Source organism: Chaetodon auriga, chromosome 13, assembly GCF_051107435.1.
Source record: "Chaetodon auriga isolate fChaAug3 chromosome 13, fChaAug3.hap1, whole genome shotgun sequence".
Classification (NCBI taxonomy): Eukaryota; Metazoa; Chordata; class Actinopteri; order Chaetodontiformes; family Chaetodontidae; genus Chaetodon; species Chaetodon auriga.
This window is the reverse complement of record NC_135086.1, coordinates 3,542,863-3,680,161: the sequence shown is the minus strand read 5'-3', so window position 1 is coordinate 3,680,161 and position 137,299 is coordinate 3,542,863. Positions and strand designations below refer to the sequence as shown.

Sequence of the window (137,299 nt, the reverse complement as noted above, 5' to 3'; positions counted from 1 at the left end):
CTTTAATGCGGTCATGAGGCTGCTCTGAGAACTCAGTGAATTCTAAGAGGGATTTGAGGAACGTTACAGTCCGTGGTTTCTTCAGTTAAGCCCTGACTAATGGAGCACAGCACAGCACCAGCTGTTGGTGACCTTGCCGTGTGATGTTGGCCGACAGCTGGTTCTCCTCCGTAATGGAATCTGACCACAGCAGCTGGAGGCGTAGTCCCATTGGCCCAATGTCAGCTGTCTTTATATGGTGAAAGCAGAGCTGTGTGTGTTCTGCAGATCTGAACTCAAGGTTTTACTTTTCATTGAAACATCTGAGATTTGTCATTGTAAACTGTGCATATGTGGCGGTTTAAGAAGAACTGCAGCTCCAAACGAAGCTCGGCCCTCGAGCCCTGCACAGACGGAGCCGCGGGCGGGGGTCTGCCTAAAACTGTTCTTCTTTGTTCTTTCAGAGAGAAGAGGCTCAAAATCCTCCAACTCTGAGCACAGACAACTGAACCTCCTGGTTCCTGCTCACGGGATTCAGTTTGGACGTCCACACATGAACAACACGCACCAACGACTACAGATAAAACTCCGACACCGGAAAGACCCGAGCTTTTGAGCCACGCAGAGCTGCCGGAGCAGAGACAAGAGACGGAGCACAGCGGAGAGTTAGGCATCGTTTATTCCAAAATAGAAAGCTCTAAGGCAAAACAGACAAGAGAAAAGTGAAGATCGCTTCAGAAAAAGCAAAACAGATGCAAATGAGGAACCGAGAGCTCAGCGAGGGCCCACCCAGAGTCACTGCACCCCCCCCAGGCTGCATGAAGTTAACCATTTCAGGTCTGGACTGTACAGGAGGGATAGAAACCAGATCACTGAACTACTGACAGCTGCTGTACAATATTACAGATATTCAAACAAGAGGCCCCCAGCTTGTGCAGTAATATCAATATATTGATAAAGAGATTTCAGATCTTTCACTACGTGTTTGTAGTGGCAGGGGGAGCAGCGGGGGCTGCAGCGGGGGCTGCAGCGCCTCGTCCCAGTCCTTCAGGCAGGCAACGAACAAGGAGTCCAACTTTCCAACTGCTTTTTGTTTCCAGCGCAGTCGCATGTACGTGTACATAAATAAAAGTTTCATGCGTGCAAAGAGTCCACTGCTTCTTGTTGATGGAGCTCACGTCTCACGGTGGATGCGGCCCCCCCGGGGGTTCCCGGCTCAGACCCTTGTGATTGTGTGATTAGCATAGTGTTCTGGATTGTGCATTTCAGAAAGTGACGCCTACGCTACGACCGTAAAATGATTAAAAGACGTAATGTATGGTATACACAATGAGGGTAAAAACGGAGCGCTGCGGTCAGAGATCTGCGACGTCGCGGCACAAAACGGAAAGTTACGCAGAGCCACGCGCGCTCTGCAGTTTAGTGTCTTTGTGACCAATTTCATTAAGGGTCAGACTTTCTTTTTGTGCTTCTTGGCAAGAATTCTTTAGAAAAGAACACAGGTAAGGCCTTGTTAGTATTGTAAGTTTAAAACCAATTTAAATAGCAATTTTCATCAGCTTTCAATTCATTTTTCTGTTTTTTAGAAAACTTCAAAGAACCCTGGAAAACAGGGTCGCTAGCTTTAATTATGAATCTGTACATAAATATTCCTTACAAAACAGGAGAACACAAAAATGAAACAAAAAACACTCATTTCTTATGTTTGTATATAAAAATAAGCATCTCTCCTTTTTTTTTTTTTCTCGATTCTCTCCACCCGGGCTCTGCTCGGCCTGCAGGGGCCCCTGGGAGCCGGAGTCAGTCGTAAGAGTGCGCACATCTACTCAAACACAAGCATGCAAAAAGTGAAGACAAACCCTTACAGATACAACTCTAAAGTGTTGGCATCCAAAATGAGAATTCAGCTGGAGACGGGAAAAACCCAAAAATCAGTCGACATTTACTTTAAACAAACTTGCTTCGGGTGTTTTAACACTTCTTTTTTTCTTCCGTTTGTTTGATTTTAATCTTTTTGAGCTTAAATATACAAAAAAGTGCACTCGCATACGTCAACTAAATAATTAAAAAAGGGTTTCTGAAATGAAACTCCTGATGTACACACACGCAGCATAAACCGCCGTTCAGCAGGGTGGAGGGTTGGAAGAGTGCAGGACCGTCCCCGTCACGCCACGTCCTGTCGCTTTGTGCTCTGTGTAAACCTAACGTACGTGTGTGTGTGTGTGTGTTTGAGAATGCACGTCTTGTGTGTATGTGTAGATCAGAGTGTGAGGGAGTGTGTTCTCTACTGCAACGAGTCGCTGTTGTCCAGGCCCAGCCCGGCCATGTCCGCGTCGTCGTCCTCGTCTCCGCTGTCCCCCGACTCGTCTTCACTGTGGCCTCCCAGCATCACCTGCTGTACCGCCAGCGTGGCGCCGTCTGACGTCAGGCTCTGCAGACCCTCCACGTTCATGGTCACCATCGTACCTGAAGCACAGCGCACAAACTCTTCTGTTGATACTCTGAGACGTTCGTCTTTCATCAGTGCAGCAGAGCCTCAGCACCAGTCAGTTCTTTTAACCTCACATTAAAAGCTCTGATTGGCTGAGACAAAGCAAACAGACTCCTCCATCTAAAAGGAGCAATGAAACTAAAAGATGGAAAATATCAGTTTCTCCTTTTCTGGTGTTTTTTAGTGTAACTGACTTTCAAAGCTCTGAAACCTCCATCAGGTGCTGCTGCTGCTTTAACGCTGCTCCACGCCACCGCCTTTGATGTGTAACTGACAGGATCAATAATGAGCCGGTTAGACCTGTTACCCTGCAGGAGACGTCGGCCCTCTGGCTGCATTTTGAACATTCAGCGATTTTAATATGTTTCAACACAGATGTGCAGATCATAAACGCCAACGGTGAGGACGCTCGCTCACGACGCCTGAAGTGATCGACTGTGTGCAGCATCTACACACAAACCACCTGGGACTGATGATGTGAAGGTTACATTTAGTGATGGTGATGAAAGCGTGTTTGTTACTGGTTTCACTGGGACAGCTGTCGGCAGCTCCAGCTGAGCTCCTGTGAAACGCGCCTCGTTCTGGCTGTTTTAATGTAGCACTCAGTGACAGATCACAGCAGTTTAAGTGATTCTACATCAGGTCTCTGAAAGCTTTAAATGAATTCCTTCAGCTGCACTAGTTTACACATGTACGATCCACTTAAAGACTGGTTTTTAGATTCTATTTGACTTTAATCCAAACTGCGTACCGTCTGGCATGGTGACCTGCTGGTGGGTGCCTCCCGCGGAGGCGATGGAGTCGGGCCAGAAGCGCTGCAGTGGCCGGTTCTGAGGCGTCTTCTTCTTGGCTTTGGGTGTCTCAGAGGAGCTGGCGTCCAACATGGGCTGCAGGATCCGCCTCCGTGCATTTATAAACCTGGAGATACAAAACAACACAGGTTGGTTTGGTTCTGGCCGAACAGTTCTTTCTTTCAGGTGTGACACACCTTCAGACCTTCAGTCCTCACAGGAAGTGATGAACTAATCTCCCCCTAAAATTCCCACAAACAAGCAGCAAACTTGTTTCTCTCCACCCAAGATGGACAAATAAATGCAGCTAGCTAACAAAAGGTGGACAGACGGGAGGTTCTCCTCCGACTGAGGCTGAGGCCCTTTCACATACAAAGAGGTGAGCAAACCTGTCCAGGAGGATTTCTATCGAGAGCTGACTGATCTGTTTGCTTCCCACAGCAGGTATGAAGGAAATGACGTGACAACACCTGGGTGGACGTGACCGTGGGGTGGTGCTGCTCCGTGTCTGTGGGCCTAAAAACTCACCAGTTGTTGACCTGCAGAAGCGTCAGGTTTGTCTGACCGGCGATCTGTTTCTTCTCGTCCTCCGTTGGATATGGATGCTGCAGCAGAGAATGGAGAAGAAGTGCCTCAGTGTTTCTTTAAGGATTCAGGTGTTAAACAGGTAATGAGTCGATGCACACACTCACCCCGATGTGCTGGAAGAGCCACGAGCGCATGACATTGGTGGCGTGTTTGGGGAGAACGCCACGTTTGTTCTTGGTGGAGTTTTCGTCGTGATTGAAGAGGTTCAGGTCCTGGTGAAACTGCAGCTGGAGCTGAGCAGACACGTTCATTCAGACACCTTTCTGTCCGTTTATGTCACCAACAACACACTTTTCAACACAAGAGGAATTTTCTCTGAAGCAGCTTTTGAAAAAGTAAACCTCACAGTTTAAACTGGGAACATATCGGACCAGTTTCAGAGCACAGCAGGTTAAAGGTCACAGCACATTCTGCTGTTGTGCTGCAGCCTTTATGAGCTTTGGCTGCTTCGTGTCTGTTTTGAATCACTGTGCAGGTCTAACGATCACCTCGGGGACAGAACCGTTTCTCACACGAATAATAAAGTAATTTTGCTCCCAAACAACATTTGAAATCCTGAAACGCATTTTCCAATCAGGTTTTATGCACCGTGCCATCCTAAAACAGGAACGCTGGCTTCACTGCTGCAGGTGAACACCTCAAGTTCAAGAACTAAGTTCACCCAGAAAACGAATGAAAGCTCACAGAAGCCTCAGCTGAGGTGGAGTGTTACAGAGTCGGTCTGTGCCATGATTTAGATCTACCTCATTATTACCAGGTGCACTGTGAAACGTCTTCAGGCGACTCTCAAACAGAAATGATACTAACATGTTAAAAATCAGAAATCTGCAGTTCAAACCTGGATGTTAGGGCGGCAGTTTAAAGGGTTTCTCTCTGCTGGGCCTCATTTGAGAACCAGTTTCTCTGCAGGGGTCATCTACACCCCCCCTGCTCTGTCCATACACCCCCACTTTAGGGACCTCTGATTTAGATTCTACAGCAGCCTCACAGTCAGAGAGAGATGTACTACCTGATTGTTTTGGACGCGTATTGTCCCGGGAGACAGAGCCTGTGTTACCACCTGGCCCTGAGGAGTGACGACTGTAACAGGCTGATACACTGTGCCACCTGGAATTTAAACACACACACACACACACACACACACACACACACACACACACAGAGCTTAATATAATCTGCTGAGCTGACGAGTGCAGGCTGCACAGACAGCTCTGATCAACGTGTCCCGCTGGTACATGACAATGTCTCAGCTGCAGTCAACAGTACAGTACCTGAGGGAGGCGTTGTATGCCATGGTGACATACCTGCGACCACCTGGGTGGGGTTGACGGCTGTCACGGTAACATTCCCCTGCTGCAGGGCTGACGCAGGCACCACGATTTGGCCCTGGGGACTGATGGTCCCAGACATAGAGCTGGGGGTCTACGTAACACAGAGCAGGCTTTGGTCACATTAAGTGTGTTTTCATGCTAATGCTAACATTGAGTAGCAGTTAAATGTGCTGATATTCATGAAAGGCAAAGAATCTGATTCAAAAGAAAAACACCGTCAGTCTCTAGCCTCACTTTAAAGCACCAACAGATCAACCAGTTGATGCCCAGTGGAGGAGGTGCTGCGTGCAGCACACCGCAAGGTCATACCTGAGTCTTGGTGGGGGAGAAGCCCTGGACCTGGCCTTGGACGGGGGAGTACGGGCTTCCTGGGTCCCCGCTCAGCAGAGTCTCGCTGTTCATCTTCGTCTTGAGGCAGGCGATGTAGCGGCTGCAGAAGTCCTTGCACAGGTCACTCACCTTCTCCAGCTCCAGCAGGTGGATCCGCAGCACCTGGATGGCTTTCACCATCTACAGGTAAGACGCATGGAAAACACAAATGACAGTCTGATGTTGAGGATTTAGACACTTAAGTCTGACAATCACTGACTTCATAAATGAATCTGGCTGCTGACCTCCTGCTGCCTTCAGGTGGGCTCGTGTGGCTTCACAGTTTTAGAATACGAAGAAGACTTTTTAAGACTTGCAGACTCCCTGCGCTAACATTTGGGCAGGTGTAATTACTGTTAGCTGATTATTCTGGATGCTGACGTGCCAGCTGTGACATGAAGGCTGCAGCAGACTGAGCAAAAAGAGTTGAAACACAGAACATACAGGTGTATTCCACAGGTTAAAACCCATCTATGCCAGCTTCTTTCAGTACGTCTGTCACTGAAGGGACACTAAGGTTCATCTTGGCCCATCGGGGGGAGGTCAGAGGTCAGAGGTCAGAGGTCAGGGTCTACGGCTCAGCTAAAGTGTCCGAGTTCAAACACAAAGTCAGATTCACTGATTGTGATCTTCTGAGACGGCCCTGTATTCTAATTAACAGCTGGACAGGCTTCATGTCACCGTGCTGCAGAGGTTAAAGGTCACCGACCGGTGGGTGGGTGTGAGTGAGTCGGGAGTTTCATTTTGTATTTCTTTGTGAAATGCCTCTCTGGCCTGCTTTGGTGTTGTCAATGACATCAGAGCTAAAAAGGGCTTTTCAATCTTCTGTCAGTGTTGTTAGGCCAAAAAATAAACCTTCAGTAGATACGAGAGAGAGCTGAGGGTCCGACAGATACCAACCAGGTGACCACCACTCAAATCCAGCTCTGACAACACCTGTTTAAACATCTCTTCTTCTACTTTATGACACCGTGACTTCCTGTTCTATTCTTTTTTGAAACAGTTTGTTTATGCTGCCAACTGCATCCAAGAGCTCTCTGAGTGTGAAGATTATGTTCAAAGAGTATTAAAAGAGGGCCGGAGCAGCAGGTAACGGAGAGATAAACATGAAAGAAAAAACAAGCAGAAACATGAGAGTTTCTGCGCCTGAGGCGTCTCACCAAGTTGTCGAGTTCAGGGTCCTCGCTGAAGAAAGGTTTGCCCTCCTTCTCCTGATTGCGGACAAAGTTCTCAATGTCCACATCGAAGCTGGCCGAGGTGATGCAGTCGGAGCTCAGCGTGGACTGCTCACACTTCTCAAACAGCAGGGCCAAGAGAGGGAACAGGGGATGCCTGTGAAAGGTGCACCCACACACAGAACACAAGCTGCTGAGTTTCACTCATCAAAAGGACACATTCCGCTCACACAGCGACACAAAACGGCTTCCAAAGAGCAAAAACTGCTCCAAGTTGTCTTCATCTACTGCATTTACATCATGAACACAAGACCGCAGCGATATGAGTCTACAGTTAACCCCATGCACGACAGCTTCTGTCCAATAAATGAGCTTTCTGTGTGACCATGTGACTTGTTTGTCGGCTGTGACAAACTGTAAGTGGGCAGTGTGAACACAACACAACTGCAACAAACATTTCCATTAGCTCTGACAACGCACACACAAAATGGGGACATTTCAAAGGCCAGAGAGAAATATCAAAGTCACATGAGCAAAGGGGAGGGGTCACAGGTTTCATAACATCTTGATGGTTTAGTTTCTGGCCAATCTGAAAGGAATTAAGTCAAGATGGGAAAGAGAAGAATGCAGATTTAAGGACAGATGGATGCTGCTCTGGCTCTCCCACAAACACACAAGCAGAATTAATCTACCGATATATGGAGGCTTTGTCTGCGTCCATGGGCGTCTGCGGCTCTGTGGGTGCTGGGCTGGGCGCCTCTGCCAACGTCCCCTCAATAAACTTCTGCTCCGAATCACTGTCTACCGCCGCCACACCTTGCATCTGCAGGAAAAGAGAAAACACAGAAGTGAGAAAAAGAAATCGACAGAGTGACAGAGACAGAAACTGACAGAAGAGGTGAAGAGAAAGGCGGAGAATGAGAGACATTAAGACATCACGTGAAGACCAAGAGGAGCTGGAGGGCAAAGCTTCGCACAGAGGCTGCTTCAGTATGGACCCTCTGGAAAGTCATGGTCTGAACACCACCATCAAAAACTTCACATTTCTCAGACAACACTGAGTTAAATTGTATTTCAGAGGCGTACAAAGACATTTACTGTGATCAAAAACAGATATTTATAGTGTCGTGAGTCGTCAGCCACTGCAAACCTCCACAGGTTCAAGATCTCTTCAGAGTTTATTCCTGTTGTTGCACATAATGAATCTCCAGTGGGCAGATGCACTTAAATGTGTGTCTGCATTTTTTTTTGCCTTCCAGTCTCTTGATATCACTTTGTGTGCCCGTTATGGTCAGACTGCATCCAGACAGTGCTGTGTTACGACCACAATGCGGACCTAAACACTGACATATCTGCTGTTACGGTCTGACTGCAGCTGAGAATATAATCCAGAACCTGTGTGCACACCTGTCACTGGATGCATACAGGACACATTAAAATGTGGCTCAGCAGCGCTTCACTTGAGGCACATTCATACACAAAGAGCCAAGTTTCTCCTCCTTTTCTTTCACATTTTCACACCATGCAGGCCTACCAGCAGGCCAGGATCCCTTCCAGAGCATAAATCCCATCCCCGACCATGTGACTGAGACCAACAATGACTTAGATTGAGCGCAAACAAGCTAAAAATAATCACTTGCTTGGGGTGGAAAATTTCTCATTAGTCATAGATCCTCCTCAGCTCTTGACACCCCCTAATTTGGCACTTGAATAAAGATGTTTTGTAAGCAATTTACATAAGCACAGACAGACACAAACACTTGGCAGAAAAGGGGATTTATACTGCATCAGTGTCTCTTGTACAGTGATGTATTTGTGGCGGCTCGCCTCAGACAGACGCGCATGCCGCCGACAGATTACTAAAACTGATGTAATAGCATTAACGTTGCCTGTGTTCTGGTATTACAGGCATAAAGTGCTTCCCTTTGTTTGGCTATCCAGGCTGACTTGTCATCACTAAAAATAACTGGGGGATCCACAGCCAAAGAATGCAGAATACTCAAAGGTGTATCTTGAACCATTTAGGTGTCCTTATTGCACACATGCTCCATCAAATGCGTCCAATCAGAGCCGGCTATGCAGGCCTCAGGGTCCCAAACCAAATGTCCCCCTCTCACCCACCTGATGCTCTCCCTTTGGGTACTTGTCTATGGACACCGACTGGGCTGCCATCACGTTCACTGCAGATGCTGCAAACACTGGGGCATTATAGAGAGCAGGGACAGGTGGCCAACCTACACAATACACACAGTACAGTTAGACTAGCTTTTAATGGTGTCATGGATGTCTGAATGAAAGATTATTATTGTAAACTGGGATGGTGTGATTAAGGGAGGATGAACATGCTTATTTTCATACTTCAAAGAACTGCAACTTGACGTTAAGTGAACAACAAAAGTGATTCTTATGGTCAAAAATGAGCGTGTGGCATTTAAAGACCATGAAGTGACCATGACGACAAAAATATAAAAACTCAACTTTTAACTGCTCTGTGGAGGCATGTGAACATTCAACTGGGCAAAACAAAAAAAAAGCGCAACCTTACATGAACTGCCTTTACTTATTTCTCATTTCTAATCAATATTCATGTCTGTTAAGAACAATCCTAAAAACAAAAAGAGACTGATTTACAGACCCTGAAGTGTGCTGTTGTAATAATAATAATAGTGAGCTTTGTGTTAACGTTACTCTGCTGCTGCTTTCAACACACCCACCGCGATGAACTTAGCCTTTAGCCCCCGTTTTAGCTGCTCACGCCATTTGTGGCGGCAAGGGGGCATAAAAGTTTAAAAAAGCCTTTGGGCTAACATTAGCTAACTGCCCTCTGACTGGGGTAACGTTAGTGTTATTTGTAGACAAAGAAGCTCGGCTTGAGTTAGCCATATTTCACAATGTTTAGCTAACGTTAGCATGTAGCGTTCACGCTACATTGGCGTTAGCCGATCTGAGATGAACTCAAAAGAGCAGCCGTCTAGCCGACACCTAGCGTTAGCAAGATGGCTAACTGTTAACTTTAAAGTGTTTCTCGTGCTGGTACGGTGCAGCCAAAATGCAAAGCGCCATATTTAGCAACGGAATCACTGCCAAAAAAACAAGCTAACCCAGCTAGCTAGCCAGGTACAAAAAAAGACCCCGCTGCGGATTGATACGAAGCGAGCCGTTTGCCCAAATAACAAGACAGCTTCGGTCGCTTTAGCGTTTTTCTATTTCCATTTTAAATGAATATGCATCTCTTGTAAGCCGCGTACAGTAATTCGACTGCAATTAAATTAAGAAGCATTGGCTGCACACCAGGCTAGCCCGGTTGATCCTCAAATCCTTCCCACATTAGTCAATCAATCAAGCAGGGACAGCTGCCCTCTCCTTCCCCTCCCCTCCGCGCTAACATTACAACTGTCGGGCCTCGTTTCTAGCTCTCGCCCTTTGCTTTTCCACAATCCTCCTCTGCCCCCAAAACGCCGACATATTTTTTACCCCCCCTCCCCTGTATACAGATTTTTTTTAATTCTTCCCGGAGCTCTGCCGCCTCTGCTTCCCTTCCAAAAACATCCTCCACTGCCCTGACTCGGTCCGCGCTCCTCGCCCCGGGGCATTTTTGCGTGCGGCCCAGATTGTTTGATTGATAGGGAACGGAAAAAGAGGGATTTTGAGTGACAGCTTACCTGAGTGCCAATCTTCGTCACACTGACAAGCGGCTGCAGCAATCGGGACCCGCAGTTGTCGCGTTGCGTCATCGCGTAAGGGCACGCAGGGGCTCTCGGCTCATGAATATTTATGATGTGGGCGGAGACATGACGTCCGGCTCCCTCTGCACCCCGCTGGGGTTTTTTGGTTGGCAAACGTTATTCACTGTCCTCATTTACACATTTTCTATGTATATCTCCAGCTTTACACTCCTTAATGCATATTCTCTAATCATACACACACTCTAATGCACAAACATAACAACAGATGCTGACTGTTGTCTCCTAAAAGAATGCATATAGCTAGAATAATTAGGGCATTATGTGCAAGCAGGCAGGCTAAGGGAGTGAAAATTGCAATCATTAAAATAGAAACACAGATAAACCACTTGCACACTCAGCTCTATTCAAATGACCCCCCCAAGGCAGAAAAGCAGCAAAAAAGAAGCGTTTGATCTTTGCCTATCCCTTTATATGCATATTCCCTTTCATAAGACAAGAGAGAATCACAAAAGGCAAAAACAGGCTTCGTTTCTCAGTTGTGTACTTTAATAATATAACATTTTAACAGCAGAATTTCATGCAGATCTGACAGGTGGGAGCATGATCACATGTAAAGGGAACGACACTGTCACCATCATCTTTAAACAATAAACAGCCAGGCTGCATCCTCTCAGTGTTTGAGTGAGGAGGGCTGAGGGAGACGAAACTTGGCCATCTCTACATCCAGGTCTGCAAAAGTGTAGGGGTTGTAGCCGTGGTGCTGGTAGTTTTTATAAGTGCTGTTATCAAACGGCTCCTCTGGCTCTGGAGGTGCCGCTGCTGCAGCCTCTGCAGAAGGAAGGGAAGAAACAAAAGGCCATTTAAGAAAGCTGAGTGTGGCACAAAGGTGAGCACACAAATCTTCCTGCTGCTCATGCATTCAAACAGAAACAGCACAAGGTTAGCCAAACGCAGCACTGGCTCAGGGTCCTCCTCTGAATTTAAAGCAACCAAAACTGGAATTAAGGCTCGATGGAGGCTGACGAGCTACAGACTGAAAACAAAAATGTGGCTTGCTTTGTAAATATTTTAAAGATTTTTGAAGCGACAGCACATTTACATATTCACACATGCTGACAAAGGTGGTTTATGGTGGGGCATTTCCTACGGCGGCAGGCCACATTACCCCCAACAGAGTGTGGAGACACGCTGGTGTGAAAAGCCTCAACGATCATGTTTGTGAGGGGAAACCGTGTGAAGGTAAATGTGCTTGCCGACAGTAAAGACAGCCCATACTGGAGGCATGCTGGCAGAGGCACGCATGAAATGGATTATTAAAAAAAAGGCAACGAGTCAAAGTGGGAGTGTGATGGAAACTTTGATTTAACGGCGGTGCATAATGTTCTCTAAACACCAATTTACTTCTACATCTCAACCTGTCTGGAAAACCCCTGATCATGCCGTGACAGCAAGGTCATAAACAATATGAGACAGAGAAACAAATCTTACACAATCCCAGAGAAAAACATTAAAGACACATTTCCAGTTTTCATTAATCGACTCCAAAGGCTTTCAGGTGAAGAGCAGATTCATAAAGTTAAAAAAAGGACAGAAATGAGCAAGTGGTGAAATTAAAGAGCAGGATGAGGAGGGGGGGCTGTTCCAGGAAGCAGAGTTACCCAGATGGTCAGAGACGTGTTGAAAGGGCTGCAGTTACGGGAGCGTTAAGGATCAGAATCTGTGAGATCCACTGATCTGATGATTAAAAACAACATCTCTGTAACTGTGTGATTCTGCTTCCTGAAATCCGTCCACTGACTCCAACCACTCCCAGCGTCTGCTCGTCCAGCTGCCGTCAGGACAGGAGGCCTTTACACACATCTTCAGCGTAACCACAGTACGACCATGTGCACTCTAACATTACTGTTAGCAGTAGCATTACCTGGCACAATGGAACCAAACAACTGCATTATTACCTGTAACCTTAACATTATCACACAAACCCTGTAACCCATATTTCACCCAAACAGACATTAGAAATGAGCCAAACTCTGCAATTTATCAAAGCGCAAAATCCGAGAGAAATCATCTGGGAGTGAGGATGGATTTGGCAACAGTGAGGAAGATAAGTGAGAGGAAGAGGATAAAAAGACAGGAGCAGAAACAGGAGCAGGGTTACTCTCACAGTACGCAACAAGCAACATCACCTCGATCGTGCATCGACTGCAGCGCCAGAGATGTGTGGGCGAGTCAAAGACAGACAAGTCTAAACTTCAATTTGCAGGATGCAAGCAAAGGCAACGTTCAAGAGACAGAAAAACATGTGAGGAAAAGGAACGAAACAAAGAGGCCTGCAAGCATGTTAAACTGCATGGACACTACACCCACCTCATGCACATCAACCAAACTAACGAAACTAAGGAGTGAGGCTTCATCACAGCGGCCAGCGAGGTCACAGCGATGCAGCAAATGTTAAAAAAAGAGTCTATTTAAAAGAATCCAGGGGTGATATTTAAGAACAGCAGCTACTGTGAGTAACACCTGGTTAACACCCGAACAGTACACAGAATGTGTTATAAAAGATAGACAGAAAACGGTCATCTGTGGGGGCTCAAAGGTCCACAAAAAAGAAAGGGAGAGGTAAAGGTTTGGGGGATAGGGTGGTGTAGTGTGTACCCTCAGATGGTTCAACTGGGGCCTCCGCCTGCAGCTCCTCTCCTGCAGCTTCAGCTATGACTGGAGCGGGGTCCACCAGCTCCTCGGCGCTCTCCACAGGGGCAGAAACTTCAGCTGCAGCCTCAGCAGCCACTTCAGCCTCCACAGGCTCAGCAGCCTCCACAGGCTCAGCAGCTTCTACAGGGACAGCTGGAGCAGCTTCTACAGGCTGGGCTTCTGCGGGGGCTTCAGCAGGGGCAGGCTCTGCGGTTTCTACAGGAGCGTCAGTCTGGGCTTCTTCTGGAGCTGCAGCTTCGCTTACAACTTCAGCTGGACTTTCTACTTTGGCATCAGGGACAGCAGGAGCAGGAACCTCTTCTATTACTGCTGGGGTTGGTTCCACTGCGTCAGCTGAAACGTCTGGGCTGGTCACAGTGCCCTCTGGAGCGTCTTCAGTGACAGTGCAGATCTCAGGAGCGGAGTCCACCAACTCCTCAGAGCTAACACTGGGTGCCTCCTCAGGAGCTTCTGCTGCTGGAGCAGCCTCCTTTCCAGCTTCAGCAACAGTAGCTTCAGGTTCCCTCTGAGCTTCATTAGTGTCTTCCTTCACTTCAGCTTCTAAAGGCTCTGATGTGACCTCCTGGACTTCTGCTTCCTCTTTCACGGTGGGTTCTGGCACCTGTGGGGGTGAGCTCCTGGTTTCAGTTTTCAACTCTGACTTCTCGTCCTCAGAGTCAGAGTCTGAGTCAGAATCTGAGTCACTGGATGAGGAGGAGGAGGATGATCCGTCAGCCACTGGATCACCCGGCTCAAAGGAGGCTGCGGAGGCTGGGACTGCATCATCTGTGCTGGAGGCAACAGCTGGAGTGTCGTCTGGTGTCGAGGTCTTCCTGCTTGTATCAATCAGGGGCTCAGCAGCTGTGGGAGCTGCGTCAGCTACAGGTGGAGCTGTGTCAACGATAACCTGAGCAGCATCAGGAGCTGGAGCCTCTGCGGCCTCTGACTCCGCTGCAGCTGGTTCACTGGCAGCAGTGACGGGATCTGCAGCTGCTGCAGCTGCTGCAGCAGGGCTGGCCGCTGGTTCAACTACACCTAGAGACTGTGTTGGGGAAACTCCAGGCTGTGAAAGTTTAACTGGGAAGGCAACTGCGGTCTTGTAGGCTAACAAGGCTGCTCTCTCATCTGGAGTGTCTGCTGCTGAGGAAAATGGCAAATGGGACAAGAGCAGTTAAATAATACCAAACATTAAGAGAGAAGTGGTTTGACTTCCACACGGGATCAAAGTTTCCTAAAACTTTATCTTGCTTTCCTGGAAATTTTCAGGTTTTACTTCAAAAACTGCACAAAAACCGAAACACAGAGTTATCGCAACACAACACTGATTCATCAAAAAACATAACCTTACTGTTAACCTTTAGACTGTATTCATATTCACAATCAGCAACACTTTTTAAACTTAAATTTAAGAGTGAATGATTCTTGATGGAATGAAGAGAAAGGAAGAGAAGAGAAAACAAATTTTAGACCTTTTGGCACTGCAGGAGAAGAGTCACATGTTAAGCTTTGAAATTAGTTTAACTTCAAATCAGAAACAGAAATACAAACACAGTGACTACGATTATGGACAACAAGAAAGAAATGGGTCAAACATCATCAATAAACAATTAGCAAAACTCTAAACCAGGGTGGGGAACACCCATTTGATCCAGTCTGTGAGCAGATTCATAAATAAAAAACAGTCTCAGCAGTTATTTTTTTCAGCTAGAAAAGAAAATAAGCGAGAATAGTAGAATAACACGTCTGTCCCTGAAGGCAACACGCACATCGCGGTTGATAATGCATCATGACGACTGTCATTAAAGTACATGCAGAGTGTCGTGTTTTTTAAGAGAAATGACAAACGATTTTTTTTTGTTGAAGTAAAAGGAAAGCCGGCATGTCTCAGTTAGTCTGTGAGGACGAGCTCACAGTGATGAAGACGGTCAAAGTCAAGAGTCATCACAGCTGCAAACATGCTGAAGTGGACGAGCTGCAGGACAAACGCTCCTCGGTGGAGCTTTCACAGACACACTCTGACAGTGTTCTGCAGGCAGGTTTGTGCTAAGCTGACGGCTAAGAAGCTGATACCTCCTTCAGAAGGGGAATCTGTGAGGGAGAGTCGCAGAGCTGCTAGTACCAGACAAAGAAAACTGTTCCAGAGTCAGTTTGTCTGGAATAATTCAGAGAGATGAAGGAAAACCTCACGTGGAAACTGATAAAAACTGAAATTCGTTGACAGGAAACAGGTTCCCCACGCCTGCTCTGAACACTAAAACGTCAACCTTTAGAAAGCGAACAGATCGAATGGCCTTACTCTTACTCGCAGCCTTTGTCTTTTTCACCGGCTTTGGCGGCTCTTCGGCCTGAGTGCAGAACGAAGCAGCCGATCGACTCCTCAGGACACCCCAGCTCTCCAACTGGAGACACTGCACGAGAGCACAGAGACACGTTGGTATGAGCATCAAACATAGGATGACAACCAGCCTTCAACACGGACACTGCAGCAGAAAGACAGAGCGGGAGAGACGTGTGTCTACACACAGTCCATAGAAGAGCTTTTTGGGCTGATGATGAAGCAGAGGCCACGTGTTGGGGTCAGGAAAGTCATCAGCCATCATCAGCCATCACTTCATGTGAACTGGGATAAGAGTCAACTACTCACACAGAGTACAGAGCAGATATTTCACAACCTCCAAACAGAGACAAGAAACTGTTAATTCAGTCAAAACACAAACATCAACAATAATCAGACACAATTATGCATTTAATTTCTGTTTATGTCCTTCCAGAGTTCTTCAAATCCAGAGAAGTCACCAAACATCTCATTCAACTTAGTTCACTTTGGAATTAGGTTCAGCTTTTATTGTGACATTGAGTCACGTTTTCAAATCCTAATTTCAGTCTGACAGTGATGAATCGTTCAGCGTAGACGGGAACAGACGGCTGGACTTTGTCCCCCATCGCTCACTGACGTCCTCAGGTCCACAGTGCACAGACACACCTGAGTACTGTTTCATCACAGACTGGAAAAGTGTGAACGTATCCTTTGACAGGTCATGTTGTCCTGATGTCCTCCTCCATTATCACACAGGTCTGTATTCACTGTCAGCGGGTGCAGGAGTCATGTGACGTGCTGGATCCAGGTGTTACCTGCGTGGTTGTTTTCACTCATATTCGCTGTAAGTTCCTGGAACTCTTCCTCAGATGCTGCTGCCTCATCATACCTGAAACGTTACGCAGCTGCTCCGGCTTTGTTTGCTTTGGGTGGAGACTGAGGCTGGATGATGGTGAGTGGCACCACGGGCTGGGTGATGTGATGATTCATACTGTGGAAACATTCAACTGACTTTCCCCTCATTGTTTCCACAGAGGATCCTTTTGACAGCTCGTCCTTTCATGTATTTCATGACATGTAACTGGCCGCAGAAGGAGGATAAATAAACTGATTCAAGGTCAGCTTCTGTGGAAGCTCCTGCTGTATGAATAAGATAAGATATAACTTTATTAGCCCCACCTGGGGAAATTAAGGAATGCAATGTTTGAGCGTGTCGAAGAAATCAATGAGCTGCACTGGTTAATGATGATTCCTGGATAAGTGTGACGGAGTAAAATTGTCATTTATTTAATTTACAACATCAGCGACAAACACAAATTTGTGCCCGCTGTTGTTGAATCACACGTGCAGAACAAAGTCTGATAGAAAGTCTTAGTTTGGACTTCAGCGTCTCCTCAGTCTCAGCCAGGACGATGTGTCCGTCAGATCAGGTCTGAGTGGGACACGAACAGACCATCAGAGCAGCGATGCTCAGCAGACTGTAGGTCAGCTGAACTCTTCTTCATATTTACATCAACCGCCTGAACTCTAATCACTGTCTGAGTTCATGATCGAACGTGATGTAGCTTAAAGCTGTGGGAAGATTTCCCATGATGCCCGAGCTCTTCTCTCCTCCTCTCCCTCTGTGCACATTCTTGTCCCATTGATGCATGTTATGAACTCATCTCTGGCCTGTAGTTTCCTGTAGTTTTGATTTTTATTGTCTCCCTCCACCTGTTGCTTTCTGCAGGTATCTCCACCTCCACAGCTGTGAAGGCAGATACCTTCAGGTTCATCAGCACACATTTGACACATAAAACACAACCTTCTCTCACCTGTTTAGTATGACAGAATATTATAATCTACACTTTTTTTTGTAAAATTGTGACTTTATTCTCAATGAATTACGACTACACTCTTATAATAGTACCGCTTTTTCTCAAAATATGACGCTCAGTGGTAAATATGAATTTAAACTAGCATAAAAAAGACTAAGAGAAATAACTAGAAAACGCATGAAGGCTCGTTGGATCGTTCGGTGTCTGACGCTCACGCAGATCGCTTGTGGTCGTGTTTCGAGGCTGTGATTGGCCTCTTTAAACCGGAAGCTTTCAGCACTGAAGTGTTGAAATGGTAATGGAATAGTTATGGTTACAGTTATGATTAGGTGTACCAGCTCAGAGGAACGTCAGGTGTGGTAAAAGTCAGAGAACTACCGTCTGTGCCCTTTGCACCAGCGGGGTATCACACGGACGCGTCTCGGGTCAGTGCAAACAGAAACCCGCCTTTTGTTCACTATGGCGCCCGCTGCCGGAAACAAACTCTACGCTGATCTCTATTATTCATTTATCATCAAAACACAACACATGGAAAACGGCTGGGAGGCAACTCTGTTGACATTACCTTGAGGGAACCCAGTCGCCCTAGCCGTAGCAGGGAGGTCGCCATTTTGCGTTCCCAGTGTTATGCTCCGGGCGGAAACTGTGAGGTAAACGCAAAGGTTCCGCAACGAGGCTGTACGAAGGAAACCAAACGGTTTCTATTTCAGTTCGCAGAGTCAAAATCAGAACCAGAATCAGCTCTATTGACCCATAAAGTAAAGAATTTGGCTTCAGTTTCACGTTTCTCAGTGTTACACACATAAGTTTCAGGAAAAACAAAGAGACGTGAAAGTAAACATGGAGCCTTTCTGTTCATACACCCACTGCTGATGTGTAAAATACCAGCAGGTGACAGTACACGTCGATATAAATGTACATAAAAAAAACCCAACAACGTTTATATACAAGACAAGTGTTTCTGTAAAAAGACAAATACAAATAGTGCAACAAAATTAATACTGAATGCGTAAAGTACTAGATTACTTTCTGTACATAGGTGGTTATGTGCAGTACACAGTATGTCTATACACAGTATAAACTTAACATGAAGGATGACGCGTACTGTACACTAATGCATCGTGTTTTAGTGTTGCAGGGTTGTTGTTACCTGCTCATCAGACTGAAGGCCTGGGGACACAAACCGCTCTGGGGCCCGTTTCACAAAGGAGGTTCAACAAACTCCGAGTCTAATCCTGAACCCTGAGTTGATCTAGCCTGAGATAGGAAACTCCGAGTTTTCGGTTTCAGAACAGGTGATTTGAGTTAGTTCAGTCAACTCAGAGTAGGTTAACTCAGAGTTAAGCGCGTGCACCACGACTATAAAAAGCCAGCATCAATGGAGCCCCGATTCGACGAGTCACCATGGCGACGGGGGAGAGGAGGGCTGCGTTTTTTACCACACTGGAACTCGAACTCTTAATGTGCTCATACGGCGAATTTGCGCATGTTTTTAGAAAAAAGTGTAACACCGCTGCAGCTGCAAAAGAGAGGGAGGCGGCGTGGGGGAACATTGCTGCTCGGGTCAATGCGTAAGTTTAAACGTAGTCCTTTGCAATCACAATAATATTACAGGGGAAAACTGCTTGAATGGTAGCTCATTAATTTAGTTCATGTAGGTGCAATCCCGCGGGGGAGAAGTGCACTTGGTAGCAGCTCAAGATGAAACATAAAAACATTGTTCAAACAGGTAAGACACGGCATAATTTAATGGGGGTACCTCATTTTGATCATGTGTTATATTATAAAGTAAATATTAAGTGGCTGTTTGACTGTGCAGTTGTTTTATCACCAACATAATGCTGCGCAAAGAAACGCAGCGCAACACACAATATCTCCTGGGATGTGAGAGCGTGACTCCGGCTGGTAATGTTGCAAATGTAAGGACGGATTAGGTTGTGTATGTAGATGATGGACTGTGACGTGAAACGGTACCGTTCAAAAAGATAATTGTCTGGAAATGCCAGAACATCTATGCGCGGTCTGATAACCATCTCCCGACGAATATTTTAATTCCCTGCGCAGTAATGCTGCACCTTCATCCACGGGATCGTTGTCAAAAGGACATGTTAGTGAAAAAAAAGTGCCTACTGACTGATTTTTTTTTAAATAACAGACGGCAGAACTATGTTATCCCAAAACTCGCCTGCTGACGAATGAATGAGGAAATCAAATACCGTGTGTAGCTGACAGAGGGCGGAGACAGAGAGAAACTCGAGGTTCATTGAGAAAAACCTGGTCCCGACCAGGTTAGGTTCATAGAGTCTGTTACTATGGTAACTGACCGAGAGCTTAAGTTACCGCTCTCTGTGAAACAGGCTAGAGTTACCCCTCTTTCTCTGGTTTGAGTTACCTCCCGTTGTGAAACGGAAAACTCAGAGTTTCCCTCATTTCAGGCTTAACAAACTCGGAGTTTTCACTAAACCTGCTTTGTGAAACGGGCCCCAGGTCTGGTTGTTGTGGGCGCACAGAGCTCTGTAGCGCCTCCCTGAGGGGAGAAGCTGGAACAGCTCAGTATGTGACTGGTCTGCTGTGATTTTACAGGTGAGGAAATCAGAACAATCTCGTACAGATTCCTGGTTGGTCTCCTCAGACAGAGATGATAAAGTGGAGTCTGTGCTAATAGAACCTGCGGTCTTTACAGATCATCAGGCCGTTACAATTAAGGTCAATATGGCAGCAATTAGGTACAACTCTAATAGAGATTACTGGAAATTAAATAGAACATTATTACAAAATAAGCAATTTAAAAATGAAGCTCAAAAAATAATTGAAAAATATGGGAGGCAAGCAAATTCACTAAACAGAATTGAATTAATTAGAATTAATTAAAGTATGACATTAGAAAGTTAGCTATTGCATCTGGGACTGCACTTTTTTGTTTTGTTGTTGTTGTATTTAGTCTGTGGACTTTGGTTTTGCTCATTTGCATTACATCTGTGCAGCCATGTTGTATTTATGATGTACAAATACTCACAGTGTCACTTTGATCTGGGATGTCAGGAAACTGCACAGCTGTTTTTTTGTTTTTTTACACACAGATTTAATTCGTGCTCACTGGTAAATGTGTCTTCTATAAAACTTACTTTCAAATTTCAGTTTAAAAGTCTGTTGATTGGCAGTGAAACAGAAAATGTGCGTAAAATTCACCCTCCTCAGTGACACTGAACTGAGCTCAGACGTGGAAACACACTGCACCTTCAGAATGTTGTGATCTGTTGAATTTTAACTGCTGCATGCTCACTCATACATACAGCTGTTTAAACTGGTTGAATGCATTTTGTCTACTTGAAAATGAAGCGCTAACATCATAAAATGAGGTTTGTGACGTCGATGCTGCAGAAAGAAGCGAACATACCACAAATATGAACTGGACTTTATTGTTTTTCTCTACATTCAGCTCAGCCATGGTTCAATCTACACACAGTTCATCTCACAGCTCTAAGTTCACTTTGCCAGAAACGAACATCTAAAGCTTCAGCTGACATTCCCACAAAAGATCAAGCTACTGAAACGGACTCTATTCTCTTATACAAAACTAGAGGAGAGGGTTTGCTCTGACTTTGACACTCGGCAGACTGTTAACACTACGGAGCACAGATGAACAGGAGAAGGCGACGGTAGAAAAGCTCAGCTGCAAAGTGCTGACGTTCACTTCTGGGAAACTTCGTCCAACGTGGGCTCTAACAGACACAAAGCACAGTTATTAACTCAGCAGCAACATTTATATTTTCGAACGCTACTTTTCTGATCTTATTATGTCACATTCAGATTTTACACTTTCTGAAACCTGATCAACAAAGCATCCAGATAACCAGACCTCACACACAGTTTACCATCCATGGAACACCTGAACTCCACCTCCACTCACCTGTGAATTTGAACTCAGGGAAAGATGTGAGGTCTCCACCACCATAGAGTCTCTGAAGCTTGGATATCTCCTCGGCCAGGGCCTTTTCATACTCTGAGCCTGCATCGACGAGCCCCCCGGCAGCCCTACGGCGGGACAAAGGTCCATCAGCAGCAGAGTAATGTTTAATTTTTAATGCATTTCAGGGCCGAGACACTCGGCTGTGCCATCAAATCTGGTTTATTCAGTAATTTTGATGGAAAAAACAAAGTAAGTGCAGAATCATGCTTCATTTATTTTAGTTTAGTAGTTGGAATAATTGTTTCTAAACATCAGATTTTGAAAGGGAACAACTTACATCCCCATCAATCATTTTTCATGTTTTCCAGATTAAAGTTCTGCAGTAAAAACTGAGCTCTGGAGCTCTGACCTCACTTTAAAGTGCATCACAGCCTGATGGATCCTCCTCTGAGCCACAGAGCTCCATTAAAACATCGATCAGCAGCACTGTTGCTCTGGCTGACATCACACACACCCACACACACCTTTATCTCACACCTCTGCGACTCCTGGATTATCAGACCCTGTTCCAAACCCAGCTAACACACGGCAAACAAACTGGGATGGAACCAGAAGCCGTGTGGTGGAGGCGGTGAGACTTACTGGCTTTTTGTGGAGTATTCGCGAATGGAGTCCAGGAAGAGCTTCTGAATCGGGTCCATTTGAGCTGAGAGTCAGAGGGAGGAAAAAAAAAACATGAATGAATCTTCACAGGAACATAAACCAGGACCAAGAGTTTGATATCATCTGTCCATGTGGAGAGAGCATACGACAATCCGGTCTGAACCATAACCCTCATGCACACAACAGCACCCGGGAGTGAAGGCAGAGCCGGCCACAGGGGTCAGACAGGAAAGAGCGTGGACAGGTGAGGTCAGTCGACAGGTTAAAGGGTTGCTGTGATAGGTCATGCTAAGATACACGTTTACAGGACTGCTGAAAGGTAGAAGCTGTCTAATCGAAGGCAACATTGAACAGAGCAAAGAACCGATTTCAAATGTTCAACTTGGACTCCACACACAGCAACCAGGGTGCGATTTCACCAAGTGCTTTTACCAGGAGAGAGAGGAAGGAAGGTTTCCATTTACACATTATCCACAAAAAAAAACACTCGATCAGACACGCAGGGATCGATTACAGATTACTTTTAACATGCGAGTCCCAGACAAGTGTGTGAAGAGTGAGGGAGGAAGGAGGAGAGAAAAAAAAACAAGATGGCAGGTGACGGCCGCAACCTGACCGTTCTCCTTCAGAGGAAACAGCAGCGTTAACATTATCTTTAGTGTTTGACAACCACCAGAACAGGTCCATCAAACCACAACACAACACCAGGAGACGGAGGACTATCGACCACGATGGAACGTCCATGGAAGGACAGGTGGGAATTAAACCGATGATCTTACAAAAAGAAAGAAAACATCTGAGATTCTGACTAAAATGAAAAAGCAACTAGTAAAAGTTGGGAGGAACACATTACGGTTAATGATGCAGAGAGTGGAAAGAATGAGTGCAGTTAGGAGGCAGACATTAGCATGAAGTGAAACCTTGTAAGTGCCCAGAAATGAGACGTGAAAACTCTTGATGCTGTGCAGTTAAAACATGCACCACGGCTGAAGCAGCACAAACACGTCAGACAATGAGCTGAACTACATGAGATGAGTGAGCCACAGGGGACAGGGGTTTATAAGGCGTGAAGGACGGGAGAGACTGTTTGAGGGTTATGGGCTAAAATACATCAAGAAACACTAAGAGACTATCAGGAACCAGCTGTGCAAAGCCAGAACAAAAACTTGAGTTTGTGATGTCGAGTAGCTTTACACTTTATCTTTACGCTCATCACAAACGACTACTGTAACTCAGATCAATGGTGATGAAAACGAGTGCTGGGAGACTGAGGGTCCACAGAGGAAAAGAGAGGGACTGTGGGGGAGGGGGAGGTTGTAGTGTGTACCCTCAGGTGGTTCGACTGGTTCAGCTGGGGCCTGCAGGTCCTCTCCTGCAGCTTCAGCCACAACTGGAGCGGGGTCCACCAGCTCCTCGGCGCTCTCCACGGGGGCAGAAACTTCAGCTGCAGGGGCTTCAGCGGGGGCAGCTTCAGCCTCTGCAGCAGCTTCTACAGGGGCAGCTTCAGCAGCTTCTACAGGGGCTTCAGCAGCTTCTACGGGGGCTTCAGCAGCTTCTACAGGGGCAGCTTCAGCAGTTTCTACAGGGGCAGCTTCAGCAGTTTCTACAGGGGCAGCTTCAGCAGCTTCTACAGGGGCTTCAGCAGCTTCTACGGGGGCAGCTTCAGCAGCTTCTACAGGGGCAGCTTCAGCAGCTTCTACAGGGGCCACAGGCTCTGGGGCTGCTTCAGCTGCAGGTTCTGGGGTCACTTCTAACGGGGTGGCTTCAGCCTCTACGGGCTCTGCAGCAGCTTCTACAGGGACAGCTTCAGCCACAGGCTCTGGGGCTGCTTCACTTGCAGGTTCTGGGGCTGCTTCTACGGGGACAGCTTCTGCAGCAGCTTCGATGGGAGGCTCTGCTGGGGCAGCTTCAGGGGCTGGTGCTGCTTCGACAGCGGGAGCTTCAGCTGCAGCTTCAACGGGAGTTTCATCAACTGGGGCTGCAGCTTCAGCAGGAGTTTCAGCTGGTGGAGCAGCAGCAGCAGCTTCAGATATAGTTGCTGCAGCTTCAGCAACAACTTCAACCACTGGTACAGCTTCAGCAACCGCTTCAGCGACGGCCTCAACCACTGGTACAGCTTCGGCAACCACTTCAGCAACCGCCTCAACTACTGGTGCAACTTCAGCAACCACTTCAGCAACGGCTTCAACCGCAGGTGCAGCTTCAGCCGCAGGTGCAGCTTCAGCCGCTGGGGCAGATTCAGAGACTGCTTCGACAGCGGGAGGCTCTTCAACAACAGGAGTGGCTTCAGCGGCTGAAGCAGGTTCAGGGGCAGCTTCAGCAGTGGGAGCGGCTTCAACCACAGGGGCGGCAGCCTCTACGGCAGGGGTGGCTGCCACGGCCTCAGGTGCAGCAGCAGAGGGTGTAGGCTCTGCTGCTGGTTTAGCTGCAGCTTCAGCTGCTGCTGCAGCAGCCACTGACTTGTGCTGGACAAGTTTCTCTATATCGAAGTACGTTTTAGGCTGGTTTTTGTCTAGGACGAAGGAGGGCAAGCAGACAAGATGCGTTATTTTAAACATGTTTATGGTTGAATGACAAAAAGTCCACTGTAAATCCACATGAAACAAAATGCCAACATTTTACTGAGAGAATCCAACGATATCCAGGAAGCTGGGATCTCCAACATTTACAGGGATTACAGGGAAATACAAAAAGAAACATAAAAGAGAAAACATTACAAAGCTGGGAGTTAACCAAACGATACCACAAATGTATTCTAGAAAAGCTTCAACCTAACTGCTCAGAGAAGAGAAGAGCTGAACCTGTGACACCTGAACAAAGCAGCTTTACATAGAAACAAATGGAACACGTTCATCTCAAAAGGACCTAAAACTCAGCTGACGGGGCCGTAACCTGTGGAAGGAAAATCCAAAGTGAATACGATGAACTGTGGTGCAAACGTCACTGAATGATTCGAGGTAATCCAGCTCATAATCAGAGCATTTATATTTCACATTAAAGATTTTAATGCAAAAACACATCCAAACAAATCTGCACATGAGCCACATCCTGGTTCTACAGCAACAGGTTAAACAGGCTTTTTATTTATACGACTGCTCTCTTAGCCTGCAGCCATGACCACACACCTGCTGCATGCCGTTATGTGTTTTTAACATGACGTGGGGCATGTGGGCTGGAATCTCACCCCTGACCTTTGCTGCACTTCCTGTCACATTTTCTCCAGCAGGACTCCAAGTCGCACAATGTCACACACAAGAGCTAAACAAAGCTTTACGCTGGATCAGTTTATGATCAGCTACATGGTTTCTGCACAACATTCACAGCTGCCTGTTATGTGGTTGAAATATTTGGGTCTAACCCGTAAAACAGTTGCGTAATGCAATCAGTCAGACAACAGCAGAGGAAGAACGTCTCCACCAACGTCATGATGATACATGTTGGATTTTTAACAAAAATGTTAAATCTGTCTTTTTCCACCAACGTTTGAATCCAGCGTCAACCTCAAGGGCTGAAAAATGAAGCCGATGCAGAAAAACTGTCTCAACAACGGCTCCTTGAGGCTGGCTCCAAAAGGAGTCAGTGCCCATAGACCCCCACATTAACTTTACAGCAGAAATAAACAGCTTGGTGCAAGAAATGGTTTTACTCTCTGTAGCTAATTTGCTCTTTCATGACGACTGTAAGGGGGTGATTTTTACATAACTCACCTGTTTAAGTCATATTAAGGCTTGAAATGATCACTACTTGTCGGCCCGGCTGCTTTCACTGACAGCTAGCTGCTAAGCTTCAGCAACCAGGCTTCACTCAGCCGTCTCAGCTCCACCTCTTTGCCCATTTTTGGATTAGCTGGGAGTTTGGTGGAGCCAGTCACTGCCAAGTTGGCACCACTGTCACTGAGCTTCACAATGTCTCTTCAGAGAGCTATGAGAGACGCCGCGGGGACGGCGTCCACGTTTTCTACAGTCTGTGGTTTGCATATATTTTGGCGAATGCACACGACAAACCATCACGCTGCATTAGCTCTTGTTTGCGCTGTAATCACAGACATACAAAACACTGAAGAAAAATGTCCAAATGTTACAGCTGTGAGACACATCTGAAGCTATATGAAGAGTTTCACTGAAGCTGACTGGTGAGTGTTTGTCCTTCATGGACGCAGCTGCACTGAAAACAGGAAGTCAGACTCATTTGAGCAGTACGTCCATGACGTGTGTGCTCAGACTGGGCTGAGTGAGCAGATTAGGCTTAATAAGGCCAGACAGGTAGACAGAAACATCAGACCTGAGGTGAAACAACAACAACAACAACAACAACAACAACAACAACAACAACTGCAGTCCAGTCCAGACCTGAACCTGCTGTCTGTCTCCAACACTGCGTCCTTGTTCTAGTGGAGCAGTGAAGTCCTCAAGAGACAAATGACTGATTTTCCTGAGTGTCGTCTGTAGACAACACTGTGCCTTTTGTGACAGCACTGTGAGCACAGACACTGAATCAATCTGTCGGAAACAAACACAAAGTCATGTAAAACATTCAGTAACATCACAAAACCAGCAGCGACGTGCAGATGCTCTGAGTCCGAAAGGTTTTTTTCTGTTGTAGTAAATATTAACTTCAAACTATATTTTAGCCTAAACTGAAGCCTGACGTGTTCCTTCCTCGACACATCACTGACATCTGTACCACAGTTCCAGCAGCTCGAGCTTCACTGACGGGCTGAGAAGGTCTCAGCGGCGGCGGCGGCGCTCTGAAACGTACCTGAGCCGCTCTTCTTCACCAACTTCTTAGAGCCTCCGGATTTTGTGCTGAGGGCTGCAGCTGCAGGTGCTCTTCTCAGAGTACTCCAGCTCTCAGCCTGCAAACACTGAGAACACACACACACACACACACACACACACACACACACACACACACACACACGATTACATTCAGCTATTCACCTGAAAAGGAGCAGAAACTCATTACTGATCTAAAAACAATCAAAGCGTTAAAAATGTTACTATAAACACACTATAAACACATCATCTTGTAAATAATGTTGCGCCAACAACAACAACTACAGACATTTCAATAATCTCTGATATTGTGTCTTAAATACGTGAAAATCAAACCTGACTGGTTTCTAATCTTGTCACTTTCTTTTGAAGCAGAGTCATTAGTTTGAGGCACCTTCAGAACATCTGACGGTGAACGGTTTGAGGACGTCAACGGCAGAAATCTGCTCTCACACTGAACGATATGACCTTAAAGCTCAGGTAGACCAGGTGTGCAGCAGGTCTGCTTCAGGCTCAGGTGTGATGACCTCTAGTGGCATTAAGGTGAGCTTTACAGGAGCAAGCAGCCGAGCTCAGACTAAACCACAGGAGCGGTTTAAACTCGGCAGCAGGGTTTAAGAGACGGTGTGATTTTGTTCTTTAATCTGCTGCTCAGCCAATGACAGAGCAGCAGGCCACAGGTGTTTCTCTAAACCTGCCTCTGCTGCTTCCTTGCATACCTTCATATCAGCTCTTCACTGACTCGACATGATGGAAACTCTTTCTGGCTTCACAAAACCTGGAAATAGATTCTGAACATCTTGTACCCATTTTCTCACGATTCAGCCATTTTGTTGGGATCTCCACTAGAATTTAAAATAAAGTTCTGTGTTTGAAGAATACTGACTGCTGCGTCAAAGGTGTGTGAGAGGTTTAAAAATACACCAAATCCAGTGTTAACGTAAAGGAGCCTGATCCCAATGAACATGGCCTGTTCCAGTTCAACGATGGACAGATTCCAGTGTGAGTCAGCGACTCTGTACTGGGGAGGCTTCAGTTCACAAACATTCACACAATCATAAAAATGTCTTCATGAGCAAATCAGAGAGCTCAGGGTGAAATTCATGAGCAGGAGCTTCAGCTGAAGGCCTGAGAGTCTGCTCTCAGCCTGCAGACACAGCCTCGAGTCTGAGCTTCACGTTTTCACCGATTCACGCTTTCATCCGAAGAGAAAACAGAGCGGAGTCCATCGCAGCTCCACATGCATGAAGAACATTATTCTGGCTGACTGCAGCCACGAGCTTAGGGGTGAAGACGACACGGACAAACAGCTGAGCACCGTCCAAACATCACTTTGGTCCCTTGATGCTTCCGGCAGGGACTCGGACGTGAAAGAGCACATGAGTGTAGGTGAAGGCTTTAAGTTTGATTACCTTGATACAGCCCAGCCGTCCCATCCTCAGCAGGGAAGCCGCCATCTTTCTGTGCAGGGTGGCAGTGCTGTGCATCCGACGATCAATCAAAACGGAAAGGAGAGCAGAGTCAGAACATCCTCACATACACACACACACACGAGCATCGTGCAGGAAAACATGAAAACACGAAGGACAAGCAGCTGTGATAGACTGAGCGGCAGCCTGTGAGGGTGCAGGCTGCTCCAATCAAACCAGTTTATTCCGTCACCTCTTGATAAATCAGGCTGCAGTCGCTTCGTGCGGTGGTCTCCGGCTCACAGCAGCAGCATGGCTCAGCCTCAGTCCGACACACGCACCTTTATGTAAGCACGAAGGCGACAGTTACCGCCCCCTCCCCGACCACAAGCCCTGCGTGTGCTGCTGCAGTCAGCCTGTCTGTGATTATCTTCTCCGTGTTAATATTCAGCTGTGTCCGACATGCATGTGCTGTTCTACCTGCTGAACGCTGTGAACATCTATGGGGTCTGCTCGCTCATTCAGGCAGCTCTTCCTCTGAAATGTGACATATTTAAGGTATTTTGGCGCCATAAAAAGCAGCTTCAGTGACGTTTCTGACTCTACTTTTACTCTTTCGTCTTATAATATTGTTTTATGAAGCTAAACGTGTGTGTTTTGGTGAGGAAACCCCCGCTTTAACCCCTCAGCTGTTCTTGTGTACATTGTGTTCTTTCTCGAGGGGGCGTGTATTGCGTAGCCAGTGACGTCATTTCAGCGCGACTAAACGCCACAGTCCGCGTGCGCCAGCGTCGCACCACAACAGACATGGCTGCCGTGTGTTTCTGTGGAGACTGGTTTGTCCTCAGCTGCGACACCAAACTCGTGGCAGTCGACAGCAGACAGAGCAGGTTCGGACGTCTTTAAACCGTTTGCCGTGTTTTCGGAGTTATTCGTAGACGGTCGGGTTAGCTTCTCAATGCTAACAGTGTTACCTAGCTCTACACAGGCCACTGGCAGCATGGGTTAAGTCTTAGATCCTTTCTGAATTCTTCTGGATTAGGACGTAATGTGGTTTGGAAACGTGTGAGATGTTTTGGCATCTGTGTGACGCAGTCTGACCTTCATCTCATCATCATCAGCATTATCTCATATTTGGTCGTAGTTAGCTGCAAACTGTCCTGCTGAAGGACTAGATTTCAGAACCAGCGAGTATCTGCAGATCAGATGTAAAATATATATATAAATGTAGCTTTACAAACTCTTTTTGTTTGTTTGTTTGTTTGTTTGTTTGTTTTTTAAGTTAAGTACAGACGGTGTCGTCCAATCAGAGCCGAGAAGCCTACCAATCATCTTTGATTTTCATTGAGTGGAGGGGGTTTGTCCTTTATCATAGCACTGTGAACAAATGATGATAACGATTTTTAATTGTCAAAAGGTTTCCCAACGAGGAGCCTGTTTATTATGAGCAAGTTATCCCACAGAAACACTTTAATCTGAAACACTTTAACCCGAAACAGCGCAGACTGTGAAACGTCACAGTCATAATAATCATTACTGCTGAAAGCCTCAGGTCGTCTGAGCTGAGCTCGTAACAAACCAGATGAACAGTCAAAAATAACTGATTTTCACCTTCATGACTTTGTTGCAGAGAACCGTTTGTGTTCGACTGCAGCACCGCTGAGAGGAAGACGAAGAGTACCAAGGACGATGACAACAGGTAAAAACAGGCAGGTGACGCCTGCTGCTCAAGGAAGTGATAAAGTCTTAAAAGTTAAAAAGACAGATAAATTCATTTCAATCCATATTTTCTACTCTCTTAAATATCTGATGTGCTGTGTGACCTCAGATGTAAAAACATGGAGTATTTGGATCATGAATGTTGTATCTTTAATGGCGGTGGCTCGTCTCCTCTGTCATCAGTGATGGCGCCGCAGAGGAAACAGGAAGTGACAAAGTCCTCGCCTTCACTGTGTCTCCATCTGGAAAGCTGGTGGCGCTGACTGATGACAACAAGAGGCTGGTCCTGTTTCAGCGTGAGCCTTCATGGCGGTGCGTCAGCATCAGGTCGGTGCAGCCGCAGCAGCTTCACGATCTGCAGAAGACCTGACAGGTGTGTTAACAATGTGTGTGTGCGCTCTGCACAGGTGCGTGGTGAGGAGGTGCACCTCCCTCATGTTCAGCCATGCCGAGAAGGAGCTGCTGGCAGCCGACAAATCAGGAGACGTGTACTCGTTCTCAGTGGAGGAGCCGCAGAAGGAGGGCGAGCTGAAGATGGGCCACCTGTCCATGCTGCTGGCCGTGGTGAGGAACGCTGAGCCGTCACACCTGTGGCAGGAAGTGACACACTTCTCGTTACTCCTCTCGCCTAGGTTTAGCTGCTCTGAGGCTGGCCGGGGTTTGTGATGTCAGAAGGTCAAAGGTCAGCCAGCTGAGTTGAGTGAAGGTGACCTGTGTTTGTCACAGGTCTGCAGTCACGCACAAACAGAAGAAAATAGACCTCAAGTGTGAAAATGCACTTCAGGTCACGTTTACATGTGTAAAGAGAGAATTGGTGGATTAAAATAGAAATGTGTGTGTGTGTGTGTGTGTGTGTGTGTGTGTGTGTGTCCGTCTGTCTGAGAGACTCTGAGGACAAACACTAACAGATCTCTCGGTCACAGTTTGTTCTGAATGATTTCGCTCCTCTGTCGTCTTCAGACCACGTCGCCGGACGACAGGTACATCATCACAGCCGACCGCGATGAGAAGATCAGAGTGAGTCACCTCAGGTGTCCCTACAACATCCAGTCCTTCTGCCTGGGACATCAGCAGTGAGTAACCGAACCGCAGAGAAGAAGAAGAACCCCTGAAATACCTTTAATGAAACACTGAATGTGCAAAGAGTTTCACCACAGTGGAAAGTTCATCAGTGAACTCTGTGTGTGTGTGTGTGTGTGTGTGTGTGTGTGTGTGTGTGTGTGTGTGTGTGTGTGTGTGTGTCCTGCTTGCTCTCAGGTTCGTCAGCGCTCTGCTGGTTCCAGCAGGTCATCCTCACCTGCTGCTGTCAGGATCAGGGGTATGTGTGCACAGACTGACTTTAAACACAGCGTCTCTCCTTCAAAACAAGCAAAACTAGAGATCGAGTGCTCGTGGCGCAGCGTGGCATCATGGGAGATGTAGTCTTCACCGTTACACAAACCATGGAACTGTTACCCTGAATAGAAATATGTTTCTGAGACAGCATGTAGACGTGAAAAGTTTGTTTTGTGATGTCAAAGATCTGCTGCACGCTGAGGCCTCGCAGTGTGACATCAGAGCCAGACGCGAGTTTCAGCTCAGTGTGAAGCGTGTGTGTGTTTGTCAGGACGGCACCGTGAAGCTGTGGGAGTACGAGTCCGGCCAAAAGCTGCAGAGCTGGGACCTCAGAGCGCTCGAAGAGACGTTGAGCCCCGAGGCGGACGAGCAGAAGGTAACCGCAGAGTGTGTTTAGCTTCCTGTCTCCTCACGGAGCGGCCGGCATGGTCGTCTGTCGTGTCACTGTGAGATTCCTCTTTGGTGGAGGGATCAGAAAACGGGTCACACGCTCGCTCTGAACCGCGAAGCTTCGTCTGTGTGTTCGTGTCCTGTGGACAGCTGCGGCGTTAGCCTCAGCGGAGCTAAAGAACTCATGTCTGCACAGAACGGTGACGTTTCCAGCACGAGATCGAGTTTGCCTTTTAAATATCCAGTTATTCGCTGGCATCCCTGCAGATCCTTGAACTCCACCCGTGCTGTCTTGTAAAAGTCAGCAGTTGTCGTCGTGTTGGTCGTCTGCAGACGAGTGGATGTTTCTCCATGACAGTTTATTGGGGAAACACCAGCTGTGCTCAGTTTAAGCCTTCGCTGGCTCTTAAATTTCATCCTTTCATCTCCGCCGCAGCAAACAGGCTCCAGACAAAGTCACGTTCAGGGTCAACGGTTTTCAAATGTGATGAAATGATGAAGAATATATTTAAATGTGTGGTTTGTTCAGTCTGAAACGTTAAAGATCTCATTATTGCCTCTGTGTAAATAAAGGTTTTCCACGTTGGACAGGCAGTAAAAAGTCACCTCTTTTACAGACTGACCAATCAGAAGCCTGCGTTGACTCCTCCACTCTGCCTGTCTGTGTCTTATTTCCCAGAAGCCATCTGTGTGCCGCATCACCAGCTCTCCTGACGCTCGTCATGTCGCCGTGCAGTGTGAGAGGTGAGAGCAGCTTCCTGTCTGTGAATCAGCTGACAGGAAGTCGTCTTACAGCTTCCTGTTTGCCTTCATCCATTGCTTTAATACAAAGCCTGAAGCACAAGAGGCAAATAAAACATCCCTCCACAGTCATAAAACCCCTTAAAGAATGCAGGAATGACCTAACGGTTGTTTTCAGCGTCCGCTGATCCATCGGTTCCTTCGATGATTCATTGTTTAGTCTGTAAAATCACACTTTGTCCTCAGTTTCCTGTTTCATCTGATGAGCAAAGCCTCATGTTCACCTTGATTATCAGAGCAGCTCATGAACTCATCACAGCAGCACTGCGCAGAGCTGCTCAGTGGGTCTCACAGTGCTGCCCTCTGGTGGACAAAGTGCTGAATGGCCCCCTGTAGGTGAACCTGACAGTCAGGCAGTGTGTCGTTCATCTTCAGACGCATCACTTCCTCCACAGTCACCTCGTGGATCGTTCGAGTTGCTGCGACAGGAAGCTGTTTTTAACTTTCACACCACTAAAGCTAATTTTGCTCGACATCATTAAATGTATTCTTGGCTGAGTGGAGGCACAGGGTCACTGTGGAGGTCAGGGGTCGGGGGTGAGGTTAGAGGCTCAGCTCGGTGAAGCCATCACTTCCTGAATCCTGACGATGGATCCGCCCAGTGATCAGCTGATCTCTGTGTCCTCAGAGAGTCCTGGGTTCAGTTTTTCACAGTGGACCGGGAGGCCGGGGAGAAGCTGGTGCCACACAGCAGGCTGTCCCTCCCCCACTGTGCCCTGGACGTGACCTTTGACCCTGAGGGCCGGTTGTGGGTGCTGATGGACTCCAGTGATGCACCGCTGCAGGTCTACAAACACACAGGAGGCTCCTGGGAGGTGCGGTCAGATCCACGTGGAGTTTATTCACTGCTGAACAGTTTCTGTGAACAGTTTTCTGTTCTGAGTGTAAATAAAGGTTGAATTGATCAAAGCACACCGAGCAGAGAGGATCACGTGCTTCACTGCTGGTCGCTGTGCGTTTGTTTTGTTGCCTCTGGGAATTTAAAATGTCATTTTTTAAAGAGAGGTTTGGTAGAGCAGCTCAGCAGCTTCTACCTTCATGACTCCATGACTCACCTGTTCGCTCTGCTGCTCCACCCAGTCTGACGCCGACAGTCCTGAGCTGAGCAGAGTGACCGAAGCCTTAAGGCTGCACTGGGAGACGCTTCAGGGTGAGAGGTCACACGCACACACACTCTTCATGTGTCTTCTTCTTCTCCTTCTCTTCTTCTTCCTTTTTGAAGTTTGATCTCAGCTGTACAGAACCATCCAGATGTTTTTATCTCTTACTGCTGAAGCTGTTGATCTGAACCTGTGGCTCCTTCACTAACCTTCTCCTTGTGCTCCTCCTGCTCCTCTCTCACACAGCCTCCACAAGGACCAACAGCCGCTTCGAGCACCTGTACAAGGTGAGCTTCGACAACGTGACTGCGTACCTGCAGAAGAAGCAGCAGAGGCTGGAGGAGCAGCAGCTGAAGAGGACGAAGACGCACGAAACCAACGGCAACAAGAGGGCCAAGACGTCCGCCACTGGATGTCAGACGTCCGCCTGAACGGACACTTTGAGACGAGCGCCGTGATTTCCTTTACGATGCTTTCAGTGTTGAATGAGTTGAATGTGTTTGATGGAGCACGTGGAGAGTCGGCGCGTCACCACGAGGCCTCCAGAGATGATTTTTAGGTTGGATTTTTAGAAATAAACATGATTCTGTTTCCATCGTTTGTGAACGCACCACGTGCCCTTTTCTTCTCTGACTTCCTGCTCACTCCTGTGCTCTCCAGAGCTGATCCATCGTTTACAGAAACATTCAAAGCTGCAACGCTCAGTCAAGAAATCGAGTAGTTGATCGAAGGAGAATTAATTGACAACTGTTTTGATTGTTTTTCAAGCAGAATGTCAAATATTTTCTGCTTCTTTGTCATTTCTGACGGTAAGTGAAGAGTTTTTGACTGTTGGTTGAACAAAATAAGCAAACTGAAGACGTCACACAGCTAATCGATTAATCATAATGATCGATAATGATTCAGTAATCATCCTTGTGTTTTGTGTTTGCACTGGGTACAGAGAAGGTTCAGACACTTTTGAAGAGGCATCACATCAGGGAGCGGAAACTGATTTTGTAATTAAAGTAATCCTTTTATTTTTTTATAGGAAAGAACAAAAGTCACTAAAAATCTGTACAAGCTGTAAAAAACAACACATTTCAAATAAAAAACCAAGTTATGTATCTAAACATTGTTCAGTGAAGTAGTTTGTGCTGTACATGTGGACATTTCCTGAATTCCCTTCGGGCGCTCCGTCTGATCCTCGACGCCGTCGGCCGTCTGTAACGCCGTCTCAAACCCGGTCCTCGGTGTCTGTGACGGACTGGAAATCCAGATCCCACATCCTGCCGCTGCTCCGCTCTCTGGCAGGCGAAGCAAGGCGGGGATGGAGCGATGGAAAGATGTCCGTCCCGTCTCGAACCAACAGGACTCAACGCCACCTCGCTCGCTGCTGCTGACACAGAAGAACTGGTTATATAACTCCTGCTGCTCTGAGACCTGGTCCAACACTGACAGCAGACACAGGAAGCTCTGCTCCTTCTACCTCTTCAAAACCGGTTACTTCTTCTTCCCACCCATGGTCAAGTTCTCACTCTTCTTCTTCTGCACCTGCAGGAACATCATCATCATCATCATCATCATCATCATTGTCATCATCAGTCACAGCCGAAAAACAAAACAAACGAGATGCGCTCAGAAACCCTCTGACCTCATTCATGGCGTCATCGATCTGTTTGAGCTCCTCGTATCGGTCTCTCGACTCTCTGAGCGGCTGCACCATGGCCTCGTCGATCTGTGGGAACAGCTGGTGCACACACACGCGCGCACACACACACACATTACTTTGTGTTTATGTGACTGTTTGTTAAAGTTTCTCTGCCTCGAGCTGTAAATGAAGGTTTCAGTCACACAGATTAACTTCACTTGAAACACATTGTCTTGTGGGATTGTTAGCTTTGGTGACACGTTTTCTGTTGCATTCTGGGAATTTTTCAGGGAACTATACACTTCTCAGACAGTAAATACAGTGTACTGTGTCGTGAGTAGGAAGTGAGGTATGTTCTTTGTGAAACGCAGACAGAGACATTGCCTTGTTTTTGAAATATGAAATAAGACGTCGTCTACTCGCAGCATGTTGCTCCAGATCTTGTTTTTGGGTCTCGTCCCTTCAGTGCACACATTTCTTTTAATGACTTTTTGTCCTGTAGAATTTAAATCCACACATTCTTTGCAGCTTTAAGTCGAAAAACTGTTTTCCAGCTCAGTCTGTCACAGGTGAAGCCTCCTCATCTTCACTTCAAACAGACTCCGCCTCTCTGAAAGGCTCTTTTATACCCAGTCATGTGACTCACCTGTTGCCAGGTAGCTTGATTAGCTGAGATGCTCCACCAGCTGTTTCCTGTTAGCATTTCACAGCTTTTCCTCTTGCTGCATCAAATTCATTGTCTTTGTGCTATTTTCAGGTAAATACACAGAATCCCAACTTCTTAAGAAACGGGGGTGTACTTGAGTAAAAGTACTGCAGTACTAGAAAACTGTACTTGAGGTATTAAATGTAAAAGTACTGTGTGTGCAGTAAAACGTCTCCTGTGTCTGATCTCTGATTCTCTGTGAATTTATCAGTGTGTTCATACTGAAGCTTCAATGTCAGAGCAGCATGTTACTGCTGGAGCAGCTGCAGGTGGAGCTACTTTAAATACTTCATATACTGTCAGCTAACCAACGTAGGGGTCGGGCCCCTCCAAAGGGTCAGCAGATCAGTCTGAGGGGTCGTCAGATGATTGATGGGAAAGAAGAAAAAACTTCTGATACAACAGATTCACAGAACTTATTCAAACGCTACGAGAGTTAAACACGTCCAGAACCAGGGCTCTGTTACTTCGACCTTCGTCATCGCTCACCTTCATCACAGTCTCAAACATGGGGATGAGGACGAACTTGATGAAGCCGATCTGAGCCGTCGGCTTGGTGACCTTTTCTCTGTCCATGAACGGAGCCACAGGAAGCCCCTCAGCCTTCTCCCTGTCGCTCTGCGCAGCACAGACACACAGACAGGAGGACGGACAGACAGACAGACAGACAGACAGGAGTGAGTTTTACTTATGTAGCCGAACATCACAGATCATACGAGGCCTTGCGGGGACACGCTGGACACGCTCAGACCTCTGATCAGATAAAACTGTTAGCATGCATGGAACCTGAGGACGAGCCGCAGAGGAGGGACTCTTCTCCAGGACGGACAGGAAACAGGAGTCTGCAGTGTGATCTACAGCGACTCACCTGCATGAAGTACTCCTCCAGCAGGCAGTCCACCCACGGCTCAGCCACCTCCATGGGCCGCACCTCGTTGGAGATGTCGCAGCACTTGATGAGCACCATCTTCAGCTGCACAGAGCGAGGTCAAAGGTCACCGTGTGTTAGTAATTTCACTGAACTGAAGGGTCTGAATGTTTCCCGTCATTCTGTGTAACTTCCCTCTAATCAGGGAAATGAAAGCGTGCTCTTACACAGGTGACGTGCTCCTCGTCCGTGTAGTCGAAATTGTCGACTTTCTGCTTGAAGGAGTCCAGGATCTCCCCGTGCCGCGCCATGTCTGTGGCCAGGATCAGAGTGATGGTTCCCTGAAAGACGGCACGAGGTCAAACAGCTCAGCGGCACAAGAAGAAGACGGAAATATGTTTGTATGCATTTGTCCAAAGTTCATCCTGACACACACACGCACGCACACACACACCTGTCGAATCTGTTTGAAGGCCTCGGGGTCAAAGTTGGAGAAGATATTGCAGTCGGGCTGAGAGAAGATCTGGAAGGCCACGGCACAGTGATGGTTCTCCAGAGGCGAGATGTCGTTATAGCGAACCGCCAGCTCTGTTCTGGCGTTGATCTGGTACCTGGATGATCGGGGGGGGGGGAATTGAGGAAGTGAAGAAATGGAGGTGAGAAAGGTGTCTGCAAACCTGTGTGTGTGTGTGTGTGTGCGCGTGTGTGTGTGTGCGTGCGTGTGCGTCTTACGTGTTGTTGAATCCGGGGTGATCCAGATCGTGACACACAGCAGCTGTCATGAGAATCAAAATGTCGACCTGAGTGAACTTCTCCTGGAAAACAAACACACACATTTATATCAATGAATGTGTGTGTGTGTGTGTGTGTGTGTGTGTGTGTGTGTGTGTGCTTCATATCAATCATTAATAGCGATAATCAGTGATAATAAAACCTCCTGTGAATAGTTGCCCTGACAAGAGAGGGAGGAGGACGAGGAGACTCTCCGAGAGGAAGAAGCTCCTTTTTTCTCTCTCCTTCCCCTTTTCAGACAGGTGTCTCCCCTTCATCACACCCTCCTCCTCCTCCTCCTCCTCCTCCTCAGCCTTTCAGTCTTTCCACCGAGCTTTCCCAACCCCCCGATGTCTCGTGTTTTTGACTTGTTTTTGACTTGTTTTTTAGCTGCTTTTATCTGTCGGGGGGGCTGATATTCTGACCTCCCCTCCCTCGTATCGATCAGGCTCTAGAAACCCTGAATCCTTCCCGCACATTTCCCATCATGCACCTCCACAGCGTCTTTCAATAGAGCCTCTCTGCTGGTCGTGACGCCAGCTTCCTGGCTCCTTTGAGCCTGTCTCTCGGCTCTTTGTGAAGAATGTATTGACGCTGACGCTAAAATGTCACGACATTTAAACATCTGGACACCTTGACCTTTCGCTGCTGTCTTAACATAACTGGGACCAGTGGTGACGTGAGCCTGGAGCCACGTCCCGCTCTGGAGGAGCTTCGTGGTCACCTGCAGGCTGCAGAGGCAGATCATGCTGTACATCATCTGGGTGACACAGAAGCAGTGGCGGAAGTTGTGGAAGGGGTTGTTCTTGTAGTTGTCATGAATACAGAGCTGCCAGGAGAGACAGAGAGAGGACGGTTGAGACCCTCGATCACAAAAATCTCCAAAACTTCAGATCCAGTTTGTCAGACTCGGAAGGCTCTGGGTCCAGGTCTCACCAGCCATCTCTTGAGTGTGATGGGGTTGATGTTGAAGTCTTTGACTAAGCCCAGGTCATGGTACATGTGCTCCAGACAGCTCAGCATCTGCAACAACACAGGCGTGATGAGCTCCACAGGCTGATAAATGTCCTAATCATTAACAGCATGTCCACTGATTAATCCTTCACAGCGTCACCATCAGCTGATTGATCAGTAATGATTAATCATTTAACTTGATGAAAAACAAATCAGAGGATGAATGACAGCATGAGTCTCACCTCATTGGGCTCCCACTGCCAAGCATCGAATGTAGGCAATCTAAGAGCTTCTATTGTCTCCTTTGACAGGTGGTACTACACACACACACACACACACACACACAGGGCAGCAGGGCAGACGGGGGGCACAGGGAGGGGAGAGAGAGACAGGGGGAGTGTGGTGAGACGGGTTCAGTCAACTGCTGTCTCACCTCATTGGCCTCCCACAGCCAGACGTCGAAGGCGGGTTTTTTGAGGGCGTCTATGGTCTGCTGTGACAGCATGTACTGCAGGTAACAGAGCGGCAGTTAACCTGTCAGGCTCCACCCAGCTGGTGGGGGGGTCTGCACACACCTACACACACCTGTATACACCTCTGCACACAGCTACACACACCTGTATACACCTCTGAACACAGCTACACACACCTCTACACTCATCTACTCACACCTGTATACACCTCTACACACACCTCTACACGCCCGTATACACCTCTACATACACCTGTATACAGCTTTACACTCATCTACACACACCTGTATACACATCTACACTCATCTACACACACCTGTATACACATCTACACACACCTCTAAACACCTGTATACACCTCTACATACACCTGTATACAGCTTTACACTCATCTACACACACCTGTATACACATCTACACTCATCTACACACACCTGTATACACATCTACACACACCTCTACACACCCGTATACACCTCTACATACACCTGTATACAGCTTTACACTCATCTACACACACCTCTAAACACCTGTATACACCTCTAGACACACCTACACACACCAAACTCACTTCACACTGACCTACTGATCTGCTTAGCCTGATCTATAAAACTGGCCAATCACATTTTCACACCGGTCACATGATTCAATCAATGACTTCTGGTTTGACTTTTGTCTAAACGTCCATGTTGGACGTCGTTTGGCTCCAGGGGCCCCTGAGGACACGCTGCTGTCAGCAGACTCACCTGGCTAACAGAATCAGAGGGTGGAGACACTCTTACCTTCGGGTAGGACGGCACGTCTCGGCGAGGAGTCAGCTTCTTATTGTCCTCCAGGAAGTTACTGAAAAACACGGAACAGGATAAATCACAATACTGGTACGAATACTACTACTTCTACTACTACTACTAATATAACAGTAATCAGTATTTGTCATAGTTTAGTGCATAAATAAATGTTCATCACATGGTCTCACAACTACTACTGTTGTTATTACTGCAGTAATACTGAAAATACTGCAGTAATACTGATACTGCTGCATTCATACTGATACTACTGCAGTAATACTGATACTACTGATGAAGCCAACAGATCAGCAGCTGATTGTAACACACAGTAATCAGGATCAGCCGCCACAGTTCGTGATAAAGACGCCTGTCCTCTGTGTCCTCCAGGCCGTCCTGTTGGACAGACTCAGAGACTCTTGAGCTCGTGTCCTCATGTCACCTGTTGTTCCTGGACACCATCTCCTCTCGGAGCTTCTTGATGTCGTTGCGACATTTCTCGATCTCCACCACCTTCATCCCCTCCACTGCAGACAGACAGACAGACAGACAGACAGACAGAGACAGAGAGAGAGAGAGACAGACAGATGGACAGACAGACAGACAGACAGACAGACAGGCAGACAGACAGACAGACAGTCTTCATTAAACCAGCTGAAGTGTTCAAACAATAAACCAACATAGTCCTGAAAATACATATAATCAGGGAAATGTACTTGAAGTACTCAAAGTAAAAGTACTCAGAGCAGTACATGTCCCCTGTGACGGTCCTCCTGTCACAGGGGACATTCGGTATCATCAGATTATTACTGGTAGCTGCCAACTCGCTGTCCAGAGTGTCTGATGATGATTAATGAATGACAGCAAATGAACAGCAGCCAATCAGAGCAGAGGTCAAACAGCAGCGTGCTGTCAAACACTGCAGTGAGGTCAGGTAACGGTAACACTGCAGCGTTAGCATCAGCCAATCAGAAGGCTCCGTGAGGTCCATTCAAACGGGCTGAGTGCCATCACTCCCAGTACCATAATCACACTGTGATACTGGAAATGTTCCACATGTTAATGTGTGATGACATCACACCGCTATGCACAGCAGAACCAAACATGGCTGAATGTGACGGCGACACATCGACCTGCTCCTTCTGGAGGAGTCGGCTCCAAAAAGAGGAGCGGAGCCACAGAAGGAGGCAACGCAGCAAACTCAAAGCTGAAGCTGAGAAACCTGCAGACAGACACTTCTGGTGTCATCACTGCAGAAACACGCTGAAACACTGTGATATTATTTTGCTGGAGGATGTCTGGGAGTCAGAGGGAGGTGGAGGAGGTGCAGCCCTCCTCTTTGAGCCACCAGCAGCATCAACATGACCAGCTGTTTGTGGTCTGAGGCGCCTCCCTGAACTCTCTCATGTCTGCCTTTCTCTGCTTCCATCAGCTCTCCTCCTCCTCCTCCTCCTCCTCCTCCTCCTCCTACTGGAAACACTCCAGCTCCCACTAAAGTGGTGACCATGGCGACCAAAGTGATGAGAGGATGGAGATCAGTGTGGGTGCCACGCTGTTGCCTTAGCGACCAGGTATCCAGGCAGCTGGCGTGTGAAGTGGCCGCGCGTCAGTCGTGAGACGAGCGTCCACCGACGGATTCGGCTGGACGTCCGTCCCACAGGGTCACACTGACGGAGGACGTCCCAGCGTGAAGCAAACGACCTCAGACAGAAACAGGACGTCTCGTCTGCTCTGGACACCTGCCGCTCCAGGTGTGTCTGACTGACCCCCCCGAGCCAGCAGACCCTTCAGGCGTCTCCCTTCAGCTTCAGAAAACTTCAGGGACGTCCGCCTCATAACTGAGCATCAATTAATTAATGAGCCTTCATGAAGCTGAAGGGAGACACCTGAAGGGTCTGCTGGGGGGGGGGGGGGGCACTGCACAACTTACACAGTTCATCCACCAACCTCACACACTCTGTGTTTTACACATTATCTGCACCACTGCACGTACAGTCTACAGTTTACACAATTTATCATCTGAAACTGCACAAACTTTTTACTGTAAATACCGTTTGTATACTTAGTTTTACTGTATCTTTTATTATATTATTATAATATTATATAATGTGTGTTATACTATATTATAACACACGTTACGTAACTATATATTTAGTTACTTTTTACTGTTACTTTTTCTGAATAGTTGTATACATCCTGTGTTTGTCCTGGTGTATGTTTAATTGCTACTGCAACAAAATAATTTCCCAAACTGGGATCACTCAAGAAGCAGTCTAAGTCTAAGTCTAAGTCTAAGTCTAAGTCTAAGTCTGAGTCTAATTAACACCATTATTCATGAAAATCACATCCTTCTAACACAGACTCGTCCAGACGTTCAGACCTGTTGATCACCTCTTCTTCATCACTTTGCTTCAAAAAGGAAGCTGAATGCAGCAGAGTTGGGGAAATCGCCATGGTGACCAAAGCAAACTCGTGTTGTCATGGTGACTGAGAGGGTCAGCACACGGGGGGGCTCTTATGAAACCGCCGCCGCGTCACGTGTGAGACTCCAGCTGCTGATTTCTGTCTGATTTTAGCTGCTTTGACTCGAGGTGCAGCTCACATATTCGGCTTGACCTTTATCTTCAGTCGCGGCCTTACCGGGAAGGATGTCGTGATTGCAAAATGGCAGCTGATTAAATGTTCCTGCAGGTAATTACCAGGACAGCTGGCCCGCTGAGAACACTGGGACCTACATTATAAAGAGCTGGCTGTGACAGCAGCTTTATTGATCGTGTTTTACAGCTGCCTTTTATCTTGGGACAGTTCACACATGTGTGCTGAGAGCCAGGATGCCATCAGAACAAACTTCCTCCTCGCAGTTCATAAAACCAGAGCCTGGACGGCGGCAGCGTTTGGCCGAGCCGCAGAGGGCACCGCCGCGTGACCCCGCGGCACTCGGTGGGGTTCCCCCCATGAGGCTGGAGGCGGGTTAGTAGACCACACGACCTCTTCGGCTTCAGCTAATCTAATCAGGGCCTCATAAATAATGTCACGGCCGCTCAGGGCGGCCATGACATTAAGACACCTCCACCTGTAATCAGCTGTGTTCAGTCTCTGCTGCTGCTGAGCATCAGCTGATGACGGCGGAGCGGAGACACGGCAGACTTACGCTCGACTCTTTTCTCCAACATGGCGAGGCGGTTGGTGACCTCGGTCTTCAGCTCGTTGATCTTGAACGCCCTGCGGACAGGTGGGCGCAGGTGGGAGAGAGTTAAGGAAGAGACCTGCTCTCTATGACAACAAACACATGCAGGTACTTTCTGCTGCAGGTGGATTTTCAGACACAGAGAAGGATTTTAGAAAGAGACAAACGAGGACGGCAAAGCTGAGCGAAGACAGAGCGACTGCAGACGTACAAGCAGGTTATAAAAGCAGGCGAAGATAAAAAATGATACAAAATCCGACAGCGACCATCAGCGCCGTCGAGGGTTTGATGAGCGATCGGCTGCTCTGTGTCTTTCTAAAACATACAAACACACAGAAACCCTGCAGAGCTGCAGTGATTAGAGCTTCATCAGCGTCCATCTGCAGGACCTTTAAACAAAATCAGAAACTGATTCGTCAATAAAGGAAATAATCAATGCAGCCCTAGGATGTGTCCTTCATGTAATTACTGTGCGAGTGCCAGCGCCTCCTTTTATCAGACTCTGTTATACAACTTCATATCATATCTGCCTGTTCACCCTGAATCAGACACACAATTAGCTTCGCTCTAATCTTTCAGTCTAATGTCCTGCTGCATTCTCCCTTTGGACTCCCGTCCTGCATGCATTGTGCGGCTGCAGCCGACGGTCGCCCAGTTCAGCCCCCTGAACATGGTGTAAGGTGAGAGAAGCAGCAGTGAAATCAGGTCTGGAGTCAGCCGTAAAGAGACGCAGCAGCACCACATGACACTGCTGCTAACTCTCAGGATGAAGGCTTAACTGAGACGCGGAGGCAGTCCTTAAAAATCAACCAAAAGACGCATCAAACCAAGCCGCACTTTCACAGCTCACCGAAAAAAAAAACAAATCAGCAGCCTGATTAAAAAGGTCGAAACATAAAAGAGAGTCAAAGACACAGAAAAGTGAGACAAACATGCACATGTGATCCTTCAGCCATCAGTCAGCGGCGAGGACGAACGCGTTCAGTCAGCGGCTTACCTTGAAAACTGCTCTGCCACCTGCGTCAGTACATTCTGAAAGAGTTCCTCTTTATCTGCAGAGAAAGCAAGCGTGGAGCTGTGTTACATATACAGTACACACACACACACACACACACACACACACACACACACACACACACACACACTCAGACGTGTCTATGCTAAACAGCTTGAAGCCACTGAGGCAGAATGTGTCATTATAAATACAACAGCAAGTAGAAGTACGTTGCATCAACAGTCCTGACACACACACACACACACACACACACACACACACACACAGAGGCACCTTACATGTACAGTACACACACGCACACTCACACAGAGGCACGCAGAGGTTATGTAAGCCAATCAGAGATCGTCAGATGGCCAAAGCAGCAGATGGCAGAGCCAGAAGACGAGAGGAGACGAGATAAGTGAACCGTCCCCGTGGTCTCACCATCAGCGACCACCGGCTGCAGCGAACAGGAAGCTGTCGACACGATGTGTTCACAAACCACCTCTGACTCCTCTTTTCACGCACCGGGAGCAGCGTGGACACACAGCAAAGCCCTGCCATTGGCTAAAAGCTCCACCGCTGTGGGTAAAGTTCAACGCCGCTGGCCAATAAACAAACAGCGAGCAGAAACTGTAAAGGGAAAAGAAGATACGGACGCCTGGCGGTGTGTACGCCGAGTTCGCCGCATTCCATCTCTGACACGGGGTCAGAGGTCACACTGAACACAGCGCTGTTAGAAAATTCCTCTCTGTGATTAATTAAGCCGAGTGTCAGCGGGAGCGACTGCAAGTGAAAGCAGAGTACACTGTGTACAAATACTCTGTTACATGCATTCAAAAGTTTACTTCAATGAAAGTACAGAAGTATTAGAATGAAAATGAACTACAGTATGTTTGTAGAATATTAATATTAATATACATTATATTATTGGATTTATTATTGTTGATGCAGTAACATGTACGTTAGTGCTGCAGGGGCTAAAGGTGGGTCTTATTTTTTACTTCACGTACTACTTCATAGTAACACATCACAAGGTATTTGTTGATTAAATCTTATATTATTAATCAGAATCTTAAAAGTACCAGAAAAATGTATTGAAGTACAAAGTACACTATGTATGTGTAAAGTAGAGGAAAATAGAAAAACTCAAGCATAGTACGAGTACCTCAACATTGTACTGAAGTACAGTACTTGAGTAAATATACTTAGTTATTCTCCATCATGGTCACTGTGTCAGTTTGTAGATTACAGAGTCATGACTTCACATTTCCACCTGACCAATCACAGATCGACGTCTTAAACGACCTGCGTGATGTCATAGAAAAGGAGGAGCTAGAGGCCAACTTCTGGGAGCAGGAATGTAAACAAACATGGCGTCCACAGCGGCGTTTGTGTGTCTACACACGGAGAGACGTGAGCGCTCTGAGGCATATAAACAAATACAGATCCAGTCTTCAGTCTTGGACATGTGACACCTGAAACACCGTCACCTGGTCTGCTTCACCTGCTCCACCTGGAGATCTCACTGATCCCCACCTGATGAGGTCTGACAGGAGTCCACTCCCCCGTCACCTCGCTCTTACTGGAGGAGTGGAATAACGACACAGCGGACCAATCAGCGACTGATCGTGTGTCATGTGACTGGAGTTGTTGACGAGTGAAGACCAGAACAGGGTTTCAGGAGGTCAGCGTCTGAGATCTGATGTTCCCATAAAAACACTTATATGGGTTTCAAGTCCTGAAGACTTTTATAGATGTTTACCGAAGAGTGTGTGTGTGTGTGCGTGTGTGTGTGTGTGTGTGTGTGTGTGTGTGTGTGTGTGTGTGTGTGTGTGTGTTCACACCGTCAGCAGCTTTCAGAGACACCGCTCCAGTGTTAAATTGACTCCATTTCAGCCAATTTCCTGCAATTTCTTCTTCATTTATCATGGTGGAGCTTAGTTAATTTAACCAGTTAAATGCTGCTACACAGCATTTCACAAAAAGCCTCAAAACATCTGATTAAATCTGCCATGACTATTAGCGAACATGGAGTCGGGTTTGTGTCAGCTGAGCGAGTCTTCTCTCTCCTTCAACTCTGGTTTTGGTCTCCTCCACCTCCTGAGGGAAATATCTGCTCTTTAGCTGTTAAATGCTAAATTTCTACCAGCTGTTTGCTTTTACAACAAGATGAGAGCCCAGAGAGTCAATCCGAGCGGAGACGTTTGTCTGACAGATAAACGACAAACTGAAAGTCACTTCACTTCATATCTATAGACTTATACAAGACTTCACCTGAGCCTTATAAAGCCTGTCGATCACCTCCACACACTTACACACACTCATAAACACTCTCACACACACACACACACACACACACACACACACACACACACACACACACACACACACACACACACTCATTGTTTATTGGCAGAAATTTGGGTTAAGTGTCCGCCTGAACTCCTGTTCAAATAACAATAACCTTCATTCTGTTTCACTATGTGACATTTCATTTTCATGCTGGTTGACTAACAGTGTTACATGAAGTGATGGAAGAGGTACTTGGATATTTTACTCAAGTAGAAGTAAAAACACTGCACTGTACAAATACAACAAGTCTACTGTATGAAGTACGTTCGAGAGGAAATACTACACAGGAGGTGTTTCAGAGGCAGAAGCTGCTGCCGAGAGACGAACAACAACAAACTGCTTATTAAGGGTAAAATATTAAGAGGTTTGATTAACACTGTCAGTGTGTGTGTGTATGTGTGTGTGTGTGTGTGTGTGTGTGTGTGTGTGTGCAGTCTCTGGAAACTCACCAGCCAGCTGTCCTCCAGTCAAAGGCACCACTCGGTATGGCGATCTTCAACACAACAGGAAACACACATAGGTCAGTTCTGAGGGCAGACACGCTGTACTTTACCTCCCACATACTAAAGTCAGTGGGAAGACACACACACACACACACACACACACACACACACACACACACACACACAAATCTCCTCCTGTTTACGAGGAAGACACTCAGATGATGTTTGTCAAATAAAAGGTTTCAGATTCTACCCGAAGATAAGATAGCACACAAACACACTCACACACTCACCTATTTAAGTGTCCTGTCTAATCAGTGTGTGTGTGTGTGTGTGTGTGAGTGTGTGTGTGTGTGAGAATGCATGTGTGTATAACCTTGGGAGTGAAGTGTTTTGTCTAACGAGATCAGAGAAATCCTCGTCCTTCACATTTGGCAGACGTCGCTCCAGCTTCGCCGTCGGCCTTCCTGTTTTAACTGAACTCTGCGTTTTAACGCTGCGACAAAGGAACGACAACCTTTTTGTTCTGGTCGCGCTGGAACATCTGGATGACACTGGACTGCGGCCTGAAGGTCACTGCGAACCACCAAACCATTTGCATTAATGAAACTGGACGTGTCGTCTTCGGATACGATGGCCTTCAATCTGACTTTGTTTTCACGTGCGGCTTCACAAACTTTTCACAAATTCGTGCCCTCGTTCACAATCTCATCGAACTCTGTTTTATGGCAGCTGTCGGCCATCTTCTCCTCTTGTAAACGTGATCAAGTCATGTGCTGTTTATGGAGGCTGCTTCTACAAATCATTCATGATCTCTGGGTGTTAAATAAAGATTTTTAAAACGTGGACCCCTCACCATCGACCCTTTATACCTGAAAATGAACATGTCAGTGCAGCACGTGTGCATGCAGCTATGTATGATGTGTTACTAACCAAGCGCGATAGCTTACAATAAAATCAAAAGTGAAACCGACAACATCAGGACATATTTCCTAAATGTTTGCAATCATGCTTCTGTATGATGATCTGAGTGATAACATGAAGCTTTTCACAGTACAGACTGTCAGTGTCCACAAATGGCTCCTGAACGGGCATTTTAAAGAGCAGTCATGTTTGTCTGTGTGGCAGCTTTTCCCTGAAGGTGTGCGCACTGTTTACTGCAACTGAGAAAGGCTGCAACAGTTTATAAAGACACACTGTTTTCAGATGACTTTGTGCTGCAATTATGTTCATCTTATTCAATTCAATATTCCTTTATTAGTCCTGCGAGCGCTATGCTACCATGCTATGTTATGTTAATATTATGTTATGCTGCAGTATGAAATGTTCTGTTGTCTATATGAATCCATTTTGTGCTCCTGACTCTCATAAGCTGCATTTCAATCAGCTTTAATTGGCTTGAAAAAGGACACTTTGGACACAGTTGAGGTTCATGACTCAGTGTGTCGGTACAAAACTTTTTCATGACACCAATATTGTGCAGAATGAAATGAGGAAGTAAAGATATTAAATTTGCTTTAGAGGGAGAAGGACGTGGAGGACACTCGTGTGACACTTTCATCTACATGTCATAGTTCTTCTTTATCATATTCGATAGTGTTTATATGCAGCTGATAAAACATGGTGCGTTTAATTTGCTTTCCCACTTGTTTGCGGTCGTCTGTTCTAAAGTTTCACACTGTGGTCCAAAACAAGCTGCTTGGCAGGTAAATCAGTAGCTCAGTTGGAACATGCTGCACTTCCTAAATCTTTACTACTTCCTATTATAGTACCTCTGAAATGTTTTAACAATCTGCATATTCTATAAAAAGAAATGTCAGCATTCCTCTGGTTGTCTCTTGTTTTTGACACACTTGGCAGCGGTATAGACACAGGTGACCTGTTCAGTCACCCATAAAATCTAAAACACGAGCAGGAAGTGAGAAATGCTGCCAGGAATCTTCTCTGCAGGTCAGGCGGTCAAATCTTTTTCAGAGCGAAGACTGTCGATCGCCGTTTCCCAGAAAAGCTTTAGCACGAGCAGCAAACGTTGGAGTAACCTGTCCTGCTCCACCACAGGAGGGCTGCCGGGCCTCCATCAGGTGGATCACCGGAAACCAGCACTTCAATCTTGACCTCTGATTGTGTGTGAATTAAAAGGCTTCAGGTGAACTCGGTCGCAGCTGCGTGGCCTCTAACACAAACCTGCAGATGACACTTTATGGCCGCTCATCGCAGCAATATGTTAACAGCCTGGGAGGAAGGACGCTGGGATTTACAGCCAATCAGTGAATGTGTGCCTCAATCACACAGCAAGCTTATGGACTAAACAAATATTCTGTCCAACAATCAATGAATCAATACAGACATCAGCAGGATGCAGCTTTTCCAATACCTCTCTGTGTTGTGCGGCATGGTGGGGTCGATGGACACCATGGCGCCGGATGAATCCAGCAGCGACAGATTGGTGTTCCTGCACCAAGACAAAAACACATCGAGTTTTACTGGACGTCGCCTGTAAAGCTGGAAGTTAACCTCCCTGACTGACCCATCAGAAACCTCTACGTCCTGCACACTCATGAAATCCAAAAACATGGTCATACTCTGACTGCTGCAGGACCTGCTAACGAGCAGGAGGGTGGGATATAAATTCAAGAGACGTTAAAGGTCTGGTTCTAATCTTCTGTCAGAGCAAAACATCCACTGAGTCCTCCTCCAGGGAGCGATAACGTCCGCAACAACAAAAACAAAGTCACACAATGATGCTGCTTCAATGGAGTTTCTCTAGAACCTGCTGGTAATGATTTAACAGTTTGGATCCTAATAATTCTGGAGTAGTTTGACGATGTGAGGTTTCGCAGTACCAGAGTTTGTCGGGGTTTGTCTGTTTTCGGAGTTTACAGTCATGCTAGCAGCTCTGTGTGGACGGACAGCATCACCACATCGCCTCCTTGTGGAGCACAGATAAAAGATGTCCAGGCGTCTGCAAACCTCAGCTTTACAAGCAGCAGCGACATCAGAGGAATATTAAGCCTTCACTGATTACAGGCTCGTTCACAGAACAGTTAAATTAAGCTTTAAAGCAGAGGAGAGTCCACCGAATGCAGGTGTTAACTGTGAGCACTAACACAAATAAATAAAATCACACCAAAAAAAATGAATCTCTGCTGAGAGGAATGTGCATAAAAACCATCAATCCCTGCAGGACTGGAGACCAGTATGTGGAAGCTAATGGGGACACATGAGTGAAGATTAAATTCCTTTCAGTACTGCACTAAAAAGCACAAATAATGGATGCAGGCGTGAGCAGCTGCGCTGGATTTCTGAAGCTACAAAAAGCACGAACTGATCCGTCAAACGGTGTTTCCAGATGTTTCTTCTTCAGTTTGCAAACAACCCACTTCACCACAAGCAGGGAGGGCTTGTAAATGAAGACTGTTCATACTCAGATTACACAACGGAATAAATCACGACTGAACGGGAGTCGCCTGAACTCTACAGCGAGCAGCAGAGGACACACTGAAGCCGTGATTCAGCTAATGACTGCGGAGTGAATTCAGGACACGGAACAACTGTAACAGTGAACGAACCAACATCACTGCTGGCATACGTGTTAAATGTCAAGAGGAGCTTTCATGGGAGCTAATTATCGCTATGCTAAAGCTGACAGACAATGAACAGAGCGGTGTGTGTGTGTGTGTGTGTGTGTGTACCATGTATTCCTTATGTTGTGGGGAGGTTAAGGTTAGCGTAACTCTCCAGGAAATGGATGTAAGTCTATCTAATGTCCCTGTGTGTGTGTGTGTGTGTGTGTGTGTGTGTGTGTGTGTGTGTGTGTCTGTGTGTCTGTGTGTCTTTGTGTGTGTGTGTGTGTGGGTACCTTGGCACACCCAGCGCTGTACAGAACAGCTCCTTAATGTCACACGGGCTGCAGAATCTACTGAACACCACCTGAGGGAGAACAGCACACACACAATCACACTCGATGAGGGTATTATTTATAATCCAACAGCTGACGCACACGTGACAAAAGGACAAAATTAAATCCACGAACAGCAGCAGTCGTCTGAAACCGGACCGGCTGGACGACTTTATCCAGGCTGGCAGACCAAAGGTGGGAAAAAGTCACATTTCTAATCATTACAGATGATAAGGGAAAGAAACGCCAGCTCAGGTTTGTTTCTTAACAACTTTAAATAAGCAGCTTTAACAAGGCTTCGTGCAGGATTCAGCTTAAAATCAAGTTTATCTGCAGCAGGTGTCTTTGCAACAGAAGCAGAGTTAACTGCATGTAGGTCACAGTCACTTCTTTTTGTATGAATACTTCCTTCCCACTTGTACAACCCTCTGCACATCATGAACTTTGTCCATTTTCTTTTACTTTTCACAGTTCATGATGGAGACTAAGAGGAAAGAAAAGTTAAAATACTGCAGGTGAGACACGATTTCATGCTGTGCGTTCTTTGGTCTGTCTGTTAGCGTGCTAGCCAGTTAGCACAGACAATACGAAGAAAAGCACTGAGCACATCCCTTTGCAACTAATGAACGTGAGCACGAGCGTCATTAACTATTAAATCATTTATTTGAGTTAACAACACTTGTGCGACACCAGATGGCGATACATGAGCTGCCCTGCTCTGCCTCTGATTGGCTGACCCCTAACCAATCCCGCTCCCGATGTCTAAACACACCCAAGCCAACCAGCGAAGGCGATGAGTGCTAACCAATCAGAGGCCTGGTAGGGCCGGTCATGACTTCCTGTTTTATGATGAAACCTGATTCCAGGAGCTCTTTTGATGTGATTCACGACATGAAACGGTCTGTTTCAACCCAGACCACCAACCAAACAACTGAAGACAGGTTGAGAGACGGTCCCATCTTCATCCACCACAACGTCCTCCCTGTGTGGACTTTAAAGCTCTTCGTATCAACTCACCTTTCTCCCAGAAAGGCTTCTTCCAGAAAGCCTTTGACAGGGCTTTCTGTCAGAAAGCCTTAAGGAAAACTGCCTCTACATGAAACAGACATAAATTTGTCAGTCCATAACTTCACACCGAGCATTCAGAGACTGAAAGACAAAGAGCACTACATAGAAAAGAGTGTGAACAGCGTGATTTCAGACAAAAACCAACAATGTGTTTGTCCGTCTCTCAAAACATTCCTACTTCTCCACATTCTCAGCTCCGAGCCCATTGGTTCTTACTAATGACATAAATAAAAACACAGTTTAATTTCTAAAAAAAAAAAAAATAGCCTGAGTATTAAAAAAGCTAGCCACAAAAGGTTTCAGCAAACTTTACTCAAACGGGAGGAAACCGTTTGCATTTGCTGGGACTATTTTCAGCAGCGAATTAACACACATTCAGTGAGTGTTTGTGGCAGCAGGATGTGTGTGTGTGTGTGTGTGTGTGTTCATGGTGATGGAGGAACATGTCAGCCGGCTCACTGATGTGTTTTTAATCATTTTTGGACGATAATGGAGTTCTACAGCTCAGAGGAAGAAGATACAGCTTCGTAATGAGCAAAGACGTCGCTCCATTTTTCATCTGTTCAACTCTTTTGTTTTCTAACGTGACAGCATGACTCTGGTCTGTGGTCTCGTTTATTCTAATGAGCAAAATCTGTGCAAAAACCAATAAATAACGACATTCATCTGCATGAGACAGATCACACGGCTGAGTGCAACTAAATCTAATTTGGAGGACATTATAAATCAGCTGCTTTTTTCTGCTCGTGCAGATGTTTACAGCATGTTTTTGTACTTGTAATTAAGCCTGAGCAGACTAACTGTGCTCCTGCAGCAGGATATTATCGCTCTCCTTCCTCCTCTGTGTGAAAGTGGAGCAGTCGGCCACTGGGGAGACGCTCTGAGTCCGAGCGTGGAGGCTTCCCACGCTCCCGGCTCTTCTGCTGATTAAAAAACATGCACGTCGCAGCGCAGAGGCAGTAAATATTTCGTGTTTTCCGTCTTTTTTCCTCTTACTGCTTCATAAACAAGGTCAAGCGCCGTCTGTGAACATGACGAACAACCCGTGTCGGCATACGAAGAGGGATGACCCACATAGATAACGAAGGCGTTTGCATGTGATGGCATCGAAGACCTGCAACCGGCAAGGATGACACAGGGGGGCCTGGCAGCGTTAACGACGCTGTCAGGAGGGTGAGCGATTGTGGAGGAGAGAGGTCAAAGAGCACTTCAGCAGTCTGGCAGTGGCAGCCCGGCGCAGGTGGAGGAGACAGAGGTGGGTGGAGGTCAGCGGACGGAGAGCAGCACTTCAGAAACATCAGCTGCTTTTTCTTCCTGCACTCAAACACAGTGCAGAACCGTTTCATGTCCCAGGCTTTATGAACTGAGCTTCATGTGTCACCCTGCCTCTTCTTCTCGTCTTCTCTGCTGTCTTTACTGTTAAAACCAGCTCAGAAAGCACCAGTTAGTAATTAGAAACTACTTTATGGTTTTACATACATGAGATCAGATACAAACGTCCTTCCTTTCACAACAACGAAGCCTCGTCTTTGGGCCCCAGTTCTCCTTTACAATGAACACAGATCATCAGATCTGCCTCCTCCTGCCTTTGTTTTTAGTGTCTCCAGCACAAAAACACGATGCTGAATGTTGAGCTTTTGTCATAAAGAACAGAAGAAGACGGTTAAAGTGCTGCACCTCTTTATTCAAGAAGAACGAGGACTGAAAAGGAACCGAAGAGGGAATTAACACTGAATGTAATGAGCCTCCTGCAGGATAAGATGAGACGACTCTGACGAGTTAAATCCTTCTCAGGATGTTTTAAAGCAGAGCGTCATTGTTTCCCCGCAGTATTAATCACTGCTAAATAAATTCATGCGCTCGTTTTAAGATGCCGCCACTGATTTCAATAACAAACCCCACTTTATCATAATGGGTCCCCTGCTGCTGCCGCTGCACGCATCGGCCGGGAAGACGACGCCTCGCCATCAACCAGCACCGTTCCACTGTCATGTAAATAAAAAAAGACGCCGTATTCAGACCCGATCACGCAAACAGGACCTGAATAAAGACTGGAGACAACAAGAGGAGGACAATGACTGCAGAGCTCACGACGTCGACGTAACAGTGATTGTGATACGAGCTGCTATATGAAAAGTGCAGCTGAATATGCAACAGATGTATAATTTAAAACACAGAGCGTCTTCAACTGCAGCTGGAAAACAGGTGTGTGCGTTCAACACACACGAGGGCCGAGCACATCCTCACCAATCTGAGCTCATTTCGGAGCCAAATGAATTCATTGAACCTTCAATCTGCAACCCTGAACTACAGCTGATGTGACATTAAAACCTTGTCTGAGCATTTCCAGTCTGACGACGGGCGAACGTGATCCAAAGTACAAACAGATCAGGTCAATACAGAGGCTTCGGCTGCTGGTGAGACATCAAATACAAACACACAGAACATGTTAGCCGCTCAAAAAGCTGCTGCTGTCCAGGAAACGTTCAGCATTTCAGCGAAACATCCAGCTGCATGAACCCTTCAAACAAGTCTGCATGAAGAAATGACATGTTTAGTGCGGTGGACACACACTCCGTGTGAACTCCATGAAGAAGACACAACGCAATAAATGCAAAGTGCCAGCGAGGCATAAACCTCATTATATGGCCTTTTATGAGCTGCCTCTGCTCCTCCATTGGTTTGTTAATGTAAACAGAGCTGAGGCTGCTCTCTGCCTCGACACTCAGGCTGAAGAAAGAGCAAACCTTCCTCATTAGCAACCAATCATGTGGAATTTACACTGATGACGTGCGTGTCTTTAGCCGTGTGTGTGTGTGTGAGATGTTTTATTAATGAGATTTAATGTTTCCTCTGTGGCAGCCGTGACTCAGATCATAATAAACCTGGATGTTCTGGTGGGATCTCTCGCTCTTGTGGTTGAGGCTGACAGCGATTTAGCTTGTTTTTTCATATGAACTGAGTGACTCTGTGACCCTGAGCAGGATAAAAAGGTTCAGTGGATGAATGGATGGATGAAGCGAGCTGAAAGGAGAAAGGAAAGCAGCACAGTTTGGCCTGTTAGAGCTTTCATTTTGTGCCGTGAACCCCAGCGGTTTGAAAATCTGTTGGTTTACAGTCTAACATAAAATGCTGCTTCAGTTTTAATCAACCTTCAGTCCACAAAACCCTCTGCAGACGCAGCTCTACCAGGACTCTTTAAAGTCCAATGTTTCAGCTTCTGTTTGAATGCACAAACAGAGAAATATTACCAGCAGATCTGCAGCCACATTACTCTGATTTCAGCCCACAATGCTCCGTAGATAATGGATGATTTCACATTATCATTATAGGGCAGTGAATGAAAAACAGCATTAGAATTACAGCACAGTAATGTCAAACATTTATGACATTTATTCCAAAGCTGTGTTAAAAATTAACTCGAACACGGCTGTCGTCGATACAGCAGAGCAGGAGTCACTTCAGGTGTCTACCACAGGACAAACTCAGGAGACACAAAGCTGTCCGCAGAGCAGAAGCTACCTGAACGACAGTGCTGATCAATAAAGTGAATTAATGATGAACACAGTGCGAAAGATGACCTGAAATATGAAATATCACTTAATTTAAAGACTCAGCGTGCAAACACACGGAGGTCTGCACACATGGTCCACGCATCCATGTGCAGTTTGTGTCCACTTCTTCAGTGGACATCAGCTCTTCAGTGTTTGAGTCTACGTTAGCAGTGGAGCTATTAGCTGTGTGGCTAACGTGCACACTGCTATGTTTGTTATCTTTCACAGATCATATCTGTCTATCTGCAGGTCGCAGGTGAAGTCTGCATACACCTGCTTTCGTCACAGCTGACTCGTGGCAGCAGCGTTTCCTTCAGAGTTTGCAGGTTTTATTCTGAAACCACGAGGATCCAGAAGCGAAGACCAGCTCTGAGCTGCAGAACCAGCAGCCGTCAGGCGGGTCAGGGAGCGACCTGGAGGCTCCACGCTGTCGATCTGTTGTTGGATGAATGAGTTGCGTGACCTACATTCTTTCTTTCTTTCTCCATCTACATGAGAACTGGATGTGTGTTTAATACGCTGAATACGTGTGTGTGTGTGGAGTGTATTTAGAGGTCAGAGCCTGAGTTACTCTTCAACCTCACAGCTCTGCAGCGTTCAGAGGGACCAGTGGAGCAGAAACGACGTCCACAAACAAACCTGTGACATTATTCTGCTGTTGGGACTTTAAACAGTGTCCAGTTCACAAACACACACACACACACACACACACCATCATAACTACGGTCTCTCTGCTGATCACACTATGCTCGGTATCATCATATGACAGACAGATGTCACATTTAGGCTAAAGGCCGTACCTGTGTGTGTTTGTGTACTTGTACTTTAATGTACTACTTTTTAGTTTATAATGTACTCACTTTACTGTAAATGGTACACAGCACACAGCAGTAAAAGCAGACCTGCTGCTCCCTGTGTAACTCAACCCAGCCTCAGATCTCTGCTGCGTCACAGCAGCCTCACAGGGGGTCAGTCATGAAGCTCACGGTGCTTTTTAATCACAGCGTGCTCTCTGAGACCAGGAAGTCCAGAAATGATCACAAACTGCTGCTGACAAAATGAAACCCTTCACATTTCTGTGACATCCACGCCTGGCCTTACAGAGAGTCTATCTGAAGTCTGCTTTCACAGTTTGTGATCCTCAGCTTCACATGAAGTGACTTTAAACTGCTTGGAGTCATTTTTCCGTCTGTGCAGCTTTGACTGAAGACACTGCAGACTGCAGCCACCATGACGCCTCTGCCTCCTGTGCTACCTGCAGCCACTCACTACGGAACTCTATGGGCACTATTAATGAAATCATTAATAATCAATCATTGAATTATGAACCTAATTAATAACATAAATAATGAAAAACTGCAGAATTAATATAAATGAACCAATGCCATTTCAATGATATTGAGGCAGGTTCATTCAATATAAACAACGGTGATGATTATTATTAAAATAATTATCTATGAATTTCTGGCATTATGGTCACTTTCATTTTAAAAATGACTTTTTCTTTTAACTGATCATGTCACTTTTCCTCCTGTTAAACATCATTAAAGTCCTTCTGTCCACTCAGACGTTATTCTGTGAGGACGCATCACTTCATCTTAACTTCTCCGTTCGACTCTTTTCGGACTGAACGCTCTTTCTTTCGTCTTATTTCGTTTCTTTTTTCATGAACACTGTTTTCCTGCCGCCTCCGCAGAGTTCAGGGTGTCGTACCTTCTGAATCCTGCCGTCCACGTCCAGGTAAATAACCCGGTAGGAGGATGAAGCGGAGCCCATGGTCCCTCTCCTCTCCGCCGCGTCGGTGCGTCACTGTGCGGTTCCTGCTCCGCGCTCCGCGTCGTCCCTCCGTTCCGACTCCCACCGCCGTTAAACACACCGAGGGGGGGTCAGAGGGGAGTCAGCGGGCCCACAACATCCCACCCGCCTGCCTGCCTGTCAAACACACCCGCGCCAAGTCGAACTCTTCCTCCTCTTCCTCTCTCCGCTCTGTCACCTGGCTACCTGAACGCATCTCATAAAGACTGACCGCGCGCGTCCCCGCCTTCAGAGCCCCGCGCGCTCTCCGGGCACACGCTCTCTCCCTCTCTCTCCCTCTCTCTCAGTCTGACAAACACACACACACACACACACACACACACACACACACTTGCACAGGTAAATTGCTTCGTGTGTTTTTGCGTGCAGCACCTGGGGGAGATCTGTTGTAACGTCTCCATTTCCACCAATCAGGGAGAAGACTGAGTGATGTCAGGCGGCCCCCTCATCAAAGGTGACACAACAAAGACTGAGTCACTCAGACTCAGAGGCGGAATAAAAGTTAAAGTACTTTTACTACAGTGTGGAAATACTAACACGAACAGAAGTATTAGCATTAAAACACACTTCAAGTAACAAAAGTAAAAGTACTCATGAAGAATCCTTTAGTTTATTACTGAATGTGTTCTTTAATGTAGCTGATGGGCTCGTTTTAGTTACTTTATGTGCTGTTGGGTAATTCGGTCTATGAGAACATGTCATCAGTTATTGGTTGATGTATATTTTGGATTAACGAGTAGCTCATGTTGTGAAATATATCCAGTGCAGTAAGAAGTATATGATCCTCAAAACTGTACTTCAGCACAGTACGTGAGTAAATGTACTCCGCGGTGGTGTCGTGGTTCTGAGGGTCGATCAGTCCATAACACGGAAACAGGTACAAACTGGTGCATTCACGGTCCACAGAGGATGAATCGTGGCGCCACCACGAGGTTCACGTTCGTAGTTTTCAGTGAAAAGTCTCGACTTTGGGACGATTGTGATGAAATTCAGCAAAATCGTTCGTGGTCCAATCAGGATGAACCGATCAGCGATGGTCAAACTCCTTCATCAAGGCAACATTTGGTTTCAGCTCTTACAAAACTAATAGAAATTCAACCTCAGGGAACTGAGTGCTAATTAGCAAACGTTAGCATGCTAACAAACGGTAACATCAGCATGTTAGCATGGTCATGTTAGCATGTTTAGCTCCAGCTGGACTTTTCCTTTGTTTTCACTTCCTGTTTATTCTCGCTGTTTTTTAACTTCACCTTTATTCTCTTGATTTCACTTAAACCTCAATCTGTTTCTTCAATTTATTTACTGAAACCTGCAGATAAAAAAAGCCGTTTTTGATTATTGATTTTGACCATTATTACAAAAAATGCAGGCAATTAACAGAAGCCAAAAGGATTTCAGCACCCAGGCTAGTTTGTTCTTATTAAAGGATAATGACCGATCTATAAAGAATAAATGATTCATTTATCAACTCATCCATTCATTTCTAAACCTTTTATGACTGGCGTCGCAGGAAGTGGAATCCACCTTTCTGTTGGTGACTTTCTTTTTTCCTCTGTTCAGTTTCAGACACTTGAGGGTTTTCTAGATTCAGAGCTTTTTTTTTTTTTTTATCTTTCTGCTCCTCGTTCCTCCTCACTGACATTTTGTGGCTCTGTGAAAAAGAAAAGCTTCGTGGTGCGCAGGTGGAAAGCCTCTGCTTTCAGGTGGAAGTCATTACTGGATGATCCATCCATCACGGCCACGAGAGAAGAGGTAAAACGGGGGCGAAACTCAGGCTGTGGGGTAATTTTCAATGAGTCACTGCAACACCCAGCTTACAAGAGGACCTCTGCTGTGAAGCCACATTAAATCCCATTAAAGCTGAAGTCTGAACTCTCAGGCACTGAAACGAGGAGGTCTGATGGAGGTGCAGGGGTTACGAACTGACACCTGGGATCTGAAGGTTTAGGCAAACAGCTGGGTGGGATGAGAAAAATGATTCACTTTCGTCCTGAGATTTGGAGAAGACTGAAACTGATTTGACGTCTGTGTATTAAATATGGAGCAAGAGCAGCTTAGCAATTAGCTTAGCATGGCATAAAGAGTGGTGACATCTCGAAGCTCTGTGTTCTTATTGCTCAATCCAAACTCAAAGATGTAAAAACATTTTTTATTGTTGGCAGTCGTGAGAAATAACTTCCAGGTTCATGAATTATTCATACGCCTCAAGCAGTGAGTCAGGCTAGCTGTTTCCCTTCACCTCCAGCCTTTATGCTAAGCTAAGCTAAGATTTTTTCATGCAGTAAGTCGCTGAGGGAAGGATCACAGAAGAAAATCAACTTGTGCTTTAATCTCAGCAGATATTTCCAAACGTTTTGCTCACAAACTGGAACATTTTGCAGCAGACGGTGAGTTTTGGATTTAGTGGATCAAATCAGGATCAACAGTCCTCGTCTGTGCATGTGTGTGTGATTTCTGGTCTGCCTGTGTCACTGAGTGGGTTTCTGTCTGTCAGGATTCAGCATTTCAGCTGACAGCTGCCACCTGCAGCTGAGCCTGAAGGCCCCTCCACGCCAGCCAGACCCATTTAGCCGGTCTGCAGCAGGACCTGCGAGGAGAGCCATCAAATACACGACCCTGAAGGAGTTCAGTGGGGAAACAAATGGTTTTCCTTACCCATAATGCTTTGGGTCCATGAGCAGAGAAGCAGGGAAACGTTTTGATACGTTTTTATTTGTACAAAATCAACTTCCCAGCAAAAAGACAGACAGACAAACAAACAAACAAACAAGGCACACGATGCTTCAAGTACAAGGCCGACCACGGAAACGTCATAAATATACCGTGTGCTCTTGTTCTAAGGAGGACAGGAGGCTGTCAATGCTACCACCAGGACAGGAAATCCTCCCAGAGTTCAACATATACATTATAACACATCACCTGTGTCTTTTACAGCCAATAAATTAACAGGATACAATCATAAATATGAGACAAATCAGCTTTTCTCTGCCTTCGCTTTTGATTTTCAACTAATTTTTAAGAGAGAGTCAGAAGAGATTCAGTCACTGCGACCACGGACTTTAACATTGCACTGCAAAACCAATCCATGAGGTCAAGAGCTTTACATTCAGAGGATCTCAGAGGCCCAAACCGAAAAACATACATTACAATCCGCACGTTTCGTATAAAAATACAACTTTGGTGCCTTCATTTCATCACAGAATCAGAAACCAGCACAAACGGAATAACTTACACGACTTTCAAAATAAAGCAGTCTCTTATTTAAGTTATGACGCCCACAGTGTCTTTGGTTCAGTAAGGCAAAGGTGACGGGAAACAGTCCACAGGGCGGAGGTGGGCGGAGGAGGGCGGAGCAGGGTGGAGGAGGGCGGAGCGTCGGAGCCCCTTAACGGACACACAGCATCAACCTGAAAGACAGCCAGTCTGACCTGGTTTCTAACAGAGCGCCTCGTCATTTCATCCATGTGAGCAGCAGATTCAGATTAAAGGGTCAGTTCACAGGTTTCCTCTCGTCCCTCAGCTGCTTTCTGTCCATCTGTCCGTCTCTGAGCAGACTCTGAGCAGGTTTTGGTCCATTCGTCCAGGAGGACGTTTCTGCCTTCGGCCCGATTCGGCACAAATTAGATTTTTCAAAGCATTAAAATGTGACATTTCAAAATGTCAGCGAATACGTGCACATGCAGAGACGCTGTTTGAAGCTCTGCTGATGACAGAATACAGCGGGGACAGACGATGCTGTCCAAGGCCGTCTTCTAACATCCACTGATCTGGAGGCAGCTCAGACCGAAACGATCTGACTTCAGCTGTGTGACATCTATCAGACTTTGTGTGAACTGACCCTTTAAAGGTTGTTTAGCAGAAGCTAAACGTTCTGTAAGTGTTAAACACAACCTTTGTCCTGGAGAAATAAAAAGAAAAGCTGATCTTCGACCAGTTGTTTCGTTTGTTTTTCCTCTTTTTCATTCACAGAATTCTGACACAAACATGTGACACCCCACGACCAATGAATGACATCAGCAACGAACAGATCTCAAAGCGAGTCCACAGGGATTCAGGCGCTAACGGCAGGAAGTTAGCCTAGCTTGGTCGCTACGTGCTAACAAGCTAACTTTGACACTGAATTAAAACGGTCGTTTCTCGACGTGACGGATCAAAGCGAGTCCGAAGGAGGCACTGATGTGACTTTTGTTTCTGTCCGTTCTTCAGCTTCCTGTTTGGAGAGGGGAGGGACTGTTCTCTCCTGACCAATCATCAGTCACGGTTGCATCTGTTCAGTTTAAGTTAACGTTCTTGACAACAACCAAAGAGATGCAGATTTAAGAGTTAAAAGTCAACTTTCTGGCGACTGCATTCTTAATGAAGGAGAGCTCTGATTGGCTGGTTTCTAATATTTGATCAGTTTCGGAGATGTGAGTGATTAAAAGGTGTAAAACCAGGTTTATTCCACCGTGGTCCCACTGGAAGGCAGAGTTTAGGGATGACCTTTGAAATGGTCCGTCGTGTAATCATTATGTGTAGATATAAACCTGGCCGCTGAGGTTGGAGGCGTTCTGGTCGGGTGGAGCTGATGAAGACGAGGAGGAGTCTGTCCACGTCCACAGGAGAAGATCCAGGAGAGGAGGAGAGTTAAAGTCAGGCTAGCTTTAAGTCAACTGGGCAGGCAATGTGTTCGAGCTCGACTTGGGAGGAAACAGGTTGGTGGAGGAGGAGGTGAAAGGAGGAAGTGTGTGTGTGCTTCATGTCTGGAGTCCAGGACGGTCCAGTCCACCTCAGCCTTGGACCAGTGGCTGCGATGCACTCGGTGCTCCTATGTGGAGGAGGTGCAATCAAAGTGCTCAGTGCTCCTTCAGCCTGAGAAGTACAGACAAACATCAACATAAACGTTGATGAGTTGAGTGTCGTTAACTTTCACAGCCGTGAGCTTTCAGCTCAGGAGATCTAAAGCTGCTGCCCACCAAGCAACACGAACAATAACCCAAACTGTTAAATGACACATTCTGAGTCCTGCTGAGAACATCTGAGGACTCTCAGCTGAGACGCGAGCAGTCGTGTGACAGAGCAGCTGGTTAACGCTGTGAGCTAAAAAAAGATCTACCTGCCATCAGAATGCAGGTCAGTCATGTTTCACCTGGAGCTGTGGGTCAGTGCCAGCGTCTCCGCTCATACACTCATTAACCTGCAGCTGTGTTTTCATTCTTACATTCTGTCTTAACGGTTTTTCTGCACGTTCTGTTCTGGCTGCTCCCTCCTCTGCCCTCCAGCGCCTCCTGTTTGAGCCCATTGATCCTCACCTTAGATAACTCCGTAATCAATAGATCTACATGCACCACAGCGCTGGCAGGGCAACACTGAAGGTGGAGGCTCTCCATCCAGCTGATCAAACCGGCGGTTACGACACCGTCAGCTGCGTTAAGGATTTTCCACTTGATGATCAGACGTGTGTGCATATGTTTGATGTTTGTTCACATGTTTTTGCTAATTTACTGATGCAGCTAAATGAGCAGGATCATGACAACAGACGGAAATCTGTAGACTAACAACAGCACTATGGAAAAACACACATATTTAGGATGAGCACTGCAGTACAGAGAGTACTCTGATAAAACAGAAACAGGACAGAGAAAGAGGACAGTAGGACTTACTCCACAGCTGAGATGGGACGAGATTTACTCGAGGCCTGCTCCTTCGTCACCAGTCGGAGTAAAAGCTGCCACACACAACGTCAAACATTAGCTCACGTATTGATTTATCACAGCTTTTAGTTTCTTGGCTGTGTGAAACACTGTCTTGCTGTGGACCAGGGCAGGAAAACCAGAACAACAAGCTAAGAGAAGCTAAAAAGCTCCATAAAGCTGAGAAGGGTGAGGCAAACAGTGGTCAGATGGTTGCAATCTACAACCTCACCACTAGATGGCACTAAATCCTGCACACTGGTCCTTTAAAGTCTGCATGCTCACCACTAACTAGCTGCTTGTTAGCAAGCTGCACATGAGCTTTATTCTGGGGGTTGGGGACATTAAGGTCAGGTTATTAAGACTGTAATTCAATAATAAGGCATGAATAAGTGCTGTATGATCACTATTAAAGAGCCAATGATGCTGCTAGTAGTTAGTTAATAGCACCTGTGATGTTTATGAGTTTTCAAGCACTCACCAACAGAGCCAAGAAGTCCGCCGTCATCAGCATGTAGAAGACCTGATCCCAGCCGCCTGCAGACAGCAGCCCGGCCAGCAGGGGGCCCAGCGCCGCACCTGAAGCACAAACACAAGCAGGATCATTCATCTGTGTGTGTTTGACTCAGGTGAGTCTCAGAGGTAACGGCAAAGCAGTGAAAGGTGAAGCAGGTGATCTCAAACCAGCAGCTGCTGGTGACACTGACCTACAGATCCTGTGCCGTCGATGATGGCGGTGACCGTAGACAGCGCTCTGGCATTGCCTTTCAGACTCTTGTGGGTCCCCTAAGGTCAAAGGTCAGAGGGAGAGCGGAATGAGAGGGGGGGCTGCACAGGTTGAGTAAATATGAATTCAGCAGACTGGAGGTGAACATGCTTACCAAATCCGCAGACACTGCGGTTGTGATGAGGGAGTACGGCCCGTTCACCAGCCCTCCGCTCACCAACAGCATGCCTGGGAAACACACAGCGGCTCGGTTACGTCTTCTATGGCTTCTACAGCTGCCAAACTCCACTGGACTCCACAAAAACAACTTCAGTGTGGAGAAACCCTGATGATTATCACGACGATTACCCCACATCAGAGCTGCTGCATCACACCGCTTCACGGAATGACATTTACAAAGTCCCTGGAGTGCAGCAGGAGGATAACGAGCCACAGCACCACCGTCACGAGCTCATTAAGGCTCGACTAACCAACCAATCAGGGCTGATACTCTGACAAACTGAGCCAGGTCATGTGACCTTATTTATGTGGTTGAGCAGCTGGACGCACAGATTCACTCAGCATCTTTGTGTTGACATGATGTGTTCAGGAACACTCAGGAAAAAACAAACACTTCAGAGCACATGCCCACATTCGAGAGGTTTGGATCTACAAAGCTGCCACCTGGACAGGTGTGCAGAAACGACCTGAAGTCATGTGGGGTCTGAACACTTCCTGCCTCTCCACACGCCCACATTGAATCACGACACTTCAACACTTTGCACACCAGCTGAAAAATGTCTCTGTTGTCCAGAGAGAGGTTTTATAATAAAAACAAATGAATTAAACTGCTAAACATGAGCTACTGATCAGATTTCCTCTGAATGAAGACGCTCACAGAAGGTCGTCTCAGCTCAGAGCAGCCTGTGTGAGTACAAACACACACACATCGACTGTAGAACACATCGAAATGAAGACACACGTGACACATGCCATGCATCTCGTCTGCAGGCTTCGTAGCTCGGAGAGGGATTTATTCTACGGCTGGAGGATAATTTCACATCAGCTGCTGCAGACATAAAACTTACTTTCCCGGTGAGTCTTTCCAGCAGATCACAGAGAAAGTGTTTCCTCCAGTGGAGCAGCTGTGCGGTAAATCGTGTCTGATTGGCTGTTATTCCTCTCCTCACGCACATGAACTCACCACTTCAGAGCTCCTGTTAAAGGTCAGTGCTGCTCTGAGGGAAGTGAGTCACGACATAAACGACTCCCATCCTTCACTTTGCGCCTCCTCAGTCGGCTCTTTGGAGCTGTCTGAGGCGGAGCGGCAGCGTGTTGCTGCCACACGACTGAAAAATATCAGCTTGTTTTAACCTGAAACGTGACGACTTTTCTCTGAAAATACATTTTTCTTTGTAGTGAGAAACATATTTCATAATAATGTAAAAAATCTCATTCAGAAAGTGAGAAAACTGGTTTTTGTCCAGTCAGATCAGAACAGGTTCACTCCTCTTCATCACTCCTCAAACCTACAGCTGAGTGATTTTCTGTCCATCGACTGATGAATGAGCGAATGAATCATGTGATCATTCAGCACCGGCAGACTTACCGATGGTCGGGCCCAAGCCGAACTCGCTGATCATGGAGAAGCCGTAGAGCTGCAGGACAGGAAGACAAAGACGACGTCAGCGCACTCACGTTGACACGTCTGAGTGACCAGCAGGGGGCACCGCATGCACACAGACGCGTGATGAACTGCTCTAACGTGCTGCAGAGAAACTTGACTGACATCTAAACTCAGAGTTACACATCTAATGAATGAATGAATGAATGAATGGGCACAGAGGAAACTTACTGTGGGAGCAGCCAGCAGCAACATGACGGCACAGGTGGTGGCTCTCTTCCCCAGTTTATCAGAGATCACACCTGCCAAGATCCCCCCTGTGCACACACACACACATGCACACACAAACACACACACAAACACACACACACATGCACACACGCACACACAAACACACACACAAACACACAAAACAATCTATTATCTCCAGGAAAATAGCATCATCTTACTAACAATAATGCACAAAAGTAAGTAAATACTGCCAGTAAGTGAATGTGTGAAGAAAAATGGTGCGCACACATGCACGCACGCACGCACGCACGCACGCACGCACGCACGCACACATCTCTTTCTCTCTCAAGATAAGAGATGGATAAAAGAAAAGTGTGAACAAAAGCACCTACCCACTATTCCTCCCACATCAAACAGGGTGGAGAGATCTCCGGCTTTCTTGGCATCTAGGTGAGCTGAGACACACACACACACACACACACACACACACACACACACACACGATAATCTATCATCTCTCTGGCAGAGTCCTTTGTCTGACACTCGAGTGGTGTAATAAGGCTGCTCTGCCTTCACGCTGAGCCTCAGCACGATAACAAGGTGACATGACTCAGACGACCACAGAGAGGCGCCGCGCTGACAGACACCATTAGCTCGGCGGTCACGTGACCACCACGCTGACGGACACCATTAGCTCGGCGGTCACGTGACCACCACGCTGACGGACACCATCAGCTCGGCGATCACGTGACAGGTGATGTTACAAGCTGTGTGAAATACCCGGAGTTCAACCCTCGCCCTCTTCCTTTTACTGAATCAGATCAAATTGCCAAATCAGGTCATAAAGATAATGTTATTAAATAACTAATGCTAGTTATTATATTAACCATTAGTATTACTAATTCATCATAGACCACAATGTTCAGCAGCTGACTGGTGAAGCAGCTCTGCAGCCTGATTCTGTATCTGAAGTCCATATTTGGTGCCTCAACCAGCTGAACTGTGGAGGTCCGTTTCAGGACGGAATATGTGCATTTATGTGCTGGAGGAGAAAATATGACACCCTTGGTTTAAAAATGCCTTAATGTATAAGAGGAGGGAGAGCTGCTCTTACTTTAGCTTCACTGGTGGAGAAACAGATCACATGACTAACGGCTGTCGTTCGGTTCGGTCCTCACCTGCTTTGGTGATGTAGAGCGGCAGCCAGAACAGGAAGGTGTAGCTGACCAGCTTTGCAAACAGCAGACACAGAGAGAACTCGACCACTCCCTGCAGAGACAAACAGCACATGGAGAAAAGGTGGAGGAGACTTTCAGTGACGGACGGACACCTGCCTGCTTTCACCGCCCGATCCTGGAATACCTTCACCTGCTGGACCCGTTCTTGGACCAATATGCATCAGGTGACACAAACACGACTCCAGGTGTGTAAATAAGCAGCTGTTTGCTAACATTCAACATAACTTTACAGGCGACATGCAGCATTAAAGCAGCGGCAGCATGTCCACAGATCACTGATGGATGTGCGTGTGTGAGTGTGCATGCGCACGTGTGACTGACCGGTATGCGTAAAGCTCCCATGAAGCTGATGGGGGACGGCTCGGACTCCCTCTTCACCACCACGACCGGCTGCACGGGGACACAGACGCTGTCTCTGGGCAGCAGCAGCTCCGTGTCGTAGCTCTGGAGGGGACACGAGACAAAGACCAGGGCCGGACAGCGAACGGCCAATCAGTCGCGGAGCCTTTGGGAGGGTTTTTTTAATGGTCCGGTGATTTCTAACACAGACAGTTTAATCAGCTGAGTTCATGCGGGAACTTAAGATGATTTGAAATCCTCAAACTGCGACAGCACATGAAAGATAAGAAGAGGTAACTTTTAAGATCATTTCATCCAAATCAGAAACCGATTAAAGCACCAACAACACAAAGAGCCACAAACACACAAATCAAGCGTTAAACTGGGATTGGTTCGACCCGTTTGAGGTAACAGACGGGCGGGTTCACCACAGACCTGAATGCATCACGAGGCTGTTTGGAAATGGTGAACCAGACCCAGCCATCATTTCAAAAAGGGTCCAGAAACCCCGAGGCTGAATCCAGATGTCCCGACGCCCCCGCCAGAGAACAGCAGCCAGAGAGTCCCGAACACGTGTTACTGATGTGCCACCAAGGTTGGGGGGGCGGGGGGGCATCTGGATCCGGCCTCAGGATCAGACAACATCTGGCAGACTGAGACTGACCTTCCTGTACTGAGCACTATCCCTGTACGATCTGAGCACCTGAGTGGATCACAACGACATGTTAGCGACTGCAGGGTCGAGCAGTAACATCCACACTCCAGCATGCAGAGCGGCCACTTCATTAGGTACACCTGTGCCACCTGCACTACGGTCTGAATTTCACTGAGAAGTCTCAGGCTGTTTCTCTGCTGCCTGGCTTTGGATTGGTTTGTGTTATTTCACCACAAAACAACAACAGACGCAACTTAAATGAAGATGAAAGTGTTAATTTTTCCTTTAAAAACCCTGAAAACTCAGTTTCTCACAGCGATGGGCTCATTCACCAACATTACATCTGAAGTTTCAGTCATTCCTCATGACAGACTTGCTCTTCCCTCATCTCACCGTTTGTTGATGTCACATCCGTCTGTGCACCAATCAGGATTTAGCATCATTTAAATCAGAAGCTGATGAGTTTTAAAGATTTTTGATCTGTCAAAAAGTTAAACTCAATGAATAACAAATAATAAAAAAAACTCATATTTAAGGCCAAGTTTTCAGGTTTTATGGATAAAAAATGCACACACACACACACACACGAAGTCATTGACGGTACAACACATAATGCATTAACACACACCTGGGCTTTGTTGTCCTTGTACTGCAGACACACCTCAGTATGTTCGTTCACACCGTTCCAACTCTGCTCGAAGAGACAACAGATCGCATTATTATTTTTATTATTATTATTATTATTATTATTATTATTATTACTGTAGTTTGTTTATTCAGGCATTAAAGGACCCGTCTCGTTCTGACTCCACTGTCGTCTCTGTGGTTTGACATCTCTTTTATTGCACTAAGGCCTTGTAAATGCTGCTGCTTGAGAGACACACGGGTGGTGACTGTAGCGATGGCGATGGTTGTCATACATCACGTATGTCCCCTCACACTACAGCTTCAAGGTCAACAGTCAGACCCTGAGTGTGTGTGTCTGTGTCTGTGTGTCTGTGTGAGTCAGTCACATGTTTGAGCTGCAGCAAACGTGTGGACGTCTGAAGCAACATATCTCAGGATGTACTCACACTCTTGGCTGGAGAGGAAGTTTGAGTGTACATGCTCTTCAGGTCATTTGGATCTGGAGGGGGAGAAAGACGCAATCAGGTTAATCTGAAATCCTCCGTTCACAGTCGGATCTTCAGCCGGCCTGCAGACTGAACGTCTCGGCTAACGACGCTCGGCTAACGACACTCAGCTGCTAAGGAGGAACAGCTGAAAGCCCTCCAGCCAATGAGGAGGCTGCACTCACGCTCAATGAGGAAGAGGAAGCAGACGACGCCCATGGCTGCGATGATGAGGCCCGGGACGATGAAGGACATGCCCCAGTTGGAGGAGACCCAGTAGCCGGCGATCAGCGAGCCCAGGATGTTTCCCACTGAGGTGTGGGAGTTCCACAACCCCATGATGAGTCCACGCCTGGGAGGAAGACAGCGATGAAGGCTTTCACTGATCACACTGTTTCAGTGTGATCAGTGAAAGCAGGTCGACCAGGACGACCAGACCTTACCTTCCCTTTCCAAACCAGTTGCTGATGCAGGTCACCACACTGGGCCAGCCGGTGGTCTGGACCAAGCCGTTGGCCACCTGAAGTATGAGAGGGTGAATGAGGGCAGGTGTCAGGTGAAACACATGGTTTCTGTATGGGGGGTTCCCTCTGTGGCGCTACATAACCAAACGCTTCCTCCCTCCACCAATCACACGTCAGCTCTCTAACTTGAGGTGCTTCATGATTTCCTGACGCACTACGGCGAGTCTCACCTGGACAAATATGTAGAAGCCCAGGCTGTGGATGTTGTAGACGTAGCCCAGTCCAAACAGGCAGGTGAACAGGCCGCTGGTGAGCATGCCCACGGTCAGGTACAGCCGGATGGGCAGGCGCTCCCCGATGATGCCGCTGCAGGAAATACGACAGCTTACAACAACTTCAATGCCTGAATACTCTTCAGAATTAACAGCTAAATGCTCTCTGAAAGGGGAAACATGTCGTATTATTATGCTGGTTTGTTATCGGCAGCATAAACTGGTCTTAAATTACAATAATATCATTTATCACAATGAAACACGCTGACAGACTGATAGCGCTTTCCTTGAGCTTCCTCCTGTCTCTGTTACCTGAGGTACATTCCCACGGCGTAGGCGCAGAGGAAGGAGTAGTCCATGGCTCCCAGCAGCTGCTTGTAGTTCCTTTTATCTGAGAATAGAAGAAGACGTGTTGAGTTCAGGACACCCTCAGCTGGTCTTCAAGCAGGTTCTACAGAAAACGAGCCATGAAAGCAGCCTGAAACCCCCCAAAAACCCTGAAACGGCAAGAAACAAAGCAGATACAAACCGAAAGGCTTCCAGCTACAGTCCACGTCCGTGTGCAGAGACGGCAGGGGGGACTGCTGGCTGGCGGCGGCGGCGGCGGCAATGATGGCGGCTTCACTGACGGATGAGCAGTTCTTATGGAGCTCGCTCTGTCAATACGAAATGAGTCAGCAGGAAGCTTTACTTCAGTTTGGTGTTAACTGTGTACTGCAGTGATTTAATGAGGCCAACGTGAGCGGATCAGAGCGAGGTTTCAAAATAAAAGCCCTCCGGCGTCAAACACTTGTTGTGGAAAATGGCTGATCTGGAGGTTCAGTACTTGAAATGTAGATTTTGAAGTCAAGTTGCTCGAGGCTGAAGTTTTATTTAATGTTTTGATGTTAAACTTTAGAAGAAAAAAGTTAACTCTTTAAGCTAAAGCTGGTGTGTCGCTCCGGCGTCCTTCATTAAGTTCCACTCGGGAGGAGCTGAGTCACGCTCCACACCTGGGGGCAGGATTTCCAACCCACATGTGGCTGCTGTGGAACGTGTTCTACAGAGAACCACAACAATGAGCGCGTGTTACCTTAACGATGCTAATGGGTTTCCTGGAGAGGTGGAAGCTGGTGTAGAGCAGGAAGGTGAGGATGAAGGTGAGAGCTCTGTACCTGCAGAGAGGAGACACAAGAGGGCAGCTGACAGTTCACTCCTTCACTTCAGACAAAGCACACGCCATTACACCACATTTGAAGCAGCACCTGATGCAACACAGTCAAAGGTATGCAAAGGTGTGTGTCTGACGTTCGGCCTCTCCTGGTCCGTTTATGTAATGAGCAAACAGAAAAGCTGCGTAATCACCAGCCAGACCATCCTCCCACAGCTGGCGGACGATGGGGGAGTCATTGTGAAATGTTTGAGCACACAGAGAATAAGCTGTTCAATGAGACGATCGTCCTGCAGACCTGCTCCTTATGAAAGACAACGTGTGGGCTGGCAGCTGGACCATAGGGCGGTCCAGAGAGACAGGGAGTCCACGAGGAGGCGAGCAGGAACCGGGACAGACATCACAAAAGAACACTGACTGAACCAAATGCAAAAAAACAAACACATCAGCTCGCCGCTGGCCGATGTTACACCCTCCTACGGTTTCATGCATGCAGGACATCCTGTAGCTCGATGTTTACTTGCATTTCTTTCTGTTTGCCTGCGAGGCAGAGAGTCCGCTCGTCCGTCCTGCAGCACAGACAGAGACGGACCAAAGGGCGGTTTGAGGAGACACACATTCTGATGAAACAGCAGGCCGGCGTGCTGCGTGTGTGTGTCACAGTGTGTGTCCTCGCTGACAGATAACAACAGCTGGAAGGACCCAGCCGTCACTCAACACACTGCGTGCTAACGCTGCTAAAATGATCCAAATCACAGTTTAACCTCCTGCACCTTCACGGCTGAGACGCTTCAAACAGCCTCATAAGACTGATGCTGCAAAACGAAACTCCTGCCATAAAAACACTGTCAATAAGCACAAGAGCTTGGCTCTGACTGGCCGGCACGTGTCCCAGCAAAGAGCTCCTGAGCAGTTCAAACCAGGCGGCCATGAAATATGCATGAGGGCTGAACGCTGAATGGTTTTTCCAAAGCAGGAGCCTCGGTTTGAATTCCACGTCACAACAGCGTGTTCAGGAGGGTGGGGGTGACCAGGGGCTGTTATCGGATCAATAAGCAGAGATCAGAGTGCAGATCAGCTGTTCAAAGACCACCAGCATCACTTCATTTCCCTTCATGAGCGTCTATTTATACTTTTATGGGCATCATAGCATGTTAAACTGATCATTTATGGCTCCGAGGTGTCAATCAAAGTCACATATCCTGAGAGGTTTGAACAATATATCAGAGGGCAATTTCAGTTTGTTAACACGCTGCCATGAGGTCTGAGACGCTGGTGCTGCGTTCACTGCTCTTTGATCTCTAAGGCAGTAAAACACTGTTGGTTAGCAGCACTGTGACGCAACACCACCCGCCTCGTCTCTCACACACACACACACACACACACACACACACTTCATACATGTGCAGGAGGACGCCGGCAGAACAACTTCAGGCGGGACGAGACGACGCTCTGGAAGAAGATTTGATAAGACGTGAGCGAGACATGATGCTCGTCCACAGGAGCGTCCTGCACACAAAGACACTGTTCAGCATCCTGATGTGGTCCAAGAACAGGCTCTCATTCCTTTAGTGGACACTGCACACACTTCATTCAGGGGCTCGTGTGTGTACAGGACGCTGGACATTTTTTGTAGCTTTGGCTTTGAAAAGCGCTCTCTAAATAAAGATCATTATCATAAATTATCATCATTATGTCCATCAGAGCAGTGGTGTGGCTCATGGTATCATCAGTGATTCACACTCGGCTGTGACAGGGTGTGTTAGGCCAGCTGAGCGCCCTCTGCAGAATGCGGTATTTCCTGTACTGGTTTAGCCACCGTGTACTGGGCACGGCTGCAAATCTCATATGAATGTATTGACCTTCCTGCTTAGACCACATGGACAAACAGGTCTGCACTGAAATAACAAAAGACACACAGCATGTCCAAGAGTGTGACGACTGAACACAGAGACTCACCACTGATCCCGGTCGAAGGACACCAGCAGGCGGATCCCAGGAGGAACTCTGGCCATGTTTGGACGCAAATATTGACAATCACAGTAACGGATGGCTGATGTGAGCTCACGCTGACGAGGCTTATGGCGTGCGAGCGGACGTGGCGGCGCTTTCTCGGCTTGTCACCGTCTCAGGGGAAGCTGCTGGGAGGCGGGTGGCGAGGGGACACATGGCTGACATGGGGGGGGGGGGGGGCACTGGAGCAGGATGGAAAAACCTGGTAAGAGAGGAGGAAGGGTATAACAGAGGAGATAAAGGAGGAGACAGGGAAAAGGAGACGTCCATCAGCGAGGACATTAACAGGTCATATTTACCATAAAGGGCCATTTTGTTTCTGCCGCTCAGCTTCATCACATCAGGCTGAATGTGAATCTCCACTGAAGCATAAGACGCGGGACCACAGGTCAAAGTCCAACACAGACATTTTAAAAAAGGACGAGTCAGTTTTCACCTCCTTTGACTCGACACACACCTTGAATCTACATCAAAGCCGAACTATGAGCAGTCAGGCCTGAAACCTTTCACCTGAGCCCCAAAGCCTCATCTCTAACCCCCCTCACCTGATCCCAGGGAAACACACCTGGGCTCAGGTTTGCTGAGTCCACCAGGTGAACATCTGCTCCTCACATCTGTGGATCATCATTACACACTCAGCAGGAGGAAGCAGGAGCTGCATTAACTGGTCTGCATGAACAGAAACCAGGCATCCGTGCATATCTCGGACCTTCATCAGTACAATCACTGCTGCCACACACAGCTGTAAATATCACGTGACAGAGGAAGCTTCCTGGTCCACCCCTGAGCCTTCATCATAACCTGAGGCTGAAACCTCATCAAACCAGCGCTGATGATGCATCCTGGTCAGCTTCCAGCTCCCAGAAATAATGTCCAAATACAGGCAGACAGACACAAACCTGGCGCTGAAGGCAGACTTTAAATCCGCCTTCTCATCCCCACACGGCTCCAGTGTTTGCGGAGGAAGAGGAGAGCATCTGACACGGCTGGCGGCCAGTATCCGCGGTTACTGTGCGGACAAATGAGCGACATTTCCTCCCCGTTTCCTCGCGTGTCGAACGGCAGCCATCGTGGAAAAACAGCCTCCGGTTATGAATAATGTACCGACAAAGATGAGGCGGAGAGAAACCTGAAACGTTTCCGTCTGCGGGAAACAAAGCGGCGGTTACATCGCAGGCTAACGCCGAGCTTCCTCCTCGGTTTAACGGCCGCTAGCTAAACCACCGCGCGGCTGGATCAGACGTTCAGCGCCGCTCGGGCTCGTGTCCGGACAAACTTCGCCACATGCCCGCTGATGAGCTTACCTCGAGCCGGAGAAGTCGACGGTTTCTGCCCTCGGGTCGTCTACTTCCTTGTAGTGTGGACGCGAGCGACTGTCACCTCAAAGCCACACACACAGGCACGCGCGCGCACACACACACAGCTGGGCTGGCGGCGGCGCACGCGCCTCTCCTCTGCTCTGACGTCATTCCTGGCAAGAAAGGGCAAACGTTTCCCCCTGGAAGCTCCAGTGATGATAAAGCATGATAAAATGCCCCTTTAATTAGATAAAACTTGATAAAATGCCCCTTTAATTAGATAAAACTTGATAAAATGACCCTTAAATTAGATAAAACATGATAAAATGCCCCGTTTGACGGACCTTGGGTAAATAAAACATAATAAAATACCCCCTCAGATGGCCGGGGGTCTATTAAACGTGATAAAATGCCCATTTTGATGCCCCAATGATGCCTAAAATATGCTAAAAAAAAAAAAAAAAAAAAAAAAAAAAAAATGCCCTTTTTGACGCGGTGGTTAAATCCTGATAAGATGTCCTCTCAGATGCCCCTAGGGCACATAAAAAGTGATAAAAATGCCCTCTTGTGGTAGCTAGTCTTCCTCATTAACAGAAAAGCAACAAAATATTCAAATTGAAATCTCACAGTATGAATAAGATTTAAAAATGCAGCGTGAGCCAAACATTAAGAAATCAACTTTTCACGAGCTCAGAAAAACAGGCCGTTTTCAGCTTTGTGACGATGCATTTTCAGCTGATCCAAGAGGCTTTTTTCAGAGTTTATTTAGCTGAAGAAGGAGGAGAATTTTCTCCAGACATAAAGGAAGATTTCACCCTTCAGTTCAGCTCAAACATTCAACATCAGCACATCTGGAGATACGAGCTTTTCACTGCACAGGAAGGAATCTGCAGAGTAATCAGTAACTAAAGCTGTCAGACAGTAAAAAGTACAAAGTTTACTTCTGAGATGGAGAGGGAAGTTGCGCTAAAACGTATCTTGAATTTGTGTTTGAATGTGAACTCCTTTATTCGCTCGATTTGCTTCTGATCTTGTGTCCAGCATGTGACGGGGTTACAGTGGTGTTTAATGCCCTTTACACTTTCAGTTAGTGTCGTGCATTCATGGCCCTTAATAAACCTGACGTCTGGTTGGACTCCAGCACAGGAGTATCGTGCACACCTGACAGGTGTAGTCAGGTGTGTCAGGTGGTGTCAACAGGGCCCCACAGCTCGTTTTAGTCCCCCAGGCAGGTGAACCTAAACATATAAGACACACATATACATTAATACAGGTTCCACTGAGACGAGGTAGAATTAAACTGGCCTGAAAGCTGCAGGTGTCCTGTCTGTCCAGGTTGTGCAGTGGCTCTCTGAGTGCTCTTTGAGGATTGTTGGGAGCAAAATGTTGTTGAATTCAAATATGATTCTCTTTAAAATGCATTGATAGTGTCACATGATGAGGATTGTGGCGTTTGTTGAGAGGGTTTGTATGTTCGCACAGCGCAGCGAACAAGAGTAGCCCGCCGCTCTGTGGCGCTGAGCGGAAGCGCAACATGCGCTCTGGTGACGTCATCAGCCCGCGCCGCACGGACGGAACGTGGGAGGGCGAGAAGGCAAAGCGGAGCGGGGAGTCTCCACGTGAATTCATGCGAACATGGCTACGATTCAAGAGCCAGAGGTCCAGTTCGCACAGAGATTAGCCTCCAACGAGAAACCCATCCGGACCAAAGCTATAAAGAAGCTGAGGAAGTACATAAACGTCAGGTCTCAGAAAGCCACAGGTAAGCTAGCCTGTCCGCGTTAGCCAGCTAGCTCCGGCGCAGCCTGCTAACTCAGACTAAACCGGCTTAACTTTGCCTCAGAGTGGCTGCATTGATGGTTCTAACCGACTGGTTGTTTTTCAAACCACAACCTGTTTGAAAGGGAGCTGGTCCCAAAGTGTCACGTATTTGGGTGTTATTAAAGTCAAGCTAGCTCGTGCACACGTGTGCAGGTCAGTTAGCTGTTAGATGTTTGTTGCTAGCTAATGTTACAGCTGACCGCTAATTAACTTTAATATAGCAAAAACAACCCGAACATCAACCTTGTTATTTGACTTGTGTCACCATAACATTATTTAGTGGTTAAATAGTCAATCAGGTCCACAGCTGAAGAGGTTATTGACTGATTGTCTAATGTATGAGATGTTCAGGAATGCCAATAATCTGCTCTGCGGTCAGCAGTTTGTGGTTGACCTGCTGCCTCCCTTAAATGTGTCACGGTGCTTCGTCCTCTGTGCAGGTGGATTCACAGGTGATGAGCTGCTCAAGCTGTGGAAGGGTCTCTTCTACTGCCTGTGGATGCAGGACAAACCACTGCTCCAGGTGTGTTTCACGTACAGACCTTTATAATGGAGACGGTGCTGGTGGCTGTATGCCAGGTCTATTAAGAATCTGCCACATTCAAAGATTTCTGACAAACTAAGATAAACAGTACAGTACAGTACAGTCCACCTCCTCTTCCTCCCTGATGTCATGTTTCACGCAGTCTTGCCTCCTCTTCCTCAGGAGGAGTTGTCCAACCAAATCTCCAGCCTGATCCACAGCTTCCAGGACGCAGACGGACGTAAGTCGTCCACATGAGGTTTAATGAGAGTGAATCAGGTCACAGCTCAGGAGATAAAAGCCCTGTGCTTTACCGTGATGATGATGATGATGATGATGTGCTGATCCCTGCAGAGTTTTTGTATCTGGAGAGCTTCCTGCAGACCGTCAAAAGAGAGTGGACAGGAATCGACAGGCTGCGGATGGACAAGTTCTTCCAGGTGAGTTTTACCTGTAAAAGCAGCTTCAGCTTCACTCTGATGTTACCGAAGAGTTAAAAACATGTCTGACTTCATCATCTGTCTCCATGTCTGTCTCTCAGCTGGTTCGCTTCATGTTCAGACAGACTTTTGAGACGCTGAAGAGGACGAGCTGGGACAGCAGGTAAAGCTCGAGGACGTCCTCTGTGGAACCTTTGTGCCGTGCTCGTTTCGGGGGGCTCATGGTGTTTCCTGTCTCCTCAGCGTGGTTTCCAGGTTTCTGGAGCTGCTGACGGCTCAGCTCCTGCAGAGCGGCAGCGACGCGCCCAGCGGGCTGCAGTTCCACGTCCTGGACCTTTACCTGACTGAACTGGCTGCCGTGGGTTCAGCTGAGGTACGGCGTCGTCACTGTGAGCTCTGCGGGTCTGTTCTGTCCTCTCAAGGCTGAAGTGGTCTGATGAGGAAATGAATCCTTCATTTAATCGTTTCTTTCTAACACAATGAAAAGACCTTTTCGCTCTCGTCGATGAGACGAGGACAAAGTTCTTGGATTAATGATAAAGGCTGAAAATGTCCATGCAGACGCAGAGGAAGGGCTTCATGAATTTTCAAGGAAACAGCTATTTCAGTGTGCCTCATACATATTTAGTAGACTGCATGTCTTGTATTTTACTTCGTAGGCTTCGTTGAGTGTCTTGAGAACAGAACTGTCTTTAGGGATGATTAAGTTCTTTTTTTTTTAATTACATCGATGTCCTTCAGTATTTGGATGATAACAGCAAGTCTGGCTGCCACCTGTAGGCGGCACGAAGACCTTTTCAACACTAATTCAATAGTTTTACCTTCATACATGAATCCACAGTCTGGTGTTTCTGCTGATCCTCTCTTCATGTAATCCACTGCTGCTGCTGCTCCAGTGTTTGGTTGCATTGATCCATGTGTGCTCTTTCTTTTCTTCTCGCAGCTCACCGCTGACCAGAACTTGATCTTCATTGAGCCGTTCTGCAAAACAGCAGCCAAAACCAAAGAGTGAGTCGACGTCAGCTTCATTTATTCTGACTCTAGAAATACGTGGGCAGGAGAGAAACATGCTGCTGTCACGTTGAACAGGCAGATTTATTGTACATAGTCTTTGAGGTGGCGTTCATGATCTGATGCAGGTGCAGCACACAGACTCTCACCTGGTGACTCGTCCACTGTCCCCTGCCTCACTCTTCCTCTTTAACCTCTCTGTCTCCAGCCGGACTCTCTTCAGAGCCGTCTGCAGCAGCATCTTCAGCACCATCATCGACCAGGCTCCCTTCGCTGTTGAAGATTTGATGAAGGAGGTGGAAAAAGCTGCGGCCTCGGACTCAGACTCGGGACAAGCGTCTGAAGAGGATGAGGAGGAGGACCAAACGGAGGAGAAGACAGCGGGAAGACCAGGCAGGAAGGCGACAGCGAAGCAGATTAATGGTGAGTGATGTCCAGAGTGAGACGCACAGAAATAATAACCTGGACCGAACTGTTGTTGATTAGAACATCAATCGTGTGTGTGTGTGTGTGTGTGTGTGTGTGTGTTTGTGTTTTAGTAGTTTTGATGAGTTAAACTGTGCTGATGTCTCGTTTTCAGGCAATAAATCAAACAAAGAGGATGAGGACGAGGACGAGGATGAGGATGAGGAGCTTCACTTGGATGACTCTGACTCAGAGGCACCATGTGACGAAGACATCGGGCCCGTCCTGCAGGTGAAGGCTCTGAGTTTAATCTGTCCCACTCAAACTGCTCTGTGTCGTCCGTCTTCAGGCCTTTTTGCTCTTCACACATGTCCGCTGTGACATCAGTGCTGCACGCTGTCTGAACCTCAACATCGTTCTAGATTAGATTCTGTCCTGCGGACAGAAGGTCAGTTTTATGAACTGAAAACCTGGAGCACGCCGTCCGTCCTCTGAGCGGCGATGTGTAGCTTTGATGTGCACTGACCAGACATCCACTGTGGAGAATAAATAAGCTGCTTTCTGCAAAAACATAATCTGCACGTGCTGAAAATAGCTGCCTGCAGGGAAGAAAATCAATGTGAAAACTGATGGCCTGTTTTTGAAAATGGCCGCTGAGTGATCCATTTGGAAAATGTGCAACAGCTTGAAAGAAACTGGTGGAAAGTCAAAGAGTTTGATTGACTCGTCTCAGCCTCTGATTTTCATTCTGTCTTCGATTAATCCGTCGACTTTCATCAGAACAAACTCTCTTTCTGCGCTAAGAAATCTTGTTTTTAACGAGCTGTTTGTGTGTCCCGTAGTTTGACTACAAGGCTCTGGCAGACAAGCTGTTTGTGTTCGCCAGCCGGAGCAGCACGCCGAGCCAGAACCGCCAGAGACTCTACAAGATCATCAAAGTGTGAGTGCAAGCTCCGACACTCTGTGTGTGTGCGTGCGTGCGTGCGCGTGGGTGTGTGTGCGTGTGTGTGCACGTGTGTGTGGCGGGCGAGGGGGCGCCAACATGATGAAAAAGCCATAAAAACCACATAAAACAAATCTGTGATTCAGCAGATCGATCCCAGCACACCTCTGACTTGTTATGTTAGGACAAGCACAGGTGTCATTAACCACATTAACGATGGCTCAGGTGGACTCAGGTGTCCCAGGAAGTCGTGACAGAGTGACAGTGAGCAGATAAGATAAGACTTTATTGATCCCACACCGGAGAAATTAAGTCCTTACAGCCAGCAAGTATTAAAACAGCAAAAACAGTGGCACAGAGTAAAGAATCAATAAATACAGAGCACAACAAACAAACAAACAAACAAACAAACCAACCAACCAGCAGGTTTATGATGTCGAATTGGGAAAAGCAGCTTCAACACAGAGTTACACGGTGCTGGAGTTAAACAGACGATCGACAAAGTGTGATGACATGAAACAGGAGCAGGCTGATATCGACTGTCAGAGCGGCTGAAACAAGCCAGCAGCTGATCCTGTTTGTCTAACGGACTCTTAATCAACGAGTCTGGACTCTGAATGTTTGATTCTGAGACCTTTGTGATCAATACTTCAAATGTCATTTTCATCATTAAAAACATGGATTTAAGCAGGAAGTAATGTCAAACCCCTAAAACGTGACTGTTTGACCTTTGTTCGGTCTCGTGGTCTTCGTCCTGAGTGAATCCAAGCTAACGCTCATTTCTTCTTCTCCTCTCTCACCTGGTGCCGTGCAGACTGCGCGACCTCAGTGAAGGTAGGAGCTGACGATCACGCCGCCTTTCTTCGATAGCTGACGTTGAACTTCGACCTCGTCCTGTTTGACTCTGTCTCTTCCTCTCAGGCGTCTTCCCTCAGGACGAGTATCCAGAGGAGGTCTCCACAGATGAGGACGACGACATGTTCGCCAGCAGGAAGAGGATGAAGAGGAGACCAGGTGGCGTGGAGGAGGGTGAGGATGGAGCGCCGGCGTCCAAGAAAAGTAAAGGTACCTCCTGTCAGCGCATTTATTGACAGAGGATGTTAAAGGTTATCAAACCGGAACTGAACAAAAAATAATACAGTTAGCACAGTTTCACTCAATCGACCAATCAGCAGCGAGAGAGGAAACATTCCTGCCTGTCTTAAGTTAAATCAGCTGTTTAGCTCATAACGTTAGCGCTGACCCCTGAAGACTTTCTGTTGTTTCACACTCAGCTTTGTGCTTTTCATCGTCCCCTGAACTGATCAGTGGTCAGCTCATGTGAAGCCACTCAAATCACCACGCTTTCTCTCAGCGGGCTTGTTTCAAAATGACCAAACTGAGAGACCGTGTCTGTCCTCTGCTTCAGGCCTGAATGCAGCAAAGTCCGTTTTATTTATTTAGCCGATCGTCACAAACTCTCCTCACGGAGCTTTACAAAGCAAGACCTTAAACATGTTATGAAACCAGACGCTGGGACGACCTCCTCTGTCCAACGCCATTGACGCTTTCAGCAGCCAATCACGAAAGCCGCTGCTCAGGATTTCAGGAGCTACAGCTAAGAAAAAAATCTATAGCAAAGAAAAAGAATGAACCACATGAACACGATCAATTCAAATACCAAAGTTTGCAGAAGTCGCACATTGAACCGTCAGCGGCTTCCAAACGTTCCTCCTGCAGACGAATGTGAAAACTCAGACATCACAGTGATGAACTTTGAATTATTTCTGTAAAGCTTATTGAGCGATGCTCAGCACAGTGCCACATTTTGTCCTCCAGTCTTTTTTCCTTTCAGAAATGAAAACTGAACTTGCAAAGTCTCCGTTTAATTTTGAGAAACATTTCCTGTGTTGAAAGTGATCGATGTTGAGCTGAAGTCATCTGTGTCTCTGCTCCTTCAGGGAATAAAAAGGAGGCTTCAAAACCCGCCGAGCAAAACAAGAACGAGGCCGAAGACGACGGCGAACTGGCCGAGCTGACTGTGAATAATGAAAACAAAAAGAAGAAGAAGAGGAAGAAGAAGAAGAAGAGAGCGGGGCAGGGTGGAGGTGAGAATGCAGAGAGGCCTGAACAGGAGCAGACTCCAACTAAAGAGACTGAAGGTTCACCAAAGGAAGCCCAGACGCAGAGCTCAGGAGCTCCGAATCAGCCGTCAGTCACAGAAGAAACCAGCCGACCGCCTCCAGGCACAGCAGACGGCGAGGAGGCATCTGAAGAGTCCTCAGAGAACAAGACGAAGAGGGAAACGTCTGAGCTCAAAGCAGCAGCGGAGCAGCAGACTGCTAGAACAGAGCCAGAGATGTCCGCCGACGCCGCAGCCGCAGGGAAGAAGAAAAAGAGGAAGAGGAAGAAGGCCCTGAAGTTACAAACAGGTGGGGATGAATCACAGGTCAGTGCAGAAGCAGAGAACACAACGGTCAGCAGCGAGGGATCGACGGCCGAGACCGCAACCGACGGCAAGAAGAAGAAAAAGAAGGCTGAGAGGAAGCTGGAGGGTAAACCGGCGGTAAACGGTGAGAGCAAAGAAGGTTCTACAGCCGCAGCCACGAAGAAGAGCAAGAAGAAGAACGTCAAGGCTGATGAAGCAGCAGGGGTTGAGGCTGATGCACAGGTGGAGGGAAAACACGCCGACGCTGAAATCACGTCTGTTGGTGAGGAAGCATCACCGAATACCACCACAACACCACTGAAGAAGAAGACAAAGAACAAGGTCAAGCAGGAGGATGCGATGCTTGAAGCTGCAGATGAAAGCGCTGCAACGCCGCCGAGGACCAAAAGGAAAAAGAATCAGAAAGAATCAGACACCGTGACAACACCAGCAAAGAAGAAGAAGAAGAAGGTGGCAGCCGCCCAAGTGGATGACATCAAAGATCAAACACAGGAGCAGGTGGCTGGTGGCGAAGATGAAGCCGAGGTCTCCTCCTCCTCCAGGAAATCAGCCAAGAAGAAAAGGAAGATCCCCGTGGTGTTCGAGTTCGAGGCCGAGGAGCTGGAGGCGGCGGCGTCCGTCAACGGCCTCGTCAGTGTGAGTGTTTCAGGAGGTTAAATCAGACCAGAGTGAACTGACGCTGAGACTCTTTAACTCCTAAACTTTCCCTTCCAGGATGCCGGCGAGCCGTCTGCACCTCTGAGCTCCAAGAAGCCACAGAAGAAGGTGAAGACTCCGGCGGGGTCGGCGTCGGACTTCATCGCCTTTCAGAGCAACGCTGCAGTCCCAACGCCGCTCTTCTGCAAAACCAGAGGAAGCCCCAGCACCCCGCTGTCCAGGAAGAAGGTAAAGGTTGGACTCGGCATCAGAGAGCTGATTCACACAGATTATCACCCGAACTCTCACTTCTTCTTCACGATGCATGTCTGTCGTTCTCTTTAACTGTGGTCACTTCTTCTCTCTGTTCATTCCACAGAAGAGTCAGACTCCCACGTCAGAGTCCAAGAAGGTCACCTTCGGTCTGAAGAATAACAAGACGGCTGGTAAGAAACTGGATGCATTTGGCCCTTGATGTATTTCAGATGTGTGTGAGGCGTCTGGAGTCTTTCTCTGGACAAAGTCAGACATGAAGCAGGACACAGACCAATGTGGTCTGTGTGGCTGAGCGTCAGTGAAGGTTACAGAGTCATCGTCAAAGGTTTTAGAGGTTTTTCATGACTCTGGTGACCGAAGAGAGGATTTCAGAAACGGTTCGGAAAATAAATGACAGATGAAGTCTTAAAAAAGCTCAGTTTCATTGGTGTTGAATTAAAAGTGGAGCAGAAAATCAAGATGTCAGACGACCCCCGGAGCTTGTTCCTCCACTGTCAGACAAACGTGATGTGAACTCACAGTGAACAGAGTTCTGGTCGTTCAAACAGTTTTTAATCGCCAGCAGTTAAAATAACCTTCATGTGCAGCCGAGTACAAAACCCAGCTGGAGCAAAATTGTGGCAATCATTGCAATTATGCACGTAGTGACCATGGTAACAGACATGCTCGGCATAAAAGGCCAGCTAAAAACAAGGTGTGCTCGGCCGGTTTTCGTCAGGACGGCAGGAGCAGCGGTCTGACAGAGGACTCAGAAGTACAGCAGAAGTGGTCATAGCAGTAAAAAAATGCCTCTGAAAGTTGGATGAAGTATTAGTTCAGGGGCTTTCAGACATCACATGATCTTCATCATCAGGTGGAGGTCGTCCAGTTGGCGTCAGACACTGAGCTTCGTCACCTCTCAGCCGTTTGTTGTGCAGCATGAATAACTCCTGAATGATGTTTGTAGAAAATAACGTTGAATAAGTAAATGTCTTGACTGCCGTCGTACCTTTCTGGAATTCCACATGCAGAGTTTAAGAAGACCGATCGCAGCCTGCTGGTGAGTCCGGACGGCTCGTCACGAGTGCCCTTTGACCCCAAGCAGAAGCCCAAGTTTGGGGTGTTGAAGTCTCCGGCCACGCCTCTCTCCAGCAGGGTCAAGAAGACCGCCGACAGCAGCAGGAAGACCGGCTCCAGCACCCCAAAGAGTGCGCCTAAACGACGACCCGCCGCCGCTGACTTCTTCTAACAGACTGTGGACAGACACAGACAGACTGTGGACACAGACCGTGGACAGACCGTCTGTGGACACAGACCGTGGACAGACCATCTGTGGACACAGACCGTCTGTGGACACAGGCGTGACGCCGTCTGTGAGCTCTGTGTGATTTCAAACACGTCAGGTTTTGCAGAGATGTATAAAAGTATTTTTATGTTTATCTGACTTCAGTGTCTTTGAGTGACTCCAGCTTTTAATAAAGTTACTCATTCCAGTTTTTCAATTTTATCTCATTTTCACTTTGTGACTGAGTTTAATATTTCAGAGTCTTTTTAACTTGAAGAAATTATAGTTTTTGGGAAAAAATGAAGACATTTTAATGGAAAGTTTAGACAAATAAGAATAAAAACTGAGGATGAAGCATATGTCAGTTTAACACGAGTGATGTTCTCACCAGGAAACTGCTCCAACAACACTCCCTCTGATTGGCTAGTGTTCATTGCATACTTATATAGGGTTATAAAAAAAAAATGTCATGGTCACCCAATCAGAGGCAGAGGAGGGCGGGTCTTTGCGGGATACAGGGGCAGAGAGCTGGAGTAATGAAGTCCAGAGGTGTCATATTAAGAGTGACAGTGGGGTTATCAGTGTGTGTCTCAGTGGCCCTGATGGGACGAAGAATAGAATAGAATAAGAATAAGATAACTCTTCATCAAACCACAAGTCACACCTGGAGCTCGACTAACACCTGCTTTTAGGACACCTGACGACATGCAGACAGTTCACCCTGCTGGTCTATTTTCTACATGTTGACTCGATGTTCCCTTTAGGGGACGTCTGTCGAAACAGCACCGATCACAGATGCATTAAAACCTAATTATCATATAATCTTGTTGACTTCAGTCAGTCTCACACATCTTTGTATGTCATTAACCTTTGACCTCTCCTGTAAAAGAAGATAAACACTTCATGTCGATCTTTAGATTCTCGTCTCTCAGGTTGAATTTAATGACTTCCTCTTCCTGGTTCAGACGTCTGGTGACAGAACGTTTGCAGAGCGCTCGTCACCTCCGACTCTCAGCTCGCATCTGCGCTGCTGGAGGTCACGGCCAATGTGACGTCACGCTCGTCACCAATCTGAGGTGTGTTATTAAGTGTGAAGTCAGTGGGAAGCAGATGATTGTGTGCTAACCTGGGGGAAGGGGGGGGGGGGGGGGGGGTCTGGAGATGTTAGTTTGACTCTAAGCGTAAAACAAAACTTCAAATACGGTTTCTAGGATTTGATCACATCTGTTTGCTTTAAGCCGTCATCAGCCAGTTTTTAACTAGTGCACATTCTTCAGTCCTACCAGCAGCTGCCTTCTGTGTGTTCCCACCTGATTTCCACACCTGGTTCCCGCTTCGTACGCCTGCCCAGGCCAATCGTCCACCAGTCATACCCAGAGCCCTCAGCCTTTGTGCTTCTTCTGTTCCAGTTAATGTCATGTGGTCCAGACGGCGATTATGGAAAAACATTCCCGTCCAGTTGGAGATACCAGGACTGTCTGACAGCCATGATGTGTCCCACTCTGTTAAAAGACCCACAGAAGTGTCAGCAAACAGCACAGTGGCTGCAAAGAGTCGAGTGCAGTCAGTTTGTGTCACACCTACACGGTCCTGAGAGGAGGAACATATTCAGGTAACTAGTGAAAACACCTGTGTGTGTGTGTGTGTGTGTGCGTGTAGAGGCTTTAAGAGGCTGCAGGGAGAGCTGCGAATGACGCGCTTCAGTTGACATTTTGATTTTTGTTCCTTTGAGTGCCTCTGTGAATGTGTATTATTATCATGTCCTGTGACGCTCTCTGTTTGTGGGAAATAAATGATGATATTTAAAGAGTAACTGACGACAGACAGAGATCACAAAATCAGGCTTAAAGCAGGCGGGGGTGCCGACTGCCTGCGGCTGCTCGGTGTCTCTGATTTACTTCCATTGAGCGTCTTTAACGCTGGCCTCACCCTCCAGGCCAATCAGCTTTCCGATCTGGACCTGGTGGAAGTAGCACTGGCCTCATCACACAGACCACCCACCACCCCTCTCAGTGTAATCAATAATCTATTATGTCTGTTTTGGATCAGAGAGATATTGTTAAGGTGATGCCTTCAAGCCTTTTCACTTTATCACAGCTGATCAATTCTTGACTTTTAAAAAGTGGAATGGCCCTCTCTAAAAAAAGACAAGGAAGTTGCACTGCACGTTTTTAATCTATAATCTCGACTGTAGAAACTGCCTCTTTAACTCTGCTCCATGTTCACGTCTAAATACAGTAATTACGGCGTCAGGCTGCAGGATATTTGAGCTGAAGCGGTACCACATGTCAGACCGAGGCAACAGGAGGGCGTCGGGTTGGTGAAAGAGGCTCAGCAGCACCATCTGAAGCACAGAGCAACAACAGTTTTATTTATGATGGACATTTCTCACTATTACTGCATTAGTAGAGAGAAATGTAATACAAATACAGGGCTTCGTTCAGGCCAAGCAGCTCATGAATGAGCCACTGATGGTGAATCATGAATGGGCCAGCTGATGCTCCTTCAATCAGGCCATGCATCATGATGCTGTAATTGCCAGCTGGAGGAGATGGAGCCTAGATGTGAGCTCCACAGAGATGCATCTGCTTCCTCGTTTGAATGAATGTGTGTTCGACGGCGATTATTATCCATTCTGCTGTTTTTCTGGTAAAATGCTGAGACAGGACATATGGCCGTCAGTGTGACTGCAGAGCGCTGGACTTACAGGAAAGGTAATCAAAGGCAGTGATATATCTTCATAGTCAAAACAATACTGTCCTAATTAAACTGACCCAACCCTCATACAAACTTTACTTGATTAATGTACTTTCATCTTTTCTCACCTGCTCTGTCTTTTTGGCTGCTGAATATCGGAGCGTCAGTGGTTTTTGTAGTCAGATGACGCACATGGACAGCCGAGCTGAGAGGCTGCTGAAGTCACACCTCCACCACACACTGCTGGCTTCACACACAGCGGCGCAGAATAGCTTTTAATTAATGCCTGTTAATCAGTTCTGAACAGAGACAACTGTTCAGGTGTGGGAACATATTTATTTGTCACCTTTTCAGCTTGTAGTCGAGAAGTCACACAGGTGCTGGGTACAGGTGAGGAATCAGACAAACACAGGTTGGCTCTGCAGACATCCTGCACTGACTGGAGTCTTTTAACCTCATTAAGGAAACGGGATGATGATGCTGTCTGGATGCTGAAAATGAGCTAAAACAGGTTTTCTGCTGGGACATTTATGTGCCTTCACGAGTCACAAACCTGCAGCACGCGTCATAATTCACACATTATTCTAGTGTTAGCCATAATATTTGAATATTTTTCTAAATTGTTTTCCTCCCTGTTCTGCTCTGTTCTACTGCAAATAATTCATCTCTTCCAATATTACTTTTTGCAGCTGCTTAGAAAATAAATTCTACGTCCAAATTCAGCTGGAGACAACCTGCACATTTATCTTCACGGTTATTTTCTCAGACTTGACGAAGCTCCTCCAGAGCCACAGAAAACTGTTGTCACAGGTGGGGAAGGACTCCCCATGACTGGAAAATTGACTTTTGACATCAGTGGACTTCCTCTAGATGCATGCAAAGACAGAGATACACCAAGATTGTACATTTATTTTAGCTTTTTATTTACTATTTTTTCATTGTGTGTGGCCCTCCACCTGCCTGGCAGTTATCACAAAACAACATGGCCACCGCAGCCTGATACACACAACAGAGCAGAGGACACAACAGTGTATGAGACACACAGTAACACTCAATAAACACCAGCTCTGAGCTGAGACTGGCTCAGTGTCCAGAGGGCAAGCCTCCGTTTTTAACATCAGACGTCCACCGCTTGCACGTGGACGTCCAACAGCATTGCATTCATTGAGGATGTTGTAAACCAAAGCTGTTCATCAGTGAAGTCTGCAGGTTCCTGCAGCACCAAAGGCACCGCAGCACAGCAAGTTTCAGCTATACATGCACACAAGGCAGCAAAGTTTCTCTCCTGTGAAGAGGAAAGCTCAGCAGCAGCGGAGGAAGGAGTTCACTGACAGAGCTGAGCTAAATATGAAATCACTGAAAATACATTTCTGCTCATGCTTCATTGAGCTGCTTGTGTTTCTGTGGACAGAGGAACGTTAAATCTTCTCAAACAGACCAGGCCTTTATTTGAAACAGGGTATAACAAGCATAATGTACATTTCCAAAGCATTAATTCTACCAGTAAACCATCAGCCATGTCAGTCACCTCTCTGTTGGTGTCTCACAAAACACTGTTTACATTCATCTTATCATCTTTTTGCTGTTCAGCTCCTGTCAGTGAAACTCAGCCCTGAAGATTTTCCACAATAAAAGCCGTCCAGCCTCCCTTTATAGGAAGGCTTTTAATGTGAAAAGTCTGTTACAGTGTAGTTTCACTATTGGTAGTTTAAAATCAAGAAAAATGCCAAATACACTCTGACCTCTGTAGCATCATGAATATCATCAACTCTGGACACATCTGATAATAATCTACCTTCTTTAAGCAGCTCTGAGTGACACAGCTGCACATCCAGGTTTCCAGTTCTGTCTCTACTTTGTACCTCAGCGTCTCTAACTTTAGCTGCTGCTTCAATCTGCTCAGCTGTCCAAAAGTTAAAGTTACTGGATTAGAAAGATTAGAGATAGATAGACAGAGATATAGACATACAGAATGGAAACAGACAAAAACGTCTACAGCACCAAAAAACACAGTCCAATGACACATGAGAGGCTGTTCAAGGTGCCCCACAGTTAAACACTCAGTTCACTTTAGTGTGTACTTCAGCAATTCACCTTCCCACTTGTCCACCAGCAGAGATCAGAGCAGCTCGGGTCTATTTAAGTCTAAGAGGAGGTGATAAATGCTCTGTGAAGGATTTCCAGTTGTAAACCTCTCACTCCCACTCTGCCGAAGTGAGCGAAGCCTGTACATCTCGTTCCAGCATGAGACAGTTCCTCTGTCTCATGCTGAGGACATGAAACGTCTCCCTCATCGACATCATGTTGATGCACATCTGGGATTTCAAGGCCCCATCTTTCTCTGGGCAGGGATTCATGATTGTTTCTAGAACTTTTTGTCCAATTTTGGACTTCTGGTCCACAGGCTCAAAGCTTGTGACAAATAGTGCTGTGGAAATGAACATTGTGCTGAATTTACGATGTGAGCGATTACTGTACAAGTGATTCCTCCTTTCCTCGATGATTTCACCTTTTCAATAGCAACTGGCCATGATTTCTTTGCGCTGGTCACAGGCTATTATTTGAGTCTGGGTCATTATTTAAATTTATTCCATTATTTGATGCTCTGGTTTTCTGAAACACTTTGCTCAGTAAAAATTAATCAACAGCACAATAAGCACATACAGAATATTCAGACTGACGCTTGATGCTAGATGGTGGAACGGCTGGTTGGGCAGATCCAGGACCTGTCAGCAGGGTTTGTATGAAGCCTCGCAGCTCCTGACCTCGACTGAGACATCCTGATTGTTGTCGAACAGGCTTGATATGTTTGTTGGGCCAATAGCTAGCAGGTGTCAGCAAAGAAATCCTCCAGTGAGACGGCGCCTGGCCTATCAGCCATGTTGATTTGACCCTGCAGTGAAATGCTGTTTTCTACACAGTCTGCACAGAGATGACTTGCAGTAACACAGACCTGCAGTCGACGTTGGTCCCGGCAGGGGAAGGCTGGCCGGGCCCTTGATTCAGTGGATTATATAAAGAAATCCTGATTGTTTAATCTTCAGGAAACCGTGAGAAATCAGTTTTGTGGAACAGAGAAGATGAGTTTCCCCAGAAAAGACAAAGAGTGGAAAACAGCCTTGTTTGAGCAGCTTCTGCTGCCAGCAAACAGCAGCCTAATGGGGTCCTCAGGGACTCCGTGCTCAGGGGGGCTGCACATCTGCAGCGGCCGGGAAGGGAGCCGCTGATTGATGGATCGATTCCATTTAGCTTCCCTGGCCGGTGGTTTGGCATGACCAGAATCACACCGATCCAATGGAAAGCGTCGCTTGTCGCTAACTGAATCCATTGTGTGAATTTGTCGCTTCCTGTCTGTCTGTGTCGGCTCTCAGTCTCTCTGCCTCGCTACACCTGCTCCTCCACCTTGTTGGGGTCCACGTCCACAGAGGGCGCCACCTGCATCGGCTTGCAGCAGCCGCCGCAGACGTACTTGAGGAAGCAGAGGTAGGCGCTGCCGGACACGATGACCGTGATGATGATGATGATGGTGGCGCCGAAGGCTGGCGACACGGTGTCTTCCAGGACGGACTTGAGGCCCCCCAGGCTGATCCCACCAGACCCCTTGATCAGAAGGCTCTCGTCAGGCTTGCGGGTGGCTTGACCTGATGAGAGAGAGGAGGTCAAAGGTCAGAGGTCAAGTGATCGGCAGCGTCCGAATGTGGATGTCTGCTCTGACGACGACAGGCTGGATTTTACTGGTACAACCTTTTATAATGTTGGTGCGTTCAGGACAGACAGATGTAAAAAGGATGGTCCAAACTGATGAGAGCTGCAACAATCAGCCGGTTAATCTATTAGTCGATCAGCAGATCCCCAACTTTTCTGATAATAATAGCAAACATGTCAAATGTTTGCTGGTCCAGCTTCTATTCTTCTGCTTTTCTTTGTCGTTTATGATATTAAATGAAGGGTTTTGGGGTTTGGGGCTGCTGGTTGGACAAAAGAAGCAATCTGAAGACGTCTATTCATTATTTTTTCACATTGTGTAGATTAAACGATTAATCAGTCAGTCATGAAAATAGTTCATGAGATTGATCGACGATGGAAACGATCATTAGCTGCAGCTCTAAAGTTAAAACTTCTCATAATACAACATGATAGCATCTTTAATTAGATCTTCCCTTCCTGCTGCATTGCAAGTCAAAGCCGGGCTTCCTCTTATTCAGACCAAACTACGATAATGGCTCCACATTGGCTCCAAAGCGGAGGCGTAGCATTGGCGTTGAGCCCCTTCAATATTTTACTGTGCTTTTCCTTTACTGGCCTTTAAATCCCCTCAGCACATTGTTAATTTAAGATGTTTTTCCAGCTCTCCCCCTCCAGCAGGTAACCTCCCTGAAGCAGCAGGAGGCATTTCAAAGCAGCAAGATGACAAGACAGTGAAACCTCTCGGCGTCGAGGCAGCAAACCCGTCTGCTAACCTGCTACAATTAAGGTATGATTGCACTGTGGGAATAAACTGTCAACATTTTGTCAGCTTTTAAGAAGCTGGCTCAGTAATAGCTCGAGCGCAGTGCGATCCACTGAAAACACCTGTTCAAACCTTCACACCTTTAGCTGCTTTTCCACCAATTAGTGTGAGTTTGATCAAAACTTCAAAGAGTCCACCACAATTTCCTTGAGACTGAAGCTGAAACCAGCAGTTAGACCGGCCGCAAGTCCTCGCTCATTACTGGGCATCGACATACGTGGTGACGGATGGAAAGCAATGCTGCTACAGGTTGTTTGCAGTCACATAACGCTAAATTCAGACGGAGGGCAGGAAGTGAAAACTGCATTGGAACAACAACTCTTAGTACTCGAGAAAAGCTCCTCCGCAAAACATCATTTTGAGCGTGTTAGTGTTCACTTCCTGCCCTCCACCTGCAGTTGGCGCCACAACAAAAGAGCGACGTGACGTCAGCGGTGGTGAAATGTCCACATTATTAATATGAGCTGCATCGTGCTGCAACCATGATTCTGCATTACAAATGATGTTAGTATCCGAGATCCTTTAATGTTTTGTCGCAGACCTTCAGAGACCTTCTGTTCTTGTTATTGAAGCCTGGATATATTTTTCCATTTCCTGTTCAGATATTTTGAATACATGGCGGTGGCTTAAGTATTGAATAAGATTTACGACGTCATTGGACTTGAGGCTCCAAAGGCTGGAAGAAATGTCTCAATGCCCCCACTGCTCTCTCTAAAGTTCAGCCTTACACTTTATATATTGTGGAAGCTCAGGCTGAACTTAATGAAAATAGACGTCTGACGCTTCATTGCCACTTTGTCCCTTTGTCCTCATCGGGACCTCGCAGGGCTGCATTTTCAAGTCCTGGCATATCTTTCCACCGTCTGTGCTGCTCTGATTAGGAGCTGACTTTGCCTCCACCGGCCACCTCGTCTGACCTGTTCAAGGGGCTCGGACCCCGTTAATACCTGCCTGCAGGTGTAGTTGCTCTTATTCTTAATGCTCTGCAGACTCCTCATCAGCGCTGACTCTCTCCTGGTGCAGCTCCTGGAGGAAAAGCAGCCTCTCCACTTTTGTCTTTTTGCTGTGACAAGAGCTCATTAAATCTATTTAGGGAAAAAGCTTTTGTTGCGTTGACGTTAAAGCTCATCGGTGGATGAGCCACCCGACCACCTAGGTGTCATTACTTCCACCTGCAACCTCTAATTGCACATGTATGGCTCACAAACACACACATCATTCATTCAGCCTGAAATTCCGTCACATGCACACACACACACACACACACACACACACACACACACACACACACACACACATTCATTCAATAGCCGCAGATAGACACATGACTCTGAAGGGTGGGAGTGACAGAAATCAATTGAATGAATGAACTGATGAAAAAATAGCTGTGAAATGAAATGTGGCGTTCACGTCAATCACAGTTATCGAATCACTTGATTATGTATCAGTCTGCTCTTCAGCTCACACACACATCTTCACTTCTGTCTCCTCTCTGTGCCCTTCAGACCACTTTAAAATGACAGGTGGTAATTTCGTGCTGTGAATGACGAACGTAAGACGGGAAAATGATGAAAGTGGCTCTTTTGTTATCATGATTATTTTAATTAAACCAGCTTTAAATGAATCCAGTGGCTTTACATTCTATCGCTCCATTTTTCATTTCACATCCATTTTTATCACCTTTTTATTACTTCACAGCTCTCTCATGTAAATCACGTGTGTCCCGTGGATATTACTTCTTTTGTTGGTGATTGATTTTTTAATGGACTTTGTCTTGAGTGGTGCTCTATACGGCTGTGCGTCACTGTCTCAGATGCTACGTGTGCTAAAGTGATCATACCTGGAACACAGGTGCTCAATAACAGAGCTGATTCTGAGGTGTGTATGAAGTGTGTCGATCGCTTCGGTTCACGGTGGATGTGGGATTAACTGCTGAGCCGAGCTGCACGTTGGTGAAGAGAGTTGTGTAATCTCAGTATGTCTAAATGTGTGTTAAAAAAAAAACAACAAAACGCTGTAAGAGCGTCTTAGAGAGAGAAATGATCTCGGCTTCATTGTGTTTCTGTGTTCCTCTACTGATGCACACAAAGACACACATTCAAGCATGCTTTGATTAACACGCCCACACACACGGCAGGGGAAATAGCATGAGAGCTTTTTCCAAGTATGGACCATCATCTGCATTTAAAGGAGCTCTGCCATCAGAAGCTCTTCACGAAATCCCATTTTCAGCCAAGCAAAGGCATCATTAGCACAGGTCCATGTGGCAGTAAGATGATTCTGTGTGATGGGAGGGTTCAGCTGAACCACGATGAGACGATGAATGATAACGAAGCATTTTTACTCATTATGTCTTCGTATCTAAACAACAGAGCAGGTAACGCTTCACAAAATGTGCTTTTAAAGGAACACTTCGACATCCGCTGGTTTGCTTTCTTACTCTAATTTAGACGAGAAGATCGGTACCACTCTCATGTCTGTACGGTAAATATGGTTAGCTTAGCTTAGCATTAGATTAGCAACAAAATGTGGCTTCCAGGCGCTCTATAGCTTAAAACATGTTATATCTTGTGTTCCACGGGAGTGTAAAAACACCAACAGGTGACGGGAATCACAGAGCATTCAGGGGTGGTGCCGCCATTTTTGGAGGATAGCGTACGAGCTGTCATTATCCGTCACTGGCAATCGTTTGTCAAGTACGACTGAAAGACAAATGTTCATATGAAGCGAAGGAGCGTTATATTACACAACCAAAGTTACTTAATGACAGTTAGCTAATGTTATGCTAACTGAATGCTAACAAAACGTCAGCTAATCATGCATAGTTAATCTAGTGGTACCTAGCAAAATGACGCTAACGTTAACCTGCCTTTGGCTGTTTCCTGTGATATGTGGCACAATGGTAACAAGGAGTTAAGATAGCTAGCTACAGTTTGAGCCTTTTGGAATTATGGGATATGTATGCTGGAAATTAAAGGACCAGTGTGTCCCAGAGCTTTCAACCACATCTCATGGTATTCCTCAATGGATGTCAAGGAGAGGTCACGTGACATGACGTCAGATCAGCTGTCTCTATGGCGTCTGAGCAAACACAGCTCTGTGATGAAGACCATGACATGCAGCTGAAAGCTCTAGAAAAGGCCTGTAAGTGGACCTTGAGTTAAGTTTTTTTTTGTAAATGAAGGTGAAAATAAAAGCTGAAGCTCTGAGACGTTTCTCATGAAATTGAAGGTAAAAACATGTCAACAGTTTTCCGTCTGAATAAAGTTTAGACGTTTTAAAAGCTGCACTGACGGTTCGGTTACTTCTCCTCTGAATGTTTTTATTTTTCCTTTTCATTCAGGCGTCTTATTATGTGCTTATGTAAAGCACTTTGAGGTCAGGGGTGAATCCTCGCGTCAATGTCTGCTTTTAAGCAGCGATCATCTGGGATGTCGTCGTGAGAACAAATTTAAATTAAAACAAATCAACAATGATTCTGCGTCAAGGCGGAAAAGCTGGAAAATAAAGCAAAGACAAACAGGATTACTCCACCATTAATGTCAAAATCTGAGCGCTGAGAGATGGATTAACACTGCAGCTCATCTCGTTTCCTTTATCAAACATGTTGTCCTCCATCAGATCTTAACTTGTCTATAAGGCAGGAAGAAGCCGGCTGAAGACATACATTCATCTATGCTACAGAGCAGTTTTCACAAAAGTGTCTAAAATCAGGAAGAGGAAATTCTTCCGACAGGTAAAAATCAGTTATTGCTGCCTTTCCTGTCTCTCCTGATTGAACACTGCATCAGACATTAGGCTTTGTGCACATATTAAACACAAATGTGCAGCCGAACCCTCTTCATCACTGCACACCTACAGAAGCTGGGGAGTAACCGTGACACTTGGATTAGTATTATTTCAAGATAAATGTCACGAATGTGAGTTTTATTTCTGCTCGTCCTGTTTCAGCACCAGCGTAGACAATCCTACCAAACAATAACAGCTGTTCATCTCATGCACGCCTTGTTTCGTACGTGGTGCACCGTCTGCGAGGGAACAATAAGTCAAGGTGAAGACAGCTCCTATTATTCATTTTCAGTTCAATATGAATCCTGTGTGTAATGTTTTAGAGATCCTCTGTCTGCCAGCTGCAGCTTATAGACAAACACCTTTTCATAAATATGAGACAATCCTCTCACACAGGAACAAAAACACCTGAGCGGTAAAAGCAAACTGACCTGAGGACAGATAAAAAGTCCGTCAATCAGACATCTGTAGTTTTGAGTCGAGTGCTCACAGCTGAATAAGGCGTTGTTAGAGATGGATTTGAAATGCTGTCATGGTCGACACACAGACGGACTGAACTGATGAATCTGAGTCTAAACTCTTCTGCCAGCGTTCACGACACAAAACTAATGGAAATATTCCGTCTGAGATCGTTTCTGCACTGAGGTAGCGAGCAGGAAAGGCTGCAAACATTCACCTCTGATCCGTTTACCTGTGTGTCCACACAGGACGCACTGTGTGTGGCCTTCATGTAACACGATGGAGGCCGGAGTGGCCAGGTGTACAGAGCAGAGCATCAAGTTGAAAATCAGATGGTGAAATCATAAGAAATGAAGGAACCAGACGAAATCCACTTCAGGTGAAGCTACGCTAATGGATGCTGCGGAGGACACTTTCTAAAGAGCCTGAGGCAGCTGTGAGACTGTGATCATTCATTCAGTTTGAGAGGCTGTTGTGCCAAAATACTGTTTAAAAAAAGCTGTTAAATCTGTCAGTAAATAGAAAAAAGCCACGATGCTCATCATACTGATGCAGTCAACAGAATGCTGATACGCTTTCACACTTTATATTGAAGTTCAGTGTCACTTTAAAAGTCGAGTCAGAGTAAGGTGTTTACAGTTCGTGACTACAGATTTCTAAAACTGTGAGTGTGATGGATTTGAGACAGCTGCACTGTGAGCGCCGGCCTTTTCCACGCCCAGTCTTCATACCGTTAGACTCAGCTTATTATGAGTCGAGCTCAAAGATAAACTCAACAGGATCATTGGAGCTCTGGAAGAAAACCAGAGGAGAAATGGTCGAGTGAGACAGTCAGAAACCTTCAGTCAAAGCAGGTTTCCCTCAAACGTGGTCCATCCGTCCAATACGGTATGATCGCAGTCGCTTCATCCACATTAACAGTAGGTTGTGCTGTTGTTCCGGTCGGGTGCCTTTAAAGCACTACAGAGGAGGAAGGTGCATTAAGTTGACGGAGGTTCAGACAGACTCACTGACATCCTCTGCAGCATCATTCATGTGTTCTGTAATGAGGCGGCTTGTTGTCAGTCAGGATCATCAGGATTTAACATGTTCCTGCTGTCACAGCCTCTTTCCCATCTGTTGACATAAAGGCGTTTTGATTCGCTGAAACGCTCTTTAGTGGCTCTATTCAAACATGGCCGCTGCACATTTAGCTGCAAAGCTCACACGTTGTTTGTCTTGAGATAAATTGCTTTAAGCACAGATGCACAGCTGGAGAACAGCTCTCCCATCTCTGTCTGATGAATGGCCGTCATCAGCGCAGCAGCAAGTTCCCCAGCAAGTTCTCATCAACGTCATCATTAGTTCAATTTGTAGATTTCAGCTGTTATTTTCTCCCTTCCAGCAGCTCAGCATAAAGACGATGAAGAACAGTCTGAGACTCACATGCTGTACGTGAAGCATGTTGCTGGATTTCAGATAACAGCTGACAGGAATGAAAGCTGAACGATGAGCTCTCTGTGTCTTCTTCACCCTCGTTTGTCCTCTCGTACAACTTAAAACCAGCACATTCTCAGTGTTCATCGGCTGAACTTCCAGCTGAAGAGTAACAGATGAAAGCGGATGAAGAGGAAGTGATGAAAGCGCTTGGAGTGCACGTTCACAAAACTGGAAGATCAGGAGTGAGAGATGAAAACGGCTGAAATGACTCATAACCACTGAGCCGCCAGGTAACGTGTACCAGGTGAAAGCAGGTGAAGTGTCAGTGAAGTGTAAGAGATGACGCAGTCCGACCGGCCGTGAAGGAACAGTCAAAGATGTCCACCTGACATGTTGTCATTGTCCATGTCTTCAAAGAGAGCGAACACCTCGTATAATCTCTGCACCAAGTTTAAAACATGTACCAAAATAATTAGATGTGATTACACTTATTACTGAAAGTCGACATATTTCATGGAGGGTCCTCGTACAACGTTATTATGCACATTGACGACACCTCAAGCTGCTACATGACATCCTGCAGCACTTAATCCAGCTGAGGTTTCTCTAATTGGACAAGTGTGTGTGTGTGTGTGTGTGTGTGTGTGTGTGTGTGTGTGGCAGAAGTGATGAAGCGGTCACCAGCTGCCTCCGTGTGATTCAAGCTAATGAGCTGTCAATAAGAGCCGCTGGTCAGAAGGCAGTGCACCCCTGTGGACACATTCAATGACACAGAGCCTTTCAGCGAGCGCTTCAAATCTGTGTTATCGTGATTTTTCACGGACCTTAAATCTGGACTGATGCCTCAGAACAGCCTCTGACATTTAGACACTTTCCAAAACAGGAAATTTGGGATGAGAATTTCATTTTGTGTCACCTTAATCATCTTGACGTCAACGTTTCCAGCAGGCAGCAGAATAATGGTTATGACGTGGAGGTAAAGAGGATGAAGTGAGGATGGACATGAAGACACTGAAGACGATGGAAAGCGCAGCTCGACTCGAGAACTTGGAAACGTTTCAGCTTGTGATTCCTTCAGATGTCTGAGTTGTCACGTGGTTTAATTTCAGAAACTATTTGAGCCCCAAAAAGGTCAAATTATCCAACACATCATGAAAAAATGTCCTAAAAATGTCCATTTCCAACACTCATGAATCATCTGACCACTCAGATTCATCTGGTGACCCTTCAGAGGGGCCTGACCCCTACATCGGGAACCATTAGCCAAAAAAACCCTGAGTTTTGTGAGTTTCATAGTTTTGATATGCTACCAGAACAGCAGCTGTATGGAGGGGGGCTCTTAGAACGTGCATCTTATTGAAGAACATGTAGAATATATGGACTACGTTCCCGGTACTGCAGAGCAGCAGTGCAGCTTTGGGTTTGGTAGAATAACGAAGGGAAACGTTCTTCTAACAGGTTAAACTCCAGCCAGTCTACTGCAAACGCAGGTCAGCCCACCAGCTCATCACCTCTGGATTCAATACAGAAGTCCATAAGAAAAACAGACTCTTTTACTCTTTTCTCATAGCAGTTATGTATGAGTTTTGTTCCCCTGTTCATAGTTTATTAAAACCTGTCCATCATAAGAAACACCATCCATTATTAGAATGTGACATTCAAACTAAGATGACTCATAATGGAGAGTGTGAGCTTTAGAAAAATAAAGAACACAGAGAACACACTGAGAGTACTCTGAGAGTACTTGTATGACTGCGGGTTAATGTGGCACCTTGTGAGTGAGGGAAGCTGTCACAGATAGACGGTCGAAGAAATGAAGGACGGAGGATTTAGCATCGTCTGCCTCGGAGCTGCTTCACCTGTTCTCCCAACTCTGACCTCTCCTCTCAGGCTCAACTCAACCAGGACATCATTTGTACCTCCAGAGCAACAGAACATGTTTAATGGAACAAAACCGCTAATCTGCTGCTCACTTTCAGCCAAAGCGCTCGAATCTGCTGATGTCTCCAGAGAAGGCAGGTCAGTAATGAGTGACGGATGAGAAATGGACATGTCAGTGAGGACAGGTGCGAGCTCACACAGGGCGAACACCTGACGTCACTTCACACACACACAATTCAATCCAGAGCGATCCCTGACGCCGATTCTTAAATTATTAAAGAGTGACGAGAAGACAAAGTCACGAGGTCTCACATGGACCCAGAGCGGCCTGTCAGAGCTCAATGCTAACGGCAGCATGCTAACACGCTCATAGTGACAATGGTAAGATGTTTGGCAGGTGTAGCATGTTAGCATGCTAGCATTTGCTAAATAGCACTTAAAACAAAGTACAGCTGAGGCTGATGGGAAGTATTTGATCAAAAGCTAAAGTTGAAACTTTGGCCTGATGGTGGCGTTGAATGAAAACTGGATGATCAGAGTGAAAACAGTTTATCATGAACGTCTCAAACTCATTTGAGGTCCATTAGCTTCTGCAACATTTCACTGAAAACCACTAATGTCAACCTCACGGTGGCGCTGGAGGGAAAGCCAGGGGATCAGAGCCAGTGGGGTTCATCCTCTGGAGAACGTGAGTAAAAATGTCAGCTTCAGATACTCAACGTACACGTAAAAGGGTAACAGTAAGAGAAATACTGTGTTTGGTACTGACTTTACAAATCACATCACAACCACGCTGCATGCAAAGGTAGTGATTTTAGATGAACACAGGAAATGTAATGGAGTATTGTTTAAGTCCCTCCATCAGTGGTGGAAGAAGTACTCAAAGTACTTATGAATACTCTGTTACTAGTAAAAGTCTGATATAACTGACAAGTACTAATAATACATGATCATTTATTAGTTGATTAGATTTTTTGAGTATTAATCTCACCCTGAAATAGAATATTCCCCTTTGAAATCAAGCGCAGTAGATGGGAATATTCGAGTAAAGTACAAGTACCGCAAAGCTGACTGACTGTACGTGCGCCAGTTGAGAGCCTGAATAACACAGCTGGCATTCTGATGGAGTGACTGCACAGCGATTATGTGGGAGGACAGAGCAATTACTGAAGATGTGATTAGGAGCCGCGGGGCCATCAGTGCAACAGCCCAGAGCCCCCACAGGCTGGAGGAGGGGGCTCATAGTGTGCGTCTGAATCATGGGGGTCTCGGTGAGGCGGATCTGCTGTCAGGGCTCTCTGATCTGGGTAACTGCTGAGGGGAAATGCAAGCCGAGCCAGTCGGGTTAAACTGCTGTAATCCTGTGACACGCATCTACTCATCCGGGGGGGTTTCATGATGGATGTAACCCGCGGGGGAGACGCGCGTCGGGTTTGGAGGATGAGAGCGAAGCGCTAGAGCGCGCAGAGAAGATGAGAGAGGGAGATGGAAAGTTGATGAAGAGGAAGGAGGCTGTTATACTCACAGCACACAGCTGGTAACGCCACGGAGATGAAGAAGAGGAGAACAGTGACCGAGAAGAACCGCTCAGGAGACATCTTCCACCTGGTCCTGTGCGGAAGACAGCGAGTCCATTCAGACTGTGTGAACCCGGACCAGTCTGCTCAGACCATGTGACGCACCGAGAAACTACAGCGCTGCGTGGAGCAGCACGGTGCCGCTGCACCCTGCACACACTCCAGGAATACTCACACACATGTTCACAGGGATTCACGGAGGACAGAAGGAGTCAAGCTCAGTGTTTACCTCAGTTTCCGACGTCCGCACAGCCTCGTGGAGCTGTCCAATAACAGCAGAGGAAAGAAAAGTTCAACGGAGAGCTGTCAAGTTCCCATTTCACATCCGAGAGAGAGAGAGGAGGCAGAAATACACGGAGACCACAGAGAGAGAGAGAGAGAGAGAGAGAGAGGAGAGGGAGAGAGAGGAGCGAACAGAGAGAGAGAGAGAGAGAGAGAGAGAGAGAGGAGAGAGAGAGAGAGAGAGAGAGAGAGAGTGAGAGAGAAAGAGAGAGGAGGCAGAAATACACGGAGGAGACCACAGGAGAGAGAGAGAGAGAGAGAGAGAGAGAGAGAGGAGGCAGAAATACACGGAGGAGACCACAGGAGAGAGAGAGAGAGAGAGAGAGAGAGAGAGAGGAGAGGGAGAGAGAGAGGAGCGAACAGAGAGAGAGAGAGAGAGAGAGAGAGGAGAGAGAGAGAGGAGGCAGAAATACACGGAGACCACAGGAGAGAGAGAGAGAGAGAGAGAGAGAGAGAGAGAGAGAGGAGAGAGAGAGAGAGTGAGAGAGAAAGAGAGAGAGAGAGAGGAGAGAGAGAGAGAGTGAGAGAGAAAGAGAGAGAGAGAGTGAGAGGGAGAGAGAGGAGCGGGAGCGAGGAGAGGGAGAGGAGCGGGAGAGAGAGGAGGCAGAAATACACGGAGGAGACCACAGGAGAGAGAGAGAGAGAGAGAGAGAGAGAGAGAGAGAGGAGGGAGAGAGAGAGGAGGGGGGCAGACAGACAGGAGGCTGCAGAGTCTCGTTCTCTGCTTCACTGTGCTGAATTATTTTCCAGATCTACTTCCTGTTTGTTGTTATTTTCCTGTAAACAAACAGACGATCTTCTCCCTCAGATGTCTGCACCCTGCTGCTGCTGCTGCTGCTGCTGGTTTCCTGCTTTTCAAGCAGCACTTTGTTCAAACAGCTGCCGTCTGTCCCTGAATGTGACTTAAAATGATGAAGGATGATGAAGATGATTGATTCTGCTGATTTGAATGCGTCTGAGTCACATTCAGCTTCTCACTGCAACTTAAAAACCTTCATCACGTCATCATGGAGTCAGAAATCCAGAAAAGAACACGTTCAGTTTGAATTGAGGTGTTTTCAGCAGCCGCCTGTGCCTTGATTGTATTTCTACTTCCATTTCCACACTTATTTATTTTTTACTTTAATGCTGAATTTCTTCGTAGTATTTGGACAGCAAATCCAAACTCCAAACCATCCAAACACAGAGGAAAGCGGGCTGACGGCTGATCCAGCTTCAGATGAAGATGTCACACACGTGGGAGGAATTACGGGACTGTACTCGATGCACCTGTGAGGATGACAAAGGTGTGATATGTCCCCCTCGCAGGTGTGATAGAGCGGGAGAGAGCTGCCAAACACAGCGAACACGCTCACTCCGTCATTCAGAACACACAAGGTCACCTGTGTGTGTGTGTGTGTGTGTGGCCCGAGGGGGGGGGGGCAGGGAGAGGAGGAGCAGGCTCCAGGCCACAGCAGATTAACTGTGTGTGTGTGTGGGGGGGATGAGGATGGATGGGAGGATGGGATGCAGCCAATGGCAATCTCAGCACACCTGTGTCCACTCACACAATCATACAGGTAGAGCGGGAGACAGACAGCAGACAGACAGAGGACACGGGGGCAGACATAAGGACCAACAGAGGAGGCAGAGGCTGGCTGAAGGTGCTGTGTGACGTCTTTGTGTCAGTCATCCTTCAGACTGGACCTCCTGAACTGTAATTCATCCTCTCACTGGTAGCTATGGCAACAAGCCTATGACAACATACCTGCTCTGCAGAGGAGATCAGTGTTTCATTCACAACAACAGGAGGAGGAGGAGGACAGGAGGAGTCCCCGGCGTGACCGGACCACAAGGAGCAGCACGCTGACACGCTGTCAGAAACATTCAAATAGATATAAGAAAACTGCACACACACACACACACGGCTGCTCTTCATCTCACTCTGCTGCCAACCTGCAAAACCTTTTTAATCCACATGAAAATCCTTTTGAACGTCACATTATGAAAACATCTGTCTGCTCCCACAAAGTTTCACTGAGGAGAAATCAAAGCAAACGTCTGTTACGTTTCTACGTTCGAGGCACTTTCTGACACGGCTGGCTCTGATGGATCTGTGTGAGATTAGCATCGTTAGCCTGGGAGGCTAATCTGAGGCTGCTTACACGCCTGAAACACACCTCATGAGCGTTCATGCAGACGTGTGTTTGCTGTTTGCAAAGACGCGTGGAGACCGCTGAGACCCCGTCAGGCAGTGAAGGTGTCTGCGTCATAAAAGATCTAAAAGTTCTAAACATCTTCGTTACGTGTCTCCACTTCAGGGGCACAGGGGCGAACACCTGCCGCTCATGACACCTTCCTGACTCCACGTCCTGAGTGTGAGAACCGGTGACAGCAGAGGATTGTGGGATATTTCCTCCGGATCTGTGGCCCGCTGCAAGCTGCAATTCTGAGGTGCAAAATACGGGAAAAGGGAACAAAAGTGTGTCCAATACTTGCTGCACCTGATTCTTTCTTTCCACCTGAGCACTGCAGGAAATTCAAGTGAGCGAGGTGAAGAGTTCAGCCACCAGAGGTCAGCGAAAGCACCGTTTTCAGGCATCAGATCTTATCTAGAGGCACTTCTTTACATCAAGATGGCCTCCTTAACAACCCATGTGACGCATCTCTTTTAAATATGGAGACAGCGGCACGTGTTTTCAGACAGTCTCTCCTGGAAGACGTTCATGGTGTTTCACTTTCTTGCCTGCACACAGCTGACCAATCACAGTGTGTCTGTGAATGTGGGATTGTGTGTTTTGGAAACAAGGGGACGCTTGCAGTTCTGCAGAGGGATGGCGGCAGGAAATGGATCTCTAAACTGACTTATCTTGACAGCGCTGAGAGGAAATTCATGTGATTTAGAGCTTCATCAGCAGACGGAGACGCTGTCATCACTCACCGCCACGACAAGCACATGAATGCTCGGAGCCGTTCAGAGAGAAACTCCCCGTGTGTGTTTCCTCGCAGAGCGTCAGCAGATGGACGTCTCCATCACCTCCATCCTTCCTCCTGCTCCTCTGTGTTGCTGCTGTCATCGCTCAGCTGTGTTTGTGTTTTGGTGATCAATCAGCAGATTAAACAGCCTTCTGTTTAATTTCTGTCTGTAGGAGATCATAATGGGGCATCTACCCTCCAAGAAGAGCAGCAGCGTATTAAATCTCATTACAAGGATGCTCCTAATTAACAGACGTCAGCTCGCAGCTCAGCAGATTGTTTGCAGCGATGAAACCACATTTCACTCGTGGAGCAAACAGTGATTGTGACTCTGTGCAATGCAAACAGAAACAGGGCTGATGGAGTCGTATCAAGGTGTGTGCAGAGAAAAGTAAAGCCTGAACTTCAGTGATGCTGTAAGACAGACGTCCACAGGTGACTGCTTCAATACTCAAGGTGTAATAAGCAACCAGCAGCTGCAGGCTGCAGGAAGAGGTCTGTCATAACCAAGCAAAGCAGCTTCTCATCAACACAGCAATCACACTGGAGACGTGAGGAGAAAATATATATACAACGTGAGGATGGATGTTTGTTCTCTGAGCTGTGCTGAGATGAACGTCTTCTATTTACCATATCACACATGAATCAAGTGTACGTTACGGTCTGAATAAAAAAAAATTCATATCCGGGGTTCAAAGCGTCTTCAGCAGATAGCAGATCTGTGACCAGTCTGTTGTTGTGACTGAAATATTGTTTCCTGCAGTGTGCAGCAGCAGCATCAGATACAAACTGATCAAAAAGCCTGATTCTCTGCCGGGAAGCTCCTTCATGAGACTTACCTCCAGGAGCTGCTGCTCACTCAGCAGAGAAACACCAGAAACCTTTAATCTGAAAACAGGCTCCTCCGACAGCAACTTTCCAACCAAACTTAACACAAATTTTAAAGAGTTTTCAGAAAATCGAGGTAGATTTCCACCATTGTTTTATACCTGCGGTGGCCTGGTCTGCTGATTGGCTGTGAGTGTCAGGGCAGCATTAACACTGAAATGTGAGCAGATTGATCCCCTCCCATCTGCAGACCATCAGCCCCTCCTGTGTGAGCTCGGCCGACCAGCGTGGGCAGAAAATGGACAGCGGGAGAGCGTTGAAAGGAGAAAGTGCAGATAAATGCTGCTAAATTACAGATTTCACGAGCGGACACGCTCAGTGTTATAAACAGGACACACAGGCCGTCCTCTGCGTCACAACACCACAGCCACCTCTCCAGAGTTCACCCTCTGCTTTAAAACACTGAGACATGACACCAGCGCTGTGGATTAGCATCTGTGTGGAAATCACATTAAAGCCGGTGGAAGAAGCTCCGGTTCAGAGCTCTGAGGAAACACCGGCTGCAAAACGAACTTTCCTCCCTGCAGCCTCCATTAGAGCAGCGCTCATTCTGGGTGTTTGAAGCAGTTTCTGCGTGTAGAAATCAAACTAATAGATGTGCTACGTAAACACAGAGGTGGTCTGTGGTGAACGTTGGAGATCGGCCTGAGTTGGCGTTAAATTTCCAGCTTGAACAGCTTAAAGTCTGAGCAACCATGAAGGAAATGCTCGTCTGTAACATCAAACCTCCAAATTCAGTGTGATATTAAGACATTTTTAACTGCCTACACTGACGTCCTCATGCAAAATGATGCTCTCCTCTCATGTCCTCTCGATCCGTCTGTCTTTTCGATGTATTTCAGGTTTACATTCTGTGACTTGTATCATGCAGTGTTTTCCTGCTCAGGGACAGCAGATGGAGAGCGTGTCGTAGCTGAACTTGGTTCACATATTCACATATGTTTGTATGTTTCAGAACACTTTGATGCAGGAACTCACAGACAGAACAGAAGAAAATGCCCTTTTTACTGAAGAGTATTACAGTGACAGAGAAAAGGAAGAGAATACATGAATATATGATGTGGCAGAGTCTCTCATGTTCATCCAGACTGATCAGCTCCTCTGCTGGGGAGTTGGTGATCAGGCTTTCATTCAGTCTGCCAGCTCGGACTGGATGAGGGGCAGAGAGCCGAGAGCTGGAAGCAGCTGGGAGTTCAACAGAGTCTGAATCTTTGTGGATGTTCGTGTCTGTGTTCGTGTGTCGGGTGAGATTGTGGAAGAAATCGATGGAGCGAGCGAAGCGATGAAGCTTGTGACCAGGATGATAAAAACAAATCAGCAGAGTGGAATGATTTGAACAGAACGGCATGCAGCCAGCGTGACTTCGATGTCGGGGGATCGTTGAAATTGAAATTGAATTTGTTGTTTGAAAGCATGATGAAGCCTCACAGCTCATCAGCTCGTTTCATTAAAGTGTCGACCTGAAGAAGACGACCTCTGGGACGTGTGTTTGTGTGTGTTCGTCTCGCTGTGGACCCTCCACTCTGCCCTCCAGCTCTCAGCTTAGTTTCAGGACCCACACTCCTCCTTCCGCAGGACGTCCACCTCCTCCGTCGGCTGGGAAATGAGGGCCGGCTCCTCGGAGCTCATCCTGCCTTCCCTTTGCTCTGCAGACAGACGGAGGCGGGATGGAAAGATCGTTCACTTACAAAACAACTGACAGAAATACTTCAAACCCCCAAAATATGGTCCTGCTTGGTTTCCCTGTGTGAAGTTTGAAGTGAAGGATCTGGTGTCTGCTGATGTTCTGTATTCGGCGCTCTGTTAGCTGTTAGCTCTGACTGGCAGCTCCTCACAGTGATACTAACTCCAGCCTTCTCCTCTAAGTAACAGCAGGCAGCTGTGGATCTGTTGGGTTGTCAGGCTGCCTTTGGCTGAGCACGGCCTCATTATTCTGTGTTTACTGGCCAGTTTCTGCAGGCCTTCCAAAGCGGAGGAGGAGGCTAAACCACCACACTACCACACTAAACCGAAGCCCTCATTAAATAAACATGGGCCGACTCGTTGTCAACAGTGTGACATGCACAAGACGAGGATACAGAAAGAGGATAAAACAGGATGAAGGAGAATAAAGGAAGCATGCCAGGGAGGGAACAAAGAGCTGAGCCCTCAGATCTGACGGGATTACTGCTGTCAAATCAGAGTCAGCCTCAGTGAGAAGACAGTGGACATGTGGAGCACTGGTGCTGCTCGGCGAGTAACAGGATCATTTGGGCAAACAGTTGAATGAAGGGCTAAATATGTCCTCTTTTGTAAATGTTTGTCATTTTAATTACAGACTGTAAACGCTTTGTCAGTGTCAGGGGGAGCAGGATGGACCACAGCTGCTGAACCGGCAGAATCTGGAAATGAAATGTGTAAAAGACACTTATCCTTTCTTTTTTTATGAATAACTCTGCAGATCAAAGGTGAAGAAAGTGCAACATTTAGCACCTAAAGACGCAGATTTTCTCATGTTTTTGTGTCAAACTAAGTGACTCAAGATCCTTTTTGTTTAAGCAGAAACAGCTGATACATTTCTCTCCTTAAAGCCACCAGACTCCATTGACAAAAACAGCAATTTTACCATAATCATAGCAGACACGTCGTTCAACCTCGACAGAAGCAGAATAAGACTCACCAAACCGTCCTGGTTAATCTGTCACCAGCTCTGCTTTGGTTGAGTTAAACCTGTGATTCACTGAGTTAGATGTGGAAATATTCTGGTTCCACTTGCTTGTTTCTCTGCTGCCTCTGCAGATATTTTCAGTCCTCATATTATCACGGTGGTTCTTACATTGTACAGTTGCCCTGAAGGATTAGACTGCAGAGGTTTTGCAGCTGCCGCCTGCAGCGCTGTCGATCAATACTTTAACCACTTTGACACAGTCATAGCAGCTGTTCACCTTTTATACTGATGGTTCAACCAGGTGACTTCACTGCACATTTAACTGTCATTCCTGATCGGCCAACACCTGGAAACACACACCTGCTCAAAGCTCAATGCCTGAAAACAGCCTCTCTGAATGCCTCACTGATTTTCAGAAACTGCTTCATGTTTCTGTGAATCGGCTCTTGATTTAAGGGCAGTATTCTCTTGCAGGTTGTCCAGTAGCACCTGGATTTGGACTCTTGGATCATTTGTACCAAACCCACCTTTTTCCTGCCTACATGCTGCGGTGCCTGCTTCCTTCGGCCGCGGCTCGCCTCTCACTGCAGCCTGGATCTTCTGCACCACGAACCTGCAGGCTGCGACAAGAACAACATGAACGTCTGCAACACAAACCGCTTCGCCTTCAAACGTATCAGCGTTCACGAAAACTGCACAGCATCATGGTTCCAGTGGAGTCTCCTGAAGGTCAACACCTGTTTGACATTCACTACCTCAGCGGAGTTCAGCTGAGTTTCTTCAATGAGTAAATGTTTGTAATTTACTTTTGTTCATTAGAAACGTTCAGTGTTTCGTTAACTTAGTGAAACACATATTTATATACATACAGTAATATGCAAATATATATGTGCACTCACTGTACACTTAGCTTCAGCAATGATTTATCTATCTGTATATATATACACACACTGTATACTGTAAGTAAAGAGCACTATGGACTTGGATTATAGAAAGTTTTTGTTGATTGACCCTTAAAAATGAGTATGAAGTGCTTCTTCAAATGTAATCACTCTTTGAAAAATCAACTTCTTCTGCGACTCTTATCTTAATGGGGGTGTCAGAGGAGCAGTGTGTTCAGGGAGTTTGACCTGTTCCAGCACAGTTTTCATTATTATGGAGAGAAAAATGTGACGCTTTCAGACGAACCCCACAAACCTCATGATTAAAGTCTCATTGAAGCATCGACTTTTCCGGCATTCACCAACCCACAGTGCAGAGAAATGAAGAGCCAAAGGTCGTGTCTGAGCCTCGAACTGTCAGAAAACTTATCTCTTCGTCTCGTTCATGAGATGTGAGCGAGGCCTTTCATAGCAGCCGAGCACAGCGCTGCGCTTCCTGACAGACAAATGCGTCACTGTGTCAGCCAGCAGACACATCTGTCTGTCCTCTTCACTCGTTTTGGGTACTTCAGGAACAGACTGATTTAGAAGCTTTGGTCAGAGCCAAGGCTTTTAGTTTGAATCATTGAGATTAATGCCTGATCAGGCTGAGAGGACTGTTATCAGCTTCATCAGTGACTCTTGACACACGACTCGTTCTGCAGTCTACAGGTCGGCCTGGACTCACCGTTGATGATCAGTCACACCATTTCTCAGCTTTGTAGGTCTGAAAGCGTCGCTTCAGTGGAGAATCAGCAACCGAGATGTTCTCAAGTGTCTGTGTTTGTCTTCTGCGACTTCCTCAATAACAAGCTGAGCCCTCCCCTGACACACCCACCCCCTCTGCTGAGCTCCCCGCCCCGAGCAGAGGAGTCGGCCTGCCGAGGCTTCACCGATCAACACATCGCTGACTTCTGGAAGTCTGTCTGGATCCTCTGCTTTAGTGACGTGACACGTTAGTGCCATACAATCGCCTTTTTCCTTCTAAGAAATAGTTGTTACAAATGATTCTTCTCTTCTAATCTGACTCTGAAAAATAAATGCACAACAACAACAGCAACAGCAACAACAACAACAATTATAATAAACTTTATTTGTATGGCATCTTTCATACAGGAGTTGCAGCTCAAAGTTCTTTACAAGAAGCTTTACATAGAAAAGACAGAATGGACAGGTGAGATCAGGTGCGATCTTTTGATTTGATTTGCTTTACGGTGCCTGTGCCTGTGCGATGTATGACCGTTCATACATCGGAGCAATGAAATTAAATCAGAGTTGAGGAGATGCTGTAATTTGCTCAGACTGTTGGTGGCGGTATTGCGTCAATGCGTTGTTTGCCATCTGCCATAAGATGTCAAGAAGAAGAAAAAGAAGACGTCAATGAACAACGGGGAAGAAGAAGAGCCGATTCCAGCTTGTCAATGGAAACTGAAAGCAACCTCGGCCACTTGACAAGGTGGGCAACTGCACGTATCCCCTCACGTCAAACATTTTATGCAGATTATAACTGAGTTGTCTGTGTTATTCAGCTCATAGTTGATGTTTGCGTGCCGTCAGCTGCCTTCACGTGTTATAAACAAGACGCAGCTTCAGGAGGACGGGCAACGTTCCGTTAGCCACCGTTAGCTAACTAACGTTAATATAGCTTTGACACAGCCCGGGAGATTTAGTTTAGGTGTTAAGGTTATTAAACCACTAATGGTGCATTACAAAGAACAGGCAGTCGTTTTCTTATTATTAAAATAGCGCAGCTGTGGGCAAACAACATTGGCAGTATAGTTAGGCTAACACTAGAGCTAGCTTAATCTAGCTAGTAGCCGGATTCTGGTTTGTAACAGCCGTTGTCAGTAACGCCGATGCAAAACTCCGTTCATTAAATGTCGAGTTAAGATATTCTAGTATTTTGCTTATTTGCAGGCCTGTGTCTCATAAAAACTTTAATGAGTGTTATTCGTTCAGTAATTCGGCATACTTGTCACCCAGTAAATACATATATATATATATATATATAAGAGCTGCTTGTTAAATGGATTTTGCCCAGCTGAAAAACTAAGAACAGGGTGTGTACAGAAGATGTTAACAAGACATGAACGTATTCATCATTTACAGGCTCCATCGACTGAGTGACTGATCCAAGCCAGAAGCAGAACAGCCTCCAGTCTGAGAACAACAGGTGAAGCAGGTGTGGACACCTACGGAGTCAGGAGGAGGACCGCTTCACCTGCGCAGAGAAGCATCACAGGAAACAAAGGATGGCTGGCTTCCTGGATAACTTCCGCTGGCCAGAGTGGGAGTGCATCGACTGGGGGGAGAGGAGGAACGCGGTGGCGTCTATTGCCGCTGGAGTTCTGGTCAGTGGGTCAAACAGAACGCAGAGTGTCTGAATGAGTGACGGCTGAAATGTCAGAGTGACGCACTGTTTACTGCTGAGTCTTCAGACCAACTTCAGTTCTGTGTGACAAAAACAGTGTATTTAAATGTAATCGCTCCGGCCACAGTCAAAGGCACCGGTGCTAGTTTGAGCTGTGTGGATCTGCTTTGCACTGTGTTTGCATTCAGCTCACAAAGAGAATTAACAGCACGGTAAACAGTCCAGACCAATAAACACGTGTCTTACATGGCTTGTTTTTGGAAGAATCCTGGTGAGAAAGCGCTTTGGATTTGTCTCTCACTTTAAAGAGACTAAATGAAAGTTGACCACAGCGTCTGCACCACCTGTAGCTGTTTGATTATCAGTCAGGGATGTCCTGATCCGGTCCTGACTGTCTGCAGCCGCCATCACAGTCACTGTTTTACATCAGTGACGTCTTTAGTTGTGTTTTCATCCAGCAAGAAAAATCAGCTGGGAATTTAAACTTGAAGGAAAAGAGTAGTTAAAGAAATGCACACAGCTTGAAATGAGCTCACCAGCAGCATCTAACGTCCTCTGTGCTTTCTGTTATTTTATTTTACTGTCAATGAACCCCTTGTTATTGAAATTAAACTGTGATACATGCATGCACATCTGAAGAATAATTTCCAATTAATGATTGAAAACCATCTCTGTTTACGTTGGCAAGATGCTTGATGAACCACACATGTGAACTCTGCCCTCTGGTTATTATTCATTAACTCATGGAGCAAAGCGGCAGAAACAGTACGAATAAAGATCATTCGTTCACTTCACACATTCATTCATTAATAGTATACAGAAGATGCAGCACTTTGAGCAGTCTTTATAATGAGGATGTCCGCTGACACACACACACACACACACACACACACACACACACACACACACTTCCTCTGTCGTCCTGCTGCCGTTGTGTTGAAGTGGAGGCTAGTGGTCATAAATCAGGCGCCACTTAAATTAGCAGCCGTCTGATTGGCTGGCAGCCGGTGCTTATGGGAAGTTCTGGCTCTAGCTATGAGTTGTGTGGATTTGTATTACGGTTCTGATTTTACATTTCTAGACTGACTAACTAAACTAACAGTTTATGAATGAGTCATAGATGCAGACTCATGATAACCGTCTGTCATCCGTTTCCTGTCGGACTCGTTCAGCAGCTTTATTGAGATAATGGTGCCGTCTTCTTTCAGTTAGCAAACCTTTTATACCCCCTGGAGAAGGAACGGAGACAGACGCTGCACGCTTCCTCGTGTTAGTCAGGACGAACCTGACCAGCGTTCCTGTTTGGCTGAACTCACAGATTTCACTCATGTTTATTTGTTTGCAAAGATGAATCCACTAAAAGACAAAAAAAGACAGATTATATCAGAGTTTGCACTTTTATTTTGTCTTCTATTTGTTTTATTATTTTCATTGGTAGGAAACCTTCACCTGAGCTGCTGGTCGATGCAGGTGAACATGCAGTTGCACCGTTCATTCCTGGAATGTGTGAATATCCTAAATTGGTTCAGTATGCTGGGATGGCATCGTACGGAGGCTGATTACTCCTCATTAATCTTTGCCCATCTGTGAGCAGCTCTTCCTCACTGCTGTTCCAGGACCAGCGTGTTCTCCGCAGCATCGATCATAAGAAGCTTTTAGGACTCTGCCATCTGTAATCCTCCATCTCTCAGCTGCATCTCATGTTCAGATGCGTCAGATCTCAGCTCTGTGCTCTCTGTTCTCAGTTCTTCACCGGCTGGTGGATCATGATTGATGCAGCCGTGACGTATCCATCCCAGGAGGAGATGAACCACGCCTTCCACACATGTGGCGTCTTCTCCACCATAGCGTTCTTCATGTAAGTGTCATGTCTTGTGTGTTGCTGGTCGGTTTTGTGTTGTTGGCTGAGGGACAGATTAAGACACAGTGGGCCACGTACAAGTAAAAGACCCCCAACCCTTCTTATATAAGAACAAGACGTCCAGACTGAGGGAGACAAAAACAGCTTGTGTCCCATTGAGCAGAGACGGTGAACCAGCATGCAGAACAGCAGGACCTGGACCGAGCTCAGCTAAATGTCATCAGTGATGCCTGTGGATGAGCCAACGTGTCTCCTGTGAAAATGGTCTTTTTCACAGTTTAGCAGAGTGTGAAGGCAGCAGATGAGCTCAGCTGACGAGCAGGAGGTGAAGACAGACGAGGTCTGCTGTGGTGTTTATTAGAGAGGCTTGCTCATGTGTGGAAAGCAGTGAAGGAAGAAGCTCTGTGCTGCAGCACATGAAGATTCTTAAAGACTTCTTCTGCAGAGGAAGACTCACGTGAAGAAGTGTTAGTTCATATCTGAATGTTTTCAGCACAACAGAAGTATCAGTGCTTGATTCAAAAACGCCTCCTGGAATTGATGGGACAGTTTTTGGCTCATTGATGACATTAGTGCCATAAACTGTAACAGACGTACGTCATGAGCATTGAATGTGGATGAGACCTGTGAGGAGAAATAAAGTGTGAAGCAGCAGGTGATGTGATGGAAACTGAAGACAGACAGGAAGCTCTGTGTAGATATTCTGCTCTCACTGAGGTGTTGATCCTTCATCCTGTCTTTCAGATCACGTCCCACATCTCGGCCTTTTACTCTGACTCAGCCTGTGAAATGTTTTCACTCTGAAGCCTCACGCTGAAAGGCTTTGTGTCACTGCTGACTGTTTTTATTTTCAGGATCAATGCAGTTTCTAACGGCCAGGTGAGAGGAGACACGTATGGAGAGGGCTGCCTCGGCAGGACAGGTGTGTTTCTCTACCTGTGTGTCTGTGTGCATTTCGTGTTTGACTTCAGTCTCGCTGCAGGAAAGACGTTTGACACTTGATTGATTTGGATTTTGGATATGAGGTGGGAAATGTCAACATGCTAGCACGCTAAGCTAAGATGGTAAACATCACCCACTAAACATCAGAACGACAGCTTTGTCAGTGTGACTAGCTTCTGTTCTGTTGTTGTTTCAGTTTGCAGCAGGAGCTTTGACACTGATCCAGGAACAGTGAACAGTAAAACGTCACAAATCGTAGTAAAACACAAGCTACGCTCCAAAAAGAGAAAGCACCCACACGTCACATGTACTCAACGTTATACTGCCATAATATCATCCTCATCTCTGAGTCTGCGTGTTTGAAGCAGGATTAAAACATTCTGCCAAATAAAATCAGTTCAAACTGCCCCAAAATGAAACAGAATAAAAACAATAATTGGAAATGCATGTGCTCGTGTCTGCGTTAACTTTTTTTTATTGAAGTCCGTCCTCCCTGATCGCGCTTCTAGACACTGCCGTGGCTTTGATTATGGTTTCCTGTCGGGCTCAGTTAAAATGCTGTGGTGTTATAACAGAGCAGACTGGGCGACATCAGAGTCCTCAGCCGGCTTAACCATTGAATTTATTCATGAGGACAAATCCTGAAAACAAAACGCGGCTGTCGAAGTTACGTCACGTTCATTTCCAGATTAATGGAGACCACTTACATAAGACGATGTTTTACTTCGTAACTGGAGCAGAATGCATCTTCCTTTCAAGCCACATGATTAAAAAGCGTGTGCGTGTGTGTGTGTGTATGTGCGTGTGCGTGTGTGTGTGTGTGTGTTTACTGTTTTAATTGGCTCTGCTCATCAGACTGTGTGTGTTTGGTGCTTTATGTGCACAGAAACGTGTGGATGGTTCTGGATGTTTTCATGTCTTGCATTTTAAATACTGTTCATATCGTACCGCGCGGGCGCCGCTGCCTGCTTCACTCTGATTGGCTGACGTCACGGTGGGTGTGTTCAGCCGTCGCCCTGTGAAGAGTAACAGGGGAGCTAATGAAAGTGACCGGCGTGTTCGTGTCCTCGCAGGAGCTCGTCTCTGGCTGTTCATCGGCTTCATGATGATGTTCGGCTCTCTCATCGCCTCCATCTGGATCCTGTTTGGAGGCTACGTGGTGCCGAGTGAGTGCCGCCTTCCATTGATGTGTGTGTGCACCCCCACGTATTTTATCTCTCACTACACAATCCAGATTCATCGTTCTGTGTAAGAATGCATTGAACACTTTCAATCTAACGCGACTCTTCAGTGGTTCGCCTTCTGAAGTCACAGACATTTGAGAGCACAGTTCCTCTTTTGAGTTTCTTTGTTGATCTGCAGTGGAGACGTAATGAGACAAAGAGGGAAATTCTAATGATGAAACACAGGAACGCTGTTTGAGTCACACTTGATTTGTGGATGTTGTCCTCCGTCACTTACAGGAGGAGTGATCACAGCAAACAAAACCTGTTTCAGTGCTCTTAGGACACCTGACTGAGACACACTGAGCCTGTTCTTTCAATGAACACATGCTAAGAGCCTGGTGATGCCTTTAGGCGTGTGCTCCCTGTCATGGTCCTCAAGACCATACCAACATCCCTTCAAGCTGAATATTATCAAAATCTGAATATGGCCGAGTGCAGTGTCCCAAATATGAGCAGCAGGTTATTGATAAAGGTTAAATGAGTGAAAGAACAGGAGGCTCCACTTGCTTCACATTAACTTTAGCTGCACTTCAGAAATGCAGTTCGTCCACCATTTGTCACCGTTCAGCTCATTACTGCACACTTTGAGGGGAGACGGTCCGTCCTCACATGCTGCAGTTTGACCTGTCAAAGTGTGGGACAGATGCTTCTGTAGCAGCCGGTTCTTCTGTCCTCAGGTCAGCTCAGTCAGGCTGCTCGTGGCTCAGTCGTGCACACAGAACAGATCCATCTCCATTCGTCTGTTACTGGCTGTGAGTCTTTGTTTTTCTCTGGTTCTTTGTTCAGAGAAGGAAGTGGCGCCCGGGCTGGCGGTCTTCTTTCAGAATGCCTTCATCTTTTTTAGGTGAGTACGACACGAAAACTGGACTGAAATTCACTTTGTCAGCTGCAGTCAGGTATTAGAACATCACCTGTCTGCAAACTACAGGTACCCAGGATTTACTAAAACAGAGCGCTGACATCATTTTCATCTGGATGAAGTCTGCTAAATTTGACACAACATTTATTTTAATGGCTGAAAGTCCATCCAGTGCTAAATCTGCTGTCTGCCATGATTACAGGCTGATTTACAGAGAAAGGTAACAGAAGTACCTTCTGTATGTTTAATCTCTTGTGATGGATCAACCATAGCTTCATCAAGGATTAGCTTTCCAATCAGGGGAGTTAGCTTCATCATGGGTCAGCATTAAAATAGCTTTATCAGCCAAGCTAGCTTCATCAAGGGTTAGCTTTATCATGGGTTAGCTTGAAAATAGCTTTCTCAAGGGTTAGCTTTCTCGAGGGTTAGCATTAAAACAGCGCTATCAGGGGTCTGGTTTGGTTGATCCATCAGGGAACTGCAGAGGGATTCGTGGACAGATAAAAAGGGCTCACCGATTGGCTCATTTAAGTGGTGTTTTTACAGGAAACACATTTCAGGACTGATTCTACGAAAATGAGGCAAATTGTACCAAAAATAAGGTTTGTGAGAGTGCCTCAGTAAAAACACAAAGAGGCAGAGAGACGAGCAGCTACAGCACGCCGTCATCAGCAGGAAATGCCGGCAGCAACACGTCGTTTCCAGGAACGGGCGTGACTCAGATATTTGTTAGAGCACACTGTGGATGAAACACGAATCATTACATCGCCACACACTCAGTGGCCACTTTATTAGGCACACCTGTAAACTCTAATGCAATCCAGTAACCGCTGTGCCGTGTTGCTGCCTGTCGTGCTTCAGCACCGCGGTCGCAGGTAAAGGTGGAGCATGACTGTAAAAACAGCTGTTTGTGCCGCAGAGGCCGCCGTGTCCTGACGTCCTGTCTCCTCTCTCTGCAGCACTCTGATCTACAAGTTCGGCCGGACTGAAGATTTATGGGGTTAGAGTGTCCTATTACTGACTGACACACACACACACACACACTCAGTCAGTCAGTCAGAGTCAGTCAACATATTTTATAACCACCCTGAATACATGAATTGTAGTATTTTATCACTGGCATTTGCTTTTTAAATAGAAACTCATCAGTGCTGCTACACACACACACACACACACACACTCTCTCTCTCTCTCTCTCATTAGTTCTTATTTGTGTTAGAGGCTTTTGTAAATGACTCGTTTGGTTCAAACTGTTTCTGTGCTGTCCTGGAGAAAAACCCTTTGAAGTGTTTGTATCTAAATGAGGAACTCTGATCTGATCTGGAGCTTCTTTTACTTCCATCGTGTCTCGAGTGTCCGTCGGTCCGTTCAGTGCGAGGAGGGCCGCAGTGTCGTCTCGCTGCGAGTCACAAAGGGAAGTCACTGTCAGGACGGACCCGTGGACGTGAGGAGCGGAGCCTCCTCCTCCTCCTGCTCCTCCTGCTGTCTCTGCTCATGCACTGGATTTCACCGTCTTTCAGGTGACGGATGAGCTTCTCAGCGTACCGTCGCTCTGATTCGTACTCGGGTCAGTTTCCTGTTGACAGATTAGTCGCTGTCGTTCTCAGGATGAAGTGTTTTTTAAATAGTCTCTTCTGTCCTCTTGTACTTTGTCCTTTGTTTCTACGAGAAAATGTCCTGTAAAGTGAGATGTAAGTATTCAGTGTACTCGGGATTTTTCCGGTAGCCGTTTGAAGTATTTAAGTATGACGAGGTGTGGTGAAGCGCTCAGACTGCTGTAGTAACTTTTATGAGACGACTTCACTCCTCACATGTGCAACAGATCATTTTTTAAGGAGATACTCCTGAAGTGTAAAGCTTTGACCTGCATGTAAGAGTGAGGAGGACAGCACGAGGAGGTGGGATTCAGCGTGCCTCCTCGTCTTCTCTGAGCTCCATTTTTCATGTCTGACCTGTCAGAAGCTTTGAACGTGAAAAATAAAATGTTTTATTGGAGGACGCTGGACGATCTGAATCACCTGCTCAGAGTGCTGTTTGTTCCCTCTGTGACTGCCACACGGTCCAAATGAGTAGTACAAGAGTATTAGCATAGAAAGATACTTCAAGTAGTTTTATCTTTATCTGTAATTATACATCCGAATGTTAGATTTTGTGTGTTTAATTTGAATGTACTGCAGTAAAAAGTACAACACTGAAAAAAGAAATTAGAAAGTGTACAGTACTCAAGTAAAAGTACTGAATCTTCTGGCTTTTTTTTTTTTTTTTACTGAAGCCAGTTAACATTTGACTTTTCACGCCTCCACAGCCTGCTCGTGTACTTCATACTCATTCTACACAGCTCGGAGTACGTATGAAGTAATGATGATCTAAGTCAAACATCATGTTTTAGATATTTGTCACATGGTTTCCATCTTAGTTTTCATCCTTTTATTGATCTCAAATGACACGTGTGGTTTTGAAGCCGCATTTGAGCTAATTGATTGATTGATTTTTAGCTGTGAACACAAAGCTGACACCTCTGAATGATCAAACATTACACATTAATTCATCCATCGATGGTAAAAAAAAAAAGAAAAGAAAAAAAATGCAATAAAATCAAACAAATCAACAAATGCAGGGATGTTTTATTCACTGAAAACAGTTTTTTTTTTTTTATCAGGTTTTTTCCTCTTCCTATGAAGCCTGCATGTAGCTGCAGCTGCTGCAGCCTCACTGTGATTGGTCACAGGGTAATACACACTGATATCTGATTGGCCGACAGTCTGGAGGATTTAACCTCTCTCCATCAGAGGCTTGCTGTGTAGATTCTGAGGCGGTGGATCTTACAGAATTGTTCCCAAACATGGAGAATTATCTGCAGCTGCAGGTTGGGTCATGTGATCGTCTGGTGGCTGGTTTGGTGTTTTCTATCCGAGCAGAGAGTTTAACTTTCATCAGTCCAGTTCGAGATGGTTCAGAAGTGTCGGCCTCCCAGTATGACTCAGCCGAGTAAGCTTAGTTTGTGCTCGATGCATTAAAAGATCGGATTTAAAAACTTTCATCTGCATTGCATCTTTCCAGAGCGTGTCCAGTTAATCTGGATAATCCACAGACCCCACAATCCTGCAGAGATTAAGCCCTTTAAAACTGTCTGAAGGTGGATTCTGGAGAGGAACTGGACTTTTAAAAACAGAACTCTCTGCAGGGTTAGACACCTGAAATAAGGAGCCACGTTGATATTTCAGGTGAACTGACCCTGTAGGGTCACCTGATGGGTGAGCAGTCAGCTGACCTGCAACAACACGACGTCCTCGCGTAGGTGCCCAAACCACCACACTGTCTGTCCTCACATTAGTCTGTTAGCTCACAGCTAAAGAACATTTAAAGACAACACAAAGAATAAAAACCAGGACGAGGGTGGACGACATCACGACCGGTGGGACTTTTTTCACTCACACACAGAGAGCCCACGTACGTCTCAGTCTTTGGCGGCTGAATCCTCGCAGCTGCAGCCTTCAGGCGTTAGCACCTGTGTGTCTGCAGTTAATGCTGAGCGTTCAACGCCGCGGCTCATCGAATTCATTAATGCAGAGAAAAGCTTAAAAATTGGGGCCATTGGTTCAAAAGTGCAAAGAAATGAAGTGACGTTAAGATAAAGCAGCACGTTAGAGAGTGAACTAGTGTAAAGCCGCGGTCTCGGCTCAGGACGGACCTGCGGCGCTCTTCCCTAAGACTAGTGTCAAGCAGGTGAACGTGGACACCGCACTGATGCTGTGAGACTTCAGGAGGGTTTAACTGTTTCTGATCATGGCCGCTGGGATAAGTGCACTTCAGACAGCTCGTAAAAAGGTGCAAAGACGCAACAGAGCACGCTCAGCTTTTCTGTTAAAAAAACAACCTCTTTCTCTTCTCTTCCTTTTTCTGTCGTGAAGTCAAAGTTAAACGTACATCAGGTCAGTTTTCCCTCTAAGTCAGACAGTCTGTCTTCAGCTGGCAGAGAGGTGGAGGCTTCAGCCGTCAGGTCCGATCCAGGGGGTGCAGGTGGAGGGCAGCTGCCTCCTGTCTATGAACTACTCCACAGTTACGGAGGAAATGATGTCACAGTGCTCCTCACTGGGGCTGCTGGGGATGATGGGATAATGATGCTCAGGAAACGGCTCCAGGAGGAACTGAGGAGATCAGAAAAACAGTCAAAGGTATTCAAATACTGTTTTATTCTCAGCGGGAAGTTACTGGATGTTATAAATGGCGGTGTGATGTCATGATTGACAGCTGAGGCCTGCTTGTGACACAGCGTGGTGCGTGTGCTGATGCTCACATCGCGTGGGATCGTCAACGGGGGCTGCAGGCATTTCTTGATTCTCCTGCGCTGGAAGAGGAGCACATACACCAACGCGGGGGTCAGCACGATCACGGCGAGGACGACCACCACGGACACCGCGACCTCCGCCTGCTTCGAGTCTTTTTCTGGGAAATGCAACGTGCGCACACACACACACGTTATAATACAGCATTAAATACAGAATCATCATCCTCTGATCATCTGAAAACAGCTTAAAGTCAATATATTGAATGTTTTTCCTCATCAGCTTCACTGATTTTTCTAAATATCTGTTGATTGTGAATCTGACTCAGCAACACGAGTGAGGAGCGAGGTTCACACTTTGTGAACACATGATTGGATGAAGGAGATGAACACACGGACTCAGTGTGAACACAGCTTGATTATTGATGATTGATCCCGTTTGCAGATGCAGTTTTGCTGAGATGTCGGCTGGAAGACAAACTCGCTCTTACTTGACTCGGGGATGAGCATGCAGCGTGTGCAGCTGGGCAGTCCGATGGGCACGTTGATGTAAATGTACTGCACCCTGGTACAGTAACGCTGTCCCTCCTGCAGTCCACGGAGGGACACTGTAGAGACGTCGTCCTCATAGTGCTGCAGAGGAGTGGAAGGTGTTTGGATTAACGTCTATTACAGACACACAGGAGGCTGATATTTCCTGCTGAAACAAAGGACTGGTAACACTGGACAGACTGGAAGCATCCAGGCAAACACCTGCTGAGTACCAGCTGAGTCGAAAGCTGGACCGCGCTGGTGTCAAACACTTAAAACCAGAAGACGCAGCGTCTCACCTCCAGCGGCTCCCCCTCCCTGCCGTAGTAAACCCTGTGTTTGGCGTGGTCAGCGTGCTCCTCGGCCAGGCTGTGGTTCCTGCTCAGGTGTACGGTGAGAGAACCGGGCTGTGCAGTCAGGCGGAACTCAGGAGTGCACGAGTCACCTGGAAGAGCACAACAAAGACAGAGTCAGTCACCTGCTGCAGGTGTGAGCTCTCACATGATCACAGACAAGCTTTCAGACTGAAAACGAGTCTAAAATACGAAAACTTTGATCTGTAACAATGGTTCCAGTGAAGTCAGGATCTCGCTGTGGGTTTGTGAGGCCTGTGACACTTCACGCCGTGTGGTTCACACTGTGGTTAGACTGGTTAACACCTACAACCGCTGTTTTTAGACGCAGAGGTGTGCAGCAGCTAGCAGGCTACTGCAAATAGAAAGCAAAAGTCATGTGGTTCAGAGTCTGAAATCAATCATTTCCTGACTGTCAGACTGTCGGGGTTCTTATCGGGGGTCTTCATGTAAGGCCACACGTGGAACCATGAGCATCACAACATCAAAGCTGACAACATTTAGAGCTTGGAGTGGACGACGCACAAACTGAAGCCCTACCACGGTGAGCGGCGGCTCCGTTCGCAGGCCTCTCACCGTGTCCGCTGCAGGCCTCGACGGGCGCTGAGCTCAGCCCCCGTCGCTCCGCTAGCACTCGCAGCATCACGCAGCCGTGCTCGTCCATGGCTTTGGTGAACGAGACGTCACACGAATGGGAAGGTGTCTGCACACAGGCGGCTACGTTTATCCACTCGGTGTCAAAGCTGAGGGCGGGAAGCAGAAAGAGCAGGAGATTTAGAGCAGGAGGAGTTTACCGACCAAAATACCGTCTGCAGACTGTATTCACTGCAGCACGGCAGAGCTCACCGGCTGTACTGAACGGTGAAGGTGGTATTTGTCTCCTCGGTGGCGGGCGTCCACGTCAGCAGCCATTTATCAATGCTGACGTTCTGTGGCGGTGCGGGCGGCACCTCAGCAAGTCCTGTGACAGATGGGAATGGACATGGACAAACCAGCTGGTGAGGCATCACTCACATCATCAGATGCTTTCAGGTGTATTTCTGTGAAGGTTTGACCATTTCCAAGCCATTTTATCAGCCTCTAACTTTTAAGCCAAAAACAGCTGAAGCTCCAAAATGAGTCATCAAGGCTCCATTTTTTTTTTTTAATCAAACAACAAATGATAAGATCAATCATGTTTCCTGTGAGCTGCCAGTTAGAAGTGAGATTTCTCACAAAACTGATTTTCAAAAAAAAAAGAAAAGAAAAGAAATTAACTTTAAAAGGTTTTTTTTTTCAAATTAAGTCGTTTTAATAAAAAGTCATTTTAAATTACAAACTGACTTCAGATCTGCGACGAGCCAATTCTCACCCTGAACATTTAGCAAACGTAGCGCCAAAACAGCCAAATCAACTTCATATTTTAGTCAATTTAAGTCTTGATGATGGATTCACTTTATGCCGATTTTACCACATGAATCAACTGTAACATTAAATCATGTTTTAAGCGACGTTCAACTCCGCTGAGATGAAAGAAATCTTTAAAGTGTGATTTGTTAATGGAGTCTGGCGTGCTAGCTTAAAAGCTCTTTCCATGATCAAACATAACCTGTTTGTTTAGGTCTAGCGGCAGAGGCCGGTGTGTTGTGTTATCTTATCTTAGCTTAGCTCGTCTTATTTTAGGAAACATCTCCATTTCTCTCTCTCACACACACACGCACACACACGTAAAGGACATTGCCTAATAGCTTGGTTAGCTAGCTAAAAACGAAAGCCCGGCCGCTAACGCGTTAATAATTACCTTGGACGATGAACTGAAAGAACAACGCGATGAAAAACATGGTGAAAGCGTCATTTCGGAGGGTGCGAGGAGTCCCTGAAGACATTTGTCTCCATTATAGCTGCAATCTACCTGTTGGTCAACTAGAACATGGAGCAGCGTCCACTTCCTCAAACTGGGAATGAAGACCTCCGAGAAGTTACGTTACTTTTTTTTTATTGGCAGCAACAAACTTCCTGAAACGCCCCTTAAAGGAAACGTCACCAATAAAACAAAGCTAATAATAATAATAATAATAATAATAATAATGATGATGATGAGAAGAAGAAGAAGAAGAAGAAGAAGAAGAAGAGGAAGAAGAGGTACTTGTACACGAGTATTTCCATTTTATGCCACTTAATACTTCTACTCCACTACACTCTGGAAGGCAGTATTTCTTAACTCCACTACATTTCTTTGATTAGTTACTCTGCGGATTCAGATTATTAATACAAAATTTAAATTAACTGGATGTTTGTGTACAAAGCTGCTGAAACATTAAAGTGATGAACACATTAATGCGTCATTAATTATAATCCAGCGATATGATGCAGAATATGTTATTCTGAAATGAACTATTCTGCATAAAGGCTACTAAGTGTATTTCTGAATGAAAAATAATCAAATGTGCTTTTCTTTGCTCTCCTCCAGCTCGTGAGGGATATATCTGGCTTTTTACCTGCTCAGTGCTCCTTTTCCACCTGCCATGGCAGCAGCTGAAGACACTGAACCGCAGAGTCGCTGCTGATTTGCTGTGGGTTTCTCCTGCGACTGACATGAAGCATGAAGGAAAAATGCAGATAGTGAGCAGTCTGCCTCTTCGCCTGCACTTTGGATCTGACTGACTGTATGAGTACAAAAAAGATTTCTTTCATGTTGTAGATGAAGTACAGAATGAGGCCTGAAGGCTGGTGACTGCATGCTGGGGAGATGAAAGAAAACGTTGTCATGTCGTTGTGAGCAGCTGATGACAGACACGCAGAAAGATGTGAATTATATTGGCAGCTTGGAACCGAAATTTAGCCAAACAGCACAGTTAGCACGAGCAACTAAAAGGTAAAGTTATTCTAATTGATACCGTATTAGATAAGATGACTTTATATCATTTGTTAGATGGATTTATGACCCGTGCAATAATGTCATCCAGTTACAGATTTCCTCTCCACTGACCTTGAACGCATCATCCTGACTGAAATATTTAAATAGTGGGAAAACATGCTGACGTTAATGTTCTGCTATGTTTGACCCTTTTCAGTCACTTGTTATGTCACACCTTTAATCTATGGTGGCCTGGAGGGTCAAAACACACCAACATTTCTCAAAACACAACATTTCAAATTAAACCACAACATTTCACAAAACTAGACGACGTTTGAGAAAAGATGGTTTCAGGTTACAGGAAGTGTTGAGCAGCACTTCTTGTTTGTGAGTGGACAGAACGCTTCAGTCATTTCCTGTTTCTATTGTTTGTGAGTCTCAGCAGCGTCCTCGCATGAACTTCAAGTCTTCAGGGACGAAGGAGGAGATGGAAATCAAGAGAGACAATTTTAACAAAGGACATTCATATGATGTAATTCTCACTTGAACAATTCATGATGTGAAATGTTCTGCGGAAGCCTGAAAGAATGAGACAACACGCTAACACATGCTAACACACGCCCAGAGCGTCACCAGCCGCCTGACAGTGGAACAAGTCCACCGTCCTGCCCGAGCACGTCTCTGAGCAGAATCACAATAAGATAAAAATAATAAGCTGATGAAGCGTCAGGTGTGAAAACAGCGTGTTGTCGACTTTCAGCTGACTGTTTATCTGTCGGACACGTCGTCACCGTTCTGGTTCGCGTCGTTTCCAGAGAAAAAGCTTTAAAAGCCACCTCACACCACCTGCAGGCAGACAGTGGACATGATGGAGCGTTTAGCGGCTGGAGAGCCAGACGTTTCCTTCCGGAGGTGGAGGAGACCAAACACAGAGCTAAAAGAGAGAGAACACTGGATCACGTGACACAAATCTGCTGGCGCCACGTGATCTTTGTGTTGATAGTTGAGCTTCAGACGTGTCAGTCGGTGTATTTTTGAGTTTTCCCACATTATGGCCTCAAAACTTTACTGATGATCTGAGGGAGCTCGCATCAAGTAAAACTAATACTCTTCAAAAAGACAGTTTTTAAAATCAAACCTCTTTAAAACATTTGAAACATGCAAACATATCAGTGCTTTTCAGTACGAACAGGCGTGTTCATTTAAAAGCCTGCACACAGCTCCAGCACCGCGCCTGAATCCATCAGTTTCCTCCTGAACCTGGGACTCCTCAGCGCAGGCGTCCCTCCACAGCCGGCCTGACGTCTGGACCAGGATCCAGAAGCACTGCAGGGACGTGAGGGTCTCTGCTGCCTCAGTGTGGTTTGCTGTGCTGTTTGACCTCTGGCAGCCTTTGAAATCCATTCAGGAACGAGAAAACAACACGACGGAGCGCAGAACTAAAGCGATGACGCATGTTTGACAGCAGAGGGCGACATTAATCACCCGGAGCCTCCTGAGGGAGCTCAGCCGTCTCCTGAGAGCCTCAGTCTGAGACCAGGAAAGTCCGCAAACGTATTTAATGTCTTGACATCTAGAGAAGAACTAAGTGGAACTTAATTTGCTCATTCAGATTGATAATAAACATCCAATCACCAAATACACGATGACGTCTCATTTTACAGTGAGATAAAACTTGATTGATCCCGGGTTGTAGGTGTTAAATGCTGTGAGCTGAGAACTTTTCAGTTCTTGTTCCTACAGCTGACGTCTGAACACGATGCTCATAAATACCTGAGAGAGGCGGGGCTCAGCTGCTGCCTCTCAGGTGTGAGGAGAGGCTCAGGTGACCTCCTGTTACCTGACGGACATTTTCAGTTCAGTACTGATTGTTATTCATGTGTAACCTGAGGTTTAAAGGAGAAACCAGCTTCATGGTCACATGACCACTGTGCTCTGTTCGCTGTCCCATAATGCATCAGCTCTCCTCTTCACAGTCACTGTGGACACACAGATGTTCACCCAGTCTGAAATTTCCATTCATGCCCCTCAGTCAGGATGCCAGGCGTTGGCATGCATTTCATTTCCCTTTCATTATCACTCACAGGAAATGGCAGGAGATGCCCATGAGCACAGACCAGTACAGACCAGCACAGACCAGCACAGTACAATGAGCCGTCATGGCTGCTGCTAATTGTTGAGACACACAGGAAATGAGTGAACACTATCTGTCCTCCACATGTGGAGACGGCTCTCTGTGCACAAAGTGTGTAATCCTGTAGATGCTGTGTCTGTCCATGACAAGGAAACCGATGGGAGCGCATGAAAACACCTAAATGTGACGTGAACCTAAAAGATCCCAGGACTGACTCACCTACGTCCAGCTCTCAGCCTGTGAATCAGATCAGCTTCAGATACAGACATGCTGCAGGTTTTCTTTTTTGAAAACGAAGACTTATTTCATGTGAATGGTTTTAAACACACAGAATTTAGACTCGCCCAAAAAGACACTAACAAACACCTTCCACTGAAACGGGACGTCACGCCTCACTGACAGCGGCCGGCGGCCTTCAGCAGGGACTGAACGGGTTGAAGGCTCAGTTCACCAAAATCACCAAAGATCATTTTCACTGTCTCCTCGTGGTGCATCTCCTCATATCTCAACATGCAAATGCAGAAGTTTTGCTTTTACTTGACGAGGTTTTGAGAGTTATTAGTAACTCCTGTCCTCTGCTGCTATGACGAGTCAAAATGTCCGCGTGGACCGGAGCAGCTCGGTTATTCCAGTCATCGATGTTTTCACAGGGACTATTTCTTTGGTAGAAAGTAGTTCCACCTATGCGTGCGTGCATATGTGTGAAATGACTCATTTTGACACCAAGGTGTGGTATAAGAGGTGATTTATTTCATTTTCATGATTGTCCATTAACATGAGTGCAGGAGACAAAGCAGCTGGTGGACATGGGACCACAGAGGGACACTCACTGCACCGTTACACTGCTTCACAATACGTTTCTATACAGTTTCCACAGACGTTACAACAGACAGCGAGAGGCGAGATGGCGATGCGGGCGTCAAACTGGATCGAGCTTCAGGAAATTAAATCACGAGGTGGACCGTCAGTTTCCTCCAGGCCCTCAAACACCTGGAAGGTGAACTGTCCCGACGTCCAACCTCAAACTGGCCAAACGTCCTGCTTTGAGTTCATATCTGCCATCACGTCCTACATGCAGACCAGTTTGATTTATTCTTATTTTCTGTGTGTGCTTAAGACACTTGCTGTCTCAAAATGTCCGCAATACACGTTAGCATCAGAGATTCAGGAAAAGGACATTTGTCTGTAAGCAGATGGAAGCGATGAAAGCTGTTTGATAAACTTTACGAGCAAACAGAGCAGAGACGACCCTCTGCCCGCGTCTTTCTCTCTGCTGAACGTGAGGTCAGAGAATGAACGGCGTGATAAACATGTGAGGTAAAACTGAACATGCAGGAATAAGTGTGGCGTGAAAGACGAGCAGAGGCAGAAATATCAGAGCTCCAGTGACGAACATGAGGACGATATCTGATACAAATAAAATGTGTCGCAAGAGCAAAAGAAATGTGGCACCGAGATTCTATAAGAACCATAAACGTGAGAAGGAAAACGAGTTGAAATGAATACAAGCTTCTCTCAGAGACTCGTCGTATGTACATATTTATAAAATCAGACTGAGACACTGAAAACTAAAACTCGACGAACGTCTCGTGATGTGGACACGTCTGAACATGCAGCTGTATTAGATGGACTCTGATGTCCTCTGGTGGACACACAGATGTTTCAGCAACATGTTCATGCATTTTAAACGTCCTCGAGTCTGTGGGTCTCAGCCTCGATGGGCAGCAACCAGTGCCGCCCGCGCTGCTGCTGGAGCTCACCACGTTGTCCAACAGGTGCTTCTATTATGTTGTCCACCCCTTTCTATCGGTGGTGGGAGGCTAAATAACAAACACCCCGCAGAGTTAACACAGTACTCTTCACTTCAGCACAACGCCATCCTTCAGAGTCACCACACGGTTCAATCGACAGCTCAAACTGAGCGTCAGAACCATGGTGGAGGATTTACAGACTGAGTCTACGTGTTCATTCTCTCCTTTTAAAGTCTTTATGTTTAGTGCATAAAAATAACAAATAAAAAATGGATGGAAGCTGATTTGATCAGCGGTCCGTTGGTCGGTCGGGGCAGGGGGAGGGGCTTCATATTTCTAAACATCTGGCCTTAAGACATGTGAGGGTCAGTCTGACAGAACAGGCTTTCTCTGTTTCTTCTGTGGATGTTTCTGGAAATAAAAGCCTGATTCCAGAACAGCTGCAGTCAGGAGACACAGTTTGACTGTTTCTGAAACTCTTCTGGAATCAGGGTCTTTGTTTGCAGCTCAAAGCATCTTGTTGTCTTTTCTTAGACAGCTGATCGACTGATTTATTTTACAATAAACAAGATAAACGACTACAACAGCACTGTGAGAGCAGTCTCAAACTCTCAGGTCATTTTGTTTGACTTCATCTGCTCGTGTTCATTTAATGTTTCCTCATCAGTACCTGGAAGCTTCTTCTGTTAACTCATTGAACAACACAGCGGTAGAACAGACTCGTCAAGGCGTTACTGATGGAGACGCTGCACAGACACTCGCGGCCTGTCGTCTCGTTTCACAGTGACAGCTGGAGAAAAGGCACGCTGCACATGGTCAACACACATCCGCCTTCCTCAGCATCATCCTCGCTTCGTCCTCTTCACAAACGTCCTCCGGCGTGCAGCCTTCAGACACACATGTCCACGATGCCCTCGTCTGGGATCAGAGGTTGAGTCTTGAGGCCAGGGACCATGTCCTGCATCTTCACCTGCACCAGGTCGAGGGGGCTCTGCCAGGAGGACTCGGCCCCGGCGGAGGACTGGCCGCTGTTGGTCTGCCGTGGACCCGAGCTGCTGCCTGTGGAGTAAACTCCTGAGTCTCCGCTGCCGCTGCTGTCCTGACGGCTGTGCCTGCCGCTGGAGACATCAGAGAAAGCCAGATCAATACAAAACGCTCTCTGAACAGCAACACATGAGCTGAAGCAACATCGGAGAATGAATCCACCTGCTGTCGGGCTCCAGGCCTGACGGGGGCGCCGGCACGGCCTCGGGGGGAGGAACGTGGATTTCCAGGACCGGCTCTGGAAGGATGATCACCTTATCACACAAGAGCTCTGACTCTGAATCCGGGGTGAGGAGGCGAGGAACGTCGGAGCTGGGAGAGTCACAGAGGTACTGGAGGGAGGAGGAGGAGGAGGAGGAGGAGGAGGAGGAGGAGGAGGAAGAGGCGTTCAGTGGAACTTCATATATGAACTTCAGTGAGATCATTTTAAAAATTCTGATGCTGAAACACAAATGATTTGACAGTTAAACAGTTTATACATGAAGCTGCTCCATGCGAAGGTGAGCCGGGCGTTCTTTCCTTTCCGCTGGTCAAATTTAAGAATTTACCTTTGAATATCACACACACACAAACATAAACGCCATTCGCCCACTGGCTGCAGGGAACGCGCGGCGTGCTGCGGCGTCGTACCTCCTTGAAGTGCAGAGGCAGCTGGCTGGACGGGTAAAATGTGGCCTTGACGGTTTTGTACATCCTATAGGAGAAGAAGAGCGCGAACAGCACGATGGTGAAGCAGACGACCAGGGAGCCCAGGAAGTACAAGAAGATCAGCCACCACGGAGTAGCACCTGTTTAACACACACACACACACACACACACACAAAGAGATGAGATGATACCTGAGCAGGTGTGCATGTCGTGTCTGTTATCACAGCTTTATACAAACATGGAGGCTGATCTGACACTGACATCATGGAAGACACTGAGGGTGTGTATCCTGAGCCGCAGCTGGTTGCATTGATTGGGGGATATTTTCTGATTTAATTTGATAAAGATCATATCAACACAATCTGGTCCCAGTGGAAGCTGGTTCCCACTAACACTGAGTGGCACTCTGCCCACCGCTGCAGGAAGTGTGTTAGTCAAATGTAAATGTGTTCACCTTCGGTCTGCATGCACTGGGGCGAGGTGAAGCTGCTGCTCTTGTTGTAGAAGTCGCAGCGGGACTGGACTCTGACGCAGTACCAGGTCCAGGCCTTCAGGCTGGGCAGAGTCACCAGGTTGGCGCTGCTGTCCAGCATCTGGGCTCCAGAGGCCTGAGGACACATGAGACAGGTGAGAGCTTCAGAAAGGCTTCTTTGTGCGAGGTGGACGTCAGTGAGGATGTGATGGAAGTTTAACGATGAAGAAATCGTTCGACCACATCGTTATCGCTCATCATTCAGGATCTCATTAATGAAGCTGCTGTGAAACTGACGAATGAGGATCATCAATCAGATCATTGTGCTAAATCAGCCACTTCTTTGCACTCAACTTTGACATTCTGTATTTTTCTACCCTGAAACAAACACTGTCCCGTCCCACCACAGACTGGACTCGTGTCTCCTCAGACGTCCATCAGAGACACGTTGTACCTGTGGTGCATTAGCGTGACCACAAATCGTCTTGAGACAGATGGGTGCCTGCTCAGATGGACGCTTTGAAGCACATTAACAGCATATCAGGACATATCTTAAACGCAATCAAATGCACAGAGAGTGCGTGAATGTGTGTGTGTACAGTCAGTGACGACCAGACGTGTCTGCGGTCAGGGACACAATCTGCTGCCTGCAGCTGTAAACACTGACCGTCCGAGGTTTTAATCTGATGCTCTGACCCTCCAGACCAGCTGAATCTGTGAATAAGTATTTCTATTTCCCACTTTCAAATCACACTTTTCCACAGATCACAGTTCAGATTTGATTTCCTCTTTATATGCAAGACATTTGAGTTTGTTTGCGTCTAAAGTACATTTAAGGAACTTAAATGTGAAGCTTTCAATTGAAGCTGCTCGCTGCTTTATATAAAAGCATCTGGCAGGAATTCGTGGAACCACACAGGAGGTCATGTGATTCGGCCACCTCGCAGCACAGACAGGAAACACTGCTGAGCACACAGGCAGAAAGCAGGTCGGAGTCTCTGACTGCATCATGAGGCTGCTGCAGGCTCAGGGTTTCACAGGTGTCTGTGGAGAAAATGGGAAGCGTGCACTGGAGAGGCTGCTGGGGATTTCCTCCTGCTGTAACATGTCTGCCAGGATCTGTCTCAACATTTTTGCATAAAGCGTCTGCAGGAGAAGTATCGCTTCTTCTAACACGAACAGCAACTGGAGCTGAGAGTGAATTCATGTTCGTCGCTCTGCGTCAAAGCCACATGGTACCAGCCGGCCAGGTGTGTGTCAGAGGGACGAGTTCCTACCTGTGTGTGTGCCGAGCCTTCCCAGTAGACGATCTGGTAGTATAGGTTGGACAGTTTGTCCCTCATGGAGCTGTTGGTGCTGGTCACAGGGTCGGTGATGAAGACGTCCAGGACGCTTCCGGCGGTCTGGAGATCCACTTTGCTTGGAGGACCCAAAGCAGCTGACAGGAGAGACAAGAGAGACAAGAGATGAGCTGCAGGAAATGCAAGAGGGGTTAATTTGGAGGTGAGATGTTTGTTTCCTCTCCTGTTTTTAGAGATTCAACAGCACGAAGCGAGAGTCAGTTTATAGAAAGAAATGTAGTCTGACAGGATTATCACACAATCAAGACTAGAGCTGAAACGAACGTCTGGCTAATCAGTCGACCCACAAAAGTCCTTTTTCAGTGTTATCATTATGGACACTGGTGCACGCTGATGTAACAGTTCAGCCATGTTGGAGATGTTTACGTGTGCTTGAGGAGTCTGATGGCGGTTTTGATATTTCAGAGCTGCTCAACGCGAACACACAAAGGTTAAGTGTTTCCTCGCAGTGTTTCCCACAGCTCTGCCGCCACCACACGCTGACTGTTCGCTCTGTCTGTGTGATGGTTTGTGGAGCACCGCCCGAGATCACGTGTCGCCGTGGGCTTCGAGGTAAAACGTCTTTCCTGTAATCTCTCAGAATCTGTCTGAACACTCATCTTCATCTCTCTCTGTCTCACCATCTTTGTCAGGGCAGAACTCCTTCTGCACCCAGTCGGAGTGATTCCCGTTCACGCTGGCTCGCACTCGAATCATGTAGATGCCCAGGTAGTGTAGGCTGAACTCTGTAAGGTCACATGACCGGTGCGACGTCCCCTCACATGCCATGTGCCAGTTCGGGCTCTTCTTGGACTTCAGCTTGTACTTCCTGGGGAAAGAAGAACAAAGAAAACGTAAAGCACTGATGAGAACACTGATTGTCTGTAATTCAAAAACAGGACGACGGAGTGAACCTGAGAGCTCTCAATCTGTAGCTGTTCAGTTTTGACATCACTGTAGTGGAATCCACCTGCAGTTTGTCAGGACGCCATGTTGTTACGCTCAACTCGCCGAGTCTGAGACGCTGCTGGCTGGGAGTCAACTTTTGTCTCCACTTGCCAGTAAAAACTTTTCAAGATGCTTCCTGAAGTGAATTCCATTTTCACTTCTAGCTGAGACTGAGAGGACAGCTGAGACTCAGTTTATTCTCATTTGTATTGAGGTGTTTTAGGGGAAGGAGGGTCAAGATCATCTGCACGTGCTCTGAGGGAGCGGATTAGATGATCCAGGTTTCTTCTTCTGTGATTTTGGCTGTTTGCTGCGGTGGCCCACCATGTCACAAACTTACCTGCGGAAACTCTGCAGAGTGTTTTCATGGTCAGGAGCATTAAAGTACTCTGAGTGTGCATGGCAGCTTTACAAAGGGCTTCGTGTGGAAATGCTTAAAATGAGGTGAAACCTCACATCCTCAGTCTGACAGTTGCTCCTGTGGGAAACACGAACATCAGCTCCAGATTTCATTCCATTCAGAGACATTTCACTGTGGGCTGACGCAGTGGACCGGCCCTCCTCGAAGCTAATCGCTAACGTTGCTAAAACCTCTACAGAGTGTTTGTTTTGAAACTCGTCATCTTGCTCAAAAAACCACAAAGTTTATTCAGAATATGATTAACCAGAGACTTGAAGTTGCTGAGCTCGTCACAACAAACGTCTGACCGATCCTCCCTCATGTGTGAATGAGACTTACGAGACGAATTGTGTGGTGAAGGTCACGGCGTGGTGCCCCGCGGCGCTCTGGTCCCAGTCCCAGCTCAGTGTGTAATTGGTGTTTAAGGTCACCATGGTCACATGCTGCGGTGCAGCCAGCTCTGCTCCGGCTGAAACACAACAAGAGGAAAACCACATGAGCACACAGTTTATGCTAACAGCTGTGCTCATTCCAGCGGCTGTTAATGATCATTCTCCTCACTGATTCATCTGCGTTTGAGGTGGCGTTCATCCAGACTAATGATTAATCTTAACTTGCTGCTCCAGTCAGAGCGGCGTATGTGGGAATCAGGCAAAGCAAACGATGACAGAAAATACTGCTACTGACATACTACTTGTACTGTGACACTTGTTCAACATGCCAACACTGCCTTTGTGTCAATGTGAAACCTCCTAAAACAAACTGCTGCCACACAAAGATGGAAGTGAGAGTGTAAAAAAAAAAATTACCCATGAAAAAGAAACACAAGCTGCTTCTGAAACATGTCTCCATTTAATCCCCTATTTAGCATTAAGGAGAGTATTTTGCATCATTGTGCTGACTGTGTTTTTCTGTACAGTCCAGTGGGTACCCACAGGAGGAGTTACAGAAGACAAATACATTAATAAATACTTATATCTGCTGACAGCTACATTACACTGTTATAAACCATTCATTGCATGTTAAAATAGTGCTTACAAAGCTGTAAAAATATAAGTGCTGTGTTTGTCCTGCTGCTCGTCCTCAGGAGTAAGTTACACATTAACGATGTTGGATGTTACTGCGGCTTCTTGTTTGCTTTCCCGAGAATCGTTTCATGTGCGATGCCGAACCTTTGATATCAGTCAATAACCACAGTCAATGCAGTCAATAACCACCGAAAAATACAAGTCATCCCATTAATATGAATACTGCCAATAAGAAAAGCAAAAGGGGAACAAAGCTGAGTGGAAAATGTGATAAATCTGTCTCTCATGTTTGATGAGACTTGAGCAAAGAATAAGCTTGAACACAACAATGTGACCTCAAGAAAGAGGAACAAGACAATGTCACTGTGGGCTAATTTTGGCTTTTTGGAGGTTGGGACACCTGTGCAGAGCAAGAACAGAGCAGAAAAATCCAAATTCAATAACACCCACTGCTTCAAAAAAAGGGAAAACTGGGTGAAAAATAGAGATGAAAGATGTCTGGATGTCCCACATGACTGACAAAGTGCACAAAAACAGGAAACACTGGAACGTGTAATACAGTGAGTTTAGGGTGGCTCTGCTCAGCGCTTCCTCTGTGTGTGTGTGTGTGTGTGTGTGTGTGTGTGTGTGTGTGTGTGTGTGTCAGCTTGCACAATGTTTTCCACACTGACTCAGTTCCTCTATTCCCTTTTTCTGTCTGTTCACACCAGTTTCGAAGCCACAGAGAAATTACCATCACACATATTTCATTTCACGCGACATCAAACTCTAATGGTTTCGTTCTGGACTCACAAAGAGTCGTAGAAAAGCTGCAGCAAACTCTGAATAAACAGCCCAAAATATGTGTGCTGCCAGTGGCTGTGAAGGCAACAGCGCCTCAAACCGAGCTCACACACTGACGATTGTTTTTAAAGCTGCCGACTGAACCTTTCAACTCCAACAGTTTGTTATTCTCCACACTGCAGATTAATACTGAAGACGTCAAACTATGAACGAACATGTTGAATTATGTAATAAGCAAACAAAGTGTTTTATAGTTTGGATTCTTCTTTGCTGGCAGCTTCACGAGGTCGTCACCTCAACGTATGAGGAATTTATTAAAAAAAGCTTACAACATTGTTCCACGTGTGTTTTCTGATGTCTTTAGTGTTCATGTACAAGGTAGAAAATAACAAAAATAAAGAAAAACCACCGGCTGAGAAGGTAGTTCAAACTTTTGACTGGTGCTGTACACAAATCTGACTTTTTAAACCTTGACAAAGTGTACAAACAGACACACAACCACTGCATGTGCAACGTTCACTCAACACACTGACGAAACCAGATAAATACATTATTCACGTTCTATCTGAACGCATCTAACATGGTCTCATACCAAGTCTGGCACATGGTAGTGGCATTAGAAACAGGTCTGTCAGTGCTGAAGATGACAGATTAGTAAAACCCTCAGCTGATCTGCCCTCAGCAGCACCGGATCGCTTTGGCCCTGCAGGTACAGAGTCTGCAGCACTGGGCGTCTCTGAGCATCAGGGCACCAAGGTGTGGCACACCATGCTGACTGAAACTGGATTAAAGATTCACCCAGTGAAACATAAAACCAGCCAAGACGAAAATGAAAGTGTGACGCTGCAGGAGATAAATGACAGGGCGAGGGGAGAGGAGCTGTCTGGCACTGCTTGTCAGCTCACGCCGCCTGTCAAGCCTTTGGAAATTCCACGGTTTGTCCCTGCAGTGAACATGTCAGGAGATGAGTCGAACTGGTTCTCAATCGTCATGACTTTATTACACCCGTGGCAGCAGAATGCCGACACACACCTCCAGAAACTCCTGCAGGCTAACACTATAGCGGCTGACTAACTCTAAAAGAGTGCCTACAAACACACCTGAGTGTCTTAGCCTAGCAACAAGACCAACCCATAATGCAACACCCTCTGTAGATGCCTGTGTCGCAGTGGCGCTCCATTCATACACAACACCGCATGCTGGCATTTTAATGCATGTGACAGCAGGTTTGCTAAAGGTGTGAAACAGTTCAGCTTCAAACATGAAAGCTGCACGTTGCCCCGTGTGCAGGCGGTCTGATCGATACTGCTCATGTTTCCATCAGTGAGTTCTGGAGGAGATAAAAGAGTAAGTTCAACTCCGAGCTGACCCTCTTCAAAACACAAAAACACAGATTATATCAGTCCTCCTTCCTTTTTACTCCAAGGTCAGCGAGAGCTTGGCCAGACATCAAAACTCAGGCCATGAAAAACGGGCTGAAAGTCTTGGGTGAGTCATGAACATATTACAGTATCCTGACCAGAGGAAGTGAGTTCAGCTCCCAAACTTTCTGTTTTCAGATCTCTCAGTGTTCAGCAGAAATAAGTCAAACAGGGAAGCTCTTAGTCAATCAGACCTCTTAGCTTCATGAACGTCACGCCACAGTAAGCTGGACAACCTTGTGAATTTGCTTATACTGGGAACGGACTTGAGGAACCAAACATTTCACTCAAACCACAGAAGATTTACGGCTCTTATGTCCGTAACGCGCTGATTGGCAGAAACAAGGAAACGCGCAGGCTCGGCTGATCACAGCGGCCGCTGGAGGCATAAACTCACCAGCAATGGGTTTCCTGGACGTGCAGCCCCGTCAGATGACTGCTGGTTAGCGACAGCTAGACACTTTTTAACTAAAATTCCTCAATCAAGGCGATGCAGGCAGTATGTTATGAGTCAGAGGGATTGAGTTACTCTCCTGCATCACATTAAATGGTTTACCGTTGTCTATGTGCACATGCCAACCTGTGTCCAGACCGACACCGAGCATTAACAAATAACTGTTGGCACATAGTCAGTTTCCATCCTCATTATAAAAATGAACATACATCACCTCTGAAGGTTAGCCACACGCTGCTAACAGCTGCTGCTAAACTGATGCAGCTTTTACAATCAGTTCTACAATCACACTAAGATTATCAGAATTACTGTCATTTCTAGGTACTTGAACAAAACCACCTACCTACCTACCCAACCTACTTCTATCTACCTCCTTCCACCTTGTGCATCACACACAGACTTTTGACTCATGTTCTGACATTCTCCATGTCATTTGACAGGAAGTCAAAGTGAGAATCTGGCTGCACAGAGCAGGTACTTGTTGTTTCTCTGCGTTTATCAGACAGGAAAGAACCACAACACTGCACCTGTGTACTCCGTGCACGTCGAGCGTGTGTGGAATCATAAGTTTGCTTTGATGAAACCGCAATGACAACACAACAATGTGTTTCCTTCAGCGGTGGAATGTGACTAAGAACACTTAAGCAAATACTGCACTGAAGTACAAAATCCAGGTATTTGTACTTTACTTGAGCATTTCTGTTTATGCAACTTTGTATTTCTACTTGACTACATCTCAGAGGCAAATATTGTACTTTTTACTCCACTACATTTGTCTGACAGCTGTCCTGTCCAGTGAAAAGCTCGTATCTCCAGCTATGTTGATGTTGGGTGTTTGTGCTGAACTGAAGGATGAAGAGTTCCTTCATGTCTGGAGAAAATTCTCCTCCTCCTTCAGCTCAATAAACTCTTTAAAAAGCCTCTTGGATCAGCTGAAAATGCATCATTACAAAGCTGAAAACAGCCTGTTTTTCTGAGCTCGTCCTACTTTTTGGAGATACAGGACGGCCGCGCTGCAAACGTGATGATCTAATAGAATCTGATGCATATCTGTAGATTAAAGCAGCCAACAGGATATAAAGTAGTTCAATGAGCTCAGACTGAAACATCTACAGCAGTAAAATGCAGCAAACACATGAATGCAGCAGGAATATGAATCACACTGACAGGGGCCATTTTACTGCAACATTAGTACTTTTACTTTCAATACTTCGTGTACATTTGGCTAATAATACGTACGCACTTTTACTAAAGTAAGACTCTAAATGCAGGACTTGTACTTGTAATGGAGTACTTTCACAGTGTGGTATTATTAATTCAAGTGAAGGATGTCAATACGCTGGTATTCTTCTTCATAAGTGACTCAACTGATTGTTCAGACACAAATTGGATTTAGCAGTTAAAAGGTCAAGTTTCCTCACCAGCTGTGAGACAAATACAGATGTGGTAACATATGACAGCTATAATTCCTGTGCGGTTAGCTAACAGTAATAATAAACGCGTCTGATGCTGGATATCGTCAGATAAGCTAATGCAGGCTAATTAGCTTAAACAAGACAAGGCTATCCTCGACATATTTAAATGTACAATTCAGTGACAGAGAAGCTAACAGTGACTATTTGACTTGTAGTTTAGTTAGATGGTTTTACAGTTTGTCCATTAAAAACAAAAACACATTTGGTTAGCTCACACGGCTACATTCAACGGACCAAATAGCTAAACACCCGTCTGAAAAACAATCCGACGACTGTTAGCATGCTAACTTAGCCAGTTAACGGACTTACCAGGGATGGTTTGGAGGCAACAGAAGAGAAAGACGAATAAAAAAGCAGCGGACATGTTTCAAGTTGATATTTTTCAAGGCAGTGACAGTTTTTCAAGCGCTGGTCGTTTCACTCCAGGCTGAGCTCAAACGGACTGAGCTCTGCTGGCTGTAGCCACACAGCGTTAGTGAAGAGGAGTTCGTTACAGCGAGGAATTCCGCTTCCGGTTGCACGTTCAAAATAATGGCCAAGTCGAACCAATATTAAATGACATGGAGACTTACATTAGTCTGTAACGCGAAAAAGCAGGAAAAAAAATGTGAAGAAAGTTTTTTTAATCTTTAGTTTTAACCCACATACATACATGCCATGTCCTATCACATATCTTCAAACATCATATAAGCCGCAAAACGTGGCAAAACATTTTCTTATTTCTCCTTGCTGTTATCTCTTGTTGCCACTCCTC

At 46.6% G+C, this 137,299-nt stretch overlaps 12 protein-coding genes and 1 long non-coding RNA gene across 24 annotated transcripts in view; 4 read left to right on the top strand and 9 right to left on the bottom strand.

Annotated features, from left to right (window-relative positions):
* The window catches only part of tmprss3a (transmembrane serine protease 3a), a 9,040-nt gene extending 7,917 nt beyond the window's left edge, over positions 1–1,123 (top strand). The window contains exon 14 of the mRNA XM_076747550.1: positions 444–1,123. Within this exon, the coding sequence (XP_076603665.1) occupies positions 444–488 (45 nt within the window). The 3' untranslated portion in view covers positions 489–1,123. The remainder of the gene's footprint in view (positions 1–443) is intronic.
* On the bottom strand, positions 641–10,463 carry pknox1.1 (pbx/knotted 1 homeobox 1.1). 5 transcript variants are annotated; one of them, XM_076746748.1, is made up of 11 exons: positions 10,387–10,463; positions 8,846–8,958; positions 7,417–7,547; positions 6,710–6,881; positions 5,490–5,690; positions 5,121–5,271; positions 4,859–4,956; positions 3,954–4,082; positions 3,790–3,866; positions 3,222–3,388; positions 641–2,445 (listed from the first exon to the last, which is right to left on the bottom strand). In XM_076746748.1, the coding sequence occupies exons 2-11, from the start codon at positions 8,894–8,896 to the stop codon at positions 2,264–2,266; spliced, it is 1,359 nt and encodes a 452-aa protein (XP_076602863.1). In that variant the 5' UTR covers positions 8,897–8,958; positions 10,387–10,463; the 3' UTR covers positions 641–2,263. The 5 variants fall into 5 exon arrangements, with proteins under 5 accessions (XP_076602863.1, XP_076602866.1, XP_076602865.1 ...); XM_076746751.1 differs by having other exon boundaries at positions 5,154–5,271; positions 10,387–10,461; XM_076746750.1 differs by lacking the exon at positions 10,387–10,463 and adding an exon at positions 9,203–10,372.
* A 475-nt stretch (positions 10,464–10,938) lies between these two features.
* On the bottom strand, positions 10,939–17,879 carry ndufv3 (NADH:ubiquinone oxidoreductase subunit V3). The gene is made up of 4 exons (XM_076747560.1): positions 17,801–17,879; positions 15,398–15,509; positions 13,066–14,238; positions 10,939–11,238 (listed from the first exon to the last, which is right to left on the bottom strand). The coding sequence occupies exons 1-4, from the start codon at positions 17,843–17,845 to the stop codon at positions 11,081–11,083; spliced, it is 1,488 nt and encodes a 495-aa protein (XP_076603675.1). The 5' UTR covers positions 17,846–17,879; the 3' UTR covers positions 10,939–11,080.
* A 2,750-nt stretch (positions 17,880–20,629) lies between these two features.
* LOC143330198 (uncharacterized) lies at positions 20,630–28,385 on the bottom strand. 3 transcript variants are annotated; one of them, XM_076746532.1, is made up of 8 exons: positions 28,246–28,385; positions 27,996–28,062; positions 26,522–26,672; positions 23,625–24,320; positions 23,136–23,543; positions 21,788–21,851; positions 21,146–21,270; positions 20,630–20,957 (listed from the first exon to the last, which is right to left on the bottom strand). In XM_076746532.1, the coding sequence occupies exons 2-8, from the start codon at positions 28,038–28,040 to the stop codon at positions 20,926–20,928; spliced, it is 1,521 nt and encodes a 506-aa protein (XP_076602647.1). In that variant the 5' UTR covers positions 28,041–28,062; positions 28,246–28,385; the 3' UTR covers positions 20,630–20,925. The 3 variants fall into 3 exon arrangements, with proteins under 3 accessions (XP_076602647.1, XP_076602645.1, XP_076602646.1); XM_076746530.1 differs by having other exon boundaries at positions 23,136–24,320; XM_076746531.1 differs by having other exon boundaries at positions 23,136–24,320; positions 26,567–26,672.
* A 384-nt stretch (positions 28,386–28,769) lies between these two features.
* Positions 28,770–34,449, top strand: wdr4 (WD repeat domain 4). Its single transcript, XM_076746535.1, has 11 exons — positions 28,770–28,882; positions 29,623–29,691; positions 29,895–30,038; positions 30,119–30,275; positions 30,672–30,784; positions 30,969–31,029; positions 31,318–31,422; positions 32,116–32,180; positions 32,866–33,052; positions 33,318–33,387; positions 33,584–34,449. Exons 1-11 carry the CDS (start codon positions 28,800–28,802, stop codon positions 33,766–33,768), a joined length of 1,239 nt encoding a protein of 412 aa, XP_076602650.1. The 5' UTR covers positions 28,770–28,799; the 3' UTR covers positions 33,769–34,449.
* Positions 34,335–57,046, bottom strand: pde9aa (phosphodiesterase 9aa). Of its 2 annotated transcripts, none has more exons than XM_076746534.1 (19): positions 56,737–57,046; positions 50,363–50,433; positions 48,878–48,955; positions 46,510–46,553; positions 43,709–43,763; positions 42,676–42,746; positions 39,967–40,051; positions 39,522–39,582; positions 38,509–38,583; positions 38,249–38,335; positions 38,037–38,141; positions 37,274–37,356; positions 36,996–37,152; positions 36,769–36,882; positions 36,542–36,646; positions 36,163–36,291; positions 34,971–35,066; positions 34,806–34,870; positions 34,335–34,712 (listed from the first exon to the last, which is right to left on the bottom strand). In XM_076746534.1, the coding sequence occupies exons 1-18, from the start codon at positions 56,797–56,799 to the stop codon at positions 34,820–34,822; spliced, it is 1,530 nt and encodes a 509-aa protein (XP_076602649.1). In that variant the 5' UTR covers positions 56,800–57,046; the 3' UTR covers positions 34,335–34,712; positions 34,806–34,819. The 2 variants fall into 2 exon arrangements, with proteins under 2 accessions (XP_076602649.1, XP_076602648.1); XM_076746533.1 differs by lacking the exon at positions 38,509–38,583 and adding an exon at positions 38,700–38,774 and having other exon boundaries at positions 56,737–57,040.
* Positions 57,047–59,530: 2,484 nt separating this feature from the next.
* Positions 59,531–73,767, bottom strand: slc37a1 (solute carrier family 37 member 1). Of its 2 annotated transcripts, none has more exons than XM_076747431.1 (20): positions 73,619–73,767; positions 72,261–72,516; positions 70,224–70,305; positions 69,681–69,807; positions 69,464–69,542; positions 69,110–69,245; positions 68,859–68,935; positions 68,601–68,767; positions 68,377–68,429; positions 67,932–67,994; positions 66,631–66,753; positions 66,250–66,340; positions 65,464–65,526; positions 65,072–65,157; positions 64,826–64,874; positions 63,392–63,465; positions 63,218–63,296; positions 62,992–63,089; positions 62,481–62,545; positions 59,531–61,689 (listed from the first exon to the last, which is right to left on the bottom strand). In XM_076747431.1, exons 2-20 carry the CDS (start codon positions 72,314–72,316, stop codon positions 61,674–61,676), a joined length of 1,584 nt encoding a protein of 527 aa, XP_076603546.1. In that variant the 5' UTR covers positions 72,317–72,516; positions 73,619–73,767; the 3' UTR covers positions 59,531–61,673. The 2 variants fall into 2 exon arrangements, with proteins under 2 accessions (XP_076603546.1, XP_076603544.1); XM_076747429.1 differs by lacking the exon at positions 73,619–73,767 and adding an exon at positions 67,313–67,351 and having other exon boundaries at positions 72,261–72,443.
* A 1,413-nt stretch (positions 73,768–75,180) lies between these two features.
* Positions 75,181–83,574, top strand: rrp1 (ribosomal RNA processing 1). The gene is made up of 16 exons (XM_076747779.1): positions 75,181–75,374; positions 75,874–75,956; positions 76,140–76,197; positions 76,311–76,396; positions 76,498–76,559; positions 76,640–76,769; positions 77,340–77,404; positions 77,616–77,830; positions 77,988–78,103; positions 78,655–78,752; positions 79,570–79,589; positions 79,677–79,820; positions 80,696–81,819; positions 81,898–82,068; positions 82,199–82,265; positions 83,106–83,574. Exons 1-16 carry the CDS (start codon positions 75,248–75,250, stop codon positions 83,321–83,323), a joined length of 2,784 nt encoding a protein of 927 aa, XP_076603894.1. The 5' UTR covers positions 75,181–75,247; the 3' UTR covers positions 83,324–83,574.
* A 3,905-nt stretch (positions 83,575–87,479) lies between these two features.
* LOC143330528 (uncharacterized) lies at positions 87,480–100,021 on the bottom strand. Of its 2 annotated transcripts, XM_076747187.1 has the most exons (3): positions 99,921–100,021; positions 99,640–99,725; positions 87,480–89,697 (listed from the first exon to the last, which is right to left on the bottom strand). In XM_076747187.1, exons 2-3 carry the CDS (start codon positions 99,710–99,712, stop codon positions 89,441–89,443), a joined length of 330 nt encoding a protein of 109 aa, XP_076603302.1. In that variant the 5' UTR covers positions 99,713–99,725; positions 99,921–100,021; the 3' UTR covers positions 87,480–89,440. The 2 variants fall into 2 exon arrangements, with proteins under 2 accessions (XP_076603302.1, XP_076603303.1); XM_076747188.1 differs by lacking the exon at positions 99,921–100,021 and having other exon boundaries at positions 99,640–99,849.
* A 4,781-nt stretch (positions 100,022–104,802) lies between these two features.
* Positions 104,803–108,190, bottom strand: LOC143330535 (uncharacterized). The gene is made up of 3 exons (XR_013077964.1): positions 108,072–108,190; positions 106,991–107,083; positions 104,803–105,462 (listed from the first exon to the last, which is right to left on the bottom strand). It is a non-coding gene; the product is annotated as an uncharacterized LOC143330535 (long non-coding RNA).
* Positions 108,191–108,749: 559 nt separating this feature from the next.
* LOC143330309 (transmembrane protein 50B-like) lies at positions 108,750–116,656 on the top strand. Its single transcript, XM_076746780.1, has 7 exons — positions 108,750–108,839; positions 109,493–109,734; positions 111,500–111,612; positions 112,470–112,537; positions 113,631–113,723; positions 114,570–114,627; positions 115,602–116,656. Exons 2-7 carry the CDS (start codon positions 109,636–109,638, stop codon positions 115,645–115,647), a joined length of 477 nt encoding a protein of 158 aa, XP_076602895.1. The 5' UTR covers positions 108,750–108,839; positions 109,493–109,635; the 3' UTR covers positions 115,648–116,656.
* Positions 116,657–117,056: 400 nt separating this feature from the next.
* Positions 117,057–121,806, bottom strand: ifngr2 (interferon gamma receptor 2). 2 transcript variants are annotated; one of them, XM_076746779.1, is made up of 7 exons: positions 121,592–121,806; positions 120,658–120,772; positions 120,388–120,554; positions 119,758–119,903; positions 119,419–119,560; positions 118,940–119,088; positions 117,057–118,790 (listed from the first exon to the last, which is right to left on the bottom strand). In XM_076746779.1, the coding sequence occupies exons 1-7, from the start codon at positions 121,674–121,676 to the stop codon at positions 118,692–118,694; spliced, it is 903 nt and encodes a 300-aa protein (XP_076602894.1). In that variant the 5' UTR covers positions 121,677–121,806; the 3' UTR covers positions 117,057–118,691. The 2 variants fall into 2 exon arrangements, with proteins under 2 accessions (XP_076602894.1, XP_076602893.1); XM_076746778.1 differs by having other exon boundaries at positions 117,059–118,790; positions 120,352–120,554; positions 121,592–121,762.
* Positions 121,807–125,509: 3,703 nt separating this feature from the next.
* Positions 125,510–137,034, bottom strand: LOC143330684 (interferon alpha/beta receptor 1b-like). Of its 2 annotated transcripts, XM_076747409.1 has the most exons (8): positions 136,855–137,034; positions 131,724–131,853; positions 130,678–130,865; positions 129,974–130,134; positions 128,679–128,832; positions 128,207–128,364; positions 127,739–127,908; positions 125,510–127,650 (listed from the first exon to the last, which is right to left on the bottom strand). In XM_076747409.1, the coding sequence occupies exons 1-8, from the start codon at positions 136,907–136,909 to the stop codon at positions 127,422–127,424; spliced, it is 1,245 nt and encodes a 414-aa protein (XP_076603524.1). In that variant the 5' UTR covers positions 136,910–137,034; the 3' UTR covers positions 125,510–127,421. The 2 variants fall into 2 exon arrangements, with proteins under 2 accessions (XP_076603524.1, XP_076603523.1); XM_076747408.1 differs by lacking the exon at positions 136,855–137,034 and having other exon boundaries at positions 131,724–131,914.
* Between the last annotated feature and the right edge of the window lie 265 nt (positions 137,035–137,299).

What these genes read in the sequence shown, in the direction of transcription:
- pknox1.1 (XM_076746750.1), bottom strand. Translation starts at nt 9,233, where the DNA reads ATGTTCACATGCCTCCACAGAGCAGTTAAAA. An exon ending in CCTCCACAGAGCAGTTAAAA is followed by an intron (nt 8,959 to 9,202) that starts GTTGAGTTTTTA and finishes TGTATTGTGTAG; the next exon opens with GTTGGCCACCTGTCCCTGCT. An exon ending in TACGCGTCCAAAACAATCAG is followed by an intron (nt 4,083 to 4,858) that starts GTAGTACATCTC and finishes GTGTCTGCTCAG; the next exon opens with CTCCAGCTGCAGTTTCACCA.
- ndufv3 (XM_076747560.1), bottom strand. Translation starts at nt 17,845, where the DNA reads ATGGCGACCTCCCTGCTACGGCTAGGGCGACTGGGTTCCCTCAAG. An exon ending in GGCGACTGGGTTCCCTCAAG is followed by an intron (nt 15,510 to 17,800) that starts GTAATGTCAACA and finishes GCTCTCGTGCAG; the next exon opens with TGTCTCCAGTTGGAGAGCTG. An exon ending in GACAAAGGCTGCGAGTAAGA is followed by an intron (nt 14,239 to 15,397) that starts GTAAGGCCATTC and finishes TTTCCTCAGCAG; the next exon opens with CAGACACTCCAGATGAGAGA.
- LOC143330198 (XM_076746530.1), bottom strand. Translation starts at nt 28,040, where the DNA reads ATGGCGGCTTCCCTGCTGAGGATGGGACGGCTGGGCTGTATCAAG. An exon ending in GACGGCTGGGCTGTATCAAG is followed by an intron (nt 26,673 to 27,995) that starts GTAATCAAACTT and finishes GTGTGTTCTCAG; the next exon opens with TGTTTGCAGGCTGAGAGCTG. An exon ending in CGCTGAGACCTTCTCAGCCC is followed by an intron (nt 24,321 to 26,521) that starts GTCAGTGAAGCT and finishes CCTTCGTCCTAG; the next exon opens with ACAAAAACCAGCCTAAAACG.
- wdr4 (XM_076746535.1), top strand. Translation starts at nt 28,800, where the DNA reads ATGGCTGCCGTGTGTTTCTGTGGAGACTGGTTTGTCCTCAGCTGCGAC. An exon ending in GTCGACAGCAGACAGAGCAG is followed by an intron (nt 28,883 to 29,622) that starts GTTCGGACGTCT and finishes ACTTTGTTGCAG; the next exon opens with AGAACCGTTTGTGTTCGACT. An exon ending in GTCGCCGTGCAGTGTGAGAG is followed by an intron (nt 32,181 to 32,865) that starts GTGAGAGCAGCT and finishes CTGTGTCCTCAG; the next exon opens with AGAGTCCTGGGTTCAGTTTT.
- pde9aa (XM_076746534.1), bottom strand. Translation starts at nt 56,799, where the DNA reads ATGGGCTCCGCTTCATCCTCCTACCGGGTTATTTACCTGGACGTGGAC. An exon ending in TGGACGGCAGGATTCAGAAG is followed by an intron (nt 50,434 to 56,736) that starts GTACGACACCCT and finishes GTTCTCCCTCAG; the next exon opens with GTGGTGTTCAGTAGATTCTG. An exon ending in TCTGCCTCTGCAGCCTGCAG is followed by an intron (nt 37,357 to 38,036) that starts GTGACCACGAAG and finishes TTTGTTTTCCAG; the next exon opens with GAGAAGTTCACTCAGGTCGA.
- slc37a1 (XM_076747429.1), bottom strand. Translation starts at nt 72,316, where the DNA reads ATGGCCAGAGTTCCTCCTGGGATCCGCCTGCTGGTGTCCTTCGACCGG. An exon ending in TCCTTCGACCGGGATCAGTG is followed by an intron (nt 70,306 to 72,260) that starts GTGAGTCTCTGT and finishes TCCTCTCTGCAG; the next exon opens with GTACAGAGCTCTCACCTTCA. An exon ending in CGACGGCACAGGATCTGTAG is followed by an intron (nt 63,090 to 63,217) that starts GTCAGTGTCACC and finishes TTTGTGCTTCAG; the next exon opens with GTGCGGCGCTGGGCCCCCTG.
- rrp1 (XM_076747779.1), top strand. Translation starts at nt 75,248, where the DNA reads ATGGCTACGATTCAAGAGCCAGAGGTCCAGTTCGCACAGAGATTAGCC. An exon ending in AGGACAAACCACTGCTCCAG is followed by an intron (nt 75,957 to 76,139) that starts GTGTGTTTCACG and finishes CCTCTTCCTCAG; the next exon opens with GAGGAGTTGTCCAACCAAAT. An exon ending in ACTGCGCGACCTCAGTGAAG is followed by an intron (nt 79,590 to 79,676) that starts GTAGGAGCTGAC and finishes TCTTCCTCTCAG; the next exon opens with GCGTCTTCCCTCAGGACGAG.
- LOC143330528 (XM_076747187.1), bottom strand. Translation starts at nt 99,712, where the DNA reads ATGTCTCCTGAGCGGTTCTTCTCGGTCACTGTTCTCCTCTTCTTCATC. An exon ending in GGCGTTACCAGCTGTGTGCT is followed by an intron (nt 89,698 to 99,639) that starts GTGAGTATAACA and finishes CTCTCTCATCAG; the next exon opens with GTCAAGCCACCCGCAAGCCT.
- LOC143330309 (XM_076746780.1), top strand. Translation starts at nt 109,636, where the DNA reads ATGGCTGGCTTCCTGGATAACTTCCGCTGGCCAGAGTGGGAGTGCATC. An exon ending in TGGAGGCTACGTGGTGCCGA is followed by an intron (nt 113,724 to 114,569) that starts GTGAGTGCCGCC and finishes TTCTTTGTTCAG; the next exon opens with AGAAGGAAGTGGCGCCCGGG. An exon ending in AATGCCTTCATCTTTTTTAG is followed by an intron (nt 114,628 to 115,601) that starts GTGAGTACGACA and finishes CTCTCTCTGCAG; the next exon opens with CACTCTGATCTACAAGTTCG.
- ifngr2 (XM_076746778.1), bottom strand. Translation starts at nt 121,676, where the DNA reads ATGTCTTCAGGGACTCCTCGCACCCTCCGAAATGACGCTTTCACCATG. An exon ending in CTTTCAGTTCATCGTCCAAG is followed by an intron (nt 120,773 to 121,591) that starts GTAATTATTAAC and finishes CATCTGTCACAG; the next exon opens with GACTTGCTGAGGTGCCGCCC. An exon ending in CGTTGACGATCCCACGCGAT is followed by an intron (nt 118,791 to 118,939) that starts GTGAGCATCAGC and finishes TGATCTCCTCAG; the next exon opens with TTCCTCCTGGAGCCGTTTCC.
- LOC143330684 (XM_076747408.1), bottom strand. Translation starts at nt 131,914, where the DNA reads ATGAGCACAGCTGTTAGCATAAACTGTGTGCTCATGTGGTTTTCCTCT. An exon ending in GTTCTGCCCTGACAAAGATG is followed by an intron (nt 130,135 to 130,677) that starts GTGAGACAGAGA and finishes CTCTCCTGTCAG; the next exon opens with CTGCTTTGGGTCCTCCAAGC. An exon ending in CCAGTGCATGCAGACCGAAG is followed by an intron (nt 128,365 to 128,678) that starts GTGAACACATTT and finishes TGTGTTAAACAG; the next exon opens with GTGCTACTCCGTGGTGGCTG.